Source organism: Scardinius erythrophthalmus (assembly GCF_964197995.2).
Source record: "Scardinius erythrophthalmus genome assembly, chromosome: 16".
In the NCBI taxonomy this organism is placed as follows: Eukaryota; Metazoa; Chordata; class Actinopteri; order Cypriniformes; family Leuciscidae; genus Scardinius; species Scardinius erythrophthalmus.
This window is the reverse complement of record NC_138236.1, coordinates 24703422-24847600: the sequence shown is the minus strand read 5'-3', so window position 1 is coordinate 24847600 and position 144179 is coordinate 24703422. Positions and strand designations below refer to the sequence as shown.

Genomic DNA, 144179 nt, shown 5'->3' with positions numbered 1-144179 from the left:
GAGCTCATTGTGTACGGCGTAGGGTTTAATAGTGCGTTTGGAGAGGAACGCCCAGGCCCTGCTCCTCTCATTCCAGCACCACTGTGTCATCCTCGTCCACCACACAGACACATGCAGAAACGCACACATACTCCTGCAAAGAGAGGGACAGAGAGAGAGAGAGAGAGAGAGAGAGAGAGAGAGAGAGAGAGAGAGAGAGATACCCTCAGAGCAGACAACAGGAAGACAGGAAGAGAGGGAAAGGGGACCTTGATTGAGAATATGAAAGGATGGAGAAGGGGAAGAGGAAAGGATCTGGGGTGTTGGATAGTCAAGAGAAAATGATCAAGTGATCAGGTGGACATGAAAGACTTTAATACAGTATTTTATATGGATATAAATAACAGGGACAGGTGTACTTTGGGGTCCATAAGTCTTGAGATCACATTATAAAAATTTGGGATTCAAAATCTAATTTGAACCTTTTTTTAAAGTAAAACAAAGAAATGTTATAAAATTAAATTATTTAATTATTTACGATACTGTGTAACATACAATTTAAACACAAGGATGCCTTTCTTGGTATCTATAGTCTTCACAGTCACAGTTCTTTAATGTGGGATCTTCAGTCTTCCTCATTTTGGGATTGCACATTATCCACTGGTTGCACTCATCACACTATTTCTAAATTTAAAGAAGTCAATTTGTGACCGTGTACTTGTAAAAAAGGTCAGATGTTTATGGTAATATGATATCATTGTACCTTCTTTTAAGAATGTGAAGGAGCCCAAGGTAGACATTACACATTCTGTGGTTTCACAGCTGTTTGACAAACAAGTGACACTTTAAAGTCAGCATGAAACAGCATTTGAATCCACACCATTTTTTTCTCCATAATTTGACATATTTACAAATCAAACAGGATATTCAGTGAGAAAAAAAAAGTTGGGTGAAATCTGATTTTATCCTTTGGGAATTGATTGGAACCTGAAAAAATATTGTCTCCAAATGACTTCTTTGGAATTATATATCAGAAATATTCACAATAAAGCCCCCAATATACTCAAAGCAATGACTTTTTTTGTTCTTTGCACAGGGGTACAAAGAAGTTTGAAATTTGTGTTTGTAAACTTTCCGAGCATGGAAAGTTTTCTGGAAAATTTGCACTAGGGAGCCGTTTCAAAAGCATCAAAACGAAATCCCAAAAACTTTATTTTGGCTAGAATTAATTGAAAATGACATCATTTGTTCTTCAATTTCGCTTGAAGAATATTGGGGCCATAAGACTAAGATCTTGTATTAAGAATGTAAATAGCATCTAATTTGAATTTTATTCAACTTTTAAATGACAATGATTAAAATTGTATTCATTAGACCAAGGGAAGTTAACAAAGGGAAGTTGGTGTGGAATTGAGTGCTGGGATGTCATAATGAATTGTTTGCAAAGCCATTAGACTGTAAAAAAAAAATTATTATTGAAGTGGTAATTAAAACAAAGATTACTGTCGTTTTACTTTCTACTCCAAAATTTTGTTTAATTCAATGTTACTTGCTGTTTCTTGCTAATTATTTGAGAAATCTACTAGCAATTTCTGAGGGAAAATTGTTTCGAAGTAAATCCATTCTTTTTGTGTGCCTTTTGCCTTTCCATGGCTAAGAGTGCTATTGAAAAGCCATGGGAAGGATTCAAGTCATGCTGCTGTCAGTGTGATGAATTTGACGGACAGGTGGGGGCGGAGCCTGAAACCTCCCTCGGTCAGTCATGCTGGAAATCTCTCAGCATAGTTTCAGTCATGGGAAGAAACAACTGGCTGGCCTTGAGCCAAACCACTCTCTGTTTGTCTGTCTCTCTGTCTCTCTCTCTCTGTCTCTCTCTCTCTCTCTCTCTCTCTCTCTCTCTCTCTCTCTCTCTCTCTCTCTCTCTCTCTCTCTCTCTCTCTCTCTCTCTCTCTCTCTCTCTCTCTTTTTTTTCCCCCCCTCACACTGTCGTTCTCTCTCAGCCGGCTGGGATGAGAGATGTATCCGTGCATAATTGGGGCTTTGTGGTGAGCTGTGCCATGCTTGCTTGCCCTGAGGTATTCCAAGATAAGTCTCTCGCCGTTGTTCTCATTGACAGACTTTGACTTTACGCGAGCCTTCAATCTAGTGAAGTCCCTCCTCCGAATGGCGCTTTTTCATCGCCCCGTCCTCACCGGTCTTTAATGAGACTCAGGCTCCCTCATGGCCCTTCTCAGCTTGATTTATTTGATCAGATTCATATGATTCTACCCACTCTGCAGTCCTTGGGCCCATGGCAAGCCCGTTCGCTCTCTCTCTCTCTCTCTCTGAGTGTGATTAAAGTGGTAAATCAGGGGCAGGTCCTGTGCTGTGTTTACTCGGACGCCAGGCAGCTGCAAGCTGTTTGGCCTCTCTCTGTTTCTCCCGCTGTTTAGGCCCATTGCCATGGAGACCGCACCACCGTCTCCCAGCGGCTGGAACCGTGCCCCGGGCTGTTTTGGTTACATTCACACAGCGAAAGTACGAAAAAAAAAAGAGAAACGTTTTTGCACCATCGCTGCTGCAGTGTCTGCTCAAGTTAGTGTGGTGCAATGAGTAAGAGAGAGAGAGAGAGAACATGGTATGTAGAGAGAGATGGTGAGAGAGTGTAGACTTAAAAAGAGAGGTAGATGGGGAGAGGGTTTGGGGGGGGGGGATAAGAAGCCAAGAGCATTACATCATTGCTGGAGTGGAGTCAGAAGGGAAGGATATGAGTCAGTGGGCTGACTGTGCCTGGCTCTCTCTCTCTCTCTCTCTCTCTCTCTCTCTCTCTCTCTCTCTCTCTCTCTCTCTCTCTCTCTCTCTCTCTCTCTCTCTCTCTCTCTCTCTCTCTCTCTCTCTCTCTCTCTCTCTCTCTCTCTCTCTCTCTCTCTCTCTTTCTGGCTCTTGTCTCTCTCCCTCACTGAAGTGGTAGTCAAGCCTCTTACACTGAAGTCACTTCAGTTGGGCATGGGTGAATGCGCTTATAGTGGCATTTAAACAGCGTTACATTTTATAATTTCTCCTACTTACCATGATCATAAGTTTAGGACAGCTGTAGAAAGATTGAATGCAACATGTATTGTTTATGTAAAGACTTGAATTACATGCAATTTTCCTGAATTTTTGGAATTCCTCTCTAGATTGTGTTGAAGAATGCATTGAATGTTAGTATCCAGAATTGAGAGTCTTGGAGAATAATAATAAAAAAAAAAATCTAGATTATGTTACGTATTGAATGTATGTTAGATTGTGTATTGAATATCAAAACTTGTTTTGTAACATTGAATATGTTTATCCAGAATCTACAATCTTTTATGATTCTTTTTTAAGAGTTGTCTTTGTATTCTAGAACCTACTGTAATATGCTTATATTTACAATGGTTATGAAATATTATGTTTAAAGGCTTGAATTATGTGTAGAATCTGTAATTTTCTAGAATTCTTGAAGAATGCACTGAATGTCACTCTCCAGAATAAAGAAACTTCTAGAATTTTTCTCTATTTTTTATGTCTAAAGTTATTAAATATAACTATCCATAATTCATAATATTTTTTATCTTTTTGATTCTATTCTAGAATGCTTTCAATTGCCTTATCTAAAATATACAAACTTCCTAAGGATCCTAGAAATCTTCTAGAGTTCTAGATTCTGTTCTAGAATGTGTTGAATGTGTGTCTATGGGCTCTATTAATGATCTAAGCGCATGGTCTAAAGCGCAAGTGCACTTAGGGCGTGTCCGAATCCACTTTTGCTAGTTTAACGACGGGAAAAATGGTTGTCGCGCCAGGCGCATGGTCTAAAAGGGTTGTCTCTATTCTCATAATGAGTAATGGGTGTGTTTTGGGATTTACGTGTGTTAAACCAATCAGAGTCTCATCTCCCATTCCCTTTAAACGCCAGTTGTGCTCGCGCCATGGCAGATTCGATGGTTACATGACGGAATTTGCAAGCGGAAAGACTGAACGCGGTGATCAGACCATCTACGGGACAAGCCGGATTCCACCATATCTTTATGTACACAATATTAATCTTTTACATCATAATCCTTTTATATTTAATATTTGGCTAGTTTGTGTGCTGCTGGGTTTCCCTGTGTGTGTAATAAACACGAGCAATAAGCAAGAGTGTATGCGCGTTGTGCACCCGCCTATAGGCGCATATTACCAATGTGCCCTTTAAATAAAAAAATATAGATATACTGTGCCATTGACTTTAGACCAGGTTTCAGTTGGTCAACCAGCCAATAATCTTCTAAAATTCATTCAGTTCCTTCTTTCCTTCCTTCATAAATTATTCTTTATTTAGAAAAGAAGAATCTAGAACTCTTCAACACTTCTTCAATTCTTTGCTTTTAGATTCTTTCTTTTAGAATGCAGTGAACATCACTTGCTAAAATGTAGAAACGTCTTCTTTCAACATTCTTCAAGTATTTTGTCTTAGATTGTATTCTGAAATGCATATGTCTAGATTATAATTGGTCGCACTAAATTGTATGTGACAATTCAAATAACAATCATTTTACAAAAGGCTTAAACAGAAATTCTCCTTGTGTTTCAAGAGTAATGCCCCTATATTCTGTTCAAGAATTCATTATGTACCGTACTTCTTGTAAATGCATAACTTTAGATAATCCTGTGATCTTATAACTCTATATGCAAGGAGAGAATGGAGTAACTCTCTAGACTCGAGGCTCTCTAGTAACGCCGGTGATGTTGTGTTTGGTGTCTATTAGCTCAGAGAGGAGAAAAGATAGTGGAGGATTCTGCTGAAAGAGAAAAGACGGTGAGGAATAGAAAGGGAGGAGTGATGTCATGTTGGAACAGGGAGACAGTGTGTGTAATGTGAGAGGAGAGGGTCAGGATTGCACTGTGTATGTGTGTGTGTGTTTGAGTGTGTCTGTATGCCCACCCCTCACCCTCCAGGGGTCTTATTATTCCCTCTGAAATGACAGCCTGTCATTAATACAAAATATAGAGTACATCATTCACACACATTAGCAGACATTCATGCACTTGATGTACACCCACATGAGCAGTTTTTCTGGGAGTATGGAAAGTTTTTGTCTGTTCTGATAATTTGCTACTTTCATAACAGGTTTATTCTTTTCTCTGTTGACACATTCTTTATTTCTCTCTCGCTGAGGAGCAGGTGAACGAGTTTGGCAGGGAACCTGTATAGCGTCTAAAGCGCCTTTCTTCCCGTTGGCCAGGTTGAGCTCTTAATTAAGGCTGTTTCCTGTTCGCTGAGTTTTAATGTGCAGCGGGACTGGCCCGTAGAGAGTTGACCCGCTCTCTGTTTCCCACTCGCTGAATGGTGGCTCAGAGCTGAGCTGTGGCTGTTCTCCGCCACAATAATGTAAAGCCTTTTTTACCAACTAAATTCCCTTATATTTTATTGTTACACTGAACCAAAAGGCAACAAACTCTGGCTGCATCCTAAAGTAGGCAAAAACAGTATGTGAAATGAGTAGTGTGTACACATTCACGGTACATCCAGTAGACACTTTACTATCCCATGAGGCCATGGGAGAGGAGTTGTGAATGGCAGTGAAGTGATGCAACTAACACTGGTAGTTCACATGACAAGTGACAACATGGCAAATGTAGTATGTCTGGATCACACTCTTACTTCACGCATTTAGACTACACAGAACATACTTTTTAACGGTTGTGAAGTAAGTCAAAAGTTAATCTAGAGAACCTTTGCAGTCTCTGTGTTTTGTGGCAGTTAATGAGTGCAGGTTATTAGCGGAATGCTAATGTTGTTAGCATGCTTAAAATGCTAGAGTGAAGGAATAGTTCACTGCAAAATTAAACTTCTCTCATCTTATACTCTCCTTCATGTCATTTATTAATACTTACTTTTTTGGTGGAACACAAAAAGAGTAGTTTTGTGGGAGCAGAAGCTGTTCTTTTCCATACAATGAAAGTGAATGAGATTGGGGCTGTCAAGCACCAAGTATGACAAAAAATTCCAGAAAGAGTTGCTCATATAACTTGTGAACTATTCCAGGCATTGTGAACCTGAATATAAGGTAACGCAAATTAGATTTGACAGCCGAGGGGAATATTTCTAGCAAATAACAATTTCAGTTTGGGTCTGTACTCACAAAGCTATTGGATAGCTTCTGAAAACTTTGTAATACAAATGTGAGGAAATGGATATTAATGGAAGTTTATTGTTTTTGCTGTTATTTGTCGATTTTGGAGCTTCATTGTATGAAAAAGAGTTTATTCCCACAATAAAGAAAATGTGAGTTTCATTTAGGGGTGCACTATTCCTTTAAAAAAATGAGCTAAATCTCAGCTGTGTGTGTATATGTGTGTTTTAGAGATGTGAGGTTGTTAAGCATGTGATGGATTGGAGTGTTAGACTCAAATGACAATATGTCAGAATGTTAATTCCGTATGTGCTTGTGTGTGTGTATACGTACACAGTAATCATGCAGTGTAAATGCTGCTATTTAGGCCGGATAAATACAGGTATTTGTTCAGGTGGGGAACCCCTCCTTTCCCTTTTAGCTGTCCGTCAGCCCTCCAATCAGACCCAAATAATGCTTGTCATCTGAGGCTAAAGGTTATTCAGACAAGCGGCGTTTCTCCACACTGTGGTGGTCCTTCAGGACGGCATAATGGTGAAGTTAGTGAGTGCTATATCTGACACGTTCTACCTAAATATCAGTGTGGTCGGGGGAAGTGTAATGCTGGCAGCTTCATGCCAACCCAGAGAGGAAGTTGTGCGGTTGGTGTGTTGAAACTGCGCATTGCGTGTCACCCCAGAGGTTCTGGGAAGTGTATCGCCTGTATTAGAAAACATTTTATAGATGTTTATTGTATTATGCTATTAAACTCTCTCATGTGTTTGCAGACTTCACTAATTGTGAGAGAGATAAGTAATAGGCTGATACTCCTCTTAGCATATTTTTGTATTCATCCATACCCACGTATTTATCGAAGCACACAGACTTTGATCAGCCTTAAGGCAAGAGTAAACCTCCATTGAGAGCTTCCAGCAGAACTTCTCTTGCTGGGAAAGCCATTCTGCCTCTCTGTGCATGCCTGACTTTGTGTGATTACTTCTTAAAGAGATAGTTCGGACAATATTTAAATTCTATTATTGGGTCGATGACATGACACTTAATTCTTTGTTCTATCTGTTATATAATAATAAAAAACTGCAGAATCTCATGACCATGTACCAAGGTCAATAAGTCTCTTAAATATCAGATAAATAAATAAATATCAGTCCTTTTTTTATGACAAGGCAAGGTTATGTGAAGTCCCCATGCAAGCCATAGTGATATTTATGAATTAAAAATTAATATTTGTTAAAAAAATAACAATCATTTTAAAAATATGTACACATATATTCGAAGTATGAGGAAAATTTTTTTTGCATAATGGTTACACCATATTGGAATTTTATAGGCATTTTTAGGATGTAAACTTTTCTTGAAAATGGCATAAAAGTTTTGGGTAACACTTTATAATAACTGCACGCTATTAATCATTAGTTAAGCATTAGAAAACAGTTAATTCATCATTTATAAAGCATTAATAGACATTAATAAGCAGTTTATAAATACAGCTATAAATGCTTTATTCTTGTTTTAAAAGCATATATATAATGTGTTTAATAAGTGTATTTTCATACTTTATTAATGATCAATTTATAATTTCTAAATGAAGTATTGCATTGTTTACACACCAGTTATTTAGGAGCTGTCAGTGGTTCATAAGATCAGTTATAAATTATAAGTAAATGATTAATAAACTAATTAAATGTACATTCATCCATCTTATCTCATCTTATTATTCAGACATATAGTAATAGTTACTTAGTGTGTTTTTTTAAGCATTTGTAAAGGAGATTTAAAGGCTGTTAATATTTCTAATAATGTTCTGTATCACTGTGTTGTGTTTGTTTCTTTTTTCTGTTTAGAAGATAACTGAGTCTTTAAATCTCCTTTATAAAGGCTTTACAATGCATACCTAGTCCTCACTTTAGATGAGCTCACAAAAATAGTTAACTGACCACTACTAAATGCTTTATAACTACCTGCATTTACATTTACTTAATTTCTAAGTGATCTTATGAATCACTGGCAACTCCTAAATAACTGGTTTGTAAATAATGCTATACTTCATTTAGAAATTATAAATTTGTCATTAATAAAGTATGACAATACAATTATTAAACACATTATATATATGCTTTTAAATCAAGAATAAAGCATTTATAGCTGTATTTATAAACTGCTTATTAATGTCTATTATTAAAGTGTTACCAAGTTTGGAAAAAAAAAACGTATGAAACTTGAATACAAAAAGAGTTCACTGTAAAAAAAAAAACTGCCTTAAATTTTTAAGTACTATCAACTTGGATATTTAAGTCATTTCAACTTAAATCACATTAAACTGACTGTTCAAAAAAGGAGTTGAGTATAACATAAAAAAGGTTATTTTTTAAGTAAACTTATTTTGATGAGTTAAAGAAATGTAAAAGCATATGTTGTCATAACTTATTGATCAAATATTTTTTTACAGTATTTTTAAAAACTTGGCACATGTTTTTTAAACTAGATTTTCAAAATAATCTTAGATTTCTTCATCATAGATACTTTTTTATAGATGAACTATATAAATGTTACACAACATATTATATGGGAAAGCGCAATTGGGACATTCTGCTAAATATCTCCGTAGTATCTCAAAGCCTCATGGAACAGCCTCATGGAACAACAGAATTTTCCGTTTTCGATGAACTATGCCTTTAGTTAGACAAAATGAGTCACTGAAAATTATTAGGAACTATGACAAACCGCAACAAGAACTGAATTCACTGACCATATGATACCAATTCCAAATAACTGCAAATGTTTAGTGCTTGTGACGTCAGTTTCCTCAGAAGTTTCATCCGAGGAAACAGGTCAATCTCCCTTTTCCTTAATTTTTCTTTCTCTTCTTGTTCTCTGTTTTTTAGGCCAGTGCCTGGTTCTCTTTCCTCGTTGCTGCACCTGAGGAACAGACAGCGACAGCCACTGCCGGCCTCCATGCCTGGCACACTGCCTGACCCCACTATGCAAGGATCGTCTGCTGTTCTTATGCCTGTGAGATCATAAATACAGCCACAAACACACACAATGCATTTGCACTTCTCAGTCGTGGTTTCCTGATGCCTCTGACAACCGAAACGCATTAATACGCACACAAACGAATCTTTCATGCACCATTCTCATGCTTTTATCAGTAGTCTGCTTTAAATTAATGCCTTTTCCAGTGCCGTGGCCCATATCAGTGGCTGTTTTATCAGGAAGCCCATCAGCAGAGGTGTAATTTTCTACCAAAGCTCGATCCGTTTTAATTCTATTTCAGAAATGTCAATAGGAACCTGAATGCAGGCTGAGGAAGGAGTGTGTGTGTGTGTGTGTGTGTGTGTGTGTGTGTGTGTGTGTGTGTGTGTGTGTGTGTGTGTGTGTGTGTGTGTGTGCGAGCCGCCCATATCAGGGTTCTAATGACACAACACATGTTCTCATTGTAACATAAGCCAGTCCATGTTGGCTATAGAGGTAAAAGCACAGAGTTGATTAAATTAAAGTAGGACGTTTTTTTTCTCTCTCGATTGACATCCCAAGAAAGGGGTGCAGGGTGGGGTGATATTTTTAAACCAAATATTCCTCCAATAATTACTGCGGACTGCTGCGCTTTCACCCTGCAATAGGTCATCAGGGGGTTGGAAAGGGGGGTCGGAGGGAGATCTTGGAGGTCTTGGGTTTTAGTAACAGGACCCCCAGTCTCTCAATCTCTCACACACACACACACACACACATATTGAAAGTACCATTTTACAGTTTCCCTCACCTTAAACTGATCGTAAATCACCAGCGCACTCTTTGTATGAGTGCAAACATCTAAAACCTCCTTTTTAGCCTTTTAGTCGCATTTAATTGAGACTTTCTGAATTAAGATATTCTATCATGCTCACAGAACTGAGCTTTGGTTGAGTTTGTGGTCTTGTTAATAGTCCTATTTTAGGCTTCACACTTCTGCAGTATTCAGCTTCCTCTCTTAGCTTCTCTTTGACTGCTGATTTTCCCGCAGAGTTGTGGAATATGTATAAATACACACATTAAACCACATGCATATATTTACGTAGCTATCTAAATGTGATGTTCAGCCATGGACTTTTACATATAAAGCTTTTTTTAAATACTAAAGTGTGACCCTAAACCTAAAATAACCTAAAATATTTAAATAATACTAATATCGACTGTTAAGATTATAAATAAATGTTAATTTATAACTTTAGTGTTATTGGAATTAAGAACATGTATATTAAAATATTTTAAGCCACTTTACCCTTTGATGAAGGTCAAAGCTACTTTTACTTTTTTACAACTACATATTGACAAAATTATTTTAAACCATACAAAAACGCATACATAAATACAAATTAATATATTAATAATATTTAATAATAAATACTTAGGATTATTGCATTATAAATAAATATTAACTATTATGTTTTGTGTTTTTAGACTACAACATGAACAATTATAAACCAAATGTCTCCATGATGTTCCCATCTGTAAAAAATGATATGATCAATAAGTTATGTTAGCATATGTTTTGAATTGCTTTAACTCATCAAAATAAGTTGAGCAATATTTAACTTTTTTATGTTATACAAGATTCAACAAATTTTTAACTCAGTTTAATGTAATTAAATGTCCAAGTTGATTGTACTTAAAAATTTAAGGCATGCAGCAACTTTTATTACATTGTAATTGTAGTAATGCTTTTCAGTAATTTTGTCCCCAAAGTAATCTAAAAGATTTACACACTTACATTGTAGCTTGTTGTGAAATTGCTTTGTTTTATTCAATTAGTTTCATGCATTGATGTGTTTGGTTCTAAAGTATTATATTCACGTTTGTGGGTACAGATGGAGAGGCAAATGTCTATGGGCTCCAACATGATGGGCATGCAAGGCCCTGCCCACAACAGCTCATGCTCCTCCCCTCATGTTCCATCCATGCACTCAGAAGCAAAGCTGGTGAGTCAGTCATCAACACACACACATACTTGCATATTTTCTTGCTTGCCTGGCCTGTATAATTTGATTTGTGACTATCTTCTTATAGTTATGGAACTAGTCACCCATATAAGATACACAACATAAGCACGTATGAGCATAAGAAAACTTCTTTCTTTCTGTTGCTCATATACACGCAGCCACACACACACACACACACACACACACACACACACACACACACACACACACGTCTTTCTCTCTTTTACTGCAATGAATGTATGCCAGTATGTCCGATGTATATCTTGATGCCCTGAACATACACTTGTGGCTTTGCTGCTTGTTAGCACTAGTTTGGCATGGTGGTGATCTCATCAGAAACAAAGCAGTCAGTCAGAGCTCACGAAGACAGAGAGAACGAGAAAAAGAGAAAGAAATAGACTGGTGGAGAAAGCCTAGGAATTGAAAGAAAAGGAATATTTGTTTTTTTTTTACACATTTCATCAATTTGTACAAATGACAAGACAAACTTATTTATAGTTCTCTAGTTGCTACAGGAATGTACAAATCTCTCAACAGAAATCGAGACTCATCAGACCAGGCAACATTTTTCCAGTCTTCAACTGTCCAATTTTGGTGAGCTCGTGCAAATTGTAGCCTCTTTTTCCTATTTGTAGTGGAGATGAGTGGTACCCGGTGGGGTCTTCTGCTGTTGTAGCCCATCCGCCTCAAGGTTGAGCGTGTTGTGGCTTTACAAATGCTTTGCTGCATACCTCGGTTGTAACGAGTGGTTATTTCAGTCAAAGTTGCTCTTCTATCAGCTTGAATCAGTCGGCCCATTCTCCTCTGACCTCTAGCATCAACAAGGCATTTTCGCCCACAGGATTGCCGCATACTGGATGTTTTTCCCTTTTCACACCATTCTTTGTAAACCCTAGAAATGGTTGTGCGTGAAAATCCCAGTAACTGAGTTGATTGTGAAATACTCAGACCGGCCCGTCTGGCACCAACAACCATGCCACGCTCAAAATAGCTTAAATCACCTTTCTTTCCCATTCTGACATTCAGTTTGGAGTTCAGGAGATTGTCTTGACCAGGACCACACCCCTAAATGCATTGAAGCAACTGCCATGTGATTGGTTGATTAGATAATTGCATTAATGAGAAATTGAACAGGTATTCCTAATAATTCTTTAGGTGAGTGTATAAGCTCCTTCAGTATTATCAACAGCTATCGCGTTTCTCAGGAGCTAATTACCCTCCTCCATCCCCAGCTCCACCTCTCATCCAGTCAGGATTTGGCATTCTGATTCCTCTTGAATCAGGCTAATTTCTCAGATTATGTTGTACATTAAAATAGTGCATTATAATTGTTGGTTCTGTTCTGTTTACCCTAAGGGGGGTTATCGCTGCTCTCCCTACTCTTATCCATGCTAGGCTGCATGGATGCGCAGGGAGTTTTTGCCCAGAACAGAACCATACCGCCAATCCAAACTGTATGCTAATTGTCAATCGTCTTTGACGATAGTGGTCCTAAAAGAACCTGTATTTAGCGTCATCCACTTGTGATCCAATCAACCAAAACGCATTTTAATACCAGGGAAATACTAATATAGAGAGACTGCAGTGTCATACACACCATCACTAACATAATGCAAGAAGCATTCATTAAACAACAAGCTGAAACATAAAACTTACAGTTTGCTGTAGCATTTTTAGTCTTTTACCATAAAAGTTAATGGTAAGGGTTTTTTACAGTGTGCAGAACCGATCTGATTAATCAAGGTCTATAGAAGTATCATAAATGTAGTTTATATGATTTATGCAATATATTCCAAGTCGTCTGAAACTTTTATTTGTGTTTTGAATAGACTCAAATTTAAATTGTTATTTGGTGAACATAATCCAAACAGCTAATTTGTGTTTATGTAGGCTACATTCAAATCAAATTTTACTTTGTTGTCCCATGTAAGAAAATCATGCAGGTTTGGAACTGCTTAAGGATGAGTAAATGATGACTGTGGACTATTCCAGGACGGTTACATCCGTCTGCCTGGATTTGTACAGTTACCGTAGATCCCGATAAGTTTTAATTTGAGCTTCATAGCGGTGGCAAGAGGATCAGCAAGACAGATTTGGTAATTAGATTAAAATCCACTAATTATACATGTAATAATCCGGTATTTGTGGATTTGGAATTGGACTCAGGAGGGAGTTAATTATTTTGCTCTGAGAAAAAGGGGAGCGCAGACATTTCCAGAAAGGAGGCGGCTGAGATGAATAGAGAAAAACAATACAAGATAAAAGACAGAAAAGGAGGGAGAGTGTCTCTATGTCAAAGCATGAGTGATGATTCTGACGGTGGAAAGAGCGTTCGAAGAGCACTTAACTCTCTCTCCTTCCCTCTGTCCCGCTGGAGATTGATCGCCGCGTGCATTTTTTTAATCCTTTCGTTTGTTGCCATGGGAACGGGCAGGGGGAGCATAATATTACTTTAATGTGCAGTCGTATCTGTCCCCTGGCTGGACTCCAGGCTCATCCCCCCTCCATGCCTCTCTCTCGGCCCTGATTGTAATTGAATTATAAATTCTTTTTTTTTTCTCTCTCTTTTGCTCCGACACATGAAACCATTTGTTTTAAGCTTTCAAGAGCCACTAAAACAATCGTATAGGAAGAATTAAACATGGGTCATTCTGCCTTTGAATGCTGGATAATGAAATTATCTGTAAGAATGTAAATATATATAAATATGTAAAATGGATGAAATTTTAAAGTGATGAAAAGCACAGCTGCCAACATCTAGTGTTCCATCAGTCAAAAATATGATTAGTATTATATTGAGGCTATAACATTATTATATAACAATATTTATTCATTTATTTTTTATTAATGAGATCAATTATATGTTAAATACTAATTTTCAAACATTAATAAAACAATTTTTGATTAATGGTAAAACAAAAACAAATGATTTTTATGTTTGGTAACAATATTTATTCATTGGATTATTATTGATTATTATTAATGATATCAATTATATATTAAATAATAATTATCAAACATGAAAAATGTGTCTTTTACTTATTTTACTTATTACTTATAAATTACTTATTATGATAATGATTATGATAATTCTGATATAATATGATAATGATTATGATCATATGCTAAATCTACCTGAAAAACATTTTTCTTTGTTCTTTGTTTCTCTGTTTGGTAATACATTTTTTTTTTTATAATAATTTTTTTTTTTTTTTTTTTTTTTATTCAAGATACATTCTCTGAAAACAAGTCTTAATATTTTCCACAATTCTGAATTCTTTTGTTTGACTGATTTTTTAGATATTTTATGATATAACAGCACAAAGATTTCTTTTTTTAATTCCTTTTTTGTTGTTATTACTATGGCATTGGCGCCTATGCAGCTGGGATAATGGTAACCGTTGCTGTCAGGTGACCTGTTCTGGGGTGATCGGAGCCATGTGTCCCCCACATGGCCTGTCCCGGCCCAGCACAACCTCAGTGTGGAGATCCAACCCTAATCTCATTAAACAGAGATGTCAACTTATTCCAAATGGGAAATATCTCCCCCAACTGTAACCTCATACCCAACCCTCAGCCACAAGAGAGAGAGAGAGAGAGAGAGGGGGCCGAACTAGAGAACATGAAGAAAGCGAGAGACAGAGGAAAGTGAAAGACTGTGTATGTGAGAAAGACAGGGAGAGAGTGTGTGAGAATATAGTATGTTAGATGGTGGATCAGTGTGCAGATGTATGCGTGCGTGTGTGTCGGTGCTCTTTGGCCGATGAAGCCAAATTGATTTTGTGGTGGGCCAGGGGGTCTCCGGTGGAAAAAAAACCTGCTAAAAGTGCTTTTGTTCCCACGGGACCGCTGTCAGATCGTCTCTCACACACACACACACACACACACACACACACACACACACACACACACAAACACACATATACAGCGCTGTATGGCAGAGTGCCTTGCTGTCTTCATTCTCTGTGGTTAAGGTGTCATTTATCTCAGGCCAGATGTGGATGAGCAGGCTTGTGTTTGTGGCTGTTTTGCTCTTGGGCTGAGCAGCAGAATATTTATTATTAATGAAGCCCCTGATTATACGTTTCAGATATCCAGTTGTTCGATGTGCTGGGCAGATGTAGTTGTTCTGTTGTAGAAGTGGGAGTGAGATACAGTAAAGTCAAATAGTAGTATATTCAGAGTTCATAAAGACATGTTTCTCTCTTGGTTTCCATAATTCGCTTTATGATGTATTTTCATAGACATGTACTCAACAACATTCTGTTTATCTCACATAACCAAACCGTGCCCGGTCATTTTGTTTTTCCTTGATTTTCCACATGCTGTGTTTTGATACATGAAAGCTCTGGTGTCTGTGGAAAAGGAAGCATGAATGCTCTTATCAGAGAGAGGAAAATGCCTGTGTATGTGCCAGCTGAACCCTGTCAAACTCACTGCGGATCCGCTTTCAGTTCTTCCACCACTGTTTTGGCTTGTGCGGGGTTTTGAAAAGAAAAGTCCCTATGAGTTTTTGCCAGTTATATACTATACAGCTCACAACTTCCTTTGAAACATTAGTATGTAAATATTTGCTTAGAGCTATAAACTTATATATATAAAAAAATAGTATATCCTATTCCTAATAAGTACTTTTGTCTTGTTTTTCAAAAAAAAAAAAAAAATACAATATAGTGCTCAATGCTAAGGATTTTTTTTCTAATCAAAATTCTACATTTACATTTTTTTTCTTGCCGAACCTCAAACTAAATGTTGTAAATAAATGGAAAAAATAGCCCTAGTTATTTTTTGTTGTTGTTTTTGTCCCATGTTACCGTAACCCTCTGATGCTCTTCCGTAATTTTGGATTTTTTTTTTTTTTACTTCATTAGAATAGTACGAAACTTGGTAAATCATGACCGTGATTCGAAAAGGTTAAATGGTCCTGAAAAATAGCCACACTTGTACTGTGGAAAATACCGCATTGGAATTGAATGGGAAACAAATTTAAACTAGTGGAAACGTTTGGTGCTGCGCCCAAACAAAATCTTTCTGAAAGCTATTTTTTTTTTTTAGATTTTCAAACTTTGGAACACTACTTGGTTAGATTTATGACTTTCTCTTAGTTTTAGAGTAAAACTTGTTTTGGAAAATAGTATTTTTGTGCATTTTAATACAATAAACATAAAACTTTGTTCACTTTTTAAAACTTTTTAAAACAATAATCTGCCATGTGTTCTTTAAAAAGAGACCAAACTTATGTGTTCCAAAGCATTCAAGATTTATGACTGTTAAAGTTGGGAAATTTTAATGTCTATGCTCAATTTTCAGGTGCTCATAAAGTGAATAAATGGATTACAACTACTGCATAAACATAATTTAGTACCAATTCAGTAGTAAACTGTAATAAAATAGGAACAAACAATCAAAGTATGAAGCACAAAAACTGACAAATGAAATAGTGCTTTTCGGGTTTTCAGGCAAGTCTATAACAGTAGTTTTGGTTCTCTTACGAGAGTTCTCTCGTACTGCGTTCGTAGAACGCTGCGGGAAAAGTCTCTTTTCACGAAATACTGAAGCAAAATTATCCTTAATTTTCATATTTGTAAAACGCATTGCGGCAGTGCACAGCCATGGCGAGACGGCTCGCTCACTCATTGGCTGTTCTGCGGCAACTGCATGAGCCTATCGAGCGAGGGCTGATGCAACATCAGACCAATGAGAGTGCTTCGCGCGCTCCTCGTCACATCCCGCCGAAACGGGTGTGGCCATCCCCTATAAAAGGAGCTCGAGTAGGCTGATTCAACTGATTTTCATCTCTTCAGCGAAGCTCACGCATCGCTGGATCACGGAGAAGCAAGCGTCGTCGAGGCAAGCTTTCAGCGGGACGAGCCCTTGAAGCCGCTGGCCTTCGCCGCCTTCTACTGCCGTACCTGCTGCGCTTTCCGGCGCTTCATATCCTTTATCTGCTCTGTTTTGTGTATGTGTGTGTGCAGTGTTCCCCGAACACTCACCCCTAAAAGAGCCGCGTCTTTTTCAAGATGCCATCCTGTGGCTCGTGCCGAGCCCCGCTCATCGAGGGAGACCGCCATGTTATTTGCGTCTTCTGTCTGGGCGAAGAACACGCAGCGCTCGCGCTCGCTGACGGCGGCTGCCCTCACTGCGAGCTTTTGCCGATGGCGACTCTGCGGACTCGCCTGGCACAGTTCTCCGAGCCTGCGCCCCCCGCCGCGGTGCCGCGCCGTAAGAAGCGCCGCTCGCAGCGGGCCCCGGAACCCACCTCTTCCCGACAAAGCTCGCCGGCTCGCCCGCCAGCTTCACCGGCTTCCCCCGAAGCACTTCCTGATGCTCAGCGCCCGCAGTCTGCCGCCGCTTCATCTGAGGAAGTTGTTTCTGAAGTCGAGTCGGTCGAAAAGGATTCCTGCTCTCTGCTAGCTTCAGGCAGTGAAGACTGGGCGAGCTCTGCGGATCTCACGCCTCCTGCCCGAAAGCCGTCGGCTAGAGCTAGCATCGAGAGGGAGCTCATGCGAGTACTCGCGTTGGCCTCGGCGAGCCTCGGCCTCGAGTGGTCTGCACCGGAACTCCCCTCGCGCACCCGGCTTGATGGTAGCTTCCTCCCTGGTGAGCGCACTTCTCCTGTGTCTAAGCCCGCTCCGTTTCTTCCTGAGCTTCATGAAGAAGTGGCGAAGGCCTGGAACGCTCCCTTTTCTGCACGAACACGTTCGTCTGTATCCCCAGCATTTTCCTCCCTGGATAATGCTCAGGACCGAGGCTACCTCACTCTGCCGCCGGTGGAACAGGCGATAGCAGCCCACCTTTGCCCGCCCTCTGCTGGACGGCGGACTAAGCCAGCGCTGCCGTCAAAAGCCTGCCGCATGACGTCGTCGATGCTTGCGCGGATCTTCTCCGCCGCTGGGCAGGCGGCATCGGCTTTGCACACCATGGCCACGCTTCAGGTGTTCCAAGGCGATCTCCTCCGCAAACTGGACGAGATAGGACCTGAAGCTATCTGCATCGCGGACCTGAGAAGCGCGTCGGATCTTTCCCTCCGCGCTACCAAGGCTGCAGCACAAGCCATGGGACGCTGTATGGCTTCCGCTACCGTAGCCGAGAGGCATTTGTGGCTGACGCTCACGGAGATGGCTGATGTAGAGCGCAACGCGTTCCTCGACGCCCCGCTATCCTCCGCTGGCCTTTTTGGATCTTCTCTCTCCGAGCTCGTGGAGAGATTTTCCGAAGCCCAAAAAGCGTCACAGGCGTTCAAGCACTTCCTGCCGAAGCGCCCCAGTTCTGCAGCGGGCCGTGAGAAACAGGCCCCTCGGAGCTCACAGCCTCAGCCCCCGCCTTCGGCCGCCCCCTCACAGCGACAGCAGCGCGGATCACGCCCTCGCTCTCGCTCTACTAGCCGCCGCCCCACTCACCGCGGGCCGCGACCAAGGGTTGTGTTGAAGCCGGAAGCCCCAAAGAAATCCTAGCACGCCTAGGAAAGCGCAGGTGTGTAAGCCCCGTTGCGACCGGGCCCTCACCAAAGCGCACCGCTGTCTCAGTCCCAGGAATTGCGACTGCTTCAGCGCTCTCAGCAGAGCACAAGCCCGCACAGCTGCCCGCTTGCCTGCACACAAAAGCCGTTTTTACGGCTACCCAGATAAATCCCGAAAAGAGTGTATTTTCTGGTGTCCCGGCCAAGGCCGATGGTGCTATAAATGTAGTGTTGATGCCCACTTCTCTGTGCCCATCCCTACACACAAGCACAGCCCTGCACACAGGGCCCGTACTCATAAGATCGATGCAGTTCGGTCGCGCCCCAAACATAGTCAAAGTGCCCACTTCCCAGTGCCCACAAACGCTATGTCTGGCAAGCCACAGGCTCCCTGTAAAAACGGGACCTGTGCGCGCCCGCTCTGTTCAAGCAGACAGCGCGGCCAAAGCAGTAAACGTGCCCGGTCCCCGCCCACGTTCACTTGTAGGCTGCATGAGTCCCATGAGACCTTCTCAGACCTCCCCCGCTCAGATAAACACTGTAGCGCGGCCGAGGATGAGCGTTTTGCCCGCTGTATTACGCGCGCTCCCCGCCTCAAATGTCTCAGGCGTAACGCCTATGCCAGCGCACCCCGAAGCGCCGCCGTCGCACAGCGAACAGAGCGCGCTTCGCATCCAACCCCTAGCCGGCCATGCAGACGCATGGGCCGCGCTTCCAGGGGTTTCGGACTGGGTGCTAGACATTATAAAGAGAGGCTTCTCGCTACAGTTTTGTCGACGCCCTCCACGCTTCACAGCGCGCATCGAAACTACGGTGAATTCAGAAGTAGCACACCTACTTCGCGCCGAAATATCAAAACTGTTGAGCAAAGGGGCGATACAACATGTATCCCAAGCTCAAGGCGAAGGGGGGCTATACAGCAGATACTTCCTAGTCCCCAAAAAGGACGGTGGTATCAGACCCATACTAGATCTAAGACGACTAAACAGAGCTTTAGTGAAACGCAGTTTCAAAATGCTCACGACCAGCAAAATCCTCGCGCACATTCGCCGAGAAGACTGGTTTATGTCGATAGATCTAAAGGACGCGTATTTTCAAATACAGATAGCGTCACGCCACAGGCGATTCTTGAGATTCGCCTTCGAGGGTCGGGCATACCAGTATACAGTCCTGCCATTCGGCTTGTCCCTGGCACCCCGTACATTTACGAAGTGCATGGACGCAGCGCTCGCTCCCCTCAGACTCAGGGGCATGCGAGTGCTGAACTATTTGGACGACTGGCTGATCATAGCTCAATCACGATCTCAGCTCGTGGAGCACAGAACCATGTTACTCGATCACCTCGAGAATCTTGGTATCACGATCAATTGGACGAAGAGCTCCCTGAACCCCAGCCAAACTATATCGTTTCTGGGCATCGTTCTGGACTCTCGTTCTATGACGGCGCAGCTGTCGCAACAGCGCGCGCTGCGCATACAGCACGCAGCGAGGTCCTTCCGCTGCGGTGCGATTATCCCGCTCAAACGGTTTCAGAGGATGCTGGGCCTCATGGCCTCAGCATCATCAGTTCTCCAGCTGGGCCTGCTTCGCATGCGCCCTCTGCAGTTCTGGTTGAAAGCGCGAGTGCCACGCGGAGCGTGGGCACTCAGCCGATTGCGCCTCAAAGTCGATCAAGACTGCGCAGCAGCCCTGAGACCATGGGCGGCGGGCGATTGGTACCGTTCAGGTGTAAGCCTGGGGACTTCCTCGAGAGTGAAAGTGGTGTCTACGGACGCATCCACCTCGGGATGGGGAGCGCTGCTCGAGGGCAGGCCGTTCTTTGGCCTTTGGTCAGAACGAGAAAAGCTCCATCATATCAACTGCCTAGAAATGCTAGCAGTTCACAACGCGCTGACGCGCTTTTGTCCCCACATCAAGGACCAACACGTCGTAGTCCGCTCGGACAACACGGCCGTGGTGTCCTACATAAATCGCCAGGGCGGTCTCGGATCCAGTTCCCTTTTCAGGCTGGCCGAGCGCCTCCTAATATGGGCTCAGCGCAACCTGCGCTCGCTGAGAGCGGTGCATGTGCCCGGGACACTCAACCTGGGTCCAGACAGGCTGTCCAGGAACAACGTTCCCACGGGCGAATGGTCTCTACACCCACAAACAGTCCGGCTGTTGTGGCAGAGATTCGGCAGGGCGGAGGTGGACCTATTCGCGTCCCCAGAAAACGCTCATTGCCCCGTGTTCTTTTCGAAGAACGACAGCGCACTGTCCCACAAGTGGCCGCACTGCCCGCTATACGCGTTTTCCCCAGTCTCCCTCCTACCTCAGGTGCTGGAGCGAGTCAGGGAAGTGAAATGCCCAGTACTGCTTATAGCACCGTTCTGGGACAACCAAGCCTGGTTTCCTGTCCTGATGCAGTTAGCAGACTCCGCTCTATGGCCAGTGCCATTGAGGAGAGATCTCCTCTCGCAGGCCAGGGGCTCGATTTGGCACCCACACCCAGAGCTGTGGTCCCTTCATGCGTGGACGCTCAACGGTTACCCGTTAGTCTCACGGATGGAGTGCTGAACACCATCACTCAGGCTAGAGCGCCTTCCACCAGGCGGCTTTATGCCTCGAAGTGGTCGGTTTTCTCCAGCTGGTGTACAGCTCGGGGCCTGTCACCCCTCGATTGTGAGGTGACGGAGGTCCTCTCCTTCCTACAAGAGCTGTTGGACAAGGGCAGATCCCCTTCCACGCTCAAAGTCTATGTGGCGGCTATCGCAGCGTGCTCGACAGCAACGCCAGGCCAGTCACTGGGAAGGAACGATTTAGTCATCCGCTTCCTCAGGGGAGCTAGGAGGCTGAATCCCCCCAGACCTCCCTCAGTCCCGGTGTGGGACCTTTCTACGGTCTTGGAAGCCATGAAAGGTCCCCCCTCTGAGCCTATCCAATCTGTCAGCCTCAAACATCTGTCTTTCAAAACGGTGTTTTTGATGGCCCTCGCTTCGGTGAAGCGCATAGGCGATCTGCACGCGCTCTCTGTGAGTCCAACGTGCTTGGAGTTTGGGCCCAATGACTCCAAAGTCATACTCAAACCTAGGCACGGCTACGTGCCGAAATCCCTCAACACTCCGTTTAGGGCTCAGGTTATTTCCCTGTCTGCCCTGCCGGGATCAAACGAGGAAGGGGACTCGAGCTGTCTTTGCCCCGTTAGGGCTTTAAGAGCTTATGTGTCCCGCTCCGCTGCCTTCAGACAGACGGAGCAGCTCTTCGTCTCGTTCAGTGGACGTTCCAAGGGAACGGCTGTTTCGAAACAGAGCCTGTCCAGGTGGGTGGTTGACGCCATAACAATGGCTTATACCACCAAGGGCCTTCAGTGCCCCTTGGGCATTAGAGCGCATTCCACGAGAGGCGTTGCCTCATCGTGGGCCTGGTCTAGCGGGATTTCCTTACAGGAAATATGTACGGCGGCGGGCTGGTCCTCGCCGTCTACATTCATAAGGTTCTACAACCTAGAAGTTCCCGCCTTGCAGGCCAGGTTGTTTTCGGTTTAGCCGAATCAGCTGTCTAACCAGGACACTGATTTCGCAGGCGCACAACGCCACCGAAGACTTCACCGCACTTGCAAGCCAAGTATTTTCGGTGTATTCGAGTCAGCTGTCTAAACACGGCACTGATATCGTAGACGCACAGCGCCGCCGAAGTTTTCTGGGCAGAATTGTGTAAGACCCATGTTTTTCCCACATTAGCCAGGCCCCCTCCTGCCTATGTGATGTTATATCGCGTCTAGAACGCACCTATTTGGGCGAAAGTGTGTAAGTCCCACATTTCCCACATCAGCCAGGCTCTCCCTGCCTATGTGACGTTGTATCGCGCTTAAGGGCGCATCCATTTGGGCGAAATTACGTAAGACCCACATTTCCCACATTAGCCAGGCCTCCCCCTGCCTATGTGATGTTATATCGCGTCTTAGGACGCAGCTATCTGAGGGTGGTTGTCCCCCCCCCCCTCCAGACTCTCCGAAGTCTACCGGGTGATTATGCACTGTATACCTGGACTAGCTTCCAGTGGTCGGTGTTTTCTCATCCCAGCACGCACGGCGTCTTACAAGTGGTTCCCGCAGCGTTCTACGAACGCAGTACGAGAGAACTCTCGTAAGAGAACGTACTCGGTTACTAACGTAACCTCGGTTCTCTCTAGAAGAGGGAACGAGTACTGCGTTCCCTGCCGTGTGCGCGGTTCGCTCTGGTTCGCTTCGGCGATGAAAACCAGTTGAATCAGCCTACTCGAGCTCCTTTTATAGGGGATGGCCACACCCGTTTCGGCGGGATGTGACGAGGAGCGCGCGAAGCACTCTCATTGGTCTGATGTTGCATCAGCCCTCGCTCGATAGGCTCATGCAGTTGCCGCAGAACAGCCAATGAGTGAGCGAGCCGTCTCGCCATGGCTGTGCACTGCCGCAATGCGTTTTACAAATATGAAAATTAAGGATAATTTTGCTTCAGTATTTCGTGAAAAGAGACTTTTCCCGCAGCGTTCTACGAACGCAGTACTCGTTCCCTCTTCTAGAGAGAACCGAGGTTACGTTAGTAACCGAGTACGTTACACTTTATTTTAAGGTGTCATTGTTACAGTGAAACTATATATTTAAGTACTGAGTAATATTAATTAACTACATGTACTTACTATAGGGTTAGGGTAGGATTAGGATTCAGTTGAGGGTTAGTTGCATGTAACTATGCATAATTTACTGTTATTACTACATGTAACATATGTAACAAGGACACTGTAAAATAAAGTGTTACCGTAGTTTTATATTATTATTATTAATGATTAGGCCTACAAAGACTAGCAAACAAGACCAGGAACGTGCATCAAGAACGTTTTATTGGATGTTTAAAACTAAACACCCGAGAAGCAAATTGTATAATATATTGAGTCTAAGTTTACAGTTTTGAATGTAAGTGGATTTTCCCCCCACTCCTTAAGTATAAATTTCACTAGATGTATTGTATCATATCTTCTAAAAATCATTTTGTGCATGGAAAGAAATTTCATAAGGAAAGACACAGAATAAAAATAAATAAATAACTACAGTATGCAAAGAATCCGCAGAATGCACTGAGTTTAATGTTTGCAAGGGCATTTGCTTATAGCTGCTTCACACAAGTTCTCTTGACCAAGAACTGAAAAATCTACGACTTCTGGTTGGAATGTTAGTCTCACTATTCATGCCAATGACAGTGAAAAACAATCTGTGGTTCTTTGTTTTATCAGGGGGTAATTATCTATTGTTTACATTGTTACCAAGATGATAAATTTGTGACTAAGCGTCAGGCTAGGTGGTGAGGGTTTTTTTTTTTATGAGATAAACAATACTATATGTTCCTGCTCTGTTTCTCCGGGGCCCTTGCGCTGGCACACACCGCTCAGATGACATAATCCTTGGCATGCTCTAAATGTACTCTTTTTTTTTTTTTTTTTTTTTTACTTGAACAGTGGAAAAAAAGGAACCTTTCTTAAAGAAACATTCCACTGAGGGATACAGCTATCAAAGTGATGTAAAGTTTTTATTTGAGCGCTGGAGATTCAGGCTTATGTAATCGCACCCTCGTTCTGTAACTGTAAGTACTGAACGCAAAAGTGTTCCGTTGCAGACATACTTTAAGCACAAAGTTACATTTGTTAAATATATATATATATATATATATATATATATATATATATATATATATATATATATATATATATATATATATATATATATATATATATATATATATATATATATATATATATATATATATATATACAGATGTCTTAGAATATCCAAATATGAGTTTCTGTAATTGTGGTGAGTTATACTATTATAGTTATAATATATGTTATTCTATACTAAATATGTTATACTATGTATGTTTTAATCCACAAAACATTTTTATAATATTTTATAACATTTTTATGAATATATATAATAAAAATGTTTTGTGGATTAAAAAAATTTAATTCTTGAAAAGAAAACCTGAAAAGAAAAGTTGTTTGGTATAATATTTTAGTATTATTTCTTAGAAAAATAATGGTGAGTCTCCCCCAAAACTGAATTAATAATTCATGATACCTAAAAAAAAAAACCTTCCACTTTGACAAATATATGATATATGAATATGTGAAACTTTTGTTTGAAAATAAAGATTAGGATGTATACACTCACATGTATTCAAGGTTTAAGATTTTTCCTTTTAGATCTCTGTTATGTAATTTCCCCATTATTATGTATTATGTCTACATGGAAACTGCAATGTTTGTTTAGTCATACCTTGTGCTGCAAATGTGAGATATACAATTATGTAACTTCATTTTAAATGCCATGTGTAACTTCAGACTGTCTCAATGACTCAGTATTTCTACTTGATTTTATACAATGAATTATGTAATTTCACACTAAGTTATGAGTCCTTTACTGAAGAGACACCACAACGACAAACAGAAATCCACGTTTTGTCGCCACATCTGTATGAATAGTGGCATTGTCAGAGAATGATGTCATAGGAGAGCGGTGATGAGCTAACGCACAGCTGAAACGAGCAACACTGCACAACTCGGCTTTAACATATGTTAACATACAAAGAAAGAGGGAGGGAGAGACTGAATCCATCATGGTTGTGAGAAAATGTTATGAAACTTTGTTTAACCATATAAAATGAGTTTAACACTCATCAAAATGACTGCCTATACACTACTGACTACTCAGAGCATATCATATTATCTATGTCTAAAACATAATTAAAGGGGTGATTGATTATGATTTAACTTTAGTTAGTGTGTAATGTTGCTGTTTGAGCATAAACAACATCTGGAAAGTTACAGCGCTCAAAGTTATTTTAAAGAAATTGCTTTTTAGACTACACAAGCGGCTGGTAGGGACTACATAACATTCCCCCCTTGGTTAGTGATATCACCAACCCTAGAATTTACATAAACCCCGCCCCCGGAACCCGATTTATCGATTATCATGACAGAATATGCTAATCAATGATTAGAAGATAACTACACATAAGCTACAGAAATTCATCAACTAACCATTCAGAAATGTTGTCTACATGTTGTCACTTCTTCTTGAGTCTCTCCATCTTTCTGACTTCGGTTTGAACATAAAAGGCTAAAAGTTTTTGAAATTTCCAGTGCATGCCTGTGTGAGGTAAAAGGACACAAGCTGTTGTGGCTCCGCCCCCTGTGCCGGGAGCAGCGCTCATTTGGATTTAAAGGGACAGACACAAAAACTGTCTGTGTGAGGTAAATTATTATTATAATTATATTATTAATAAAAAGGTGTGCTTTTGCTCGCCCTCAAAAAGTGACAACTTTAACATGCTAAATAAAAATATATGTGGGGTATTTTGAGCTAAAACTTCACATACACACTCTGGGGACAGGCTATCAGGCTATTAGACTTAGGCTATTTTACATCTTGTGAAAAGGGCATTATACCACCCCTATAAGGAATTACGTAATTAATTGTTGTATTTTACTCAAGCAATTGTCAAGGAATGGCAATTACTTAATCCTCTAGCTTCTTTGTGCATTGAGTCTTTTCTTGTCAATGCAACAAAAGGATTATCTCGTTCAGCTAATGCATTTTCAATGCACAATAGTTTTTTCATTAAGTAGATGGGGGGGGGGGGGGGGATGGAGAACATCTAGTGTGCATTTGTGTTCTAATGGCAGTGTGTTGTTATAGCTGTATGGGTGTCCATACTGAGGCCGCCAGTGGGTCCACACACCAGTTGAGGGTAAACATGTGGCACGCGTTTAGATGACCACCAATGAACGCTGTTTAAAGGTGCAGTAAGTGAATTCTGAGAAGCGCTGTTGAAAGTTGACCGGACCGAGCACCAAAGCATACTTTTAGCCAATCAGCAGTAAGGAGCGTATACATTCATGAGGGGGAGGTGTCCGTGTTGCATTGCGTGTTTTGTGAATTTGGGGGCTGGGTGTGTTTGTTTTGGTGATTTCAGATATCAACAGCGTTTCTCAGAAATCGCTTCTTGCACCTTAAGGTTAAAATAGGTTATGCCTACACTGTAGAAAAAAAAGTTGCTGACTTAAATTTTTAAGTACACTCAACTTGTTATCATGTTATCTTTAATTCATTTCAACTTAAACTATATTAAACTGAGTTTAAAAAAATGAGTTGATCTTGTATAACTTATAAAAAAGTTACAAACTTATTTTGATGAGTTAAAGGGTTAGTTCACCCAAAAATGAAAATTCTGTCAGTAATTACTCACACTCATGTTGTTCCAACCGCGTAAGACCTTCGTTCATCTTCAGAACACAAATTAAGATATTTTTGATGAAATCTGAGCTATGTCTCACTCCTCCATAGGCTGCTATGTGACCGAAACTTGCTGGCCCAGAAAAGTTATTAAAGAAATCGTTAATATAGTCCAAGTGACTACAGTGACTCAATCTTAAGTTTATCAAGCGACGAGAATACTTTTTGTGCGCAAAAACAAACAAAAATAACGACTTTATTCCACTTTTCATTTCCTTCTCTCTGGGCCTCGTAGTGTTTTTGCGCTGCGCGTCTGTGTTGCACGTCATCACGCATCACACACATGACTGGCGTCGGCCAATAGTGAGCCTACGTGATGACGTGCAACACAGACGCGCTACGCAAACCAACTAGAGGTCCAGAGAGAAGGAAATGAATAGTGGAATAAAGTCGTTATTTTTGTTTGTTTTTGCGCACAAAAAGTATTCTCGTCGCTTGATATACTTAAGATTGAGTCACTGTAGTCACTTGGACTATATTAACGATCTCTTTAATAACTTTTCTGGGCCAGCAAGTTTCGGACACAATAGCAGCCTATGGAGGATTCAGATATGGCTCAGATTTCATCAAAAATATCTTAATTTGTGTTCCGAAGATGAACGAAGGTCTTACGCGGTTGGAACAACATGAGGGTGAGTAATTACTGACAGAATTGTCATTTTTGGGTGAACTACCCTTTAAAGCAATGTAAAAACATATGTTGTCATAACTTATTGATCATATATTTTTTTACAGTGTAGAAATGCAAGAAACTCCAGAGTTCCCTGCTTCATTTGTCACCACACACTGTAAAAAGTTTAACTATTATTTACTCAATTTTATTGGTGAAACATTTTTACACTCAAAAAAATTGAGTAAATTTTAAAGCTGTGAAATCAATGAAATATACTGTATGAATTGAGTAAATGCAAGTAAAAAAATTAAGTAAATCTGAGTAACTGCATCTGGTACATTAACAAATAAAATTGAGTAGAAATAATTTAACATTTAAACATTAAAAAAAACAATATTTATGAGTAATATTAACTGTTTTTATTAATGAGTAAAATTAACTTTTTTATTTTCTCTAAACCTTTGTAAAATAGTACTCCAGACAACCACCATTATACATTACATTGGCCTTTATTTTCAATGAGTACAGCAATACAGCACATTTTAGACTGTTTTTTCATGTATACAATATTGCCTGCATTTAAACTTATTTAACAAGTAAAAATGAAATATTTAAACATTCAGGTAGCCTAATTCAAGTGTAATCAACCACTCTGTTATCCAATATCCACCGAATCTGCGCTGGTCCTCGTGCCGGAGACAGACTCGCGCTCTGCGGGTGAACTTTGAACTTCATACCGCCGTCCTGCGTTTCACTCACAGTCACTGTCTGAGGCACAGCCGAAATATACTGCGAGCGACTGACACAACCTGCCAATAAACAAAAAGTGATAGTTCTGAGGACATTTTATCATCCAAATGATAATAATTATATTCATTATCATTATGAAAGTCATGTGTTTATGCAAAGCGTTTCAATCACGCAAAAAGACAAACGCGGCTCTCGTCTCGTTTAGGTGTCGAATTACGCCTCTGTATGTTGTTTTGCATTAAATATGATTTAAAGCACAGTAATGATTTTATAGATAAAATAAAACATACACCAACCTGAATTTCACAGTGAAAATGCACCAAATCTGCGACGCTGAGAAGAGAGCTGTTGTTCTGGAGACTGGAGAGTTCAAACAGCCACGCTCACTCCAACCGTCGAGTTTTCGTCACGTCAGAGGGTGGGGGAGGGGGGGCATTGTTTTAATTGAGTAAACTTACTCAATTTTAAGAGCGTGTTAAATATATTAATAATATTGATTTGAATTAAGTAATTTTTTTGTTTCTTGAAACAGATCAGTTTAATTAAACATTCTCAAATATTTTGATAGAAATTTCACATATATATTAAGTATATTATAAAGAAATAATTGGTTAGTCAAATACTAAATTATTTTATTGAAAAAAACTTAAATATATCTGTAAATTTTAGATAAAATTAACTGTTGGATTTTTACTCAATTATTTTGGTATGTTTAACTCAAACAATCAAGTAAACGATATACAGAGATTTTATTAAGTTAATAAAGTTAAAAATTTCTGTAATATTTACTAAGCCACAGAATTATTTTTTACAGTGCAGCTGCAGTTAATAGTTTATTTATCAATTAAATGACATAAGTATAAAGAAAAGGAGCAATGTCCCTTATTTTCCAAGAAAGAAACTGAGAGTGATGCTGATTTTGAGAATCTAAATTTGTACACAATGCTTGAATAGCAAAGCGTGAGGCTATTGGTCACCTATTTCACACCATCTTTGTGCCCTAATGTCTATACACATCGCTATTTATATTTACTTTGTAAATAATTTGATATTTCCTCAACTACATTTATAGATGCACCTGAAATAAACTTCTCTGAACTATTTTCCCTTTTCTCATTTGTAAGTCGCTTTGGATAAAAGCGTCTGCTAAATGAATAAATTTAATTATAGATGTAAACTACATCACTGTGGTTTAATATGCCACATTAGCCTACAAGTGTTTTTTTTTTTAGTTTACACTTTGATTCTGCACTTTTGTTACTAAGTATGTCAAATTAAGATTTGCTATTATATTCCTCATCATACGACTAAAACTTAATTGAGAAATCCTCAGCTGATACTTTTGTTTGTCTAAATGCAATGCATGCTAATATGTTTCAATGCTAAATACATTACCCTACCTGTCTCTTTCTCCTTGAAGTTAAGGACCCTTGGTGCTCACAGATCCATGCCTGAGTGCAATCAACTCTGTTTTCACAACTGTTTGACCCTGAAATGTTTCAAACGGTGTTTGTTGAATGCACCCCGTAGGTAATACAGGTTGATTGGGAAGGCTGGAGTCTTTTCATTCTGTATTTACATGGTAAAGTGATGGATGTCTGTGTCGGCAGTTGCACTCGCGTTGATTAGCTCGTCCGCAGAGATGATTGTGTCTGCTTTTGTTAGGTGATCCTGATTGGGTTCTAGCTATTACCCAGCCTGTCATTCAGGGGCGGCTTTAAGGTAATGATTTCCTTGCTCAGCTCCTTCCTTTTCTGGTGCTGAGCCACTTTATGTTGTGTGAATTCTATATTTGAAGAGAATGTGTCCTTAAAAACTGAAAAAAGATTTGGTGTAGGATTTACTTTTAAGACAGTTTTTTCAATATCCGTGACTGAGGTTACCCTGAGGAAGGCACCTAACCCCCAATCGCTCCCCGGGTGCCGCAGTGAATGGCCGCCCACTGCTCTGGGTGCGTGTGTCCACGGCTTTCAATGTGTGTGTTTGTGTGTGTGTGTGTGTGTGTGTGTTCACTACTCATTGCTTCTAATGTGTGTGTGTGTACTAACTTGGATGGGTTAAATGCAGATGACAAATTCCAAATAATTTCAAAGAAACGGTAAATAACACACTAAATAGAAAAGCAGAAAAACTGAAATAGGTTTTTCTTGTAAAATGTCATCTTAAATCATTGAACTTTGATTTATATATATATATATATATATATATATATATATAGCGCATGACATTAAAATGTAAAGTTTGTTCTTAATAAACCTTTTTATTTTATGGGTCAATTTGTTAACATTAATTAATGCATTAGGTATCATGAACAATGAATGAACAACAGTTTTGTTTACAGTATTATTGTTCTAGGTTAATGATAATTCTTAAATATACTATTGTTCTTTGTTTGTTCATTTTCATTTATAAGTCATTCATTTATACAACTTAAAATGTAAAAAAAAGTATTAGTATATGTAGAGTTTAATATTATCAAGATGAATTAAAGCTCTAAAAGTATTATTCATTGTTAGTTCATGATACCTAATACAAACCACTTTTAACAAACTGAACCTAATTTTAAAATGTTAACTTGTTTTAAATTATTTTTTTTTATTGCACATTCATTTTTCAACAACTTTTCTCAGCTAATTGCAGAACGCAGTGGATAAAATCAAGTCCCAATCTAGTCCTATCCAACTCGGTATTCTGCTTCACATCGCATCATGGAAGTTAAACACATTTGCATGCAGTTTTGTGTTAATTTTAACCCTTTAAACTATTTTGACATGCTGAAGTCTAGAAAGCATTTTTTACAAGAATGATCCTTATTTTTTCTGCCACATGTGCCAGCTTTTAGGTTTTTGCCTTCCCGCTGTCATTCTTCCCATTAACTGCATCATATATGAAATTCCTGCTCTGTGACAAAATGCAAAGTAAAGCCAAATTAAATTGGTTCCAAATGATTAGCCTGGCAAAGCTGACACAGACCCACAGTTGTGCCAAACAGTTCAGTCTGACGGCAGCGCTCCCACCAAACGGATTGCATCTCCCGGCTCAGAAACCCTCCCATAAGAAATCAGTTAAGTGGTCCCCGGCTCGCAGCCGCTGGCAGGGTCTTGCTTTAGGGGGCGAGAGTGGAGTGGAGTGGGGGTTGTTAAAAATGAGCTAATGGGCGGTGTGGAGGGATCGGGCATGCGCAGCGAGGCACAGCAGGGCCTGGACTCGGAGAGATGAGGGCAAGACCCTTATTGAGTCTGGCATCAGTGTTCAGGGGGAACTGGGAGAAATAGATGGGCGTCTCATACCTTGGAGCCCAGAGACCAGGAACCAGTGCCAGGAAAATTACAGCTCAGATTTATGCAATGAGAGAGTGCGAACATAAAGCACAGCACAGACCCAGAGGGCTGAAGGACGCAAGAGTTAGTGGCTGAGACGTTTGAATCTATGGGACTCTGATGCAGGATATACTTTAATACCTGATTTCTGCCTCCTCTGTGGTTTGAAACGATTGTAAAATAGCAGAGCCATGGCTAGAATGAATTCAGTCTAATTTTGCTGTTACATGTTGCTATATTATCAACACTTTTATTATAAAAAATATGATATTACAATTAAGTATGTTCATTAATTTATTTCATGAAAACATTCATTAATACTTGAATTTATTTTAAAATGTAATGTAATGGCAAAGCTGAAGTTTCAGCATCACAGAGTCACATGATCCTTCGGAAATCATTCTAATATGATCATTTGGTGCTCAAGAAACATCTCTTATTATTATCAAGGTTGTTTGATTTTTTGTGGAAACTGAATAAAAAGTCTAGTTGAAATCAGCTTCTGACGGATGGCGATCCGTTCTTGTCTTATTAGTGCTCGGGGTTGATCACAAATTGTGGACTTCTGCTTGTCCACTCGCCATTTGAGGATTTGACCACAGGCTCTCTATGGGATTAATGATCTCAGAGCCAGTTCATTATCACTCTCGCCTTGTAACATGGTGCTCCATCATGCTTGAAAAGGCATGGATCATCACCAAATTGCACCTGGGTCATTAGGAGAAGTTGCTCTTGCAGGACGTTTTGATACAATTTTTTATTCCTGGCAGTGTTCTTAGGCAAAACTGTGAGAACCCACTCCCTTGGATGAAAAGCAACCACACACATGGATGGTCTCAGGATGCTTCACTGTTGGCATGACACAGGACTCACCTTTTCTTCTCCAGACAGTCGATTTTCCAGATGTCCCAAACAGTCGGAAGAGGGGCTTCATCAGAGAAAATACCTTCTGCTGTCCAATCATTACTTCCTGCAGAATGTCAGTCTTTCCTTGATGTTTTTCTTGGAGAAAAGTGGCTTCTTGGCTGCTCTTCTTGACACCAAGCCGTTGTCTCAAAATCTTTACCTCACTGTGCGTGCAGATACACTCGAAAGTACCTGGTGACACAAGTCCACAGCTGACTGCTACGTTTCAATGTTCAATGTTAAAAAAATGAAGGTTTTCGCCAATGAAGCTTTTTGCAATTATTTAAAATGCATCTCACTCTTCACAAGCATCTAGAAACAATGCGAATCAACACCACAACAACTGAACTGAAGCAGCAAACTTCGCCAAACACAACATTGATGTCACTGCCAATACTTTTGGCCACGGACGTGTATATATAGAAATTTTTGAAAAACAGACATTTTACAGATTTTCATGAAACCAAGGGCTCCGACTTTCTTAGTTGGGTCATGTTGGAAGAAGAGAGAACAGTCTCACAGTTCAAAAAGTGTAATCGTCACAGGCAGGGAATAGGAGAGAGATGAAAGGAAATGAAGAAGAAAAGAAACAACACTGAACAAGACTGACAGAAGGAGTATTAGACAGGTAGAGCTGTCACTGATACGGTTCAGAGTGAGTTTAGTTGGCAGTAAGTCTGGCAGACAGCAGACAAGCTCTTTCTGGCTACACACACACACACACACACACTGTCCTGCTCCACTTCTACCCAGGGGCTCCCTCTTGCCTCTGACCTCATTCACTTTGATTTACTCCTTCAGCAGCAGGTGTGGCCCTCCCTCTCTCTTTACACTCTTTTATTGATATGAAGTCATCCCTCCGTCTTCAGAAAGCTGAGGCTGTTGTCAAGATGCACCTTGATGCATTTGCGATGATATCACTCAAACACCGGTGTCACGAAGGAAGAGGCAATTAATAAATACCATTAATGTGCAATTACCCGTCATGCCTCTGGCTTTGTGAAGCACATGTGAGTGAGAGAAACGAGAGGTCGGGCTAAAGCTCAGCGATGAAACGGAGAAGGGTTTGAAACGACCGCTGCTCTTATGATTGTGCGGACGGATGGACTGTGTGGATATCTGTGTGGATATCACATGAACGAAACCCGATAGATCATCGTCTGGGCTCTATGGAGCTATGTTTTATATTGCTTAAAATATCTGATGATTGATTTGTAGAAGGAAAGGAACAGGATAAGAAGGATTGGGGGTTATTTCTCAAAATGCCGTGGAAGGTATTATCCAGGTCCAGACGCATCCCCCTTAGTCTCATGTTGTCACATTTTTCACTGTACAGTTTAGTCCATTTTGTAGCTTGTTGTGGCTTTTAGGTGCGAGATCATCTGAAATGTAATTGTTAAAATAAAAATTAATTGGCAACAGTTTTCACAAACGAGATGAGTCTTATGGTTTTTGCTTGAACTATTTAGAAGTTATAAGATAAAAAAGAAAAACTTTCATAGGTGGCACTTATTTTGATAAAGGTTGAAAAAAATGCAGTCTTTGCACATATTTTTGCCTTGAATTGCAGTCTGGAGGCTAGTTTCCGAGTATCATAGATAGTCTGCTTTTTTTGGGCAGTCTGAGTTGACAAATATCTCAGATAATTGTGTTGTGTATGATGTGCACAATCTCTGCTTCAGACCAGTTGAATTATACCAAACATGCTTGATGTTTTCACGCATATTGCATTCCAGCCTTAAAGGTCCCGTTCTTCGTGATCCCATGTTTTCAACAGAAGTTGACTACATCGAACGGCCCGTTTGGACTACATCCCTCTACTTCTTTCTTTAATGACGTCACTAGAACCGTTTTTTGACTAACCTCCGCCCACAGGAATGCTCCCTCTCAACTCTACCGAAATTCGTTTATGTACTTGCGCACTTCTAATAACTTACTGTGTTTACTCAGCTCTTACGGTGATTTTCTGAAGTAAAACTGACGCTTCATCTTTTGTGTGATGTACAAAAACTTTATTAAACTCATCAGTATATGTTTGATCATCATTCAGACAGCAGACTTGTAGGCTATTAATAAATAATGGATGCATACAAGCAGATGACAAATACGTTATAATAACTGTAATTAAACTACTAAACTATACCTGTTTCATCTCTATACAGCACTCTGACTCTGTAGGCATTATTGTCCGACTCGAAATGAACACGTTACTGAGAGTTTCTGATATTATCATCATTCCGTGAGATTAAATTGTCCTGAGAGACTGAGCGCGAGCTCATGAAGCTCCGCCCCCTGTGTCGTCCAGCAGCAGCTTATTTGCATTTAAAGGGGACACACTAAAACAGCGCGTTTTTCTGAGCCCCAAAAAATGACAATTTAAACATGCTGTAAAAAATGATCTGTTGGGTATTTTGAGCTGAAACTTCACATACACACTCTGGGGACATCAGAGACTTATTTTACATCTTGTGAAAAGGGGCATAATACGGGACCTTTAAAAAGACTTCATTAAAACATTCTATATGTCACCTATTCGCATTTTTTGTTGTCTGAGTGTGTTTGGATTTGAAATGGGAAACATCTTTTGCTAAAATCTCACACATGGTGACACATCTGACATTAATCTCACACATCTTATCTACACACATAACTTGCAGTTTGAACAGTCAGTCTAAAAAAAGCTGCTTGAATTTTATGGGCACAGAAATAACTCTACACTGTAAAAAAAAAATCACATGATCAATTATACAAGATTCAACTGATTTTTAAAGTCAGTTTAATGTAGTTTAAGTTGAAATGACTTAAACATCCAAGTTTATTGTACTTAAAACTTTAAGTCAACAACTTATTTTTTACAGCGTAGCCTACTTAACTTGCTGCTAAGTGCTTCAAACAAAACTCTTTGAGTATCTTTCAAAAGTTTGAACTTGGCAAACGTTGGACAATCCAGTGCTTGGCTTTTCCACAAACATTTTCCATGATTACCAATTCTTAAACTTTTACATTCCCTCCCCACCTGTCTTGAATATTTGGTTACGTCTATCTCTCTCTCTCACACACACACACACACACACACACACACACTTCTCTCTGCCGTGAATCAGTTCAGGAGAGTTTATCTCTGAAGGACAGCTTCTCAACAGGCCAACACTTGTGTTACAGTAATGACTGTTTTCCTCAGGTTTTGCAGTGCCAGCGTGCAAGACAGCACTATCATTACAGGCTAATACAGCTGCTGTTTCAGCTCGACTCTAATGTCTGTTTACACCTCATTACCAAAGGCAGATGAGACACACACCAGCGCTGATCTGGGTTCTCAGCCAACGTCATAAGAGATTATGGACACCTAACATAAATACAGTAGGTTATATTACAAGCCTCCCTGCACCGTTCATTTCTACCTGCCAGATTTGGAAGAGAAAGTTTTCCTTGAAGTACTTGGGTGAGAGTAGCCTACTTTTATTCTTATTGCTTTCTTGCTCTTGCTACACTCTTAAAAATAAAGGTTATTTATTGGCTTCTATTGGTTCCATGAAGAACATTTGACATCCATGGAACCTTTCTGTCGCTCAAAAGGTTCTTTAGATTATTTAAATGTTCTTAACGCTAAGAAAAGAAATGGTTCTTTTAAGAACTGATCACTGGGGAAGCCATAATGGTTCTTCAGTAGCATCCCTGCGAAAACCTCAGTTTGAAACTTTTATTTTTATGGGTGTATACATTATTGACAAGTCCAGTTTGTGGTAGGAAGTGTAACGGATGAGAAATCCTAAGTAATTGCTTAACAAATGTGATCTGAACTTTCTGGTTTTGATGTGTCAGATTTTTGTCCCGTCGAGTGACTAATGTTCTCTTACGAGAGGTTCTCTCGTATTGCGTAAGCTTGCTTACGCTGCGGGAAAGTCTTCTTTTCTCGAGATACTGAAGCCAAAAATTATCCTTAATTTCATTTTTTGTCAACGCAGTGCAGCTGCGGGCAGCTGAGCTAGAGCGGCATACTGCGCGCTCATTGGCTGCCGCGCGGCAACTGCTTAAGCCTACCAGTGAGCCTGGCGTGACGTCACGCCCAATGAGGGCGCGCGCGCCCTAGCGCGTCACAGCCCGCCAGAATGGGCGGCGTCAGAGCATATATAAGGAAGGCTCGTAGGCTATATTCTCTGATTTCTGTCTTTTCAGCGAAGCACTCGCATCGCTGATCTCGGAGAGGAAGCCGTCGCCGTTGTCCTTCAAGGCCCAGCTAACGAGCCAGCTTAGGTCAGCCTGAGGAAGCCGGACGATCTTCGCCGCCTTCAGCCTGCCGTGCCAGCTCAGCTATCCGGCGAATATCCTTTGCAAGCTCTTTTTGTGTGTGTTCTTGCTTCCGCAGCACTTTCTAAAAGAGCAGAGGCGTTGTTGCAAATGCCTCGCACCACGTGCGGCTCATGCCGCTCCGCGCTCAGCGACGGAGACCGCCATCTTCTCTGCGCTCTCTGCCTGGGCCAGGACCACGCAGCCGTCGCGCTTTCCACGGGCGGCTGCGCTTTCTGTGAAGAGCTGCCGATGTCGACCCTGCGGGCTCGACTCGCCCTCTTCGCGGAACCTGCTCCAACTGTCCTCGGGCCGCGTAAGAAGAAACGCCGCTCGCAGCGACCACCGGAGCCCGAGACTCGAGCCAAGGCCTCGCCGGAGCCTCTCCCGCGAGCCTCGCTCTCTCCTTCTCCGCCCCCGCTTCCCGACGCGCAGCCGACGGCTCACGCCCTCGATGCCGTCGCCTCAGGGGATGAAGCGGATGATGACGCGCTACTGGACACGTGCTCACTAATGGCGTCGGACAGCGAGGAATGGTCCGGTTCTGTCCGCTCCGCCTCCTCCACCAGAACGTCCAGCAGGACTCACGCCAGTGTGGACGCCGAGCTTCTCCGCCTCCTCACGGCAGCAGTCGAACACCTGGGCCTCGAATGGTCCCCGCCAGCGGTGACTCCGCCCAACAGACTCGACGGGTGCTTCCTGCCCGCCAGTCGACGAGCTCCAGTGTCCAGGCCAGCGCCTTTTCTGCCGGAGCTTCACGAGGAGCTTACCAAATCCTGGGACGCTCCAGTTTCGGCCAGACTCCGTTCTCCGGCCTCATCTACTCTCTCTCGCGTAGACGGAGCCAAGGAGAAAGGGTATGACCGGATCCCACCGGTCGAACCAGCGGTTGCAGCGCATCTTTGCCCCCCATCCGCGAGATGGCGCTCAAAGACTGCCCTTCCGTCCAAGGCCTGCAGGACTACTTCGGCGTTTGCCAGCCGCGCTTTCTCCGCCGCTGGGCAAGCCGCCTCAGCCCTGCACACAATGGCGGTTTTACAAGTTTTTCAAGCCGACCTCCTCAGCCAGCTCGACGAGGGAAAACTTGATAAATCTGCTTTGACCGACCTGCGCAGTGCGACGGATCTCTCTCTTCGCACGACGAAAACAGCAGCCCAAGCGATCGGACGATCTATGGCTGCGCTGACTGTCATTGAGCGCCACCTCTGGCTAACGCTAGCCGACATGGGAGAGCAAGAGCGGTCCGTTTTTCTCAACGCCCCGCTCTCACCCGCCGGCCTCTTCGGCCCCGCGGTAAGTGGCCTCGTGGACAGCTTCTCGGAAGTTCAGAAGGCGTCACAGGCCATGAACCTCTTCCTGCCCCGCCGCTCGAGCTCCGCTGCAGGCCGCTCTAAAACTCAGCCTCCTGCACGCAGTCCCACGCGGCGCCCCTCCCGACCTCCAGCATCGCAGCAGCGTCAGCGCGGCCGACCCAGGTCCCGCTCCACCAGCCAACACAGGCCGCCACCCCCGCGGGGTCCCCGGCCTAGAGTTTCGCTGAAAACCGAGCCTGCGAAATCCTCCTAGCACTCGCAAGGAGGAAAAGACGGTTGAGTCCCGCCGCGGCCGGACCGCCGTCGAAGCTAACCTGTATCCCTCTGCCAGTCCCCTTGATAAAGGCTACTGCAGTAGTGTCCACCGCAGCCAACGAGCCAGTTTCTCAACTCTCTCGCCTGCACACAAACGCCGTTTTTACGGCGACCCAGATAAATCGAATAAAGAGTGTAAAATCTGGTCATCCGGCTCACGCCGTCAGTGCTATGAGTGTAGTAAACATGCCCACACCCCAGTGCTCATCACTACACACAAGCACAATCCCCCCTGTGTACCCCACAGAGTGCACTCACATAAAGCGCGCTACGGCCGCTCGAGTGTTAGCTGTAGGTCACGTGCCCACAACCCAGTGCTCACACCTACACAGTGCCCGCTCTGCCTCACACATTCGGGGACGAAAGCACTCCACCGCCGGCTGTGCGTTAATAAAGAGTCCTGTGCCCGCTATACAGCACGCACGCTCTCATGTACACACTCACGAGCCCGCCCCGCTTCCGCGCCGCGAGCCGTTGCTCAAAACGCTCTCTCACAGCGTCATTCAGCCGGCTGCCGCTATCAGCGAGCCCCCGTCTCCCCTCACTGTCACTGCGCGACTCGCGCACATACCGCCACAGGCTCCCCGTCCCGCGCTGTGCGGCGGGCGGGACCCGGAGGCTATCCGACCCCTAGCTATGAGTGCGAATGCATGGAAAGCTATTCCGGGAATGTCGGAATGGGTATTAAACACAGTGATAAAGGGCTATTCGCTTCAATTCGCTCGCCGCCCCCCGCGTTTTCGCGCCCGGGTCGAGACACAAGTGAAAGCAGATGCAGCCCATCTGCTTCACACAGAGATAGCGAATTTACTGCACAAAGGTGCCATAGAACGGGTTCACCCTCTGGCTGCCGAGGCAGGCTTATACAGCCGCTATTTCCTCGTACCCAAGAAGGGCGGAGCGCTCAGACCTATACTAGATCTGAGATATTTGAACAAAGCGCTCGTGAAACGACCGTTCAAAATGCTCACGACCGGTCAAATCCTCGCGCAGATTCGCCCGGGGGACTGGTTCATCTCTCTCGATCTGAAAGACGCGTATTTTCAGATTCAGATTATTCCCCGTCACAGGCCATTCTTGAGATTCGCCTTCGACGGTCAGGCATATCAGTACACCGTCCTGCCGTTCGGCTTGTCCCTGGCACCCCGTACTTTTACGAAGTGCATGGACGCGGCCCTCGCACCCCTGAGATCGAAAGGGATGCGAATTCTGAACTATCTGGACGATTGGCTCATTATAGCGCAGTCAACAGAGGAACTAGTTTCTCACAAGAAAGCGCTTCTCGGTCATTTGGAAAGCCTGGGTCTTTCCGTGAACTGGGACAAGAGCTCTCTAACCCCCAGCCAGTCTATCACTTTCCTGGGTATAGATCTGGATTCGGCGGCGATGACGGCCAGACTGTCAACACAGCGCGCGCGCCGTGTTCGGCACCTCGCCGCTTCCGTTCAGGTGGGAAAAGTTTTTCCCCTAAAAACCTTTCAGAGGCTTTTGGGCCATATGGCGTCAGCCGCAGCGGTCCTGCAGCTGGGTTTACTTCGAATGCGCCCGATTCAGTGCTGGCTAAAGTCGGAAGTGTCCCGCAAAGCATGGATTTCGGGCCGTGCACCAGTCAGAGTGACTCAGCGCTGCGTCTCAGCCCTGCAGCCCTGGCTGGCGGCCGAATGGTTTCAGCGGGGAGTGTCGATGGGGGTCATCGCACACCGCAAAGTGGTCTCGACAGATGCGTCCAACATGGGTTGGGGAGCGACTCACGAGGGCAGTCCGATTTGCGGCCGGTGGTCGAATACGGAGAAAAGCCTTCACATAAACTGTCTAGAGATGCTGGCGGTCGAGAAAGCGCTGAAGCACTTTCTACCACTCCTACGGGGACACCATGTGCTAGTCCGCTCGGACAATATGTCAGTAGTGTCTTACGTGAACCGCCAGGGCGGAATCAGATCCAGAGCCCTGCGCGCTCTCACAGAGCGCCTCCTATCCTGGGCTCAGGGCCCGCTGCGCTCCCTAAGGGCAGCTCATGTACCCGGTCGCTTCAACGACGGCCCGGACAGACTGTCCAGGGACAACGTTCCCCCAGGGGAATGGTCTCTACACCGCCAGACGGTCCAAGCGCTTTGGCATCGCTTTGGCAAAGCGGAGATCGACCTCTTCGCCGCGAGCGAGAACGCTCAGTGCCAGAGGTTTTTCTCGAAACACGAGGACGCGCTGGCCCAGACATGGCCCAGCGTTCCGCTGTATGCGTTCCCCCCGATCTCGATGCTGCCTCAAGTGCTAGCGAGGATCAGGGAGACGAACTGCGCAGCGCTCCTCATAGCCCCGCGCTGGGAAAACCAACCATGGTTTTCCGAGCTGATGAGGCTGACAGACACAGCCCCATGGCCGATCCCGGTGAGGAGAGATCTTCTCTCTCAAGCTCGAGGGTCGATTCTGCATCCCCATCCAGAGCACTGGTCTCTGCATGCGTGGGAAATCAACGGATATTCGTTGATCTGCCAGAAGGGGTAATTAACACGATCACGCAGTCCAGAGCCCCCTCGACGAGGCGGCTCTATGCGTCTAAATGGTCAGTGTTTAACAAATGGTGTGTGGAAATGGGTTCTAATGCTCAGTCCTGTGGAGTCCCACAGGTATTGAACTTTCTCCAAGAGATGTTGGACGCGGGCAGGTCCCCCTCCACGCTCAAGGTTTACGTCGCGGCCATAGCAGCGTTCGCCGATTCGGCGCGCGGCCGCTCACTGGGCAGGGATGAACTCATCACCCGTTTTCTGCGAGGGGCCAGGAGGATGAACCCTCCCCGGCCCCCGTCAGTCCCTATTTGGGACCTGTCCCTGGTCCTAGAGTCCCTGAAAGTGCATCCGTTCGAGCCTTTGGACTCTGTGGAGTTGAAATACTTGACGCTTAAAACCGTTTTTCTGCTAGCTCTAGCTTCAGTCAAACGAGTGGGCGATTTGCATGCGCTGTCTGTCAGCGCGTCGTGCCTCGAGTTTGGACCTAACGACTCGTTAGCCATTCTCAAACCGAAGCACGGCTATGTCCCCAAAGTGTTAGGTACTCCCTTTAGGGCTCAAGTCATTACCCTATCGGCCCTGCCGTCATCCGGCAGTGAGGAGGGTGTCAACCGCCTTTGCCCGGTCAGGGCGTTAAGGTGTTATGTCACGCGCTCTGCAGCCTTCAGGCTCTCAGAGCAGCTTTTCGTTTCGTTTGGAGGGCGCGCTAAGGGTCGCGCCGCCTCGAAACAGACGCTATCCAGATGGATAGTGGACGCTATTGCGGCAGCATATGCGTCAAAAGACCTGCAATGTCCGTTGGGCATACGGGCTCATTCCACCAGAGGCATGGCCTCATCGTGGGCATGGTCCAGCGGGATTTCCATTCATGACATTTGTATGGCGGCGGGCTGGGCGTCCCCCTCCACTTTTGTTAGGTTTTATAACCTGGAAGTTCCCGCTCTGCAGGCGAAACTTCTGTCAGTCTAGTCGTGTTCATGTCCTGCCCATATGCGCAGGTTGTACTATTGACTAGCTTGTCTGTTGAGCTGCACGCTCAGGGTCAGTATACATAGACCGGCCTTGCCGTTCTTGCGTTCCCTAGATGTGCTTATGAACATGTGTTGGCCCGCACCGCTGGCCACCTGTTTTTCACCTCTATGCTCTTCATAGAGTCATACGTGATTGTTAGGCTCGCACGGCGTGGACAAGGGGTTCCCGCAGCGTAAGCAAGCTTACGCAATACGAGAGAACCTCTCGTAAGAGAACGATACTCGGTTACTCACGTAACCTCGGTTCTCTCTAGAGAGGGAACGAGTATTGCGTTCCCTGCCGTGCTTGAAGCCTGTAGCTCGTGTCGCTTCATTCGACAGAAAACAGAGAATATAGCCTACGAGCCTTCCTTATATATGCTCTGACGCCGCCCATTCTGGCGGGCTGTGACGCGCTAGGGCGCGCGCGCCCTCATTGGGCGTGACGTCACGCCAGGCTCACTGGTAGGCTTAAGCAGTTGCCGCGCGGCAGCCAATGAGCGCGCAGTATGCCGCTCTAGCTCAGCTGCCCGCAGCTGCACTGCGTTGACAAAAAATGAAATTAAGGATAATTTTTGGCTTCAGTATCTCGAGAAAAGAAGACTTTCCCGCAGCGTAAGCAAGCTTACGCAATACTCGTTCCCTCTCTAGAGAGAACCGAGGTTACGTGAGTAACCGAGTATCGGTTTCATGTTTATTCTGGGTTTCTGCCAGCAGGAGAGCAGGTTTCAGCGGTTTGTTTGATGTTACCAAAAGCTCAAAGAATGAATGTCTGTCTAATAAGTGTGCCTTTTGTTCTTTTATGGTCCTTTGTAGCTGATTATCTGCTCGTGAAGTTGTAAATAAAACAAAGCTTATTAGAGTACGTTTTGCAAGAAAATACCATTTTCAAAATTGTGTGTTTCTTTGTAATTGTTTGTGAAATGTAGTAGTTCTGAGTTAAAAAAAAAAATTCAGTGTATATATTATCTATTATCAATTCAGACTTTTTTTCCTCACATGTTTGGTCAAGTGTTTCAGCACATAGCGTATTCCGTATCAGTAGTGTGTCTAGTGGTTACTAGGTATCTGTTAAGTGTGCACTTCCTGCTTTGTGCCGTCTCTCTCTCTCTCTCTCTCTCTCTCTCTCTCTCTCTCTCTCTCTCTCTCTCAGCCTGTTGTGGCTCATTTGGCCTCTGACCCCTTGTGGCACTCTGGGGCCCTGCTCAGAGCCAGACTGATTACATTAGAGCACTGATAGCGGACGCTCTCCCTACGCCCCACAAATGATGGATGAATGTCTCTTCCTGTGGAAGAGAAAGAGCGAGAGATACTCCAATACCCCCCTTCTCGCTTCCCCCCTCCATCAACTGCTGGCTCACTGCCAAGCGGAGCTTTATAGGACGAGGCCCCGTGCTTGTTCTCTCTTTTAGTGTGGCGCGGCCCCAGACAGTGGCATTCCCCCGTGTGGGAACTCGCCGCAATCTGCCCCGGACCAAGAGGGAGGGAGAGATAGGTGCACAGCTGCCCAGGTCCAATCAAAGCGAGAGTGTTGATGGACAGGTGGCGCAATCAGTCAGAGGTGTTTTAGTGCACTGTGACCCCATGTCAAGTATGTTAATGGATGAAAGATGGTCCCTTGGCTCCTGTGATTCTGATACACTCCATCTTTGTACACGTATTAGAACCTAGAGGTCTCCTCTTTTAGATGAGCGGAGAGAGTGACATGCGGTATGTTATATAAACCATTCTTTGTGGTGGAAAAGTGCAGAATTTCAAAATTTCATAAAAATATTTCAACATCAAAGTGTCCAAATTTTATTTAATATTATTTAAATTTTATATAAATATTAAAATGTCCAAAATATTTTATCATTTAAAAAATATAAATTTAAAAAGATTAATCTTAAGACACTTCTTTGAAAAAGCATGGACATTTGATATATATATATATATATATATATATATATATATATATATATATATATATATATATATATATATATATATATATATATATATATATATATATATATATATTCATGCTTTTTAAATAAGTGGTCTTATGCTCATTAGGACTGCATTTATTTGATCCAAAATACAATAAAAAACAGTGATATTGTGAAATATTATTGCAATTTAAATTAACTGATTTCCTTTTTAATAATATATTTTAAAATATAATTTACTCCTGTGATGCAAAGCTGAATTTTCAGCATCATTACTCCAGTCTTCAGTGTCACATGATCCCACAGAAATCATTCTAAAATGCTGATTTGAAACATTTCTTATATTATCAATGATGAAAACACTTGTGCTGCTTAATATTTTTGTGGAAACCATGATACATTTTGTTAAGAATTCTTTGATGAATAGAAAGTTCAAAAGAACAGCTTTTATTTCCATTCTTTTCCAACATTGTTAAACTCTTTACTCTCACTTTTGATCAATGTAATGAATGTTTGCTGAATAACAGTATAATAATTTCTTTCAAACAACAGCAACAATAAAAGTATTACTGACTTAAAACCTTTGAACGGCAGTGTGTATATATTCAAACACTGCATTTTTTCCAATAAAATGTTTGATATATTTTATGTAGTGTCCAAATACTTTTTTGTATAGTGTGTTGTTAATAATGTTAAATTTTAAAAGGCAAAACCAGCCACTCTTGGTCCTTTTTCAATACAACATTAAAATCCAGACATATAAATCATACACACAATCATGCACTAGACATACACAGATATCAGACTGGGGAGAGCAGAAAATAGAAAGTTTAGGTGCCTTACGGTGGCTGGCAGTGTTTTCTTAACGGGAAGTGTTTTGCATGCTGCAGCAGAAATGTTGATAAAGGCAATGGTGGGTTATTATTGCTGAGCTGGCAAGGGTTAGAGTGGATTACGATACAGCGGGTGGGTGAAAACAGCGTTAACGCCAGTTAAGGGCAGCAGTAAGGACGGGAAACTTAGTGCTTGTGCATTTGGCCGCCAGTGTGTGAAGGCAGAAAGCACTGGCAGCTCCAGGAGTCAGGGAGGGACGGTATAGCTTTGCTTGGAGAGCCGAAGAGCCAGCAACTTATCAAATCAATTTGGGTTTTGTTTTGGTAAATAGCAACTAGGATGATTCAGAGAGTAAAGACATCTTGAAAAAAAAAAAAAGACATCTCACAGGTTGACCAGCTTGAGAAGAAAGGGATGCTGTGCTCCGGTCTGTGCCTTGGCACTCACATACGGTCCAGCTGGCTCTGACTCTCAGAGAGTGAATGTGCTGCCTGTTACAAACACACGGCTCTGGACACTGGCCTCTCTGACCCACAGCATCTGGAGCGCCTGCAGGGAGAACAGGAGCATGGCAGGGACATGTCTGATTCTTTTCTCTCATTCTTCTGGATCTGTTTGTGGAAACTTGTGAGATTTAAATAACATGAAGGTGTGCTAAGTAATGTTTCTCTCATTTAAAAAAAACCGTACACGTAAATGAAGAGAATAGTAATTTTGTAAAATATGTGTAAAATGATGTACATTCACATGAGATGAAGCCTCTATTTGTATATTTATTTTACTTGGAGTGGGTTGCCTTATGGAGGCAGCCATTTTGAAATCACAAACCACCAACTGATGTGATTATTGTGTAAAGAATGATTGATGACGGACCGTTGAATGATTAGAACAATAATTGTGTGCAGGACTGATTTCTTGCACATCTCATCCCAAGCCTCCGTTGCTAATTCCAAAACATCATTTTAGAGCCAGTAACAGAAGCTTGAGCCATTGATAAGCAGACTAATGTAGTTAATTCAGAAGCAGAGAGATTGATTGATTGATTAAAAGAGTGTGAATAACTTCAGTCTATGCGTCTCTCAATCATCTTCGGCAGCAGCGTCTCTACTAACAGCAAAGCTGTAAGTTTAACTGCTTCAAAAACATTGATGTTACTACTTTGATACTGAGAAATGTCGCGTGGCTTTTCAGTTGCGAAACTGTTTTACTGATACAGTCGTAGGGCAACGCTGACATCAAGTTGCGTGCACATGTATGTTTCCAAGTTTGTGTCTGTGCTGTATGTGAGAGAGATTGGGAGAAAGAGAACGTGCTTTTTATAAATAATAAAACGTAATTTTGTGGGGAAAACATAGAAATAGTGTGTCATTTTTATCCTATTGTGTGTTCTATTTATTTGCTTGGTCAGTGTCTTAGTGGGTTTTGGTTCCTTTGCTTTTGCAGGCTGTGTGGAACTTTGAAATCACTGAAATCCTTTGGCGAAGTATGGAACTGTAATGCGGTCAAGACCTGCCTGGAACTACTTTAGCTGTGCGTTTACTTGAAATTAACTGCACGCCTTAAAATATTCATCTACCAATCAGAATCAAGCATTCAACAGCCCTGTACTTTAAAGTAATTTAGTAACCCCTCATTTTATTGGATTCTTACAGTATTCATGGCTGACTAAAAATTTTGCTTTTTCTACAATGGCATTTGTGGCGTAATATTTTGTGCTTTTGCATGACGCTGCATCCACACCACTAGGTGTCAGTATATGTCCAAGAAGCCATGTCGGCCATTGCAACAAACAAAAAACTACTGAGTGCACTTTTGAGTCATTTTGTTAGATTTTTTTTGTTAGTCTTACTTTCCATGAAGAGATTATCCTTGCTTGACTTCATTTAATGTTTTCTTTAATTTATTTGTGTTTGGTTTTTTTTTTTTTTTGATCCTCAGACCCATTTCTTATAAAGTCAGTCTACCTGCTCAGCTCTTGTGGAAATATATACCGTAGACTCAACACTCTAAAAATACTCCTCCGAGTTTTTGCCTTGGCTCAAAAGTGACACTGAATGGACACAGACATACAAGTATATATGCACATGCTTATGTACTTTCATTTTTTTCATTTTGTCTACATGTGCCGTCAACAGATCAAACCATCGGACATATTTTGGCGGGAGGTATGTTTATACTTGTGGCTTTTTTCAGACCCCTAAGTTGTCTTATTGAGCTGCCCAGAAAAACAGCTCTGTGAGAGAGGGAGAGCAGTCAGGTAAACATATTCCAAACACAGACGCTTTGAGCGTCTCTAGAGTCATAGACTCAAAGACCAGCCCTGGGTGAAAGCTTAAGTAGACCACACGGTTGAAGCAACAGTGCGTAGGCCGAAGGGGAAATGGGCAAATCGAGTCCTCAGGGGCCTCTCGCTGCCAGAACTGCACCGCTCTGGGCTCGTTCTTCAGATGAAGCTCTTACACAGTGACGACAGATAGTGGAAAAGTGTGTTTGGGTGTGTAAGCGGGTGTGTAGGTGTGTGGGTGAGAGGGTAAATGGGAGTGACAGGCTTAGTTTCGGACATTCATGTACGTCAAAAAGTGGGCGAGCGGTCACATATAATCTATCGGAAAAATGTAATCGCTCACTTGTCGACTCAAGAGACAGCCATGTTTTTGTCATGTTAACTGAAATTTAATTGAATGCGAATTTTGGTCTTGTTTTCCAGGTAAATATCCTAAAAAAATAAGCAAAATTGTCATTTGTTTTCATGTAATTCTATCTATCGATCTTCACTGGAAAATAAAAATACTAAAAACATTTAATGGAGTGTTCACATTCACAACATGACCCCCCCTCCCCCAGGTGCTAATCTTAGTGACAGGTTCCTTTGGTTTTCGTACAATGGACCAAATATAATGCTCTTTTTAAATGGAGCATTTGAAACTTGCTAGTCATATTGCTAATAAAAAACATTTCCCCTCATTTTTCTATGCAGAGACTGAAAGCTGCCCTTGCCCACCATCCAGGGGGCATGGCGAACGGCAGCATGAACTCCATGGGTCATATGATGGAGATGATGCCATCGCGGCAGGATCAGGCCGGGCACCACCACCTGCACTCTCACCCTCACCAGCACATGCAGGGTCCGCCTCACGGATACCCACACCATGCCCACCACCACCACCCCAGCCACGCACAGAGCGCCCATCACCACCCACAGAGCCACGGGCACCACAACTCCCACCCGCCCCACATGCACCCTGCACACGGACACCAGACCTCCCCGCACCAACCCATGCACTCTGCTGCTTCACAGGTACTGAACTGGGTTGAGATGCATTCGTTGAGGTTTTAATGCTGTAATATTTACAAGTACAAGTGATGTGGGGATTGATGAGCTCAGCTGAATTGAACTTACTCAAATTTATTTAGTCATGTCTAATAAATAATTATAAAAAAAAGTTAAACTAGGGCCAAGTTGTGAACATCTGGCGTAAAATGAATATATGTGTTTTTATTCAAAAACACTGTACATTAAAAATACCATTACTTGAATACACCTCATTAATAATAAGTATAATTATACTTTTTTATAATATAAATATATTATAATTATACGTTTCTGAGTGGTAATTGTCTTGATATCATAATAAATAAAAAGACTGACATTATTAAAATAAGTTTAGAATACATTTTTAAAATTTATTTATTAAAAATAAAATGGTTTTTTTAAGGGTTATTTATATTTAGAATATATAAGCAAAAACGTTTGTCTGCCAAATCGAAGTCATGTGGTGCGACCAACATACATACTGCATCCGAAATCGCATACTTCCCTAATATATATAGTTGGCGAAAAACAGTATGTGACCAAAAAAAAGTATGTCTGAATTCACAATATTCATAAAAGAGTAGGCAAAAAGTACCCGGATGACCTACTTCTTCCGGCGAGATTCTGAAATGTGCATTCGATGGACACTTTACTATCCCATGAGGCAACAGGAGAGGATTTGAGAATGACAGCGAAGCGACGCAACTGAGGCTGTAGGTCACATGATAATGACAACATGGCGAATGTAGTACGTCCACATTACATTCATACTACAAACACAATCATATTTAAAACATACTCTTTTAGCAGTAATAACGTAATTACTTATTCAAAATAAGTGCCTAGTCAAGAGAGATTTCCGATGCAGACTCACAGAAAAAAACATAAAACAGGAAATTATATCATAGAGAGACCCCTGCAGACTCATGTGTGTGTGTGTGTGTGTCAAGGTCAATAAATCTCTTAATATATTAGATAATTTGACCACATTATGAAAACGCAATGTTAGTTCAGGTTGTAAAATCCTCAAAAACTTTATCAATTAATAATTCATGATTTAAAAAAAGCATTTTTATCTTGGAAAATGTATTTAAAAACTTCTCTAATAATAATGTATTTAATGTTTTAAAGTAAACGTAATGCAAAACAGTATGTTATGTTTGACTTGCACCACATGACATTTTTGTTGAAAATGGTGTAAAAGTTTTTCAAAATCATATCAAATCAAGAGTACGTTTCTAAGAAAATGAAACGTGTTTACACTAGATTTCTAAAAGAGCTTTTCTTTATTTATCGTGGACACTCTTATTTATATGAACCTTCATGTCTGGACATGACTGAATCCATCTTTTTGTGATTCAGAAAGTCTGCCTTAATGTATTATTAAGCCAAAGAAGGGGCCCTGTATACATACAAACCATCAAAGCCACTGCATTTTCCATCGCCCCCAGAAACCTGTAATGATCTGAAGACGGCAAACATGGCGACTGCCAAGCATATGTCAAAGAAGCTTTTTGTGGGCCATGTGCGCTGGTAGTGGCCCTGTTTCTCAGGGTGTCGTAGGGCATTGGTCCGAGTGGAAAACTGGGCCCTGACACCTCTTTATGAGGGTGGGGCAGCCTGTAAATCAGACTGCTGTTTCTCACACCCAGACGTCCATCATAGGGCCGTAGGGCCACGTGTACAGGGCACATGTTGTTTTAAAGAAAACTCCCAGACAGGAAGTTTCTGGCTGGAGAGGTCTGAACGAGGAGAATGTTTGGCAGGTGATTGGCCGGCAGCCAGGTCTATGAATATGAATATGATGCCTCGGGAGAGAATGTAACTTCAGACTCTTTTTTTTTTTTTTTTTTTACAGTTATCTCCGGCTGCGCAGCACATGCAGCCGACGCAGACCCTTCAGTCCCCGCCGCCCAGCGGAGGTCGTCGCAGGCGGGTCATGGATGAAGACCCCGACGAGCGCAGACGGAAGTTCCTGGAGAGGAATCGAGCGGCCGCCACACGCTGCAGACAGAAGAGGAAAGTGTGGGTGATGTCGCTAGAAAAGAAAGCCGAGGAGCTCACCCAAACCAACATGCAGTTGCAGGTCAGCATCACTCATTCGCACACTTCTCCTCAGCTGAAGGCCTCGGTTCTTAAGCGTTAAAACGCACTTCACTTTGGAACACACACTGAGATGTATTTCACGCCTGGCGTCATATTTCACTCGGTATTAGCTTACTCTAGACCACAGAAGCTCATAAACACCCTTCATATGACAGCTGAAGCTACTGTAGATGGAGAGCAGACGGGGACGGCTGTGAGGAGGGAAGGGTCAATGGGTTATTGAGGTCTATAGAGTAACCAGAGCACAGCCCAGCTGCAGCTGAATGTGTGGTTTGTAGGCCAGTAAAACCTCTGAGCATCACGGGACATTTCGAGGTTTCCATTTGAACGCGTCCATTTAGGCTCTCAATAGACCTTGAATCTGCATAGAGGTTTACCTGAAAGATTGATGCCGTGTGGATATTCGTGTAAGTCTATTTTTGGAGGATGTGTTGAGTACATCCTGCATTGCCCACAACTTAAACCAGCCTAAACTGGTTTTCAGCATGGATGTTTCAGGTGGTTTAGTTGGTCGGCCAGCCGGTCTCCCATTCTAACCATACGACACGTGTCCAAAGCCCCTCTAAAACCTGGAAACCAGAACAGCCTGACCATCTTTGGGTGGTCTTTCTCCATCATGCCACATCATTCACTCTCTGCTCTTCTCTGACCTGAGAATTACCCTATCTTGCCCTGGGACAAAATAGTGAATATTTGCTGGTTGCACGTTTGTGTGGTTTGAGTCTTTCAATTAACACCACCAGTCTTTCCATTTTAACCACTAGGCAACAACACGTCTCAAAAGTTACTACTAGGGCTAGGTGATCTAAGAATACTTCTGATATATTTAAAATATATTTTATTGACAACTTTGTGAGTATTGCAAAGAGTTTAATTAGTTTTTAATTACAATTTGTGATTCATCTTGGTCTCATGACTTGAATCAGTTCAAAATCTGTTTTACAGTAATAAATTTACAGTAAAATACAGTAAAAACAGTAAGTATGCTGACTTTTCAGCAGTCATTACTTTTTAATTGTTTTCAGGAACTGTTTTTTAACATTATAAATGTCACTTTTGGTCAGTTTAATGTATCCTTGCTGAATAAAAGTAAAAAAAGAAAAAGAAAACGGTTGGATGACATTTAGCAAAAAATATGTAGGCAAATATTTCTGTTTATTCTGATGTATACAGTAGCTGTACTGGAGCATATAAATGAAAACATAAAATCATATTCTTTTTATTTAGTAAACAAATGTGAAAAAAAAACATGCCTTTATTGTTGCAATGTTTACTGAATTTTGCATCTTGCATTAAACAATACAAATTAAATTAGCTTTAATTGAAATGAAGGTTCCTCTGATTAAAAAAAAAAAAAAAGTTTTTAATCCAAGCATTATACATCAATATATATATTATATATAGTCAAAAGGCTGAAAAATATTGAGATATAATTTCACCCAGCCCTAGTTCCCACCAACAATAGAACAAAACATGTTAAATGTGTTTGTTTTTCTTTGTTATTGCATAGTTTGACGAGATGGGACAGACTGCTCATAGACACCCTGGCACTCCCATAATCCCACTGTTCAGGCTTGTTTGGTCTTTTGGGAAATATTCACCCCACAGTCACAAACATGGTACCTGTCAAAGCGAGGATTCTTCTCCACCAAGCATCCCTGAAACGCTGCCATATATTCATATTGGTTCTGCTTAATCGCTTAATCAAATTCAAGAACACTGTGTGATCAGATGCTCGTGTTTCCCACAATGGTAATTGCTGAGAATTCACCGCCTGTTCATTATGAGGTTTTCTAATGAGACCCAGACTTGTCTGGCCTTTAATTTAGTGTGTCTGCTGGGAGGTTTGACGTGAAGCTGCCAATACAGCCACCAGAGACCTTTTTTCCAACATGTTTGTCATAATTATGTTAAGTATTGTATGGTTTATGACAAAAACAAAACATCATAAACATGTGTGACTTTGTTTAGATTTGTTTGCATACTAAGGAAGGAACCAAAGGGGTTAGCCCTCACAATCGTGATTCCCCCAACATGGCTTGAATTTAATTTTAAACTATGAAGGCATTTCAACGGACAGTAATTCTTAAGCAGTCAAATCCAGACCAGGCTGTATCCAGGAAACTTGTGCTTTGTGAAATATACATGTTTTTAATCTGTGGAATAATGAGGGACATTTAGTTTTGCTTTAATGTTATGTTGCTACACACCAGAAAAAAAAATTGTTTTATGTCTGTTGCCAAAGTGTATGATTGGATTGGATATTTCACTAGCAACAAGTTAGTGAATTCCTGTAAACACTGAGGGACTTTTTGTGAGTGTTTGATATTATCATTGTGTTTGTTGGCAGAGCGAGGTCACCATGCTAAAGAATGAGGTGACACAACTGAAACAGCTGTTATTGACACATAAGGACTGTCCCATCACCACCATGCAGAAAGAGTCTCAAGGTTACCTCAGTGAGTACTATCCCGCACCCACACGGCCAGGGGTGACATTACATTATAACAGATTTATATTGTTTGTAGGACACACCCAGTGATATAGATACTTGTGACATTTTTGAAATGTATGGAGGCTGTCACTCCCTGGTTATAGGGGAGGGGAAAACACACTCATTTTCTCAGTCACTGAACAACCTGTTGTGGTGTTTATAATGCAGGAAATAGATATATTGTTTCCATTTTCACTTTGAAGTACAGTAAATGCCTTGAGGTAATGTGCCCTGCCTGTCTTTCTAAACTTCCAAATTCATTAATAATACAAGATGTGAATATTTATGTTTATTATCTTCACATTATTATTCAGTCTTCTCATAGGAAAGAAAAATCACAAATGAGATCTCTTTATTGATCTCTATACTGTTTTATTTTCTAGACAGCAAATAGAAAAGACATACAGATGGATGGATGGATGGACAAATAGACATATGGATGTATGGATGGAGACAGACAAATAGATGGATGGATGGACAGATAGACATATTGGTGGATGGATGGATGGATGAATGGATGGATGGATGGATGAATGGATAGACAAACATACTGATGGATGTAAGGATGGATGGATACATTAAGTGTTGGACACGAATGAATGGATGGATGGATACAGGGATAGACAGACATATGGGAAAATTCTGCAGATGGATGGATGGAAGGAAGGACAGATGGACAGCAATACAGATGGATAGATAGACATATGGATGGAAGGATGAATGGATTGATGGATGGATTGAGTGATGAACAGATGTGGCTGGCAGACTGACGGATATGGACAGATGTCAGACAGCTGGACGCACACACACATCTTCATCTCTCTTCTTGTCCCTCAGGTCCAGAGAGCAGTCCGGCAGGGAGTCCCACCCCTGTAACCCAGCAGCAAGTCATCCAGCACAATACCATCACCACCTCCAGCACGGGACCCAATCACCGCACAGATATTAACCCCATCCACTAGAGACTCGACCCCCTGACGACACCCCATCCCCCCTTACACGCTGGACATCCCGACTGCAAACTCTGGACAGACACACACCTCTGTGCCTCTGTGGCAGCTTTTTCGTCTGTTTGTAATTTGTAAATGTAAACTGATTACCATTTTGTTTAGTTCTCTGTGTTTTATGTTACCATTTGAGTCCGCTTAAAAAAAGGGAGTCGGCATAATTCATCGGGCACCATCTCGCTTGTCAAGAACATCACATCTGGTTACATCTGCTACATCTGTTCCTGGATTACTACTGGACAACTGCCTTTACAAATGGCAAAATTCAGAGAGCTTTTGCTATGGAATTTCCATTGCCAAAAAGATCTTGTCCTTTGGTTTCTGTTTATTGTAATAACAACATTCCCCTCTTTATCTAATTCAAAAGGATAAATTAGGAAGGGCAGTCTCCAACAGGGAAAGTAACCTGAAGCAATATTAATCTGATTGTGCTCACTTGCTCATTCTGACCAGAATTTAGATCAGATTAAGTTCAACCTATTGGCTCCTTTCATTTCAGATGTCATCTCAAAAGTTATCTTTTTAAAAGGAAACAGCTTTGACTCCTTCGCTGGTACAGATCATGTAAATGGAATGCATTTATCAAGCTCACACAGGCTCCTGTGAGCATATGCCTCGCTGAACGTGTGTGAGATTTCAGAGTATTCCCAAAGTGTTGAGATCACAGCTGCAATCATGTAGCACCAGGAAAACATCTAACTTGGCATTTAAGTCCGAATGTTTTAGAAGATGCCATCAGCTGTTTCATTTTAAGATGGTGCAACTTCTGGTCAGATTTACCCCTGGTCCTCATTAGTTTGCACACTTCTTTTACTGGCAGTCATTTCAGTGTCTGTTTCGGATCAGAGAGTGGACTAAGTATTATGCACATTCTTGAGTACATTTTTATACATGTAATATACTCATAGATGGGCCTTCCAACCCTGTCCAAAATGCTCCTCAAGTGCATCTCGCACCAGAATAATGCCATGGAAAACTTTTGGAAGGATTTTGCTTCACCTGAGGCTATGGAAAACTTCCACGTGAGCCAAATGCGTTGTTAAATGCTACTTTAAATCAGCTTTCGTTTTGGCTCAAAGTATTGTTTAGATCTGACTGTGAGATAAATTGAATTTAATAGGATCTATTTTGATACATCCCAGTTTAAAGTTCTGGTTTGTTTGCTGCCTAGGAAATCATGAGGCTTTCTTCTTGACCAAGGTCAATTCTGCACTTGAATATAGTCCCTACGAAACTGTCAAACCCCTAAAGGTTCTGGAAATGTGCTGTTGAATTGGAGATGTTAGTATACAGCCAGCATCTTACTGTAAGGGGCCGTTCACAAAAGAACACGTTCTTGCGTTTAAAACGCTGGATTAAGCACGAAAGGCTTGGAAAAGAATGCAGGTTTTTGAGACGCATTTTTGAAAATTGAACTGCTTACAACTTGACGCGGCATCGAGTATCCGTGTAGCAGATGTTTACAGTGAAAAATAAAGGGTGCGTCTCAATCAGCTCCCAAGTTTAGTAGTCAGGGCACTGATCGGGGAGTCTGCCATTTTACGGGCCACTTCCAGTTCACTGGAACGTTCACTCCCTAAAAGAAGCCCCCAGTGCACCACAAAAGCCAGGGAGCATCAATGGTCCCTTACCGGAAAATATGTCACATTTTCTGAAGCGCAAAACATACACATCATGACACGCAACAGAAGATTCTGTACTTTTAAAAGATTGTACTTTTAAAAGATATCAATCCTTCTGTTGATAAATAACAGTGTTGGTGGTTTATAATGCAAGTATATTGTCGGAAATGTCCCAATGTGTATTAAGTCAGGGTTCTTAGGAGTGCCTGAATTTGTGCAAACAACACAACACCCAGGGAGCTGATTGCCCAGACAGCAACATAGAGTAACATAGTACCAGTTGTGGGCCGGATCTGGGCCGACACTGTTGCTGTCTGGGTAAGATGCACCCAAATAAATGCTGCGCAGTGGAGCGTGAAAACGCGTTCTGTGTGAACCGGCCCTAATAACGACATTCCAATGTGTACTTGTGCCCTTTGTGTAATTTTAAGGGATGCGTGTGCAAAGTTCCGTATACCTCATGAGTGTATGATGGACTGCCCATTAGATTTTGGATTGATAGATTTTCACTTATCCCTTTAAGGCTGTGACAAACCAAACTGGCATCAACGAACTAGCGGCGACAAAAGCCGACATTGTTTTCGCCTTGCGTCTGCCGCTTGAACACACTGCAAAGACTTCAGCCAACGGCCAACTAGCATGTACGTTCTGTGAGAGGAAACTTTCCATAGCAGCAGTTGGCAGTCTGTATTCGTCATTCAGAAAGGGAAACCGGAACTAGGACTGCTGAAATACAAACCATAAACAAAGCAGTGCTTGCTTACCATTTTGAAATATGAATCATGTTGATCACTTTCTTCATTCCAGACGGTCATGTTTTTTATGAAAATATTTGCATATTGGAATGCGAATTTACATTATGTAAAATAAGAAGAGCCTTCTGTGTGTGCAATCTTGACTTTGTCAAGTATCTTCTCGGGCACTGGTTCCCTAAGCCGAACAGCCAACAAGAGTGATCTATTTCACCGACTGCCCTACACAGATTCAACATGCTCAATCGGCCAAAAATCTGCCGATGGGGTCCAACTAAAAACTGAGCTGACAGATGTGTCGGCTTGGTAGTCCTGTTGTTCTTGTTTAACTGCAAATAATGATGCAATTTGGTCCTATTTTGTTTTTCTCTGCTGCGAAAATGAAGCATTTTACTATTTCTTCGCAGGTACTGATCTAGACCGATCTAGACACTGCTTTCCAAATGTCACTATGTGCCTGAATATGTCTTAAATACTCACATAGCGAAGAATGTCAGCCCTTAGTAATACCTTTATCAGTACATTTATTTTCAATTCAGGTTGAACTTTAAGGCCTCGACGTTGTTTAACTTTTTTGTATAATGACTAATTACTAGTGTTTTAATGCAGACACTGTTTTGTTTTTGGACTCTTTTTGGTGTTATGGACTCTTTTACCTTCTTCAACCAAGGAGGCCTGTGATGAGAACACAAGCCAGCTGGACATGTATTAGCATCATGCGGAGAGATGCACCAAAATGTTTCCCCTCTGCTGAAAAAGGGCCTTTCTTCCAGCAGCTAAGCTCAGAACTTTGTTTCATGTTTTTCACAGTTTGTAGAGGATATTTCATCCCTCCTAAATGGAACATATTGATTCCCACCGCCTTTCCTCGCAGCACTGTGTTTGGAACATGAGCGTGCAAAACGACCTCCACATTGAGAGGTGGAAATCTTGTAGCTGTCTATGCACTTTGACCTCTGCGCAGCAGAGGATGGAATAGCCATATAGAAGACTCAGCGATTCCCAGTTCCCACACCAGCGAGAGCCAGCCACTGTCAGTCTATGGAGCAATGCAACTTGTGTGGGCTTACCGGAATGGAGCCCGGAATGGGTCGCCCAAAGAAGGACACGATTTAAACCCTGAAGGCTTGGGTTTGGCGGGCGTTCAGTACGGTGCTCCTGTAGCTTTAAGACTTTAAATTGTCCCTATAGAGAAAGCCTGTTTTTCACACTGTGAAATGGGTGACATCAAGGTGAACTGGAAACATGATTGTGCTTTTATTGTTGATTTTATTGGACCTTTCGGTAGATTGGTTGTTTCCCAACATCTCAAAAGGATAGTTCACCCAAAAATGAACATCATTCTCTCATCATTTACTCACCCTCATGTCGTTTCAAAACTCTTATAATTACCTTTATTCTGCACAACACATTTTTAAGAATGTATTCGCTTGTTTTGTCCGTACAATGAAAGTCAATGGGGTCCAAACGTTTCAAGCTCCAAAAAGGTAGTGTAAAAGTAATCCAAACTTTAGTGATATTATTACTTTGTATGATGAATAGAGTGACATTAAAGTGCTTATTCACTCTCAAATCAAATCAGAACATTGATAAACTCATATACTGTACAGAGCCCAAATCAAATATTGCGACGCGTCAGTAACATCAAACATCATTGGTTCTTGTGTCATGACATCATGTGGCTCACAAGAACCAATGAGGTTGGATATTACTGACGTGCCAACATATTTAATAAATGATTTGATATTTACTACCTTTATGCCCTTTTTAAAGCTTTAAACATTTGGACCCCATTGACTTTCATAGACAAAAACCATTGAGACATTCTACAAAATATGTTCTTTTGTCTTCTGCAGATAAAAGTAATTCAGTCTGGAACAGCACAAGTGTGTGTAATGCGTGTGTTTTTTCTGCTAAATGAAGAAATGTAAATTTCAATAGAAATCTATAGGAATTTTGCATGTGTTCTGGAAACCCCCCACACTGATGATTCGCCACATTGACTAACACAAAGCTGCTTGGATTGAAATTGTCAATAGCCTGGAGATCAGAAGTCAATAAACAATGGACCTTTTTTGCCTGTAAAATTTCGCTGATGTGATGATAGATTTTTTTTGGGGTGAACTATCCCTTTAAGTAACACAAGCCACCATTCAGTGTTCTTTTTTGTAGCATCATAATCTGGTTTCAAATGGGATTCAGATGACCACATGAGGTGCGAGTTTCAATGTTTTTGGATTGTGAGCTTGAAGGTTAACTTGAGATCTGTGTATGCATGTATTTTCACTCCCATTGTCATCTCAGACCTCGCACTCACAAGTTTTGCATTGTTTAGTCCAACATTATGATGTAACAATATGGTGGGAGGGGCCTGCTAAACTGCAGTTTGCATCTTCATAGAGGACTGAAAACAGTTGCATTATATTTCATCTCCTGCGTCTTTTCATTTCAAAGCAAGGTGGTCAGGAGCGTGTCTACGCAGGGCCGCGTCATCTCTTACCCAAGCAACATAACATACAACACATTGAACTGGAAATATTTCAGTTGCTCTCGTTGAGTAACAGACATTAATCTCAAATTGTTGATTTGGCACCAGTCCTTGTTAGGATGGGTGGATGGATGACTTTTGTAATAGCATTCTCATAAAACGGAGGGAGATTTTTGTGTGTGTGCCTGGGCATATGTGTGCTTTTGTGTGCATAGTTTTTTTTTTAGGTGGAGGACAATGAATACACATTAATAAAACTATAATTGTATCATTGCAACAAAACTATAAATATTGTATAAATTCTCATTAATTTTTGTAATCTTGTTCCTGTAATGCAACCACCTTTCTTTTTGAAAGGAGTACATGTTTGGTACTTGTTTGTAAATAATGTTTGCATAGCACTTGCCGTCTTCAAATGTTCGCCTGTTCATTTTCGGAGCTGAAACATTGTAATGTTTGTTACGCATATTGAATTCATGAATTCACACACGCTTGCATAACTTTGTATATTTTATATGTTTATTAATGCCTTGAACAGTTTGTGTTTATGCAAATGTACAGATGTGAGATCACAACAGCTATATTACAATATGAAAATAAAGCACTTGTTCTGTAACAAAGCCAATTCATGATTTTGTCACTTACAAAAAAACTGCATATATACACATATATATAGGCCTATATATATATATATATATATATATATATATATATATATAGGCCTATATATATATATATATATATATATATATATATATATATATATATATATATATATATATATATATATATATATATACTCTACACACACACACACACACAGTCAACTTGTCATAATATATATTGCACAGTATTTGTCATATTCTTAATTATTCAAAATTTTTTACTGTATTTATACTCATTACTAATTGCAATTTAAAGAGTAACTAAACCCCTGGTCAGAGCCTGACTCCACCCACTGGCAATATTTGAAAAATGCTGGAAAAGTAGGCAGAGCCCAGTGGAGAGGGGGCGTGCATCTGAGACGCATCTCTCTTTAGGCAAGGGCGTGGTTAGCTGGTACCCTCTGACATCAGAGTGTACCGCAACTTCCAATAGGAAAATTCAACTGCAGTAGCCACTGTTCAACCTGAAGAGGGCAGCACTCAGACGTTTTTACATAAAATTAAAATACTTTAAACACAAATGTCAAAAAAATTACTTGATTCAATGAACAGCACTAATAAAGCCCCATTCTTACAGATCATTCACTAAAAAAAGTTGGTTTAGGGTTTAGTTACCCTTTAAAGTAACAAATAACATACACAAAAATTTTATTCAATATTTATGCACTAAAAATTATTTGACCATTTAATATACTCAAGACCTCTAGTTGACAGTTTTGGTGAACATGAAATACTTGATTTATTCAAAATATATACATCAAGAACCTAAATGCTACACCATGTTGATAATCGATTATATTAATGGGTCATAAAAAGCAAACATGCCTGACATGAAATTAATCCCTATTGTGAGTGAGGGCAGACTTATGCAAATATATTAAATTACCTGCATAATAATTAGAAAGTAAGCCTTAAAATGCTATTATATTCCTAGGATGAGAAATATTTTAATATTGAAAAATGTCAAAATATTTCTAACAGCCATGTAAATTAGTTGACACACTGAATGACACCAGTGATGTTAAATAGTAACACATACTGGTGCAAATTACAATTTATATAGATTACAATATAGAAACAATAACATTATTCCAATTTATGAGTGTGCCATTTACTTATGTAATGTATGAATTATACATATATACATATATACATATATACATATATATATAATTTTATTATTATTGTAATTGTTAGTATTATTATTTTTATAAAATGTAATTAGGCCTACCTGATTTTCAAAAGACTTAATCTAGTAATGTTTGCAAAAATGTTTTTATAAAAACCTTAAACTAATGGTCAACAACCAGGTATGTACAAATTGACATAAAAGAACAGAGTAAAATCTCGCATGAAGTAGTCTAATACAAGCGCCATATACATTTTTAACCGTATTCACCATCCAACTAGACACGTTTCGTTTTATACAGTCAGCTGTCGCCCCCTGTAGGACACACTGCGGAAATACTGTCAAAAATACGGAGGAAAATTTATTACACAGAGAGTTAATTAAATATAAATGCATTTCATTTTATGGAATGTTGTGCTATTGGCAAATATATTTAACTTATTTCGTTAATACTACTCCTAATAAAATGAATCGGCTTCCTGTGGAAATAGGGCATACCTTTCTTGAATGTTTACCTCGGTCTCATTTCCTCTTTGTGGTTTCGTTCTCTCTCCTCCTGTGTGCACTGAAGCGCATACGGCTTTTGTTCTACAGTACATTACAATAAAGCTACTGAAATAATCTCACCATTATTATTATTATTATTTACTAGTTATGCAAATACGATGGATGGCGAATTTAAACATGAAGCATCAGAAAAGTATTGCTAGATGACATCAACTAAAAGTACTGATCACACATAATAGATAAAAACATCCATTTCGGTTCAAAAAGACAAGACAAAAAGTAGTACACTATACTCAAATCATACTTTAATCAAAAAATGACCATGTACAATAAAACCATACACACACAGACCAATAAAAATATAACCCCAAACCCTTTCTTCATTATAGCACACAAACGATTGCATTAAAATCACACTACTGAACATGGATTCATTCAGTGATCTCTTTACATTCTAGTTGCTCTTAGTGTATCAATGTGATGAGAATCCGTCTGTAGATAGGAATCTGTCAATCATGACAAATGATCTCTCTGGTTGGTCATAAGGCAAAATGTGCCCGCCTCCCCTGACAATTACCTGAAGAGAAGAAAACAGAGAGGAATTCATTATCAGCCAGCTTTCTATTGTATTTCTGAAATATTCATTTCTACTACATTAGCGGATGCCAAATAATTACAGTAATATAATTTAATTATAGCAAGTAATATTTATTAAAATAATAAGCTGAATTGAACAGCACATATTTTACACAATTTTAAAAACAATACTGTATATTTATATATTATCTACCAATAAAGCTGTAAGCAGATTTAGAATTTTTGAATAGATTTTTACAGCCGATGCCAATAATTTCTAAATTAATCAGCCAAATATATTATATTATATTATATTATATTGATCTAGCAATACTGCAAAACCTCACCTGAAAGAACTCATTCACTTGTCGTACGTAACCTGCCACTTCAGTATCACCGGGCTGGACCTTCCAGGGGAAGCGCATCGTTTTTTTGTACTCGTCCGCTCCAGACCAGCTCACGGTGGGCAGGAAGAGCTCAGTCAGAGGGGCCGCAACGATGACATCAAGCTGTCCACTATAGATCAACACCTGAGTACACAAACAAATCAGTCCCACAGTTCAATCTAAAGTGGGAATTAATCCGGAAAAGGAAGACATGTGAAGACCCCAATGCAAGTAACAATACAAGTAATTCAATTAACCAAACACAGGGCAAAACACATTTACAACTTTACACAGGCAGTTGGATCATATAGTGTTTTATAATTCCAAATATTAAGTTTACTTCAACAAATGATTCCCCCTGTGAAATACTTCATTAAACTATAGGCATGCACTAATATAAAAAATCTGGCTAATAATGATAATCTGATTGTTATACTCATGTTATAGTCGATATTAAATTGCTGGTCACACTTCAGGTTAAGGTCCAATTCTCACTATTAACTATGAACTATGACTATCATAGTAAGGTAGTTGTTAAGTTTAGGTATTGTGTAGGATTAGGGGATGTAGAATATGGTCATGCAGAAAAAGGCATTAATATGTGCTTTGTAAGTACTAATAAACAGCCAATATCCTAGTAATATGCATGAAATTAACCAACTAGTTAATAATGAGAATTGGAAGTGTTACCAAAATTCTATATAATTTTATCTAATATAAACAGATTAATTATCCATTTAACAATTAAAAAACATAACACTAAAACCTAAAATCAACCTTTTGAAATGGCACATTTCAAATATTATATACTGTATTTACCAAATAAAGCCTACTGTATCATATTTGATGCGCAAACTTTGAAGGCCTCTAAATTATCAACATGATCAAAACTTGGCTGAAAAGCCTGTTGTACACTATCTTCTACATGCCTGCTGTCATCTGATTGATAGTTCATACTTTTTAAGTAAAAGGTCATTAGAATCAATAGCCGCTTGTTCTCATTGCTTTACCGTTTCCATTCCGGGCGTGAGAACGGCTTGTAAACATGGTGTGCCAAACCATGCGAAACCTTCACTGATTTACACATACACTAGTCAACATTTGAAGTGGATCAAAACCTTTCATCAAAGTAATACATGAATTTTGAAGAACACCCGGTCTTGTCTTAGGACAACTTTGATAAACTTTTTTTGATCCACTTCAAATGTTGACTACTGCAGTAAAAGCAAGACTAACTTTTATATTGCTAGTAATATTTCACCTAATTGTGGGCCACCAAATAACTTTGATCTTCATATTATCCTATATCATACTATGCAATATAATAAGTCTGATGCATCAAATATGATATTCAATAAAAAAAAATCCATATGCAAACTAAAAAAATAATAAAAAATAAATAAAAATAAAAATAATAATAATAATAATAATATTTTTAAATATATTTTATATATTTTATTTATATTTATATTTATATATATATATATATATATATATATATATTTATATATATATATATATATATATATATATATATATATATATATATATATATATAAAATCTAAAGGTCAATATAAAACTCCCAAACCAAATAGTTTCCTCACTCTATAGTTGTCCATGAGGATGCCCAACCAGGGCTTGATGGACTTCATGACATCCTGAAGCAGGTGCTTCTCAACCTCTGAGCCGTCATTAAACGTAAGATTCCCGACGTGGATGGAACGTCGAACATCTGGTAGAGTCACAAATGCAGAAAAATACTCCTGATCTGGAGGTTCCTATTTAGAAAAGAAAAACAAGAAAAAACATCAACTAGCCATTCAAATCCAGACCACCCAATTCCCGCAGTTTGCTTGTAATAAAATATGCTGGTACCTGACACTGCATGTAGTTGAAGTAGTTGGTGCAGCCAGTGACGTTTTGGAAGTATGAGGGATAAGGAACAAGATCACCATTCAGTAAGCTGTCAAACACCTGGAGGACAGATGAGATGCTTTCAGAACTGATGAATTAAGAAGCCCCAGCGCCACAGATTTAGTATGTCCTGAATAGGGCTGGGCGGTATGACGAAATATATATCGTGGAAAGGATTTAAAGTGTCTATCATTAGAGATTTTGATATATTGTTTATACCGTGGCACATAAATGATCAGCGTATCCCAGTACTACTTAAAGTTATTGACACTGTATAGTGATAAAGAAACTTGCATGGATGATAAAATAAATAGTGGAAAGTGCATGACGCTAAAAAGTGTTAAAGGAATAGTAAAATTAAGTCATGAGACTATTCTAGACTGTTATATTTTTTATATTGTCTAGTCAGGATCTCAGAATTTTCCAGGGGTTTCGACACAAACTTCAGAGTACATTTTGTTCAAGTGGTAGAATGTTAGGCCTAAAGGAGAAGTAAGGTTAGATGTTAGAGTTATGATTAGTTTGATATACAGTTTACTATTTTATTCTTTAAAAAAAATCCATCACGGGTCCATCAACTGTTTGGTTACCGACATTCTTCAAAATATCTTTTGTGTTCAGCCGAAGAAGGAAATTCATACAGCTTTGAAACAACTTGAGGGTGAGTAAATGATGACAGAATATTAATTTTTAAGTGAACTGTGCCCGGTTGCATAAAGCACCTTAAGTGTAATTTTCCCTTAAGTTCGCCCTTATGTTTCCCTTAAACCTAAGGGTGTTGCAGAAAAAAACCCTTAAGTGTTACTTAAGGGTTTCTTTAAGTGAAACGTCATAAACACTTAGAATTTCCCTTAAATGCTGTTTTTTCACTTAAATAATCCCTTAAAAAGCGTTAAGTGTTGCATAAAACCCCTTAACGGTCATTTCCCTAAGTATAACTTAAGGTTTGGAAATCGTAACCTTAAGAGTAACGCGGACAAAAATAAGACGACATGGCTGAATTTATGGAACCAGCTGAAGATCATTATGTGCCAAGAAGAATTTTTAGGGATAGGGAGAACCCTTTGGACCATTTTAGCGATGAAAAATTGTTGCAAGAATACCGATTTGATCGACGCGCAATATTTGCGCAATACATCGCTAACAAACTAGAGAGCGACCTTGACCATGTCACACATCGCAACCACTCTTTACCTGCGGTGTTACAAATGCTTAGCACTGCGGGTTTTTTTTTTGCAACTGGGAGTTTTCAGTAGTGGGATATGTTTTACATGTGCATAAATCGGCTACCATTCAATAAATGTAGGCTACAATTAGTGTGTATCGGATTTTCAGGTGATATTCTCAATTCATTCAGTTAACGACGCTCTGAGGTAAAGTGTTCAGACTGCAGACTTATAGCAACGATTATATTTAATTGTACAGTACAGTCATAACATAACGTACAGACATTATCTTAATTCCATAATGTCCTTAAACATAACAATATTGCTGGCCATAAACTGAGAAAGTGCGCGTCCGGTGTGTGATACAGTTGTCCTAGACACGACGCGCGTTTTAGTGTTTTGCATATCTATGGCAACAACAGACTTTTATAACGTGAATCCAGGATCGCTGTCGTGAAACACTTAAATGTTTCCCTTACCTAAGAGAACCGTTTAAGAGATTATATGCAACACCCTTAAGTTATTCTCTTAGGTAAGGGGAAATCGCCCCTTAAGTATCACACTTAAGGGAAAAACTTAAGGTGCTTTATGCAACCGGGCACTATTCCTTTAAGTGCAATAAGCCATGAAAAACTAACTCAATGTGTTAGTCGCTGACTGTCACACACCCGAAAGCAGCTTTTCTCAGACAACATGCAATCCCAATTTCAACTCTCTTTCGCAGCTTATTAAACTTGAATGTTCAAATAAACACAAAATTATGTCAAAATGGCCATTGTATGGATCATTCACTTAAACACAGTCATTTATATCTTAAAGGTATTGCGGAGGATCGTTCCGAATTTTAGATAAGACCCGCCTTCTCCACTTTTTGAAAAGTTTGATTGATTCACCAGAATGATTGACAATTAGGAGGACCAATAGTATAGGTGATCCACCCGGAAGTAAAAAATCCTCCGCTATACCTTTAAGTGAATGTAAACAGTAGGGTGAAAACCATGTTTTGATTGGATGGTTTGCTATTGCTGTGATGTCATGTGAGTGACAGGTTGTCCTTCAAATATATAAAATGGTAAACTTTGATTTCCTGGTGACTTTACTGTTAATCAAACATCACAAGAAAGAGAAAAATCACTCACTGCTCTTGGCTGAATAAGATTTAATTCATACTGTGAAGACTGCGCAGTGTTTTTTCTTTTTACATTTGATTATTCAATTTCTGTAGTATTTCTTACTATATGTTAAATAAATGCTTATTCTTAATATTTCAGATTTATATTGTTATCGTGAAATACAATTTCTCATATGGTGAATGAAATATGATTTGTCACATCCTGAATGCTGCCTCTCACCTCAAAGGCCTCCACCCATCTCTGCTCCTGGATGAGTTTGACTCCTGCATCCGTCTGCATCTTCACATGCTGCCTCTGCAGTTCATCCACGAGACCCGTCTGATAAAGGAAATCTGAATAGCCTCCCAGCATCTGAGACAGAGAGGATCGACGAGATTAAAGTCTGCACATGACATGAACAACAGACAAAGTCAAAATTATTTGTATAGCATATTTCACAATACACACTGTTTCAAAGTAGCTTTACCGAAAGTCAGTCTTGCTCACTCACTCACACGCGCGCACACACACACACACACACACACACTCTCTCTCTCTCTCTCTCTCTCTCTCTCGACGGAACCCGTCGTGGAGGACCGAAAAAAAATTAAACATGCTAGTCTTTTTATCGTGATGTCGTGAAGCATCACAGACTTTCACCGTAGGTTGTCGCCCACTATGACACACTATACGAGATGAAACAATCGAATCTTGCGTCCCGACGCCCGTTGTAGTTCAGTAACGTTAGTGTTTGTAAAAACAACAAAAGTGACAGATAAAAGTGCCACTTCACGCGGTGGAGGAGTGGCATTTTGCACATGAGCGGGTCCAAGAACTTCCAAATGAGTTTTAAATTCATGAGATTTTTATTCATTTAGCCTAATGTGTTAATTATAGATGTTTATTAATATAAATGCGCTTGACTGCGTGCGCGTCGAGTAACGTTAGCTTTCAAACCCTGGAGCAGCGCAGAGTTGCCATGGAAACGGCGCAACAAACACAACCGAGTCTGACAAGCAGCAAACTCCCTCTCTCGCTGTTGTTTTCACTGCTTTCAGGTGAGTTTAGTCTCTAAAAATCACACAAATAATACACACAACTGTTCCTGACACTTTTCTTACGTGTTATTGGCACACATCTGTTGAATATTTACTTAATAGAAATAGGTTAGTGTCTTCGAAAAAGTTCGTTAGCATCTCACCCGTTTTCAGAAGAGGTAAGGGTAACGTTAACTGGTTTAATTGGGATAAAATTCTCTAAAACATCAATATTACTAAATAATAGATGCATGAGATTACATTCATAAAAAGAAAACTATGTATTTCCTTACAGCGAGAGTGTCAGTTGTTATACTCGCAGTTCAGCCGCGGCTGACTGGATTGAGCGCCCAGCAAAGCGTCAGTAAGCAATCAGTCTGATCACGGCCATTTGGCTGGTTTAACTGAGATAAAATTCTCTAAAACATCAATCATACAAAAGAACATAATCATATCAACAGATGCATAATAAATGAGCTAGAGAGGGAGGAACACAAAACACAAAAACTGCCAAAAATCAGTGGTTTCTGAAACTTGCCAAAGGCAGACTGCCAGACAACTAGCCAGCCACTGACAGGTCACGTGATATGACAGATTCAGACTGGCAGCTGCCAACCAGCCACTGACAGGTCACGTGACATGCCATTGGTGGCTCCTGCCAGCCAGGTGAAGATTGAACCCCCACTCTAAAAATGTGTGTCAATTGCTTTCAAAACAACCCCCCCAACCACCGCCGGTAGTTGGTCCATTACCACCGCGGTGGTAAAAAAAACCTGCCACTGTCACAGCCCTAAATATAATAAGATAATCTTGTTTGAAATACTACATTGACTGGGTTAAATAGAATTGTATTACTAAAAAGAGACTAAAATACAATTTTCATTGACTAAAACTAGACTAAATGTCATCAGATTTCTTTGTGGATAATTCTGACTAAAATGCTCAGACTTTTAGTCGACTGAAACTTGACTAGACTAAAAAGAGTGTGAACGTGACTAAAACTAATAAAAACTAAAATTACAGCTTGACACAATGACTAGACTAAAACTAAAAATTAAAACAGGCCGCCAAAAACAACACTAGTAGTGACAACCGCATTTACAAAAATTCAACGAGGTGTATGGAAACAAACTGGTTGTTATTGACGCATTTAAACGAACTTTAGGGATGCGTCTCTGCAGTGCAAGAAAATCCCAGTGAAAGAGATACATGGCTATTATATGACATGAATATTATATGACTAAAATTTCATTACCCGCATTTGCCCATATGTTAACTCTATAAGCTTCATTGCTTTATGAGCCCTAAAACGCTTACAATAAGAGGACATGGCATCACTTCAAGAGAGCGCTATGCAAAGCAACCTTCCAATCATCACAATTTTGAGAGCAAGTCGTGTTCCATACACACATGGATCGATAATTTAGGGTACACACTCCCACATTTAAATGCGGTTGTCACTACTGGAACTTTACAGCGTGTCCGTGGCTACTGTTATGTTTATAATGCCTTTAGAGCAAGTTCAGTGCAATAGTTCTTCTGTACATCATAATTATCAGGAATGTGATGTGTTTTAAAGGAAATATCCTTTTCATTTACCAGCTCAGGGTCACACAGACCATCTCCAATGGCCACTCCTTTGAAGTTGATCTGCACTTTGGCGGAAGGATTGTTCTTGTGGATGTAGTAGCCAATCGCTGGAACATACTTTCCTGCATATGACTATGGGTTTAAAATGTTAAATAATGTAAACAACACACTGTTTTGACTGTATAAGAGAGTATGATTCTAATTGTTACAATCCAAAATGAGGTCCCTTTCCTCACCTCGCCTGTAGCGTAGAACGGATTAGACTGGAACTCACTGAATATCTGGAAGAATTGAGTCAGGGCACTGAGGAGGGGAAAAACTGTAATATATATCACATGCATCTCACATTGTCTTAGATATACAGTAATTTTTTTGCCATTGTACCTGTACAAGTCTCTGCCCACATCATCCTGGTTTTGGGCAAATCCTCGGTCGTCCTCAGTGAAACTCCATCCTGTCCCAACCTGAGAAATAAACCACAAACAAGCATTTCAGATCAATAATTAACTGAAACCTAAAGACACTGGTCACATGTACCGTATGAGTATATTTGCAGTAGGGCTGTCAATAAAATATGATTTATCTAGTTCAATCAGTTCCGTTTTAAAGAACAAATTGTGTGCAATAATTAGATTATGTGTGGATGACACTCAAGACAGAACATGTATCCTATGTAAAGACATATTTATGCATCAATACTCTTTAATCATCTCACTTTCAGAAAAAAACTATATATATATATATATATATATATATATACTATAATTAATATACAAAAAAAGGAAAAATGACAGAAGAGCTCCGTTTGTTAAACATCCCATCAGATTTTAATTTATGAATACATTATCAAAAGAAATCTTTCATAAAAATCACACAGAACAGAATAAAACAGCCCTAATTTACAGACATATCTATTTGAGTCTAATTTAATGAATACACTGAACTCACCGGGTTGTCGATGTAGAGAACCGAGTACCGTGATGTCCAGGGGAACTCTCTATAACCCACTGCAGAAAGACAGTAAAGGGTCAGCCCATGCAATCTTTAGAAGGAAATTGAATATATCGAAATCAGAAGTGATTATAAAACATAAAAAGAACAGGGTTTCTTTATTAAAGTGCCCCTATAATGCATTTTTGTAATATTACATTTCATCTAGTGTGTTATATAGGGGTTTGTGAATGTAAAAGGTCTGCAAAGTATCAAAGGTCAAAGTGCAAGATAAATGGAGTTAATGGAGTCACCCAAAAGAAAGAACTGATTCTGAACTGCCTGAAATGAGTCGTCAGCAATTCCGGCCTTACTTCCTTTGTAACACATTTGCATAATGCAAGCCTATGATCTTCATTGACTGCCTGTGAACAACATCTACTCTGAGCCGCCCTCACACACTGTAGTTGTAGCTGAGGCCTGGAAGAGACGCTGCAAATCCGGTACAGTAAAATGGACGGCATCGTTACGGCTCATACTGTTCATAGTGCTGAGGAAACCTCCAGAGCTGAAATTCAGATATGGTAATGAACGTTTTGTTCCTAACACACTCTCTAAGCGGTAGACCAATTACAACAGACTGGGTCATCTGACCAATCAGAGAAGAGAAGACTCGATGCTGTAATGTATATTATGAGAAAGTTAACATGTTTTTTGACCTTGGGTGCACATAAACATTGTAGAAGACTTCAAAACAAAATTAGGAAGGAACCTTTAAAATAGCACAATAGGGGCACTTTAAGCAAACCCTCATATGACCTTAGTTTCCTGTTTACACTCAGTGCATTTGGGGTCTATATGACCCCAAAGATGCACAGAGCTTTTGTACAAGAAATATGCATTTTAATAATACAAATTATATATCATTTTTTTCGTTTACTTCTCATCTATATTTTTATGCTGTGTTTTGGGGGATATGAAGTACTTTTTTACCTATTTACTGCAAAATTCCTGAACTACACCATTAGCATACGTATGAAATATAACATTTTTATGAAAAAAACACATTTATGATCATCAAATTTAAATATGAGTGGTTTCTGGATATTGATCTAGGCGTTAGATGCAGAATTCTGCCATCTGGTGGTTAGATGTGTTTTTGTAGATAATATAGTTTTAGCCACAAAGTGTAATTACCATATACTTCCAGCAGAGGCCCCATAGAGATCCATTCATTTTTCTGGATGTGACTTATTGCTCTTATAACAGCTTTTTTTTATGAATTATATATTTAAACATTTAAAAATACATTAAATCAGTATTTTGTCAAAGTTTATAAATTTTTTTTTGTTATTTGAGGTCTTTTGAAGTGTCTTGTTATTGCAATAATGCTATATAAATTTGCAATAATGTCACATAAGTTGCCACTAAAAGAAACTACTTGATTGCAATTGCATATTATTTCAATAATCGAAATGTATAAAATAATTAACTTTAGAATAAGAAATTCATTTTTTAAAAGTAAAAAAAAAAAAGTAAAAAAAAAACAAACAAAAAAAATAGCTATAGGCAGATAGGAATAGGAGTGAAGAGTAAACACATTGTGTGTCTGTGTGTGTTTGTGTGCATGCAAGTGCATGTGTGTGTGTGTAATCATGCTCATTCCACTTTTTTTTTTCTCTAGTACCAGGCCTTCATTTATGTGTGAACATTTTTAGATTCATGCTGGAATTATTGATTTTATTTACCAATTTCACTAAAAATGCTCTCTTTTGCAGTCACACTTGTTTGTTTGTGTTTGTCTCTCTGTGTATGTGATCTGTGTGTAGTCATGTTCTTTCTACGTTGCATTTGTGCTCTCATACCATACCTTCATTTATGTGTGAAATTTTTTAGATTTATGCAGAAATTATTGATTTTATTTCCCAATTTCTATAAAAATGCTCTCTATTGCAGTCACACCTCTCTCTGTCTGTGTGTGTATTTGTGTCTGTGTGTGTGTGGGCGCATATGTGTGTGTGATAATGTTCATTCCACATTGCATTAGTGCTCTAGTTCCAGGCCTTCATTTATGTGTGAGAATTTTCAGATTTATGCTGGAATTATTGATTTTATTTGTCAATTTCTAAAAAAATGCTTTCTATTGGAGTCACACCTGTGTGTGTGTTTGTGTGCGCGAGCATGTGTGTGTGCAAGTGATCATGTTCGTTCCACATTGCATTTGTGCTCGAGTACCAGGGCTTCAATGTGGTATTGAAATTTTCAGTTTTATTCCGGATTTATAGATTTTTTTTGACAAATGAAAAATAAAAAAACATTTTTTTTCGATTTTCCCATTCATTTCAATGTGGGGTCATATTGACCCCAAAGGTCATGAGTGTGACTTTTTTTTTTACACACCTTTAGAACAACCGAATCAAGCCCAGTTTTTTTGTGTGTGTATAGATAGGTAATGTAGAAAAAGTCACCAAATTTTATTCCACTGAGATGAAGGGAACCATCTTTTTTAATGAAAGAAAAGTCGCTTGGGGTCATATTGACCCCAAAGCACAAATGAGGGTTAAGCAAAACAATCCCTTATGGCCTAAGAACATCTATAATTGAATGTGCATACGACCATTAAGCTCCAACATATTGGAACACAACACAGAGATGTTTGTACTCACATGTGAGGTTCTTATGTACAAAATATGGGCCGTGCTCCACAAACAAGCCGAACATAGATGTGCCTCCAGGTCCTCCCTGCAGCCACAGCAGCACCGGAGCCGTCTCTGGTTTCTCCTAAACAGAGAAGAACATGCAGCAATACGTGAATACAGTGAGTCACCAACAGTAACATCACACTAAATCAGAAATATTCTGTGGACTGTAATTCGTTGTGAATGTGAACGACCCCTGAAAGCACCTGACTCGAGTGATGCCAACTGACGCAGAAGAGACGGTCAGCAGATCGGTCTTATCTTTAGTGCTGTTCGTATGCAGTGTAACAGAACTAAGTGTATACCCTTATATTACCTGGGCAGGGAAGAACCAGAAGAAAAGGTTACTGTTGTAGGTCTTGTTCACAGTGAGATATCCTGAGAAACTCTTGACATTGGCTCCAGGAAGGGGTCCCACCAAACTAAGTTTTTTGGCTGCATATTCACAAAACATAAATGAATTCGTATTAGCATGCAGGTCAGAAAGATCAGTGAATTATGATAGCAGTTTTTAAGTCACCATGATATATGTCAAAATGGACATTATTTATAAAAAAATATGAAAGATTTGCCCACATAATCTTTAATCAATTCCTCTCCTTCTTGTACTGACATCTCTTCACACATACCTTCTTCTATCTTGCCTTGCTCCAGATAGGGGGTGAGCATCAGAGGTTTGCCCGGGTCAACTCCAAAATGTGACCCGCTCACACGGCGTGATTTGCGGCAGAAGAATGAGGAACATCCTCGGGAGCAGACCGACTCCAGGACAGCCCAGAGGAACAGCAGCCTCAGCGTTTGCTTCAGCATCATAGAGATTTAGGGTTAACTGCAGACAGCACTGAAATATGACACGGGGATCAATGATCAAGCATGATATTTAAAGGATCATATAACCTGCTCCCTGTCTTTACATGTCCAAACATATCAGACGAGAGAAGCAAATCCAGATCTCAAGTCAGATCAACTTACAAATGCGACACGAGTTACATAAGAACATAACAGAAAACGTGCAGCAGAAACTGTAAATGTGATAGGCTGTGTTATGATTTGTTGCAATCAAATCATACGTGCTAATTTAAATACATCTATTCCTCGTCATCAATAATAATAGTTACCTTGAGTCCAAATGGCAGTCAGAAATCCAGAAACAGTTTGCATCGGCATGAATCTGAACTGAAGTCAGGTTGTTGTCACATGACTATATGGGCGCTGTGTCATGTGATCGCAGTGAACCAGGAACTTCAGTCGAGAACATTGACCCCTAGAGGACCATTTGAGAGAAGCAGTCCCCAACACACATACCAGCTTTCCAAAAATATTCAGTAATGCATATGTTATGCTAGGTCTCACACAAGTGAATATTTCTTAGGGTTGCTTTATTTTTAAAAGTCATTTTCTGACCACAAAAAGTCACTGAACGTGTCTGCTGCTATAGAACACAAGTTGAACTTTTCCTCAAAAACAGAGCATGTTGTCACACGATTTTTATAATGGAACCTATCATTAAAATGTCTATTATGGACTTCTGAGGGGAATTTAACCAAGAATAATATATATATGAAGAGTTCAGATGCAAAAGCCTCTAAGTGCCATCTGTAATTTTTTCTAAAATGATCATTTTTATCAAGCTTGTATGCTTATGTTCAGTTATTCCACTTTAATGGCAATGAAAATTACCTATTAATTGTCATTAAAGTGAAATTACTGAACCTAAATATACGAGCTTGATAAAAATGCTAATTTTAGAAGAAAATTTCAGATGGCACTTAGGGGCTTTTGCATCTGAACTCTTCATGTACAAACATTGTAAAACAATATGAAACAAAAGCAATTCATTAAACAGAAAAAAACCTTGTTTTGACCATTTTGTCGGCCGAAATAAATAAATTGTATGAATTTACAACATTCAAATACATGTAGGCTAGTACTTGCCCCAATAAAACTTGCCCTGACCTGACATTTATGAAAAAGCACCCTTGTGTAACAAGTCACTGCTCACTTGAGAAGCATGCAATCCTAACCTTTGGGAAGAGCCGAGCCATAACTTTATAATGTCACAGCACATGAGAGATAAAAGGGTGATTCTGGCCTGTCTGTCTTGACATTGTCGACTGTATCAAACAATTAAAATCATGCAACAATTTCATAAGTTTGGCCGATACGTTGTGGTAAATAATGGCTCCTTATAGCATGACAAGTTCTAGTTCAAGTTCTTAGTTGACAGCATTCATCAGACTATTAACTTTTAATGGTTATTGCTAGATAACCACACAAATGAGAGGTTTAAACTGTATTTTATACACTAATGGCAAACCTCATAGAAAATGAGTAGCAAAAAGCAGCTCATGTAATATATAGTTTGACCTCTTGAGAATGAAAATCAACATTTGCTGAAGGTAACTGACAATTTGTTGAGACATAAAAAGTGTAATTTCTTTTCTGGACCTACTCCCATTTTCGTGGAAAGTGCCACATGCTTTTCAGATGGGTGTGACAAAATTACATGTTTTAAAGTGTACAGTGACATGTTATAAACGGCTACAGGCATTTGATGTGTTTAAAATTAGTTACTTTTCATGCTAGATCTATTATGCAAAATTCACTTTTACATGGTGTTTGTCGGCAGTGTGCGTACACAACCACCTTATAATGGCAAAAATCCACCCACTGCTCTTTTTTTAATCCCCATAAATCATAAGCAGTGTCTCTTGAAGTTTTGCAGGGCGGGGTTTATGCTAATAGGGCAGAGACCATCATCCATTGTGGGCGGGGCCTGTGCAATGTCCTCGCCCACAATTGCTGATGGACTCCGCCCTATTAGCATAAACACTGCCCTGAATGAGCTGTACACAGTCCGCCATGTTTATCTCCTCGCCAGAGCATTTAACAGCAGCAAGTAAGAAATGTATTCTTATTAAAGCTTCTAAAGTTATTCAGTCAAGAGCAGTGAGTGATTTTCTGTTTTCTTTTGTTGTTTGATTCATATTATCTGCATATATAGCAGTAGGTACTGTATATTATGCTGCTGTTGCTTTCACTTTAATACACAGGTCTAATATACACATGCAATTTAGCTGTTTACATAACAGACTGTGTTTATGTGAACTATGTGTGTTTTTGACATAACCTTGTGTGTATTTGACAGTTTAAGCGCAATGAGACGTGAAAGAGAACTTCCAGCCGTCTAACATCCAGCTCTCTGTGTGCGTGCTTTAGATGTGTGCAATCAGAAAACCACTTAAACTGATATGGCTTTAAAACGCATGCAGATAATAAACTTTCATGATGATGAAAATCTGCAATGTCACGTGTGCGTGACTGCGATAGAGATGATAATCAAAACCAAACAAATGTTTTGTTAGTTTCTGGCAGAGTATCAGAGGCACAGCTGTAAAGGCTCCGCCCTCTTCTGGAAAGCGGGGTGGGGAGCAACAGCTTATTTGCATTTAAAGATACATGCACAAAAACAGCATGTTTTTCCTTCCATCTCAAAAATGGTCATTTACAACACGGTATAATAAATGATCTGTGGGTTTTGAGCTGAAACTTCACAAATACATTCTGGGGACACCTGAGACTTACAGCTTGTAAAAAGGGGCATAATAGGTCCCATTTAACTTTAAAGGAGAACTCCGGTCAATTTTAACATTGAGCTCATTTTTTTGTACATTTGGAGTGCTGTCAATACAGAGAACAACGACAAAAATCGGTGTTGCCTACACCGAGTTATTCTATTTTTAAAATTTGCACCCTGTTGACTTCAATGGGGCAAGTACTAAACCTGCTTTTAGCCTCTTAACATCCTTGATGTGTCATTACAAGTGCACAGAAAATGTGAGTGATTCCTTCTGAGTGAACACGAGTGAATCTGACTGCAGTAGATGTTAAAGATATTAATAAAAATGATGTTATTTAAGCCAGCGCAAATACCTGTGTTTACATCCTGTTTTCGGTTGAAGTCCAAAGTAATCGATTGCCGAGTTCATGCGCGTGATCATAGGTAACTAAACCTATGCGCGTGAACTCGGCAATCAATTACTATGGACTTCAACCGAAAACAGGATGTAAACACAGGTATTTGCGCTGGCTTAAATAACATCATTTTTATACATATCTTTCACATCTACTGCAGTCAGATTCACTCGTGTTCACTCAGAAGGAATCACTCACATTTTCTGTGCACTTGTAATGACACATCAAGGATGTTAAGAGGCTAAAAGCAGGTTTAGTACTTGCCCCATTGAAGTCAACAGGGTGCAAATTTTAAAAATAGAATAACTCGGTGTAGGCAACACCGATTTTTGTCGTTGTTCTCTGTATTGACAGCACTCCAAATGTACAAAAAAATGAGCTCAATGTTAAAATTGACCGGAGTTCTCCTTTAAGTTAGATACCAGTTTATCAAGCATATCTAATAGGGTTTAGCATCTAATGCTTTTTTAAAGGCAATATGGAACACTAAAGTGTTCTGTGTATTATAGTGTATTAATGTCAAAAAGCACAGGAAAGCAATGTAAGTTTTGTACATCTAACATTTTTGAACCGCACTAGGAATGAATGCCACTTTCTTATATGGCCACAGCACACAGTCGAGAGGCATGTAACTAAGGTTTACAGCATGGTCAGGTAGACAGGAGGAATGCGCGCGCTCTAGTGACGCGCGTCTCTTCCACTTTAAGAAGGCGGATTCGCCGCTGCACACACTGTGTGTTTATTACGAGCCTTTAAGTGGCACATGGAAGCGATACAGTAAAACCCATGTCTCTAAATATGGCGAAACCTACTGGCTTTGACAGCACACGCAACGGCTTGGAAGTTTTTTTCAATTCTGCATTTCATTACGATGACGTGTAAGTTAGACGAGTTGTCATATTTTCTGTACGTATATCAACTAGTTTCACATGGTTCTTCTTCTGCCACACGCGCCCGTAAATGCGGCAGCGTTGGCGACTCCCGTCTGATCCGACTCTCACAGCTGGATATTATCGGCTGTTTAGGAGGAACTCCGGAGAGCTGAAGACAGGTCAGGAGAGCAGAGACTGAGATGGAAGAGCTGTCAAGCCCGAACAGACGCCAGTAAGCTTGTGGATTCAGTGATTTACACGCCATGGCAGCGTCTAGTAACTCCAGTCTGTCGGGTTCCTCCGTCTCTTCGGGTGAGTACTAATGAAACGAAATGAAACATGGGTATTTTGTTTGGGAATCTGAAGAAGCACTTGACGTGATAATGGAAAAAAGGATATGGTTGGCAGTTTCATTTCTGTGGTTTTGGATGGAATTAAAGCAGACAGGATAGAACATGGTGAAGAGGTGTGTCAAACAGTATACCTTTTCTTCATCCAGGACGAACTAGACCCACCTTTGACTTCCTTCACCAATGCAAGAGCATGCAGTTTTTAATATCAACCAATGCACGGTGGCAGAGGATTGTGTAATGTCACACTCCCAGTGCACGAGTTTTACAGGCCACCTCTATCTGATAATATGGCATATGACTCTTTGGTTTGATCACGATCACTGTTAACCATTATGCTGGGAGGTCAAAAAAACAAATGTGCTGAATTATAAATATTGTAATTCCAAATAATATCCTATTTTTTAATCCTCAGTGAAAAAACATTGGCTACTGCATGAAAGCATTTTGTCTTCTCTCTCTAATATAGCTATATTTATATTAAGTTGTGGCAACCCTGTTACCGTACACTCTTAAAAATAAATGTTCTTTATTGGCATTGATGGTTCCACAAATAGCCTTTAATATCCATGGCACAAAAGGTTCTTTATAGTGGAAAAAAGTTTATTAAAATGTTCTTCACACTAAAAACTGGTTCTTTTTGAGGAACCCAAAATGGTTCTTCTATGGCATCGCTGCAGAATAACCTTAATTTTTAAGTCTGTCGTTCCCCATAACAAGTCCATAAATAATATAACTTTTATTATCTTATATTTTGTGAGGTTTGCTATAAAATCTTAAATAATCAGCCCTAGGGTGTTACAGCTGTTACCATGATCTTAAAGAGCATATTATCGAAACCTGGATATTTGTGGAAATATCAGCGTATTGAGGAACCTTGTCAATGATTCATCCGTGCGTTTGTTTCTTTTTTAATCAAAACACGCTCTTTCATTTAAATGACAGACTTGTCCAATCATCAAGTTCGCATAAATACCCTGCCCCTTTCTTTCAGTCGACTGCAAGCTCACATTCAGATCTTCAGTGTCAACTATTGATATCCCAAGTATATATCACTGCCAGTAACGCCAACAGTCGACATCTCAGAAAATGATCCGAACTTTAAAAACTGGAAAGTTTGGTTTTTGTTGTGTCCATTTCAACATGTTGTAACGTGGGAACCAAAAACTGGTTTGGACACATCCATCACAAATGCACTTCCCTCCCATTGTCTCAAGGGATAACGGTTAGACAACAGACATATAGCCTACCCTAAATCTCAACATTTTAGAATTTTTTTGCATCTAAAATGAGTCATCAAATGTTTTAATGGGTGTGTGATGAAAACTAATTACCCTAAAAGCTGTTCCTCTCTCCGTTTTATGCACTTGAAAGATTTTCCATTATCCTCATCTTATTATCTGCAAGAAATTATTGATGTTGAAAATTAGCTTTTAAAATTACCTGTCATCTTCCTAACTGAGTGTCATGGTGTTTGAACTACATTATCTCAGGTTTGATTGCCAATATATTAACTTCCACCTATATTACCTGTTAATTTTCAAAACTTTTGCCAACACCACATTTAAATCTACACTCATGTACACTACTGTTCAAATGTTTGGGGTTGGTAAGATGTTTTCTGCCTTTTATTTGATAAAAAATACTTAAATATTTTGAATATTATAAAATGAAATTTATTCTTGTGATGGCAAAGCATCATTACACCAGTCTTCAGTGTCACATGATCCTTCAGAAATCATTCTAATATGATGATTTGCTGCTCGTTAAACATTTTATTATTATTATCAATGTGGAAAACAGTTGTGCTGCTTAATATTTTGCCTTTTTTGATCAATTTATTGTGTCTTTGCTGCATAAAATGATTAATTTCTTAAAAAGAAAAAAATTACACTGACGCCAAACTTGATGTAGTATGACTTATTCACATTTTGTGAGGTTAGATGAGAAACGCACATTGGTTGGAAAGAACGGAAACCACCATCCATAAATCCACAATTCCCTGTAAGACACAAAACACAGTAAATGTCTTGCATGAGGTTGGCCGGAGGTGTGAGAAGCTCAAAAGGGTTTGCAGGTGTTTAAATAAACCGATCACAAGAGTGAGATAAGGAGGTTGGAAGCGCACTCAGAATCACTCCCACATATTAACACCCTGTTCTCATGCTGCTCCGCTTGGCATTGCGTTTGTAAGAACAGAAGGAAGGATGTGTATGTTCTGAGGAACAGTACACGTCTCAAGGGAGTGCAAGTTCAAATAACAAGCTTTGTTAAATGGGTGTGTAAAGAAGAACCGTTTTCGAGCAGGCACTCATTTCATTGAAGATCAATAGTGACCTTGGGAGAGAGAAAGAAAGGGTTTGTCTCATTCAATTCGTGCTTGCTGTAACTCTTCATCCAGAGGCGCAGAACCGCGATTCCTCCCCCCACGCCAAGCCACGGGCTCTTGAGATCCAGTAAAGGGATCAAGCCAAGCCATGACTCTCCGTGGTCGCCATCCATTCCCAAATAGATTATCTCACATGCGTGTTGCTGAAGAAGCAGAACTGCACTGTGGCTGCGAGGCCTGGAGAAGGCGGAGGAACTTTTGTGCCTGCGGTACGGAGAGCTGTCATTAGCTCCGTGCCCCCGGTGTAATCATTGGATGCTGAATACTAGGCTCGCCGTGTCTGTCACAGGAGTATCATTATGTTGGAAAAACACTTTTTTTGGCTGAAAACTCGTTTCGTCTAGTTTGTGTGCGTGCAATGCGCACCCGTTCTGCTTTATATTAGCCAAGGACAGGGCTGTAAACAAATGCAGGGCAGAGCGAGATGGATGCCGCTCTGCTCAGCTCTTCTGACTTCAAAGGCCAGTTTGAGCTTTTGATGTTTCCCTGAAGGAAAACTGGGACTGCAGCTCAGAACTGCAAGCTTGTGAGCGATGTTGAAATTATGGGGGATTTCATGGGTTTGCGCTGATTTGATTGCTTCTAATCTGAAGGGGTTGCGTTAACTTAAGTTTGGGAAACTTGACCAGAAGGTTGCTGGTTTAATCCCAGTAAGGAGGGACTCAACTGTCCACTGTACCCTTAAGCGAGACATTTAACCCCAGGTTGTTCTAGACGGATTGTCTTGATAATAAGTGCACTTCAGTAAGTCGCTTTGGATAAGACTTTGGATAAAAGAACCTGCTAAATGACTACTTTACGTAATTATGAATCTGCATGTGGTAAGTGAGTGAGGTAGTTGTTAAGTTTAGGTGTTTATTAGTACTTATAAAGCATAATGCCTTATTCTGCATGACAATATTCTACATCCCCTAATCCACAATACCTAAACTTAACAAATACAGTACCTCACTATCTATTAAGCAATAATTAGGAGTTTATTGAGGCAAAAGCCATAGTTAATATTAAGAATTGGACCCTAATCTAAAGTGTGACCGAATTTTTATTTCTAACATTAATAATTACTTGTAAATGCTAATTATTGGTAATATTGTGAAGTATTTTTAAAATATTTAAAATGTTATTTATTCTTGTGATGGAAAACCTGAATTATTCCAGTCTTCAGTGTCACGTGATCCTTCAGAAATCATTCTAATATGCTGATTAGGTGCTCAAAAAACATTTCTAATTATTATCAGTGCTAAAATCAGTTGTGCTGCTTAATATTTTTGTGGAAACCATGAAGCATTTCTGTCAGGATTATTTGATGAATAGAAAGTTCAAAAGAACAGCATTTATTTGAAATGGAAATCTTTTGCAACATTATAAACTTATAACTTAACTGTCACTTTTGATTAATTAAATCTGTCCTTGCTGATTATATTTTTGAATGTTGGTTGCACCGTTTGATTTGGCAGACAAAACATTTTCTTTTAAATTTATAATATATAAAATATGAAAATGAATTGTATTTAGAAATTTAAAACATAATTTGGGCATCTTATAAGAGATGCATTCAAGACATTGTATGTATAACTATATTTTTAATATGTTTGAATAAATTAGTAGATTTAGACCAATATATTTGTATGGCATTGATCTAAAAACGATCCTTTTTGATTTCATATTGACTGCTCATCTGTACTTGATCATAGTCATCATGAAATGACGTCTGCTTTTTTGTGGTTCTGTTCTTTGTTCTTCTGGAAGTGAAGGGCGAATTCTACAACAGGAACATATCACATGATTGAAAGCTCTGGTAAGCAAACAGCAAGAGAGATAACTCTCAACAGGGCTTGCCTGTCCTTTTACTCGGCCTCTTTGCATTGCACGCGGCATCGGCTTGTTTGAGGTAAAGCTCTGTTTTTCGTCCTGGAGTTGGTTAACATCAAAGTCAAGTCAACAGCTAAGGGAAAAAAGAGAATAGAAGAACTCTTACAAATCAATTCATGCAAACAAAATCACTCTTAAAGGGATAGTTCACCCAAAAATGAAAATTACCCCATGATTTACTCACCCTCAAGCCATCCTAGGTGTATATTACATTCTTCTTTCAGACGAATACAATCGGAGATATATAAAAAAATGTCCTGGCTCTTCCAAGCTTTATAATGGCCGTTTCTGTTTTCAAGTCCATCATGCATCCATCCATGATAAAAAGTAATCCACGCGGCTCTGCGGGGGTTAATAAAGGCCATCTGAAGTGAATCTATGCATTCGTGTAAGAAAAATATAAATTTTTAAAACTTTATCAACTAAAACAACTAGCTTTCGGCAGACGGCCTACGCAAGTGGACTTGCGCCAAAACAGTAACACTTGACGATGTAGGATGTAGGAGTAGCGTAAGCTTTGATGCCTTTCACGGTTCAAACAAACAGGGCTGGACAACAAACTCAAGCTCCTCCAACATTTCTCTTTAAAAACTGAACGAATTCCACGTTCGTCATTACGCTGTGCGTCAGGTCAAGGGTTACTCTTTCGCCGTAAATCGATGCGTACGGCCTTTTGCCGGAAGCAATATGGATGTTTTTCTTACACGAACCCTTCACTAAACTTCAGAAGGCTTTATTAACCCCCCAGAGCCGTGTGGATTACTTTGATCATGGATGGATGCACTTTTATGGACTTCAAAACAGAAACGGCCATTCACTCTCATTATAAAGCTTGGAAGAGCCAGGACATTTTTTAATATAACTCCGACTGTATTCGTCTAAAAGAAGAATGTCGTATACACCTAGGATGGCTTGAGGGTGAGTAAATCATGGGCTAATTTTCATTTTTGGGTCAACTATCCCTTTAAGCTGAAGACTGAAGTCTGGGTAAATGTCTCAGCAGCAGCGGTCTAGTATAAGAACCTCGGTTTTTCGAGATCTTTTCTAAGCTGTTTCACGTAGCTAAAAAAAGCATGAATGAAGGGGCGAAAGATTGAATGGAAGCTCGGCCTGTGATGACAGAGCTGGTAAATGAGGCGTGCACATCACTTACTGGCCCGAAAATGGTACTTTCTCTCCTTCGCTCTTCGGAAAGCTGCTCATTATTATAATCTTGTTTTTAAAGGCTTTCGTTTCTTACTGAAGCCACTGTAATACGGTCTCTCCATTAGTGGTCACCTTAATAGTTTTCATGGTTTCTTGTGTGATTCCCTCTGTAGTTTAACAGTCAGTGAGTCTGAGTGAAATAATAGGCTTATTTAAGACTGCCATTTATTGGTTGAATAGAGTGTTGCTGAGAACCAGAGAAGAGAGTTTTTTTAGTGCTCACCTCTTCCTGTGTCTCTGCATTTATTATTAATCACCTCTGTGGATATTCCCATGGTCATCCATCACCCTCTGGAATCACATTACCAAACAATGGATCTCCCTGCTATTGATGTGTGCTTGTGTGTGTAAACTCATGGCAGGCCAACGGACCCTCAACAGTATGTTTACTGACCTTCTGATCATACAAAACTGGAAATCACTTTCTCAAACTAGCAAGATCTAATCTGATTGACTGGCCTCGTGCAACTTTCTGGCATTGGTGTATACAACCTGGATTTTTTTATTAATACTTTTATTTTGTGTAAAGGTATTTAGGTCGATACATGAGCACCAACATAAATATGTATATAAAATACAAAATGCATTGTAGACTGGACATTGTATACTGTGAGTCAAATGTCTGGCTACGTGAGACTGTTTGTTTCCTTTGCCAATCAGAAGTGAGGGGCTTCCAACAGTACATGCGGTACACGCACACACGCACACACACACACACACACACACACACACACACACACACACACACACACACAGACACACACACAAACACACACACGCACACGCACAATTAAACAAAGGCATACAGCCATACAGGAAAATACCCTAACCCACCCTCACTTGCATTCAGTGTTACAGGATAAACACACTTCATCTTGCCTTCCCTCACAGTTACTCTGTCTTGATGCCTTGTCTCGCACATAGTCATAAAATTCTCCACATTTCTTGCCAGTTCTGTTCCTGAAGATCCCCACACTCTTTAGGCTCATTGTGTGAAGTGGAAGTGATGTGTGGCTTTGCTTTCTGTGCCTCAGAGAGACGTAGAGTCTGTATAATGTACCCTAGCTCTTACAGAGCAGCATACTGTACAGATGGCCTCCCCGCAGGAGCTGGAACATGTCCCCAAAAACACTGGATCAGCACTAAATGTGTGCGTATTGCATATTCACATATGTGTGTTGGCTGAAACAGACTGCTGTGTGTGTGTGTGTGTATGGTTTTGCTGACATTTTTGGAGCAAATGTCTCTACAAGCAATGTTTTATTGGTTTTGCACATCCAAACTTCACTTTATATAACACAACAATAACGCTAAAAAACTAAAGTAACTTTGAATAGGCTGTCATCCGACGTTTTTCCCTTGATATTTGCATAAAGTTGAGCTTCTCTCAATGCTTTCTCCGACCTGCTGTCAATCCCACAATCCAATATGCAGACGTGAAGCTCAGCTTCAATAGGAATTCATTGAAAAAGCAGTGGACATGCACTTTCAACGAGGCAAATTCGCATGACCAACTGAACCTGATGTGAAATCCGCACTGGGAAAATCTTTTGCTCTCACATGAAATCCCTGATTATGTTGATTTCTATTAAGATGACTGGATTTTTGGAGAACAACAGTATATGTGACTGTACTTTTAGCCTTTTATGAGTACTTTCAACATTGTCATATGGACAAGCAGACTGTATTGAAACAAAACCTGCATTATTTCGATAACCAAAAAAAAGAAGAAAAAATCATGTTATACAGTTAAATATTATTAATAAGTAAGATGGTGATTCAGTAACCAGCTCTGATAGATTCAGGTGAATGAAGGATTCACACTGATTCGTTTACATCCAGCACGATAACTATAAAGGTAAATATAACGCATACCAACGCATGATAACTTTCTGTTTATAATAAGCATGCGCACAGTTATGTAGTCTGCTGCTCTAAGTGTGCAAGCTCTTTAAAGTCAGGTGGTTTCTGATCGGCTGTCAATATTTATATTGTTCATCAGCTGGAAAACAAATCTTGCTGAAAGTGATTTAATAATATAGTCTAACTATAATAATATAGACTATAACATCACTGTATCATTATAGTTGTAGTGTGGACTTTCCTAGTCTTCATAGAATTAGAAAGATTTCTGCAATTAGTTTATAAGCCAAACATTAAGAGTAGTATTCTAGTATATTGTTCTGAATTCAGCCTATGTTTTTGATTTACTAAACAGAACATGTTTCATAAGTCATGTTTGTTAGTCAAATAACATTGGTGGCATTGCATGTTTTTGCATGCTGCCAGCGAGTACAGCTTAATGGAAAGATGTTTCTTGCCAGTATATCTTTTAATTGCCTCACATTCAAAAAAGACATAAGGCAAACTCACATTCACAACTCAAAAAAAGAAATTGCCATGGCCCTGAAAATGCTTGACAAGTAAACACTGCACATAATGGTAAACCTGAAAGCACACATTGTGGGGACGATCGGTAAGCATTACCAATCATTAGTTCAGTATAAAAATAATTGGAGTCTAAGTTCCCACAATGATTAAAAAAAAGATGTGTGTGTATATGCAAAGGTGTTGGGATTAGATAGTCAGGTTTTACTAAGGCCGTGTTCCTCCACATGCAGATACTTCATACTCAGTTCGTTTGAAGTACATACTGCTAGTCTGTTTCTGCATTTCTATGTTCTGCCCTAAGGATGCCTGTTCCCTCTCATCCGCTGAGCTTTAATTTGTGTGAGAGATAAGAGTCTGCCCAAGAAAGTGGGAGCTGTGAGGGTGTGTGTGTGAGCTGCAGATAGTCGCTCAACTTTCCATCTCAAAGCAGCAGCTTTTATGCTCTCAGATTCTTTTAAGCAACGGAATATTTTCTGCAACAACCTTAAAGAGCAAATGACATTTAACATTACCCAGCCTGTAAAATACTACCTCAAATGGATGCTTGTGCTTAACAGCTACGGTTGAAGTTGAATAAGTTCTTTTAGAGCAAATCTCCAACAATTTGTCCTTGGTTGGAACATTGTAATCAGATTCATCTAGTCTCTTTTTTCAGTAATGGCAAACACTCCTCACAGATTGCCTGTAGCATTCAGGGAAGGAAATTTTATTAATTAAAAGCCTTTTCTCCTGAGGACCGCTGCAAATCTGGTGTCTAATCAAGAAAGATGCATAGTTTGATTTTGCACTGAATCTTTCAGTCACTTCTTTTCATATTCTTCACAAAGCCCAACCTTCACCATTCTAATAGCTCTGGCTTCAATATTCTTCCTATTCAGGCTTTCGAAACCTTTGTTCATTGTTAAATTACATATTGTAAGTGGTCGGGAGTGTTTTGTGAATAGGCAGCCTGCACCTCCTGACCCTCAAGTTTCCTCCGTCAGTGTTCTCCAGCCTCTCTATTAGATCCAGCGATAGTGGAAAGAAAGCACCTGGCAAATCACCAAAAGAAATCATAAATTTTCCAAATGAGCCACTGAAGAATATATATTTATATTTTTTTTTTATTGTTTGCAGCACACCAGCACTCGAGCTCCAACAGACAATACAGCTTCATAATAATCCAAACATAGGCTCACATAAACACTGATTGAAAGCTAATCTATCTCACTTGACTACTGTAAAGTGGATACTGGGCCACTCATTTATAGAAATAGTTCACACAAAAATGAAAATACTCACCCCCATGAAAAAGTGGAAAAAATTGGAAAAGCTATACATGTTCCAAACCTGTATAACTTTCTTTCTTCTGTGGAACACAAAGAAGATATTTAGAAAAATGTCTTGTTTTTTGTTCTTACAATGAATGTCAAATGGGTTCAATCAATGTTGTTTTTGAACCCATTGACTTTCCTTGCATGGACAAAACCAGCTGAAACATTCTTCAAAGTAGTGCTGCACAATTAATCAAAATAAAACTGAAAGTTTTTTAAGTCTGACATCAGTGGACTGAACAGAAGGCTTTTAATTGTGGCCAGCCTAAGACACACCTGTGCAATAATCATGCTGTCTAATCAGCATCTTGATATGCCACACCTGTGAGGTGGATGGATTATCTCTGCAAAGGAGAAGTGCTCACTAACACAGATTTAGACACATTTGTGGACAATATTTGAGAGAAATAGGCCATTTGTGTACATAGAAAAAGTCTTAGATCTTTGAGTTCAGCTCATGAAAAATGGGGGCAAAAACAAAAGTGTTGCGTTTATAATTTTGTTCAGTGTATAATCACAACATTTATGGCAAAATTTTACAGCCCTACAAATGAGCATTGATATTTTTTTAAATCGTAAAAGCCAACCCCCCCCCCCCCCCAAAAAAAAAAAAAAATTGTGCAGCCCTACTTCTAAATGTCTTCTTTTGTGTTCCACAGAACAAAGAAAGTGAGGCACAATGATGACAGTTTTCATTTTGTGGCGAACTATATCCTTATTTAATTTGTTCATATTTTTCCTCCATATTTAGTGCTGCAGTTCTGCCCGCATATAAAATGGTTTGCTACACACTTCGTCATGAATTACAAAGGATTCAGACCAGAAAAACATAAACCTAAACCTCAGCCAACATTTAAACCTCGCTATATCATCATCTTCCAGAAAGAAAATGACTAAATCGCTTGATGTTCTTGCTAAATGTTCTCTTTGCAAGCACATGCCAAAGCCTTAAACCATACAATCCTTTCATTCTGGCTCAGCATAGCTATTGCCAAGTCAAGGCATTATGAGTATCTTAGCTTGGCAGCTCAGTTTTTTGTGTGCTTTTCACCTGTGGCTTTATAAATAAATCTGGCAAAATGTTTACAACTTTGACAAGACATACAGAGCATGTTGTATAACAGTTGTTGTATGTTTGGCTATAGCGGGTTTGGATGGAGCGCTGTGTGTGTTTGTGGTTTGGACTTTGAGCTTGTGTTTAGTTGTGAGTGTGTAGGCAGGGAGGAAATGCTGACTGGCCGCAGTAAAGTGCTGACATTAAAAGAGACAGTGCCTGAAATAAGACATGGATCCATAGAGACCAGCACGTACTCAGGGAAGAGAAGAAAACACACATTGATTTATGCGTTCAAAGAGATTGTTTTACTAAAAGAAAACGGTTACTACTTTCCACTCTATCTTTCTTATTCGATCTACTCTCACACACACAAGATCACGCAGTCATTCTGAACTTTCACACACTTTCCAGGGCTGTATACTACTATTCTCAACTCAGAAACACACAATGAGTGTGTCATTGCTTACGATGCAATATGTTTTGTTTTGGTAATATTTCCATGAATGATCAGAGATTCAGCTACTATTCTGGATGAGGAAATGCTGATCAGCACAACAGTTTATTTGTCACACAAGCATGTATTGTGAAATTAGTGTCTTTGTCTTATTGCCAAATATCTGTTTATGGGTTTGTGCAGTTACTGTCAGGCCTACTTTACATACTAATATTGATTATCTAGAAGCCTGTCTGGCTAGACTGAGAGGAACTGTTGTGATTTATTCCTGAGAATCCTGGTTTATTTATTCATTTTTCTTTTGATGCTTTCAGGCTTCTGTATTTAAACGTCAGAGAAAGAATTTGGATAATTTAGTTTAATGACCTATTTGGCAGATTTTATACTGTTTACCTTATGATCTGTAATAATTTATAAATTATACATTAATATTGCTTAGGGCTGACAGTCAATTTAAAAATTAATAGCATGATGTTCCAGTTAATTAATCTGAATTAATCACATTTAATTAATTAAATCACAATTTTTTACTTCAAAAGAGTATACTTTGTGTGTATGCATGTTAACTGTAATTTTTTAAAGGTGTCACAAGAATGAGAATAGCCTATGTATGTTTACAGTACATATATATACACAAGTGCACTTCTTTTCACAAGGGACAGCTGTGCTGACTGCTCTACAGTTAGATGGTACTTTAAGCTTAAATTGATCAGATGAAATTACTTTACATAATTTGCATACAGTTCAGGAGGGCATGATTAAATGTGTTAATTTTTGTATCTCATTTTTAAAAATAATTGACTGTATTAAATTAACATGTTAAACAGTAATTGAGGTATTGGAATTAAAATATTGTTTTAAGGTGTTCTGTTTTAGACGGACAGGACTGCCATTCTCATTATAATGTATGCAAATGAACCTCCATATCCAGGCTGTCTGTGCTCAACAGCCGTACTAAACCATGTCAGGCTCTGACTTGTGTTCCTTTGAGAAATTACTTGCTTACTAGAGGTGCTGCTTCCCCATTCATTTATCTCACCCTAGTTTTGGAAGTATTCACCATAATGTTATTTGAAATTAGATAGTCACCCAAAGCTTTAACTGGAAGAGCATTTCTGAAAAAGTTGGAAAACAGATATTTACTACTAATTGCAAACTATATAGAATGGTATGGAAGCTAGTTTCCGCCAAAAAGGTAATTGGGACTTTTTATCTCACCATTCTGCATTTTTCCCCGCAGTTGCGAGTTTATATATAACAATTCGGAATTTATAACTCGCAAGTGGGAGACAAAAAGCCAGAATTGTGAGTATAAACTTGCAATTTCAAGAAAAAAGTCAGAAATGCGAGTTTAAATATAACAATTGTGAGAAATAAAGACAGAATTTTGAGATATAATCTGACTTAATTCTGACTTAAAGAGATAAGAAGTTGCAATTACCCTTTTTCTTATTTATTCTGTGGTGGAAACATAGAATGGAGCTCTATTCGGCAGGATCATGTCAATAAGATTAGATGAGCATATAAATAGTTTCTTATCTCATTTCTGTGGCAATTGTTCTGTCACCCTTCCACAACCCCAACTCCACCTTATTTCTATTCATTTCTGTAATTTATTAAGTCATCCTGGGTGGGCTGCAAACCAAAATCAGTTAACTTTCATCTCATTCAAGAATTACCATAATATGTGAAACCGATTATTGCTCTCTTTTGATCTGCCCAAGTTAAAAAACAACTGTATGTAATGCAACAAACTGTAACAGAATGTAAGAGGAAGCAAAACAAACAGTATACTGACATTCTATATCCAGTTTTGAATTTTTATTCAATGATTTTGTCTGCACCAAAAAAAAAATTCAACGTCCTTGAATTCCCTTTGTGTGGGGGCTTTTTTCAGCAAAATAAATTGAAATATGCAAAATGCAATTAAATTTGATTAATTAATCTGCATATAATGTAATTAATTTGGTTAAGGTGTTTAATCGATTGACAGCCCATGTGTTTTAAATTAGAAAATTTGTTGTGTGTGTTTTAGCTGTATGGGTGTGTTAAACACACATTTGTATATTTATTGTCTTTGAGCTGGGGAACTAAATGAAAGAAGTGTTATAACACGTGTACCCCGAAGGCATTGTAGAGAAAACATTATATTGTCAGTGCCATGCACATTACGCATAACAGCTTACAGAGTAACTTAGCATTAAGGAAACAGTATAATAACCTTGGATTACAGCCACTCTCTAACCTGACAGTAAGTTTCATAGACCGTGTTAAGTGAGAACATGTAGACGAGAGACAATTATTTTGACACGTGTTCATTTAGCACAGAACAGAAGACATCCTGACATTCTTTTATTATCCTTTGTTGTAGATCCTGAAGATTATCAGCCACCGATATGGAAATCCTACTGTAAGTATTCTTTTAACATTATACATGCAGACATCATTTTAATGTCTCAATTAGATCCAGTTGACAGACTTGACACTAACAACCAGAATAAAACACACTCGACTGAAGAAATACAATAATCTGGGCTTCAAACATGAGAACATTGCATAATGGGAAATGTGGTTTGGCATAGGGCGAAGGGAACAGGAACCAGGGCCTGAAATGAACTTTTTTGAAAAAGGAGCTTTTTTCACCTTTGTGAGAGAACTTTTTATAATTACCTATCAGTGTTGTCTTTTTATATCATATACTTAAATTTAACCAATTACGTCATTCATTCAAAATGCTATAGACGTTTACCTGTAAAATTGTTGCACGTCATATTCTGGCTACACAAACAAAACAAGCTGAGAACGTTTATGGTTTAGTTTACTGCTTTTTATGCATTAGAATATCAAAACTTAGGAGCATGAAAAACAAAATGGTAATTCAAGCAAAGAACATTCCCAATCCCTGGTCAAGTTATGCACTTTCACAAAAACTCTTGCTACAATCACTCAAGCTGTCTACACTGCAAAATGAATCTCTTACATCATATCTGAACTTTGTTGTTTATTCAGTTTCAGTGGTTGCTAATCTACATGCTAATCTAAATCGCAACATCCATAATAGATTTAGTTTAATTGTGCAGAGTAACCTTTTCCCCCCTTATCTTGAATGTGGTAGCATTTATGTTCATCTTGGTGGCATTTTTGCCTGTAAAAACCGACCCTGACAGGAGTGATTCACTTGTCAAGGTTTTCCTGGCCAGTGAGCGTTATCTCCGATTTTTCTAGCCCATCCCACATTTCAACTCATTTTCCCTCGCATTCCCTCCCACTGTGCAGTATTTTTAGAGCAGGCCCCGTCCTTGTCATTCTGGTGGACGTTGTCCAGAACCCACTGCTCGTTCTGAGCTTCTTTGACAAGATCTTGGCATCGCTGTCAGATGCCTTCCTGCTCTCGGGAGGAAAAATCTGAGCGCTGAGTCCAGATTCTCCCTGTGCTCGGACTGCGCCGGCCAATCGCCGCTCTGCATGATGAGCAGCTTTTAATGAAGTCATCAAGGGAAGGTCACGTCCATGCCGAGCTGAAGTACCCCTGCACATCTGTTGCTGTTTTTGAGCCAGTATTGATCATTTCACTACTGCTGCTTTCTTCACAATGATCTAAATGTCATTATTAAACTATTTCCTCACAGTAAAGAACTATTTGGTTCAGATTGATAATATACTGCCAAAAGTCCAAGAATCAACTATTCATTATGCTTTCATGTTATATTTTTTTAACTACAAATTTGATTATCTGTAATTCAATTTGAATTGTAAATTGAAAATGTATAATTGAACATTTAATATGAATATAAGAATAATTGTTTGCGTCATTGGCAGCAGCATTATTATTATTTTATACTAGTATAATGATTTATTAATCATTTTAAGGGATTCAACCCATGCAAATGACATTTTACAACTTGAACTAATCTTGCCTTGACATTAAAAGGTCAAATTATCTGATATTTCCAAGAGGGTGAACATACAACATGTTCCTGGATCAACATCTTTGTTGATCCTGGAACAACATTCCAATCAACCAGTCAGATTTGATTGACAAGTTTACAGTTTATGTCAAATTTAGGCTTACAAACAGCGTTATGTCCTTCTACATCAGTGTTATTCACCTTCATCTTTTCCCTCTGATTTTAAGTATAACTTATGGGTAGGATTAGGTTTAGGGGTAGGGATATGGGATATGTTTAGGACTCCAAATTTTCAGGCAGGAATGTTGTTCCAGGATCAACAAAATATGTTGATCCAAGAGCACGTCTTACTTGGCAAAATCACAGTGATCTTGTTGCACCACAGTACTTTGCTTTGGCGGACAAACGTTTTTCTAATAATAAGCAGTAATGCAGTTTCGTTTTTTCCCCTAATAAATAGTAATAATAAAAGAGTATGCCAAACTACCCTATGTTTTCTTTACAATAATTTATTGTTTTAAGTTTTTTCTCCTTTAATTATGATATCAGGACAGTTGCATTAGTTGTATTTTTTACTTTACGCCCCCGCCACAGAACATTAGAACAGATTCAGAACATTAAAATATGTTCATCATAAAAGATATGCATTCAGGAATACGTAGGAATGTTTGACAGATCCATAAACAGTGAGCTGGGCAAAAAAATTGATTTTGCGATTAATCGTTTTTTAAAATGTTGTCGATTCAAAATCCATTCTCAAAAGCCACAAATCGATTTTTTTCCATATTTGTTTATCTATCACCCAAAAGCCAGTATTAGCACTGTTTATAGCCTTGTTACAGCTAATGCTGTGAGATTTTATGTGTGTTTTATCTTAAACATAAAACTTATATTCACTGTTCTTTTTTATAAATATAGGATTTGTATTAAATCTATATTCATTGAGTCGAATCGGGAATCGAAATCGAACTTAGAATCGAAATCGAATCGAATTTAGAGCTTGCGAATCGAAATCGAATCAAACTGGAACATTTGAATCGATACCCAGCCCTAATAAACAGTATTTCTAATTCAATTTACTTAAATATTTCCCACTAAATAAAACCCACTGCAAATGCAGAGAGAGTTGGAGGGGCACTTTAGCACCTTGTAGAAACAAGGTCTGTTTATTTGAATAGGAGATACAGGTGTATTTTCACTTGTGAAAAGGTTTCACTACAGGTGTTTGATGGCTTGAAATTCAAAATACCCATTATTATAATTGAGAATGAACTCACCATCAAAAGAATGTTGTGCGACCTGACCACAAATTGACCTTGCCTGTGCAAGCTGATTATTTAGGAGAGGATAACCTGAGGAATTCCTGGTATTAACCTCCATTCTCTGGACTACATTTTCAAACAAACAGGCACAATCAAAACATCTGTACTTAAAGCCCTTTGAGCTGAATACTGGCCCTTCATGTACTCCTTTCCCGTATTGACCAACTGTTGGTGTTGATTTATCTGTTTGCCTCTTGCGCAGTCTTCATTTTTCAATAGCTTTACCAATATTACCCAATCCACTTTTATAATGCGTTGTAGCTTGGCCTGACAGCAGTGTAAGTGGGTGTGTGTCCTCAAGCTCAGACCTAATGGATTAATGTCTAAGAGAGAATGCTGTGTTTTGACACGCTCTATATATACCAACATCTCACCACAGCGTTATAAAGATTAGGTAAAATCTTTAAAATAAAAGGTAAAATAAAATTCCTGTTGAGCTGCTTCTCATGCCGAAAGACAATGTAACCTTTTCTTATTTTCAAAATATAGAAATATTAATTTATATATTTTTTTAAAATATTTTGCTTTATTGTTTATCAGTGTACCAATTACAACAAGAAGCGTCAAGACCAAAGAGGATCACATGTCCTCAGGAGGTAAGTACAGGAAAATGTGTGTCAACACTCCCAAGGTTCTTCAAACATGACTCATATTGATTCAGTCTGCATATCTTTTACTAAACACTGGAGTTTATGTTTAGACTGTCTCCATGTTCACAAAATGCTCATCTTGCTAGATAGACTTACTATTAGAAAAGCTTGTTTAACCACCTCATGACCCGTTTGACAAAGTGATTTGTGTTGAAAACTGTATTTCTCTCTCTTACGTTCTTCTCTCTGGCTTGCAGATGGAAAGCAGACCCAAATACTATGGTAGAGAGTGAGTGTCTAACTTTATTGGTAGTGCTTTGGAAGCAAACTAAACTACTATTCCTCAAATTACTTCTACTAGCTGTCTAGTTACTTTTTACCCCCTTCCTTCAAGTATGCATGTGAAATTTGCTGTGAGTTAGCAGAATTTATTATTTAGGACTGTTATGAGTGGTGGTGCACATTGATTTTGTGTAGTGATGTGTGTGAGGGTGCTAATATGAATGTATGAGGAAGAGACTGTGATTTATGTCGTGTCAAGCAAGCGTTTGTGCATGTGAATATGTAAGCATCACAAAAGTCTGTGCTGTGTTTTTGTGTGTGTGTGTGTGTGTGTGTGTGTGTGTTTACACCAGGGTAAATCATGGTGTCTCTGTACAGGTTCCATGGTCTGATTTCCAGAGAGCGTGCAGATGAACTGCTGGCGGGGACAGAAGGTGCTTATCTCATCAGAGAGAGCCAGAGACAACCAGGAACTTATACACTTGCTTTGAGGTACATGCCATCTATTCTTTATCCTTTATCTACATGTCCGTCCATCTGTCCATCCATCCATCCATCCATCCATCCATCCATCCATCCATCCAATATTATATTATATTATATTATATTATATTATATTATATTATATTATATTATATTATATTATATTATATTATATTATATTATATTATATTATATTATATTATATTAAAGGGATAGTTCACCCAAAAATGAAAATTCTGTCATCATTTACTCTCCCTCAAGTTGTTCCAAACCTGAATGATTTCCTTTCTTCTGCTAAACACAAAAGAAGATATTTTAAAGAAGGTTGGTAATTAAACAGTTGCTGGTCCCCATTGACATCCATAGTATTTTTTTTCCTACTATGGAAGTCAGTGGGGTCCATCAGTCGTTTGGTTACCGAATTTCTTCAAAATATCTTCTTTTGTGTTCAGCAGAAGAAAGAAAGTCATACAGGTTTGGAACAACTTTAGGGAGAGTAAATGATGACAGAATTTTCATTTTTGGGTGAACTATTCCTTTAAATCATATTATACAAATTATACAAATAATAAATACAATATATTGTTTTACAATTTACAGTATTATTATAATATTATCATAATATACAGTAATATAATATGCAGTACTACTTGTCTATCATTCAGATTTGGTGGCCAGACTCTGAATTACCGACTGTTTTATGATGGAAAGCACTTTGTGGGAGAAAAACGTTTCGAGTCGGTTCATGATCTGGTTACAGACGGTCTCATCACTCTCTATATTGAGACCAAGGCAGCAGAGTACATTGCCAAGATGACCACAAACCCCATTTACCAGCACCTGGGCTATACTTCTCTTCTGAGGGACAAAATCACTCACCGACTCAACCGGACCCGCTCTGAGCCCAAAAAAGTTACTTTCCAACAGAATGACAAGGTAAGGTGCATACCTCTTCAGATATAGATTATAATGTTCTTACCATCTTACTAAAGGTTATAGCGTGTATCGGCAATGTATGAAATATGATTTAAAGGGTTAGTTCACCCAAAAATGAAAATTATGTCATTAATGACTCACCCTCATGTCGTTCCAAGCCCGTAAGACCTCCGTTCATCTTCGGAACACAGTTTAAGATATTTTAGATTTAGTCCGAGAGCTTTCTGATCCTCCATTGAAAGTCAATGGACGGCATACTGTCCATGTCCAGAAAGACAATACAGACATCATCAAAGTAGTCCATGTGACATCAGTGGCTCAATCTTAAGTTTATCAAGCGACGAGAATACTTTTTGTGCGCAAAAAGTAAACAAAAATAACGACTTTATTCCACTATTCATTTCCTTCTCTCTGGACCTCGAGTGAGTTCACGTAGTGTTTTTGCGTAGCGCGTCTGTGTTGTACGTCACACGTAGGCTCACTATTGGCCGACGCTGGTCATGTGTGATGCGTGTGACGTACAACACAGACGCGCTACGCAAAAACACTACGTGAACTCACTCGAGGCCCAGAGAGAAGGAAATGAATAGTGGAATAAAGTCGTTATTTTTGTTTACTTTTTGCGCACAAAAAGTATTCTCGTGGCTTGATAAACTTAAGATCGAGCCACTGATGTCACATGGACTACTTTGATGATGTCTGTATAGCCTTTCTGGACATGGACAGTATGCCGTCCATTGACTTTCAATGGAGGAACAGAAAGATCTCGGACTAAATCTAAAATATCTTAAACTGTGTTCCGAAGGTGAACGAGGTCTTACGGGCTTGGAACGACATGAGGGTGAGTCATTAATGACATAATTTTCATTTTTGGGTGAACTAACCCTTTAAAGATATCATATACTGCATAATCACAAGTCATTATAATAAATCCTTGGTCATTGTGTGCCAAATAAAGGTGATGAGGAAATTTGGGACAATTTTTGTTGAAATCGATCATGAAAGTGCACCGTTTTTTGTGGAATCCCACAGGGCTTTGTTTTAGGACCTCTGTTGTTTTCATTGTATATGTTAATTATAGGCTAATCAGTATACTTGGGATAAATTTGACTTTTTTTTTTTGCTTGTTATTGAACATTTCAGCCCTCAACACTAACCTGCAGTAATGCTGTAAATTCTTTTTCTTTATCTGAGCCATCATTGGTATTTGAGATGACATTTACATGCAGAATTCAGTGAGAGAGTTCCAGTAATCGTAAATGCCCATCTCTTTGTCTGCGTGTAGTGATAACAGGACATTGACACTGGCACTGATTCATTATGCATTTGCCCATAGATATTATCAAGGTTTTATTGATAAGAGTTAACACAGAGGCACCGTATCCATTCATTTAGTTTTTTAAATATGATTCACACATTTTGTTTTGACCAAATCATGGTGTCCTTTCACAAATCGTTGTTAGAATGGAATTTTGACAAATGAGAAGGAGCATTTCTTTGTGTGCATTTGGAAGATTAGAAAAGTGGGAGAGTGTTTCAGCATCAGGGTGTGCATCTTTGATGAATGATAATGCGATGAATGTGTTGTCTCCTCTCTCATTCATCAGACACACTGTCTAGTTCACTGACTGGAGAGTTTTATCAATTCAGTCAGGTCTACCGCCACCTTTATGAATTCTGTTGCCTCATTATTGAGGTGAAATAGCTCTTCATAAGACCTCTATGAAAGCGATGATCAAACCATTCTTGAATTAGTCAACGGAAGTGTTTATCACCCACAATCATGTTTGCATAGAGAACATTTGTTTTTGTTTACTGACACCAGACATAGAATTTGAATTCATAAAAATGAACTCAACACACTTTAACAAGTGGAGTTTTTCCATCTTACAGCTTTGTTCAGATGTCCACTAGAGGGCAGCCTCAACAAGCTGTCAAACTGAATATGGATTTTTTATACAGTATATACTTCAAAAGATCTGCCTTGTTGCAGCCAGGTATTCACAGTATTTCAGTATTCTTAGACTAATAATGCTACTTTGCAGTTATAATTTTGATTTTGGTTGTGATATACTGCTTTTTTTTTACAGTGTGACTACAATTCTTGCAGACTTACTAGAATCTTCCTATTAAAAGTGTCGTTATCAGTGTTATTTTAGCATTATTCATATACTACTATAGAATTTATTCATATTTTTAATTAGCTTTTATTTTTATATTTTGTCAGTTTTTTATTTCCATTTTTATTTATTTTGTCTTTTTTTTAATTGCCTATAATTGATTTCTGTTTCAGTTTTAGTCATTTTAGAACTTCAACTTATTTTACTTCAGTTAGTTGCCAAGTTTTTCAATTAATTATTTTTATTATTTTATTTCAGCTTTTTTTAAATATTTATGAATATGACCTATTTCTTTAAATGATTTTTAGTAGTTTTAGTTTTGTTTTAATTAGCAATAACAACTCTTAATGAGCTACCATTGTGTTTTAACAATGTAATTGTTATGAATCGATACTCGGTTACTCACGTAACCTCGGTTCTCTCTAGAGAGGGAACGAGTATTGCGTAAGCTTGCTTACGCTGCGGGAAAGTCTTCTTTTCTCGAGATACTGAAGCCAAAAATTATCCTTAATTTCATTTTTTGTCAACGCAGTGCAGCTGCGGGCAGCTGAGCTAGAGCGGCATACTGCGCGCTCATTGGCTGCCGCGCGGCAACTGCTTAAGCCTACCAGTGAGCCTGGCGTGACGTCACGCCCAATGAGGGCGCGCGCGCCCTAGCGCGTCACAGCCCGCCAGAATGGGCGGCGTCAGAGCATATATAAGGAAGGCTCGTAGGCTATATTCTCTGTTTTCTGTCGAATGAAGCGACACGAGCTACAGGCTTCAAGCACGGCAGGGAACGCAATACTCGTTCCCTCTCTAGAGAGAACCGAGGTTACGTGAGTAACCGAGTATCGTTCTCTTACGAGAGGTTCTCTCGTATTGCGTAAGCTTGCTTACGCTGCGGGAACCCCTTGTCCACGCCGTGCGAGCCTAACAATCACGTATGACTCTATGAAGAGCATAGAGGTGAAAAACAGGTGGCCAGCGGTGCGGGCCAACACATGTTCATAAGCACATCTAGGGAACGCAAGAACGGCAAGGCCGGTCTATGTATACTGACCCTGAGCGTGCAGCTCAACAGACAAGCTAGTCAATAGTACAACCTGCGCATATGGGCAGGACATGAACACGACTAGACTGACAGAAGTTTCGCCTGCAGAGCGGGAACTTCCAGGTTATAAAACCTAACAAAAGTGGAGGGGGACGCCCAGCCCGCCGCCATACAAATGTCATGAATGGAAATCCCGCTGGACCATGCCCACGATGAGGCCATGCCTCTGGTGGAATGAGCCCGTATGCCCAACGGACATTGCAGGTCTTTTGACGCATATGCTGCCGCAATAGCGTCCACTATCCATCTGGATAGCGTCTGTTTCGAGGCGGCGCGACCCTTAGCGCGCCCTCCAAACGAAACGAAAAGCTGCTCTGAGAGCCTGAAGGCTGCAGAGCGCGTGACATAACACCTTAACGCCCTGACCGGGCAAAGGCGGTTGACACCCTCCTCACTGCCGGATGACGGCAGGGCCGATAGGGTAATGACTTGAGCCCTAAAGGGAGTACCTAACACTTTGGGGACATAGCCGTGCTTCGGTTTGAGAATGGCTAACGAGTCGTTAGGTCCAAACTCGAGGCACGACGCGCTGACAGACAGCGCATGCAAATCGCCCACTCGTTTGACTGAAGCTAGAGCTAGCAGAAAAACGGTTTTAAGCGTCAAGTATTTCAACTCCACAGAGTCCAAAGGCTCGAACGGATGCACTTTCAGGGACTCTAGGACCAGGGACAGGTCCCAAATAGGGACTGACGGGGGCCGGGGAGGGTTCATCCTCCTGGCCCCTCGCAGAAAACGGGTGATGAGTTCATCCCTGCCCAGTGAGCGGCCGCGCGCCGAATCGGCGAACGCTGCTATGGCCGCGACGTAAACCTTGAGCGTGGAGGGGGACCTGCCCGCGTCCAACATCTCTTGGAGAAAGTTCAATACCTGTGGGACTCCACAGGACTGAGCATTAGAACCCATTTCCACACACCATTTGTTAAACACTGACCATTTAGACGCATAGAGCCGCCTCGTCGAGGGGGCTCTGGACTGCGTGATCGTGTTAATTACCCCTTCTGGCAGATCAACGAATATCCGTTGATTTCCCACGCATGCAGAGACCAGTGCTCTGGATGGGGATGCAGAATCGACCCTCGAGCTTGAGAGAGAAGATCTCTCCTCACCGGGATCGGCCATGGGGCTGTGTCTGTCAGCCTCATCAGCTCGGAAAACCATGGTTGGTTTTCCCAGCGCGGGGCTATGAGGAGCGCTGCGCAGTTCGTCTCCCTGATCCTCGCTAGCACTTGAGGCAGCATCGAGATCGGGGGGAACGCATACAGCGGAACGCTGGGCCATGTCTGGGCCAGCGCGTCCTCGTGTTTCGAGAAAAACCTCTGGCACTGAGCGTTCTCGCTCGCGGCGAAGAGGTCGATCTCCGCTTTGCCAAAGCGATGCCAAAGCGCTTGGACCGTCTGGCGGTGTAGAGACCATTCCCCTGGGGGAACGTTGTCCCTGGACAGTCTGTCCGGGCCGTCGTTGAAGCGACCGGGTACATGAGCTGCCCTTAGGGAGCGCAGCGGGCCCTGAGCCCAGGATAGGAGGCGCTCTGTGAGAGCGCGCAGGGCTCTGGATCTGATTCCGCCCTGGCGGTTCACGTAAGACACTACTGACATATTGTCCGAGCGGACTAGCACATGGTGTCCCCGTAGGAGTGGTAGAAAGTGCTTCAGCGCTTTCTCGACCGCCAGCATCTCTAGACAGTTTATGTGAAGGCTTTTCTCCGTATTCGACCACCGGCCGCAAATCGGACTGCCCTCGTGAGTCGCTCCCCAACCCATGTTGGACGCATCTGTCGAGACCACTTTGCGGTGTGCGATGACCCCCATCGACACTCCCCGCTGAAACCATTCGGCCGCCAGCCAGGGCTGCAGGGCTGAGACGCAGCGCTGAGTCACTCTGACTGGTGCACGGCCCGAAATCCATGCTTTGCGGGACACTTCCGACTTTAGCCAGCACTGAATCGGGCGCATTCGAAGTAAACCCAGCTGCAGGACCGCTGCGGCTGACGCCATATGGCCCAAAAGCCTCTGAAAGGTTTTTAGGGGAAAAACTTTTCCCACCTGAACGGAAGCGGCGAGGTGCCGAACACGGCGCGCGCGCTGTGTTGACAGTCTGGCCGTCATCGCCGCCGAATCCAGATCTATACCCAGGAAAGTGATAGACTGGCTGGGGGTTAGAGAGCTCTTGTCCCAGTTCACGGAAAGACCCAGGCTTTCCAAATGACCGAGAAGCGCTTTCTTGTGAGAAACTAGTTCCTCTGTTGACTGCGCTATAATGAGCCAATCGTCCAGATAGTTCAGAATTCGCATCCCTTTCGATCTCAGGGGTGCGAGGGCCGCGTCCATGCACTTCGTAAAAGTACGGGGTGCCAGGGACAAGCCGAACGGCAGGACGGTGTACTGATATGCCTGACCGTCGAAGGCGAATCTCAAGAATGGCCTGTGACGGGGAATAATCTGAATCTGAAAATACGCGTCTTTCAGATCGAGAGAGATGAACCAGTCCCCCGGGCGAATCTGCGCGAGGATTTGACCGGTCGTGAGCATTTTGAACGGTCGTTTCACGAGCGCTTTGTTCAAATATCTCAGATCTAGTATAGGTCTGAGCGCTCCGCCCTTCTTGGGTACGAGGAAATAGCGGCTGTATAAGCCTGCCTCGGCAGCCAGAGGGTGAACCCGTTCTATGGCACCTTTGTGCAGTAAATTCGCTATCTCTGTGTGAAGCAGATGGGCTGCATCTGCTTTCACTTGTGTCTCGACCCGGGCGCGAAAACGCGGGGGGCGGCGAGCGAATTGAAGCGAATAGCCCTTTATCACTGTGTTTAATACCCATTCCGACATTCCCGGAATAGCTTTCCATGCATTCGCACTCATAGCTAGGGGTCGGATAGCCTCCGGGTCCCGCCCGCCGCACAGCGCGGGACGGGGAGCCTGTGGCGGTATGTGCGCGAGTCGCGCAGTGACAGTGAGGGGAGACGGGGGCTCGCTGATAGCGGCAGCCGGCTGAATGACGCTGTGAGAGAGCGTTTTGAGCAACGGCTCGCGGCGCGGAAGCGGGGCGGGCTCGTGAGTGTGTACATGAGAGCGTGCGTGCTGTATAGCGGGCACAGGACTCTTTATTAACGCACAGCCGGCGGTGGAGTGCTTTCGTCCCCGAATGTGTGAGGCAGAGCGGGCACTGTGTAGGTGTGAGCACTGGGTTGTGGGCACGTGACCTACAGCTAACACTCGAGCGGCCGTAGCGCGCTTTATGTGAGTGCACTCTGTGGGGTACACAGGGGGGATTGTGCTTGTGTGTAGTGATGAGCACTGGGGTGTGGGCATGTTTACTACACTCATAGCACTGACGGCGTGAGCCGGATGACCAGATTTTACACTCTTTATTCGATTTATCTGGGTCGCCGTAAAAACGGCGTTTGTGTGCAGGCGAGAGAGTTGAGAAACTGGCTCGTTGGCTGCGGTGGACACTACTGCAGTAGCCTTTATCAAGGGGACTGGCAGAGGGATACAGGTTAGCTTCGACGGCGGTCCGGCCGCGGCGGGACTCAACCGTCTTTTCCTCCTTGCGAGTGCTAGGAGGATTTCGCAGGCTCGGTTTTCAGCGAAACTCTAGGCCGGGGACCCCGCGGGGGTGGCGGCCTGTGTTGGCTGGTGGAGCGGGACCTGGGTCGGCCGCGCTGACGCTGCTGCGATGCTGGAGGTCGGGAGGGGCGCCGCGTGGGACTGCGTGCAGGAGGCTGAGTTTTAGAGCGGCCTGCAGCGGAGCTCGAGCGGCGGGGCAGGAAGAGGTTCATGGCCTGTGACGCCTTCTGAACTTCCGAGAAGCTGTCCACGAGGCCACTTACCGCGGGGCCGAAGAGGCCGGCGGGTGAGAGCGGGGCGTTGAGAAAAACGGACCGCTCTTGCTCTCCCATGTCGGCTAGCGTTAGCCAGAGGTGGCGCTCAATGACAGTCAGCGCAGCCATAGATCGTCCGATCGCTTGGGCTGCTGTTTTCGTCGTGCGAAGAGAGAGATCCGTCGCACTGCGCAGGTCGGTCAAAGCAGATTTATCAAGTTTTCCCTCGTCGAGCTGGCTGAGGAGGTCGGCTTGAAAAACTTGTAAAACCGCCATTGTGTGCAGGGCTGAGGCGGCTTGCCCAGCGGCGGAGAAAGCGCGGCTGGCAAACGCCGAAGTAGTCCTGCAGGCCTTGGACGGAAGGGCAGTCTTTGAGCGCCATCTCGCGGATGGGGGGCAAAGATGCGCTGCAACCGCTGGTTCGACCGGTGGGATCCGGTCATACCCTTTCTCCTTGGCTCCGTCTACGCGAGAGAGAGTAGATGAGGCCGGAGAACGGAGTCTGGCCGAAACTGGAGCGTCCCAGGATTTGGTAAGCTCCTCGTGAAGCTCCGGCAGAAAAGGCGCTGGCCTGGACACTGGAGCTCGTCGACTGGCGGGCAGGAAGCACCCGTCGAGTCTGTTGGGCGGAGTCACCGCTGGCGGGGACCATTCGAGGCCCAGGTGTTCGACTGCTGCCGTGAGGAGGCGGAGAAGCTCGGCGTCCACACTGGCGTGAGTCCTGCTGGACGTTCTGGTGGAGGAGGCGGAGCGGACAGAACCGGACCATTCCTCGCTGTCCGACGCCATTAGTGAGCACGTGTCCAGTAGCGCGTCATCATCCGCTTCATCCCCTGAGGCGACGGCATCGAGGGCGTGAGCCGTCGGCTGCGCGTCGGGAAGCGGGGGCGGAGAAGGAGAGAGCGAGGCTCGCGGGAGAGGCTCCGGCGAGGCCTTGGCTCGAGTCTCGGGCTCCGGTGGTCGCTGCGAGCGGCGTTTCTTCTTACGCGGCCCGAGGACAGTTGGAGCAGGTTCCGCGAAGAGGGCGAGTCGAGCCCGCAGGGTCGACATCGGCAGCTCTTCACAGAAAGCGCAGCCGCCCGTGGAAAGCGCGACGGCTGCGTGGTCCTGGCCCAGGCAGAGAGCGCAGAGAAGATGGCGGTCTCCGTCGCTGAGCGCGGAGCGGCATGAGCCGCACGTGGTGCGAGGCATTTGCAACAACGCCTCTGCTCTTTTAGAAAGTGCTGCGGAAGCAAGAACACACACAAAAAGAGCTTGCAAAGGATATTCGCCGGATAGCTGAGCTGGCACGGCAGGCTGAAGGCGGCGAAGATCGTCCGGCTTCCTCAGGCTGACCTAAGCTGGCTCGTTAGCTGGGCCTTGAAGGACAACGGCGACGGCTTCCTCTCCGAGATCAGCGATGCGAGTGCTTCGCTGAAAAGACAGAAATCAGAGAATATAGCCTACGAGCCTTCCTTATATATGCTCTGACGCCGCCCATTCTGGCGGGCTGTGACGCGCTAGGGCGCGCGCGCCCTCATTGGGCGTGACGTCACGCCAGGCTCACTGGTAGGCTTAAGCAGTTGCCGCGCGGCAGCCAATGAGCGCGCAGTATGCCGCTCTAGCTCAGCTGCCCGCAGCTGCACTGCGTTGACAAAAAATGAAATTAAGGATAATTTTTGGCTTCAGTATCTCGAGAAAAGAAGACTTTCCCGCAGCGTAAGCAAGCTTACGCAATACGAGAGAACCTCTCGTAAGAGAACTATATTTAAGGCTTTTCATGATAATTGGCTTAGCCAATTTGTTACAATAGATAAATGGTAATCATCATCAAACTAATGATCAAATTATTTTAAAGGAATTTTTTCTCTTGAAATTTTACAGTGACCTCACACACCCTGAAATCCCTTTAACTTCACTGTCTCGGTTTACCTGTGCCTGACCATTTTCCGGTTTCATTTAGGGACCACAATCAGGGTGTGTCGTTCTATGACGGCAGTCTTCTTGAGTGATGACCTGTATGAATCGCTCACCTTGCCTGTCGGGTCATCTACGCAGCTCAGAGTTCACATGGCTCTCTTCCTTTAATAACAGTAATCGCTGAAATGTTTTGCTGGCCTGGCAAGTTCCACCTAAAACCACTCGTTGATGATGGATCGGAGTTATTAGAATTAGTGCTGAGCTTTTTGGTGATTTATCATTGTTGTTTACATTATATTTCAGCACTGCAGCTTTTAAAGTGAAGGATTGGAATTATCTGTTTTTTTACTTTCCTGCGGTTGTCTTACAAATGAGTCTGGCTCGTACAGTCACAGTGTATTGGTGGTTTCATTATTTGGCCGGTTTGACAAAATTCATTTTTTGTCCTTCATTTTCAAATGTCTTTTCTTAGAGTATAAATGAGAATCTATTATGTCATTTACAGCCTGGTTGCAAGATCAAGTATTGATAGAGAAAATCCCTAATATTACGGCTGTGCTGACAGTGATAGACAGTATTTTGAATTAACTGAATAGTGTATTAAATGAATGTAGCACATTTCCCTCTGTGTGTATCGCATAGGATGTGTTTTTGTACTGTATACTTTATGTGCCCTAGTTCTGTCTGTCTCCTCATCTGTGGGGTCTCTAAAAGGAGACTAGGCCTTATTGTCTCCCTTTTGTGTTTCGCTTTTGAGCCTCTTTCATTAGGAGACAAGAAGCCATCTGCCTTAGGACAAAAAGTGCAAGTCTTGCTCATTCACTCACACTTTCTGTGCGCCCCATCTCCATCTTCCCCTGTATCACTGTATGTGACTCACCAACATCCCTTTATCTTTTCTTTTGAATGTATAGCTCAAACGTGTGACCCTCAGTAAGTTACTGTTTTACTAGTTTTGCAGTTTATGCTATCTGATGTTGGTTTTCAGTTCGAATTTTTAGATCATCATCATTGGATGTGCATACAAGTTTCAAGCTTACAATACAAGCTTAGCCTAGCCTCTTGTGTTAGGTTATGTTGTAAATGCACATTTTGAATGTTTTTTTTTTTTTTTAGTAAATGAGTGTGAAATAATAGTTCATTTGTTGTAGTTTAGCAATGTTGTATATCTTATTTGCTAGCATAGAGCTATTTATGACCTTGTAAAAAAAAAAAGAAGTGCACTTAATTGTATTATATATGCACTTGTTCAAATTTTAAAAGTATAGTTTTATTAAACTTTACTTGGAGATAATATAATATTTATTAAATAAAAAAACACTTAAGTGTTCATGACTGTTTCTCAACACACAGTAAGTACACTTTTTTGTCAAATTAAAAGTTCTACTGTAAAGTACATTTTAAAATCATGGTTTAATAATCTTTTGTTATGCTTTTAAAGAAGTACCCAAAAAAATCATGATTTGTTATCACAACTTTTTATCTTTTGTCAAATTAACTTTAATTAATTTGGTTCTGTTAACATAATATGTTGGGTTTCTATTTATTAAACCAATCTCCTTCATTCATTGTATTAACTCAAAATTTTTATTTCAATGAACTCAAAATTTAAAGGCAACCAGATAACTTACTTAAACCAACAATATTTTTTTTAAAGTGTATGTGTTAAAAAACATTAAAGTATATTTTAGTTTACAATAAATATGTCAGTACATTCGGCAATACACTTTAATCATATTTTAAAGACAATAGAATAATTATGAAAATACATATTACAAAAGTGCTATTTAAGTGGGTCAAAAAAGCTTCAAATTTCAGCTAAATTTATTTAATATAATTGTAATCTATAATACGTTTTAATTATATTGCAGTTTCTGAAAACATTACATTCAGTTCGCACTTATATGTATTTTTAAAGTACCGGTATATTATTTCCATAATAAGTACTGTTTTTAAAAGTATGCTAAAGTGTAATTCTTTTTTATGATTCTGTGCTTAACATTACCTAAAGAGACTTTCTTGTTTTGTTCTACAACATAAATTACGCACAGTCATGTCTCTAATGTGAACTTTAAAATTGTTGTGTGCAGTAGTAATGTCATTTAAAAAACCTTATTTTACTCATAAACCAAAAGACTGCTATTGCAAAAAAAAAAAAAAAAACATTGGGAGTTCCAGAGGGAATCCGTTCTAGGACTACAAACTGAACAGCTCTATATTGATTATAAAATTGCCATTATATTGGCCATCAGCTGCCTTGTGCCCTAGATATTGGCATCGGCCGTGAAAAACCCATATCAGTCGACCACTAGAGCACATGTTTACTGCCCTGTACCCCCAGCACACAAAAATTTGTGTCACTGTGGAGGTCAGCAGCAATAAAAACCACACCAGCGCTTTTTTAGCAGTGCTCATTCTTTTACTCAGAACAACCCTTGACAGGCTTCCACTCATCTCCACCTCACTTTCTGGGAAATCCGGTACATCATGTCCCTGAATGCGGCATATCTTGTATAAGTGAGCCGTAGCCAAGATGCTTTTCTTCCACTTCAGCATTCTTTCTTTTTTACTCATCAGATCTCCATTTATTCTTTCCTAATCTCACCATTTTGTTAATTGATGTAATCATGCAAATGACCGGCCACCCATACTAGGCCCTAAGCTGTGCTGTATCTGTGAGGTTAGCAAGTCTCATGTGTGTTCTCCAGGATGTTTCAGCAAATACCCAGACAGTGTTGCTGGATTCGGCATCAGCCTCCTGCTGAGAAGGGTCACGGTCCCCCAGCCTGAAAAATGAGTCTCGCTCTGTTGTGGTCCGACAGTGGAAATGGATGAGTCCTTATTTACACCTAGTACTTGGTAACATCCGTCTTAGATGATCTGGTCACAAGGGTTGATGGTCCTGAGATTAATTTCTTTTAAAGACAAATTTATTCGCTTGTTTAAAATGCATGTTTAAAAAGTTTAAAACGCTTGTTTTAACATAGTGGATAATTGACAGGTACTGTAAGTAGGCAGTACTTAAAGGGAAAGGACTTTCGCTCATCTTCGAAAGACAAATCAAGATATTAAAACTGAAAAATTCAAGTCCATGCAACCAAAATTGTGATGCTTCAAAAAGATATGAAAAGTAATCCATATGAATTGATCAGTTTAGTCTCCTGAAGAGACATGTTCACTTTAAATATGATGGACAGATTTAATGTAGGCTTTTATTCACAGAAGCTCAAACGTGCTTGCTTAATGCGCGAGAACAAATGAGGTTTGTTCTTGTGCATCAAGCAAGAACAGTTAAGCTTCCATTGACCACATTTGATGTTTCGACTACACTGTAAAAAAAAAAAAAAAAAAAAAAATCCGAAGTTGTAAATAAAACAAAGATTACTGAGTATGTTTTACAAGAAAATACTATTTCAGTCTATCTACAGAAGAAAACACAACAAATTCACAGCACTTAAAAAAAGTCCAAAAAAATCTAGGTGTATAAACCACAATAATCCAAAAAGTTGCAAAAAAGACTATAAAGGTGAAAATGCCATAAAAGCCCATGCATATTTAAGAAAATGGCTTTTTGAATAGTTGTCCACTGTAGTGAGCTCTATGTGTTAAAAGGCCAAAGCAAACCCTACACCAGTTGTTTTTCAGTGACCCCCCAAATGTGGTTTGAGTGATCCAGATCACAAAACATTTTGAATCCTGTTTTGTGCTACCCACTTTTGATTAGATTACCCAAAATGGATCACAAGATTAGGTTTCAATGGGGTCTAAACAAGTCTGAATCCCTAAACGAGGGGTTCTGGCACTATAGGATTTTTTTTCTGTGATGCACGATTACGACTGTAAGCTGCCTAAATCCTAATCCGATTTGTAACTGAAGTTACTATCAGAAGTGAAGAGACAGAGAGAGGACTAGAAGGCTAAACCCCATAAAAGTTTACGTGCTAGACAGGGACTAGAACTGATAAAGACCTTTTTTTTGATAGAGAACCTACACTTCTTAGAGTAAATCTCTGATTTAAAGCATGTAAAGCTAAGCTCTTTGGCTTTGAGATGTAGGATTGTCCGCACTCAAGGGAAGTGCATTGGAATCGTCTCTGGAAGTGCTGTGTTCCAGTCAGGGCCGGCATATATATATATATATATATATATATATATATATATATATATATATATATATATATATATATATATATATATATATATATATATATATATATATATATATATATATATATATATATATATATATATATATATATATATATATATATATATATATAATCATTTAAACACAAACTTTTATGTTGGATGCGATTTGACAGCACAAATAGATATAGGTATATATTAGTGTCCGCCTGTCATTTTTGTGGGGCTCCATAGTAGTTAACAATAATAATCCTGCTGTGTTCTGGATTACATTTATCCTACTGTAGAAACCTGTTGAGATGTATCTACAAGACTGACACATTCCCCCCTCCCAATGTCTCCCCTCTCTTGTGTTGCCACCCTCTCAGAGTGCTGAATGTGTGCTATTGTTTGAGACACACTCCTGCCCCCAGGCAGCCCACCCACCCCCAGCCCAGCCCTGCTCATGCAGGACCAGGCTGTCCCCCTTCTCATTCGACCCAGATTACCAAAGAGTGAAGACGACAGTTGCCTCTGTTATCCCCTATTTCACATCATTGTCATCTTCCTCTAGAGGAGATGCAGGATTTACTGAGGACCAGGGCCCTGGTTGTTGGCACTAAGGGGTCAGCAAAAGGTGAATTAGCCCCTCACAAAGCTAAGCAGAAGGACCGTAAGCACCAGGAGTTGTTGGCGTTAGCTCTGGGGGTGAATCTGGGCAGTAAAGGTGCCCTCCTCTGGAAGCCTCTAAAGATTTTGGCTTGTTCACAGATCACCCCGTCACCGCTGAGCAGACGCACCACGCTCAAGGATGGACCAGAGAAACACTGCAGCTACGAGAAGATCCACAACTTTAAGGTAAGCACTGGTTGTGTTACGATTACTGTATAACGTGTCAGAATTATGGTAACTACCCTACCGTTCAAGAGTTTGGGTTAAGTAAGATAAAAAAAACAACAACTTAAATTCAGCAAAGATGCATTAAATTGATCGGAAGTGGCAAATAATTCTGAAAAAAGTGTATCACGGGTCCCAAAAAAAAACAACAGTTTTCAACATTGATAATAATAATAATAATAAAACATGTTTCTTGAGCACCAATTCAGCATATTAGAATGATTTCTAAAGGATCATGTGACACTGAAGACTGGAGTAATGGCTATTATTTAAATTGTAATAATATTTCACAATATTACTGTGACCCAGATTGTCTTAAATGTCTTATGATATTACTGAGGATGTCATCTCGCAATTGTGATAATTTTTACATGTAGAACATTATAATGTAAACACAAATGTTTCATGCAGAATTATCAGTAATTTTAGTCAGCGGCCCGTATTAAAGGAATAGTTCACTTAAAAATGAAAATTCTGTCATCATTTACTCACCCTCAAGTTGTTTCAAACCATTTTTAAGTGAACTATTCCTTTAAATGTTGATAATACACACACGGAATATGTTTCTTTTTGAAGTCCTGTGTATATGTTTGCGATTTCTCAAATGTTCTGATTGGATGGTTAATTTATTTTAAAACTACCAAAACTTGAAATGTTGATTTTGAGCCTGATGAAATCCTTCACTTTTATTACACTCTTTATGTGCCGCAACCATGAGGTTGTTCGAATGTTTACTAATGTCTCGTTCAAATGTTTATGTGCTGACAGCGTTTAAATGCACGGTACCGTGAGCCTCATATCAATAAGCCTAAATCTATCCTATGAGCCTAATTGCCTAGGCTTTTAATCCATTATGAGCACTATTGACTGATAAGATTGATCGCACAAATCAATAACCTCTCGCTGCTGAATGGAGTCTCCCATTTCATGTCTTTTTAGTTTCTGAAAAATGACTGAGTGACTGAATGAACTCAGTGTATCGTCACATAAACTCTAACAAAGCAAATCAAAGCAATCATCTGACTTCAAAGTGTCACTTGGATGCTTCCTCATAACATCTTCCTCATGATGATTCAGTGTCCACCTCCCTCATAAGTGCTCTCACACAGGCTGTGTCCCAAAACCTAGTGAGCTCACTCAGTAGGTAGAGTTTTTTGTTTTTTTGTAATTTATATTGGCTCCTGAGATTTTTTGTTTCAAAGAAACAGCCGCAAAAGACCGACTACTCTCCGCCTACGGACCTAATGCGTAAACATTATAGGCACGCTAGCCAGACGGGATTTCAACTTTGTTGGCTGGAGAACCAATTTTAGTTTGAAGACGAAAAAACGCACCAAGCATAATGTTCTCTCACCATTCCTGATTTCTAACATGCACTCACAGCGTTCAGCGCGGTCTTGCGACTGTCGGAGCAGTAGTGAAAGCAGTTTTTGTTAAAAAAATCCTGTGTTATGTCTTTTCTTTTGTCCATCTTTGAGTTGTGTTATGACAGCACAAGGGCGTGCATGGGAACATGCTTTGCGTGTGACTTTCAGCAGCTTGGTAACAGATGCCAGACACATTATTTTCCCTAGCAATCCTGTAATCTGACTCACATGTATTTTTAATTTAAATAAATTACATTCTTTTTACATTCTTACAGTACCAGCCTCTAGTCTTTACTTAGAGGCTTGATTATTTCCTCTGAACTTTGACAAGGATCAGTTTTGTCTCTGAGTTTGTTCCTATGGTCAAACTGGCCCTTGAGAGTTTGGTTGCAGTCTCAGGGTTTGACAGAGATGGTGGGGTTGACACTTCCCTGAGCTATAGACAACAACTTAACTTGTCACTGGCTGTCGTTTCCTAAACTACATCAAACGTCATGGTTGTGACATTAAATACACTGAATTTACGACCCAAGAGTTAGTGTACAAACATTTTGCCTTAATGGTCATGCAGACAACAGTTTTAATCTGTTTAGTATTTCCCGGTCCTTTGCAGAACTCTTGATCATTGCTTGGATGCAAGTGGCAAATTTAAATTAAATGTATTTATTTCATTTTTAATTTATTTATGTTTAATATTTGTAATATATATATTACATTTATTTCTGTTTTATGTTTTGTGGATTTTTTTGTTTAGTGGCAAATTGAAATTAAATGAATTGTTTTAATATTTTTTTGTTTTGTTTTGTGTATGAATATGGTTATCCTACTGCTCATGAAACATTCTGTACTAGGCTTAAGAGATATAACCAGTTTAGATGGAAGACATTACTGTAGCTTTACCCATTAATAGACACAATTCTTCCTTGAAAATAATTTCCAGCACAGCGCTACAACAACCATAATGAAATGACCCTTCACAATAGATAGTGCTTTACAATGAACTCTGTAAGAGAGCTATATATGGCAATTAATCTGTTTAATAAAATACCGTACTCACCTGTTGAGTAACCGCCATCTCCGCGTCGCTTTTACAACATTTCAAATCCCTCAGTTTGCGCCATTTCCAAAAAGCCAAGTCCGTGTTGATTCATGTTTTATTACGAGCTCTGTCGCCTTCTCTTTTTGCTAGCTGACTCTCCTCTGTTCAGCGTTTATATTAACGGCTAACTCCCCAGAGATTTGAGATTTAGCTTCTCCATGTCAACCTTTCTCGTTCGCTGTGACAATTAACCTATGCCACTCCGACTCCATACACACGTCAACTTTTCTTTATTTGCAGATTTTTCGGATGTGCACAATTTTACTGTGAAAACCCTTGTGTCAGGTCTAAAATATAAACACTTGCAATATGCTTACCATAGTGAATCAAGGTTAGATAAAAACGTGTTTTGGAGGCATTATTGATGGTGTATTGAATAAAATACTGAACATAAACAATTTTGAACCGTACCCTGTCTTTTAAGTTTATAAAATAATAATGCCAGTGGTTCTTCTTTGTACATTATAGGTCTAAAGTATAAATGTGTTGTGCTTTGATCTTTATGTTTGCCCAGTCTGAGTGAGACGGGCATTGTTAGCTGTCAGGTACAGTGAGAAATACTCTGGAAATGTCATTACGTGTTTCTGTGGAAGTTTTATTGTGAGCTTTAGCTGGAAATGAAAATGTAGAGATAAACAAATCACTGACATTGTGTGTGTGCATGAGTTTTCAAAGTGTGTGCGTGTGTGTGTCTCATGATGACAACTTTGTCTTTGGTGTAGGTGCACACCTTCAGAGGGCCGCACTGGTGTGAATACTGTGCTAACTTCATGTGGGGTCTTATCGCCCAGGGCGTCCGTTGTTCAGGTAACCCTCCACCAATCACAAACTCTCCCACACAAATAAACTGTCCATCAGAATGATGGCACCAGCCAAGGAGCTTTATTCATATCAAGTTACAATCAATAGCCGCTCAAGATCCAGATAATTTCTCATGCCGTTCTGGTAACAATGCGCAATTGCCTGTAGAAATGTTCCAGTGTGCTGTGGAAACCTGAGGCTAAATACTGAAAGTGATACCTGGGACAATAAGGGTTTAATTAGAATGCTGATGTATGGGTAGTACTCTGAATTCCTAAATGACACCTGGTCCAAACCAGTTGAGTGTGTTCTGTTGAGTGTTGACTATTTATAGATGTACACACTGTATACACCATAGAGTATTGTGAGAGAGGCACACCCAGGTGAACCAGGACAGTCTTCTTGTATTAATGCCAATTGAATCAGGCTACACTTGACATATATAAACATGTGCTTAGGTGCACATACACCCTGTACTGTATCAGAAAGTGTGGCACTTTATCGGTTACTATATAAGTGACGTGTATGAATTATGCAATAACTTTACCAGTAAGATAAGGTTTAAAATTAAAGAATTATCTATCATAAACTAACAACGAACAATATTTTTATAGCATTTATTAATCTAGGTTAATTTATACTATTGTTCATTGATTATTATTGTTTTATATTGTTTATTCATGTTTGATCATAACAATGAACTAATGTTAATGGGATAGTTAAAATGAGGACATTGGAAAATATGTCATTATTTACTCACCCTCATATTGTTCCATCCAAACCTGTATGACTGTGGAACACAAAATATGTTTTGTTTGTTTGTTTGTTTTTTAATTTTTTGGGTGAACAATGCCTTTAATTTATACACACAATGTATAAAAAAAATGTATTTGTATATAGAAAGTAACCTAAAAGTAACCTATTAACTATATAATTACCTATAAAATGTTATTAAGTATTGTTCATTCATATTTTATGTTAGCTGTGGCATTAATAAAGGGATAATGTACTGTCAGACGCTCATTATCGCTAAATAAACCTTGACATGATGGTCAATCCTTATAGGGTTAGACCTTAGAATGAATGTGAAGTCATCATTTACTCATAGTTCTTCTAATGCCTTATGCCCTTCTTTCTTTTATGGACAAGAAAAGGAGAATTTTCAAGAAATGTTCCGCTTGCACTTGTTCATATAATGGCAGTGAATAGCGACCAGCATAAAGCTTTTTAAAAAAGATGCAAAAGTATCACAGAATGGTATGATGCGACACGTGCCGTATATATAGTATTCTGGGAGTATATGATAGGGTTTGATAAAAATGTAACGCATTATTTAGGAAAAATCCTGACCTTGGCCGTTGGTCTTCTATGCAGCTGTACGACATGCACATTCGTGAGACTCTATTAGCGTCGCAGTTCACTCCGTCTCGCCCAGAAAAAGTACATGGTTGTGAAAAGTACAAAAAGTTGTGATAAAATCAAGACTAACAAAAATGCGCCATGAAATACAATCCATGTATCTTATCTGAGCTATATGCTATATGTAATCACTTTCACATCGGTCGACAGTCATTCTGATGGAGTTCTGGTCTGGTAATATTTGACTCAGTGAAGGAAAAACACTGATACTTTATTGGGATTTCTAGACGTTGTATTTCATGTCATGTTTTTGTTAATCTTGATTTCTCACAACCTGTGTGCTTTTTCTGAACGAGATGAAGTTAACTGCGGTGCTAATAGTGCATCTCATGCAGCCATGCACAGAAGACCAATGGGCAAGGTCAGGATTTTTCACCAAACCCTATCGTATACCCCCAGAACATGTGGGATATACACTCACCTAAAGGATTATTAGGAACACCTGTTCAATTTCTCATTAATGCAATTATCTAATCAACCAATCACATGGCAGTTGCTTCAATGCATTTAGGGGTGTGGTCCTGGTCAAGACAATCTCCTGAACTCCAAACTGAATGTCAGAATGGGAAAGAAAGGTGATTTAAGCAATTTTGAGCGTGGCATGGTTGTTGGTGCCAGACGGCCGGTCTGAGTATTTCACAATCTGCTCAGTTACTGGGATTTTCACGCACAACCATTTCTAGGGTTTACAAAGAATGGTGTGAAAAGGGAAAAACATCCAGTATGCAGCAGTCCTGTGGGCGAAAATGCCTTGATGATGCTAGAGGTCAGAGGAGAATGGGCCAACTAATTCAAGCTGATAGAAGAGCAACTTTGACTGAAATAACCACTCGTTACAACCGAGGTATGCAGCAAAGCATTTGTGAAGCCACAATGCGCACAACCTTGAGGCGGATGGGCTACAACAGCAGAAGACCCCACCGGGTACCACTCATCTCCACTACAAATAGGAAAAAGAGGCTACACGAGCACGAGCACAAGCTCACCAAAATTGGACAGTTGAAGACTGGAAAAATGTTGCCTGGTCTGATGAGTCTCGATTTCTGTTGAGACATTCAGATGGTAGAGTCAGAATTTGGCGTAAACAGAATGAGAACATGGATCCATCATGCCTTGTTACCACTGTGCAGGCTGGTGGTGGTGGTGTAATGGTGTGATGAAAATTGGTTACTTGAACATGACAATGAGTTCACTGTACTTAAATGGCCCCCACAGTCACCAGATCTCAACCCAATAGAGCATCTTTGGGATGTGGTGGAACGGGAGCTTCGTGCCCTGGATGTGCATCCCACAAATCTCCATCAACTGCAAGATGCTATCCTATCAATATGGGCCAACATTTCTAAAGAATGCTTTCAGCACCTTGTTGAATCAATGCCACGTAGAATTAAGGCAGTTCTGAAGGCGAATAGGTATTAGAACAACACCAGGGTGAATAAATGATGACTTCATTTTCATTTTAGGGTGAACTCCCAATACCTTTGTTTCATTTCGTTTTGATCTGCATTGGTTTTGTTTAGCTTTTAGTTTTGTTTTTTTATGTGCCCTAGATAAACAAATGCACCATAATACCATGATTACGGGTTTGGTCAGATCCCATGTTAACACGGCGCTGATTATTGTTTGATAGCACTTTCCCAAAACACTCTGTACGTAAACTCAATCCAGTCATAAGGCATTACTGTTGGCTTGTCTCTCTGTAAATGGTCTCATCCATTTGGGCCATTATTCAAGCCTTTTCTTTTCACACAGGAGCTCTTATTTCACATTGGCCCCCGGGCGAGCCAGTGTCATCAGACACATTGAGAATTAGAGCAGAGTTGAATTTGTCCCCAGGCCCACATTGAGGAACATAGAGTTTTTTCTTATTTTTTCTCTGTGGCGTAAAGATGTGAAGGAGGGGTCCAAGCAGGCAGTAAAATGGACAGAGAGAGTGATTAATGGGATTGCTTAAGATGAGGAACAGTGGGACAGCATGCAAATGCTACTGGAGACAAACAGAAAGAAAGACCACCATTTTTCCACATTCCACTTCACACACACCACTGTCCCTGTGTCAAAGCAGAATGTCAAACCAGGTTTATTACACCTAAAAATTAAATGACACTCATTTTTGTACTCACTATTTGTGGTAAAATTCTGGCTACCAATAATTTTTGTATATTTTAATTTTTTTGAAGAAATTGCGAAACATCGCCACTGATGCATGGGTGCGGTTCCGAGAGCTTTGCTATGGGTTTCCTAGGGTGTTCTGGGTGGGAACGACCTCAAGTGAAAAAACAACAACTCTCAAGTCTTAATGATATTCCCTAAATATTCTATTCATAATATTCTGATCCAACACCTGTCAGATCATTTGAGGTATTCGTGTTTGTAGCACAAATGGTGCGGGGCACATTACATGCCGAAGTTTAATACTTTAAGGGGTTGTTCAAATATCTAACCCTGAATATGAGCAAGCACCAGTAATAAGGAAAAAGGTCACATTTAACAGTAAAGTTCAATGTGATAACATTAGTTCATACAATGGTTGACATGAAATAACAATGAAGAATACTTTTACACCGTTACACCATAATTAAGTATAAATCAAGTGTAAATAAATAAAAGTTGATATACTATGAACAAACATGAACAACAGGGGTATATTTATAACTTAAAATTAATCCAAAACTGAAAATTCATTCCAAATTCTTGTGAGTTTCTTTCTTCTGCATAAAAGAATGATTTAGCTGTTTTTGTCCAATATAATCATTATGGGACCCAATATTTTCAAGTGCCAAAAACAGCATAAAGGTAGCATGTGACTCGACTGGAACATTCCAAGTCTTCTGAAGCAACACAATCACTTTGTATAATGAACAGATCAAAAGTCTTTATCATTCTAGGAATATTGTTCATGTAACATGCCCCGGGTTCAATACAAGTTACGCTCAATCAACAGCACTTGTATAATGTTGATTAGCACAAAAATTAATTTCAACTTGTCTCTCCGTCCTTTTTGGATACATGTATGTATGCATGCATGTAGGTCTGCTGGCAAACTCGCCCAGAGTCACTTAAGGTTATGTTCTCAGATTGACAGAGCCACGAACACACGACAGCATGTGACGTATATTGTTACACTTTACCACCCAGCTTGACTGACACTCACCTGTCTCTGCACGTATACTTTACCCCTGAGGACATACCCTCGATCAGACACGCACACTCACTCTTCGGCTCTCCAGTCTCTTGGAGTCTGTCTTTTTGTCTCTTTTGTCTCGTAGTCCGCTAACCCTTTGACCTGTTGCTTCTTGCAGACTGCGGGCTGAACGTGCACAAACAGTGCTCCAAACTAGTGCCCAGCGACTGTCAGCCGGACCTGCGCAGGATCAAGAAGGTCTTCAGTTGTGATCTCACCACGCTGGTCAAAGCCCACAACACGCCGCGGCCGATGGTTCTGGACATGTGCATCAAAGAGATCGAGCACAGAGGTACTGATCGCTTCTAAAATGGAGTGCTATAAATAATCAGAACATTTTAATATGGAGATCCCAAGCTCAAACCTTCTTTGTGGCCTTCAGCAAGACAATTAATCACTGTCTCCCTGTCATATTAAAATGTGTAAAGTTAACTTAAAACAACTGGAAGATATGCTAACATTCTTCACATTATGACTTACTGGTTGACGCCTATCATTAAAGAGAGCATTCTTTAAGTTCTCAAAATGTATTTATTTGAGAGAAAAACAACAATGAATGTTGCAACGAAAGTGATCAAATTTTACAATTTAAATTTTTTAGTTTTAATCCAATACAGAGTGTGTGTAAATAAACCGATCAGGCATAACATTATGACCACTGACAGGTGAGGTGAATACGGCACCTGTTAGTGGGTGGAATATTTTAGGCAGCAAGTGAACATTTTGTCCTCAAAGTTGATGTGTTACAAGCAGGAAAAATGGGCAAGCGTAAGGATTTGAGCGAGTTTGACAGGGCCAAATTGTGATGGCTAGACGACTGGGTCAGAGCATCTCCCAAACTGAAGCTCTTGTGGGCTGTTCCCGGTCTGCAGTGGTCAGTATCTATCAACCGTCTGTCTTAAACCAGACATTTATTTGCGCTGCTTTTGGTAGATTGTGTTGGTCATTATGGAAATGATCCGGCTGCGTCTGTGTTCTTTAATTTGTGCGTCGTCGTCGGTAGATCACGTGCAGAACTTTCCACTCCCATCGGCGCTTTTTTTCCTTCTAGAATTACGCTCTCACGCTAATTTTCCCTGTTTAGTAAATCTGGCCCTTACTCTTTTATACTTGCATGCACAGTGTAAATGCCATAGACATGTAACTGTTATACATGATGCTACATTCGACCACTCTAGACACGTTGACACGTATGCCATCATGGAATGGTTAACATTACACCCTTCATCACTCACACTAACAAATCAATGAAATTTCTTCAGAAAATGTCACAGCATTGTGCAACTTATGGCTGTGAAAACCGCTGAGCTATAAGTTACAGATGGAATGGGATAACCTCAGAGGTGGAAATGTGTTTGTGTTTTATGTAGAACTCAATATGCAACATCCACATGGGGAATTCTCATTTTAATGATTAACTAAATGCTGTGAAAATCATCTACTAATGTCTTTTGTATATATAGATATACTTACATGTGAATAACTAAGTTGCAGATGCACAGTCGACTTGCTCTCGACTCGAGTGTCACAGACCAGATTTGACCTTTCCAATGTTGAGAGCGGCATACATTATATATATATATATATATATATATATATATATATATATATATATATATATATATATATATAGATTCAATGAAGACTGTACCTCATATTTGGGGGTCATTGGCATCAAAAGTTTGCAAATCTCTGTTTAAACAAATCCACAAATGACTAATCAGAATGTATATCTAAATAGAGAATCATCATTTTTGGCACAAAGGGAAAAAATGGCATCTTCTGTACAATTATTATAACATTATCAGAGGATACACTTTTAAAAATAAAGGTTCCAAAAGAGGGTTTCTGCATTAATGCCATAGAAGAAACAGTTTTGGGCTCCCCAAAGAACCTTTCAGTGAATAACCATGAAGATTTTAATAATCTAAAGAACATGTTTCCACTATCAAGAACATTTTGTGCAATCGAAAGGTTTCATGGATGTTAAAGTTTCTTCGTGGAACTATATATGACGATGAAGAACCTTTACTTTTAAGAATGTATCATCCAGCTTGCTTGTGGTTAACAAAAATATTGAGAAAATAAAAATAGAAGAGACTTTTCAAATCTAGTCTAGTGAGTGGAGGACTTTATAACTGTTCCACATATAAATTTCCAGAATAAGTGAGTGAGGGATGACGTTCCTGTACACACAGGTGAATCGATATACTGGGCAATATGCAGAATTAGTTGTTGGTTGCAGCCCTAGTTTGATCAATACTAGTTTACACGTCCGCCTCCAAACCTTGCTTCTGCTTCTTTCAGGTTTGAAATCAGAGGGTCTGTACAGAGTGTCAGGCTTCACAGACCACATAGAAGATGTCCGGCTGGCCTTCGATAGAGGTGTGTAGCAGAATGACTCTTCTACCTTAGATTATGTGTGCAATAAACCTGATGTGTATTATAGGTGTTGAACAAATATTTTGTCTCTTTACATTTTCTCACATGCTTGGATGAACTCACAATCATTTATGTCACTGTAATTCTATCAACATTCAACCTGGATGGAAAAGCCCAGGCTTTTTCCAGTCAAAACAATGTATTCTTGGTGAAGTGTAGTGATTCATCTGTTATTCATAATCATAACAGATAACTAATTCTCCTTTGTAGATGGTGAGAAGGCGGACATCAGTGCCAATACCTACTCGGACATCAATATAATCGCTGGAGCTCTGAAGCTTTATTTGCGAGATCTGCCCATTCCAGTTATCACATATGACGTCTACTCCAAATTCATACAGGCAGCCAGTAAGAGACTTCAGAACACTTTCACTGACATTGAACCAGGAACTTTCTCTTCTAATCAGTGATTTGATTATCCTTAATAATGTTTTTTTCCCCTTTTTTAACTTTGATTTTACTGTTAAATTCTCTTGGATTCTGATATGGCACTAAATAAGGAAATAACTTTTGACAATGAATGAATGAATAAACAAATTATAAATTAATAAAAAATATTTAAATAAATAAATAAATCTTTTATTCAGTGGAGTCCAATATTATTTGCAAATATACACTACTGTATACCACTACTAAATATACACTAACATTTAGGGATAGTAAGTTGTTGTTGTTTATTAATACTCTTATTCAGCAAGGGCACATTAATTTGATCAAAAGTGACATTAAAACATTTAGAATGTTACAAAAGTTTTCTTAGAACTTTCTATTCATCAAAGAATCCTGAAAAAAATGTATGACAGTTAACAAAAATATTAAAACTGTTTTCAACAGTGATGATGATAATAAGAAATGAAGAAATGTTCTGCAAATCATCATATTAGAATGATTTCTGAACGATCATGTGAAATTGAAGACTGGAGTCATTCGGGAAACCACCTTTGGGAAGCTCGGATCATAATATGGTTTTACTTGTCCCTATATATAAAACTGTTCTGAAACGTGAAAAGGCACAGGTAATTAAACGTTATGTTTAAAAGGGTGTCTGGATTGTACAGATTGGGACTGTTTTTATGGACTCTGGTTCAGACATTGATCAAGTAACAGATGAAATTTGTAGTTATGTGACATTTTGTGAGGACATGTTAATACCTGTGAAATCGTTTAAGAAATTTCCAAACAGTAAACCGTGGGTTTACAAAATTACTCAAGATTCTTCTGTCAAAAAGAAATAAGGCTTTCAAAGAGGGTAATACTGTAGAGCATTATATGCTAAAAAGAGAAATTAAGTGTGAACTAAAGAGGGCTAAAGCAGTTTATAAGGAAGATCTCGAGTTCAAATTGAAAAATGGAAATTTAGGTTCTGTTTGGGAGGGGATGCATTTAATTACAGGTCAGGATAGTAGGAAAATAAATAATAGAATTAGTTTGAACGGATTCAGTTCAGATGCAGCTTTATCACAGGATTTGAATCATTTTTATATGAGATTTGATACGCATGATTTTAAATCAGAAATTGAGGATTTGAAAAATAAGTGTAGGATAAACAGAGATAATGTTGGTGTCCCCTTTGATGTAGGAGATGTGATAACAGTTTTTAAACAATGTAAAATCAGGAAGGCACCGGGGCCTGATAATATAGGGGGTCGTTTACTCAAGGAATGTGCTGAGCAGTTAGGACCAATATTTTATGACATTTTGCCTGGTCCCTAAAAATACAAAAAGTACCTGCACGGTGGAAGCAGTCTACTCTGATTCCATTGCCAAAAAAGCAGAATGCACAGTTATTAGATGATTTTAGACCTGTGGCGCTCACATCCTTAGTGATGAAATGTTTAGAAAAATTAGTTAAGAGAGAAATTATGCACAAGACTGAGAGTTCTCTAGATCCTCTTCAATTTGCGTACAGAAATAAGCGAGGCTTAGAGGATGCTGTTGCAACTCTCTTACATTTAGTATTTGAGCATTTAGAGAAGCCGAAAACTTTTGTTAAATTACTTTTTATTGATTTTTCATCTGCCTTCAATACTATTCAGCCACATATTTGAATTGACAAACTCATTGAAGAATTTGGGTTGGATTTGTATTTGGTAGGCTGGATTTTAGATTTCCTTGTGGAGAGAACACAGAGAGTCAAAGTAAACGACTGTTATTCTGAATGGTTGGTGTCATCGACTGGGTCACCTCAAGGGTGCGTCCTCTCTCCCTTATTATTTATTTTGTACACTAATGCGTGTAAGAGTAGTTTTGGAAATAGGCACATCTTAAAATTTGCTGACGACTCTGTAATCGTTAGCTTATTAAGTGAGGTGGATTCTACGCATGGTCCTGTTGTTGAGGATTTTATTGTTTGGTGTCAGAATGCTTTTTTAAAACTTAATGTTCTGAAAACTAAAGAGATGACTATTGATTATAGATTGAGGGGGAAATCAATTGATGATAAGCAGATAAGTATTAATGGAGCGGGTATCCAGAGTGTTGAACAGTACAAGTATTTGGGTACTGTATTAGATTGTAAATTGACGTTTTCCGCAAATACTGATGCTTTGTGTAAGAAGGGGCAGCAAAGATTGTATTGCTTACGGAAACTGAGGTCATTTAATGTGGATAAAACATTGATGTGCATGTTTTATAGATTGAGTCGGTTGTATCCTTTTCATTGTTGTGCTGGTTCAACTCTCTGAATGTGAAAAATAAAAACCGTATTGAGAGGATGGTAAATCAGGGAAACAAAATAACAGGGAGGAAGCAGATGACTATGGCTCAGTTATACCATAGACAGGCTTTGGGTAAAGCCGAGAACATTTTGTTACATGATTCTCCCCCCTTGTATTCTGAGTTCTATCTTCTCCCGTCTGGTAGCCGGTATAGAACTCCGCTTAGTAAAACGAATCGGTTTAAAAATTCATTTGTCCCCTCAGCTGTGAAGTTTTTAAATTCTAGGTAAATGTATTTATTGGGTACTTTCTCTTTTCTCCTATTTTTGTGTATGTGTGTGGGATCCTGTTTTATGTGTATGCTTGTTTGCTGCAACCAAATTGCCTTCGGGAAATGAATAAAGATGAACTGAACTGGAGTAATGATGATGAAAATTAAACTTTTTCTTCACAGGAAAAAGCATAAATAATTCACAATATGACTATTTTTTACCATATTTTGATCAAATGACTGCAGCCTTGATTAGCATTAGATACTTAAAAATTAAAAATCACAATCTTTTGAATGGTAGTGTTATTTCTGATTGGAAAAAAATATGAAAATATTTGTCAAAAATACCAAAAATTATCACTTTCACTAGTGTTCTCAGATTTTGGACCAAATTATATGTTTAATCATCAGTAACGTAAATGGACTAGTGGCAGTTTTTAGCATAATTCTGAAAAGTATTTTTCAAAACCTTTTTCTTTTTTTTATCAGAAATAACAGACCCTGACTCCAGACTCGAGGCAGTTCATGATGGTCTCCTCCAACTTCCTCCAGCCCACTATGAGGCCCTGCGGTACCTGATGACACACCTGAAAAGGTAAAACCACAAAATGTATTGAATCTCCCTTAGGTTCCGGTCCGATAGTTTACTTCATGACTCCACATTGAGCCGGTGGGAGTTCAGGTTTTTGTAGCATTTAAGCATTTTACCTACAGCTTTATAGAGTGAGTTTACTTCCTGTCACCCTGCAATATAAAACCTCAAAGAATGATTAGGAGGAAACCGGAAACCCAATACGGCACTTTAGCTCAGTGCACTTCGGGAAACCTTTAAAATGATCCTCAGAGAAAGCTTGTCAAGCCAGCTTTGCCGCATTTCCCTAACTATGGAAATTATATCACTTACTTGTGTTTATTACCAAAATGATATTGTCTGAGGTGTTTTTTCCACGTCTTTTCCCTGTTTATCAGGGTCACCATGTACGAGAAGGACAATTACATGAACTCAGAGAACCTAGGAATCGTTTTCGGCCCGACGCTCATGAGGCCCCCGGACCAGAACACACTCGCCACTCTCAACGACATGAGATACCAGAAACTGATTGTTCAGCTCCTGATAGAGCATGAAGACATCTTGTTTTAAAAATGAAGACATCTTTTAAAGACTTTAAGGAGCTTGTACATTTGAAAAAGCGGCCTGCCACACATTTCAAAGATATTATGTTTTCTCATCAGATTTTGCATATGAAATTTGGAAGTAATTGCACATTTCAATCAATGTGTTTCAAACCCCCAAACTATGGAAGTTTTAAAAACTAAAAAAGGCAATTGCAAATTTTATCTCACAATTCTGACTTTTGTCCTTTTTTTTGCAACTTTTGCAATGTCAATTCTGATATTTTTTCTCACAATTCCGAGTTTATATCTCACAATTGTCAGAATTGTAAGTTATAAAGTCGAATTGTGAGACAAACTTGCAGTTCAGTGAAAACTTGCAATTGTAAAAAAAATAAATTAAAAAAAAGTCAGAATTGTGAGATTTAAAAAGTCACAATTACTTTTTTTAAATTGCAAGTTTATATCTTAATTCTGAATTTACAAACTCGGAATTGTGAGAAATAAAGTCAGAAGTGCAAGGTATAATCTTGCAATTATAAAAAGTAATTGTGGCTTTTTATCTTACAATTCTGACTTTTTTCTCACAATTGTGAGTTTATATCTTTTTTTGTTAAACTAACAAATTGTGAGTAAATCTGAATTGCTAAACAAACTCACCATTCTGGGGCTAAAAAGTCAGAATTTTGTGATAAATTTGCAATTAAAAAAAGTAATTGTGACGTTTTATAAAAATTCGCATTTACCTTTTATATTTTATTCAAACAAATGCTGTTAAGCATGGAGTAACATTGTGTATTCATGCTTAATACAGTTTGAATTATTATTGAAGGGCATTTTTAAATCAAATTATAGTACCTTTTTTTTTCTCTGATGCCAAACAAGTATGATGCATTGACCTTGATGCCCTTCATGATGTATGAATCTATGGTCAATTAGCATTTTGAAACTAACAAATTGTCAAATATGAATTTAAAAAAAAAAAAAATATATATATATATACATATATATATTTTGGGTTATGTGGTTGGTAAATGTATATGTACTATAATGGCAAGACAATTGAGATCATGTGTAAAGCACTTTTTAATTTTACATGGAGTGTAAATAGTTATTTTTTTGTTCATCCAGTGTTAATAATTCTGTGTTTAACCCATGCCTTTGAAATTGTTTTGTTTACCCTGACAACAATAGAGTGATTATTCTGTGACTGGGAAAAAAACTGTTTTTAGAGCATTTCTTTAGTGCTTGTTCCTTCCTCACTGAACTTGATCCCATTTCAAGAACAAAATTGTTTGTATTGTATTCATCTTAGTCTGCTGAGGCCAGATCATTTATTCACCTCGAAGAAAAAAAAAAAAAAAGTTGATAAACGGTACAGTCACCTTGGTTTGACTTCCTTCAAATTGTTTATTTGATATAAGACCTTTCTACAATTTGTTTTTTGAAGATATTTTCTGTGAAATATGATTGTAATTATGATTGTAATTTATCAAATGCTGATTTATTAAATTATGTAAATCTGGTTACTTTTAAATCTGTGAAGACCTTGATTCTGGACTTCAAAATGAAGTGGCAGTCGAAGTTAACTTCTGAATGTAGTTTTTGTGTCATTATTTGAAGCTGCAACACCTCACATTTGCAGTATGTGAAATATGTTGCTGTAATTAGTGCTCGGTCAGCTCACTAGGCGTTGGTTTTCTCTAAGCTCGGTTTTCTTGTTCCAAATTCAGGGGTGTGAACGGCAGCATTGTTTTAGTATCAGACAGCTGAGACGGTATATGCCCCAAAGAGATTTTTTTTTTTTAACCAAATCACAGGTGAAGCGAGAACCTGAAACCAGCCTCCTGAGGGCAGCTGGAGGAGATCAACAGACCAATGGGAGAGATGAAGGAGGGTGTTTGAGACGCAGGTGAAGTATAAATGAATGAACTCATCACTTATTATAGTTTAGCTGTTGCTTCAGAGCTACATGATGTTGTGGGTTTGGATATAGACAAAAAACAAAAACAAAAAAGAGCCACAAGGTTGTTCTGCTGGATGTTTTCTTAAAAGAAACGATAGACTTGACAGTCAGTCTCTGACTGACATTAACACACCGGCTGCTGAGGTGAGTGTTTCCGATGGATGATACAGAAATAACTTTATCTTGAGGACATGCTTATATATTATATGTGTATATATAACACTGTAAAAAAAAGTTGCTGCCTTAAATTTTTAAGTAGCCTACTTAAACTTGGATGTTTAAGTCATTTCAACTTAAATTACATTGAACTGACTTTAGTTGAATCTTGAATAACTTATAAAAACAGTTGGAAATTCCTTAACTTATTTTAGTGAGTTAAAGCAATGTAAGAACATATGTTGTCATAACTTATTAATCATACTTTTTTAGGTATATAATTGTAATTGGTGTAGTTTTTGTTTTATAAACGTTAATAATGTGCATTTCAGTGTGAATTGAAGAATAAGACAGAATGGCAGACAGATACTCCTGGTGGAAAAACTTAACTGGAAGAAACAAGAACAATTTCAAAGAAACCCAACAGGAATTTGGAAATTCGGACAAGACTTCAGCGAAACAAACTGGGAGCGAGAACAAAAGCAACAATCTGATCAGCGACGAGACTTACGACGACTCTCAGCTCGAGCCCTCCTTCAACGAAAACACGTGTCGCAGAAATTGGACAGTTTCACGGTCTGGTCGTTTCAAGGAGAAACGAAAAGTGCGGGTCACCATGCCCGAGAACAACTTTTATGACAAAAACATTGCTGTCGCGAAGTAGCACAGCTAACCAATTTACGCAACGACAAAAAAAAAAAAAAAAAAAACCTGTTAATGGAGCTGTTTAGCCTACACTGCAAGCGCGCGAGGCGTCTTCTGCGAGTTGTGAATGGAATCTTCAGCCGTCCCTTTGTCGCAAGAGCCTTGTAATTTTGTCGCGTTGCGTCGTTCGCTTGTAGTGTAGAGAGGATGTAATGAAGAAATCCATAATTTGCTGGGGCCATTAATTTCAATTTCAGTGACTGACAATGACACCTGTTACACTGCTGCAGTAGTAATCTGGGATTATTATTATTTTTTATTTTTTTTACTGCTGGTTGTTCTTAGAGAACGCTTCATGAATGGATGAATTAAGCCTACAAAAAGAAATACATTTAACTCTGTAGGCTCATGAATTTATTGTTTAACTTTTTTTTCTTTTTTTTTTTTGAGAGAAAAGTCTCCTATTTATTTTAAAAAGGGATTTTAAAAGTGTTTTAGGCTACCGTAAATGAAGGAAATACAGAAGATATGACGTATAGGCTCTTTTTTTTTTTTTATTTTTTATGTGTTCCCCCTGATTGTCGAGGGGAAATTCGGTTTGATCCACGTTTGAGAAGTTAGGCTAACCATTTTATTTCGGAAAAATGTTTCCTAAAAAAATATTTGGTAGAACAATATTTCAGAACTGATATTAATTTACATTACAATAGAAATATAAATAACAGTTGTATCAGGTGACCATACAGGCTAATGCGTTAAAATTGAGTTTTTATGTAATTTGTTTTAAGTATTAAGCTTGTTCAAATTTATATTTGGTAAAGAGTGAATATCAATGTCAATTAAACAGATAATTTTGTCCAAAGTGATTTGAGACAGCCATTGGAGCTAACTGGTTAGGTAAACATACTTGAACACACACACACACACACACACACACACACACACACACACACACACACACACACACACACACACACACACACACACACACACACACACACACACACACACACACACACACACACACACACACACACACACACACACTGTAAATGTAACTAATGTAACAAAAGGTTTATGTAACTGTGTAATGCCGTAGTAAAAGAATGGAATGTTGTTAAACATGGCTCTGAGTAAATGTTGTATCCAAATTGTAATCCACACCACAGTCATCTGCATTATGAAGGTGTGTGATGATAACTATGCCATCTGTCAATGAAAGGCTACATGACTGCATTTTAACTGCATGTCTCAGAGTTTTCTGTCCCTTTGTTTGTCCCCATTATTAAACACTAAATTATGTTTTTATCTATGGTATGTATGTAAGAGCCATTGCAGATAATTACCAATCAAAAAAACAAAACACAACTTAATTTGATTTGCATGATCTCAAGTTATTTGTGTCATGAAAGGCTCTAACAGACTAAGAGAAGAGCTCCCTCTAGTGATAGTGTATAAAACTACAATGTCAACAGTGATGAGCAGCACAAAACTGATATATTTTCTACTTTATAAGAAATACTTGCAGGCAACTCTTGACAAATTAACTTTAACATGTTCTATATTGTAAACAGTTTGCATAATTTATTTGGCTCTGAAGTAACACACACAGACATGTACTATAAAATAAACAGCACTGAAATATTCTGAAAGGTTCAATATTTCAGTGAACAGGCAATTTTGGGAAGAAAAAAAATTCTCTTTGAGCAGAATCCAATTTTCATCTTGCCCAGCGGCGGTTTCTTCATTAGGGCGATCGGGCGACGCACCACTAAAGTGTGAAAGGGACTTTTTCAATCACTATCTCATTCAACCACAGAGTTACGCTAGCAGTCACTCACTGTTGTTCTGCCTCTGGATATAGTCCAATCAGCGCCGAGTCACGTTCTGTGGAGTACCGCCTCTTTTTGGGCGATTTCACTCTGGCTGAGAATCGCCCAGAGTCTTCCCATAGACTTACATTCAAAGATTTTTTTTTTCGAACTGCAGGCACTGCAATGCATTCTCTATGGGTTCCGGGAGGGCTCGCACTAACGTGCTTTCGTCATCATACGTATCCTTAACTTGTGCAGCGATTGGTGGAAACAAATGTACCTCTAATAGTATTTAGCCATAAGCTGAAGTGACATCCAATAATTTCCTCAGTGCATAACTTACATTTCACGGACATATTCTCCATCTGTAAATGTTAGAAAGTCCAGTTTGCTGTCATGAGTGGGCGAGCTTTCTGCAAGCTATACTTCCGTGAACGAGCGCCCCCGCGTGCATGCGCGCCGAACAGACGGAGCGCAATGAATAGGAGCGCAATTATTCTGACTAAAATATACATTAGCACTAAATTATAAATATATTTAGCTAAAACATTTGTTGTTGAATATTTGTTGTTGTTGGTGAACATAAATGTGCTAGAGAATTTCAAACCTACATGTGTATTTTTATGATATTAGCTTTTTTTTCTTCTTTTTTTTTGGTTTAGTAAATTTAACTACTTCTTTAAAAAGCATTATTTTGTTTTTAGATTGTAATGTTGCAATGTTAGAATGTAATGTGATTTGACCCCTTTATGGATAGACTGCAGATAGACAGCAACACTATGTTTGTTTTTATAACCTTCAATGTGAACATTGTTTGTAGGACAATATGGATCAGGATATTATTATTTTTTTTTAAATTAAATACAGGTTTTTTTTTTATTCAAATAGAAAAATAATAATTAAATACTCAGATTATACCATACATCGCCATTTAGCCCAAAAATTCAGATTTATTTGGCAATTGGCTACACTACCGGCTGAAGTTTTAGCTAAACTTTAGGCTAATGATAGCTACATTATTATCACTGTTAAATTGTTATTTAACAATAAGCCTACATTCAGTCCTGAATTAAAAATTCAGTTTGTTGTGCCCCCCCAAAAAATTTTAGCACCAGCCGCCACTGATCTTGCCACTGAAAAAGACCTAAAATCATCAAACACTACAAACAGCTCAAACAAACCTTATACCACCTGAGTGTATATATAAAATAAAAAAAGGAACTTTATTTACACACATGACCTGTAGATAACAGTAAACCTGTTTATATCTACCGTAACATTATGTGAAATGATACTGACACACTGCAAATCTCTGAAGGTAAATATTGGAATCTTTTCAAGGTAAACATTGCTGTGGTTTTGCAGGAGTGTGTATTTATAGTTCATCATGTTTATAAGTGAACTCCCGGGATGATATAAATCCATCATTGTCTTCATCTTCTTTTTGGAAGATGTCCTCAACCATCACTTCATGATGGGTGTCATTGGGGGCGTATCCATGTCTTTCAAACTCTTTGCGCAAGTATTCTTTGACCTGAAATAGAAAGGAATAACACAAATAACTCCCTGAAATACATTACTATTCTGAAACCCATGAAACAGCTGCTTTTTAACACACAGTTGTGAACAAACCTCGGATCTGGAAAGCTTCCAGTCATCATTGAGGTCCATTTCCTGAAAGGACTCATGTGACCTGGGCCCATTTCGGATCTCCATGATCTCGATGTCAAAGATCAGACTGCTCTCCGGAGGGATTTTACCTGAGTACAGAGCATAACCATTGGCAAGATAATGTAAGTTCTTTTTGCATGGGGTGTTTTAGATCACCCTCAAATGAAAATTATGTCATAATTTATTTTCCCTAAACCTGTTTGAAGTTCTTTCTTCTGTTGAACACAAAAGACGATATTTTGAAGAATGTTGGTAACCAAACAGTTTCTGGTCCCCATTGACTTCCATAGTATTTGTTTTTCATACTATAGAAGTCAATGGGGGCCATCAACTATTTGGGATACAGGTATTCAGGTTTAGTACATCTTGAGGGTTAATAAATGATGAAAGAATTTTCATTTTTTGGGTGAACTATTCCTTCAATGCAACGGTCAATGACAAGTTCAATATCAGAAGGTGTAGGAAGCCAAAGTTCCTCAAATAATGCTTTATGAATATGCGTCTCGCTGGCAAACCTTTGCCTTCTTTGCCATATGCAAGAGCTGGAGGGATAGTCAGCTTCCTCTTCTCCCCCGCACACATGCCTTGAAGACCCTTGTCCCAACCCTTTATCACCTCACGGATCCCCAATGTGAACCAGACAGGGTTTTTGTCTCCATGATGACGGCTGCCGATTACAAGACGTGCAAAACTCTGTTAAACTCTAGAGACATGCATACTTGACATTCTTGAGCTGGCAGCTGTGTTTTGGAACATGATAGGTGGTTTCTATATCTGGTCTAAGTTGGTCCAAACTAGACCATCTTGGTCCAGCAACACACCAGATAACAGCTAAAGGTGGTCAAACTGTTTTTGGACCATGCTATTCCATGCTAATTCTCACCTTATATCAGAATCAAACTAACACGTTCCAAAACATGGCTGTTTAAGCTTAAATGTTGTGTATTCAACAGCTACACACACATGTGGACAGTTATCTAATTAATTCCCAGAGCAAAAGAGCAGGCTTAGGTTAACACAGTCTGTTCTTGCAGTGTGCAGTCTATTTAAAGTTTATGAACATGCAGTAGATGGTTCATTAGATGTCACCTGGAATGAAACATTGTGCCATTACTCTCCAGAAAGCCATCGTAGTGCACCAGAAGAATATCCCCGTATTTGGATTTACGATGGCAAAGGAAAGGTTTGTACAGAACTTCTATCTTCACCTCTGGTTCCGGAAGTTTGGCTCCATGCACGTAAAAGAAGAATGCAGAAAAAATGCATGTCCACAATTCTGGAATCATTTTAATATCAATAACAGTTTAACAACCTCTTACTGTTAAGCTGATGTTTCATACACAACAAAGCATGAAAAGCTTCACAAAGTACAAGTTGTGCAGCCGCGACTACGTGGCAAGCAAAGTTTCTGCAGGGGTCTTTCCCAAAAACTAGCGATGTTGGTCCGATTCGTTAACGAATCGTTCTTTTGAGTCGACTCTCTTCAATGAATTGTTCGAACCTGTTCACAAAGCTGTCTAAATAATTCCGAGCAATTCAGTACCGAGTGAGAAGTGTCCACAGTCAAATCGAGTTAATAGCAGAAATGTTAATGGCTGATTGTATGACTTTTTAAAATATATGAAACTTACTGAAATTTTAAACTAGCCAAGTGATCATGAATTTTAGTGTTATGAGAACACGGTCAAAAAATTATTATTATTAAAGTTTTTGAAAGAAGTCTCTTATGCTCATCAAGCATGTGTTTATTTGATGAAAAATTTAGGAAAAACATTGTGAAATATTATTAAAATTTAAAATAATGGTTTTCTTTTTTAATATACTTTAAAATAGAATTACTTTCTGTGATGCAAAGCTGAAATTTCATCATCCATTACTCCAGTCTTCAGTGTGACATGATCCTTCAGAAATCATTCTAATATGCGGATTTATTATCATTGTTGAAAACTGTTGTGCTGCTTAATATATATATTATAACCTTTTAAGCCTTTATTTAAAAATCTTTTGTAACAATATACACTGTCATTCAACAGTTTGGGGTCAGTAATTTTTGTCTTTCATTTTTTAAAATAAATTAATACTTTTATTCAGCAATGTGTTAAATTGATATTGAGAATGATTTATATTGTTAGAAAAGATTTCTATTTTTACTGAGTAGCATTTAACATTTTATTGATAATAAATCAGTATATTAGAATGAGAATGTAATATGCCACGTTTAGATGTAATAACGCAATGGTGTAAAAGACTCGTTGAGTATGATATTTTAAAACGACCTGTTCAAAAGAACCGACTCGAAGAAATGAGACGGACTTCAGATCACACTCCCAGATCCCAATGTAAACGTTACCACCCTAAAATACAACCCTGTATTATTATTGGTCAGATTCTTTTGAAGACACGCCTTAACAACCAATATTCAACTTTCATTGGACGTCAAACACATAGCCCCAGTACAACAACGCCCACATGCTCGCACTGTATCCAATCAGAGATGCGCTAAGAGAAAATCCCACAGACGTCATGCGCGTGGGCCGATCCTTCTATGATCACATGGATTTGTACTCTCGAAGCATTTACGAAAATCATTTGCGTAATCTCAACTCCTAGCAGTAGCTTTGCGTCTTTTACGTACAATTGTCGTAGGTAAGAATTATCTCGAGTTTCTCAAAGCGGCTGTGTTGGGCTCAGTCTTGCCACGACTAAGTAATGAATTGTCAAGAGAATGTCTACCATGGAGGGAGTTCTCTATAAATGGACCAACTATATTAGTGGTATGTATGCTGCGTCAGTTAAAAGTTATGTGTTATATAAACAAGGGAAGTCTGTAAAGCAATTAGCCTGTTTGCTAGCTTTAGTAGTGTATAAATGAAGTTAAGCCATCATCCTCTTTAACTCTCTGTGCCGATACTTTATCCAAAGCAGTGACCACATACATTTCATCTGCTAAAAAAAGAAACATTCGCAGAAAAGTTCCTAATATTATGTATTGGAATGTGTTTTATTCATTTTTGACAAGGGGTTGTTAAAAGCCTCTTGACTGGAAAAACAAGTCAAGCCATTATGTTCATGTATCTTAAACGTCATCCAGATACATTGTTACATGCGTCAGCTTAAAATGTCAGTATGGCTCCTTTGTGTCTTTTGAAGGTTGGCAGCCCCGTTGGTTTGTTCTTGAAGGAGGCACTCTTTCTTACTATGACTCTCAAGAAGATGCATGGAAAGGATGCAAGGGCAGCATCAAAATATCTGTGTGTGAAATACAGGGTAAGGGAAAGTTTATGCCTAACCTGAGCAGGAAACCTAATAATGGTTACATCACAAACATCTATTCTTCAGATGCTTCAGGATGTCATAATACGCTTGCGCAATCTTCAGGAACTGTATGTTATAACATATCTCCAGGCCCAGGGGTTGATCAGAACTTATTTTTTCTACTTTTCAAATTATGAGTTTATGATTTTACACTTTTCTAAGACCCAGACTATCAAACCCAGCTATAAAAAAATCATTGTAAAAGTATGAATTATTACATGGTTATAACTTATTTTGATATTTATTGTGTGAAAAATGATGTATTATTATTGCAACTGCTACATTAAACAATTTTTCCTTAATACATGCTAAAACAGTAAAGAGCTTTAGATAAAATATGAGACATGATCAGAATAAAAAAAGTGAGATTATTTTTATTGTACCTCATTTCTAACCTGTAATTTCATCAAAAAGGGTGAAAATATTATTTAATTGTATTTAGGATAGCCTACATGAAATGCTAGATATGAAGTTAGATATGTGTCAGCTATTTTATTCGAAAAATGTCCAAAAAAAATCCCCTGCCATCATTTCCACCATAGAATGCTATTAAACGTAATACTTCATTTGAGATGTGGTGTATATGACACTGTGGCTGAAATCATTATTGCTTTTCTTAATAAAATAAGGGGGAAAAGTTTGTGATTAATGTGTGTTCACTGTTGAACATATTAGACTAATGAAACAAACTATTAAGAGTGTGTGAAGAGACATTCTTTTTGACAGTCCACAGGCCCCAAAATGTCTGTAGTTGAAGAAACACCCAAGTACTGTATTACAACTATTGTGAGTGATCTTACAGAAGGTATACTTTGCTAATCCATCTTCTTTGTCCTCCCTCTGCCCATTGTAGTTCACCCATCGGATTTCACAAGGGTTGATCTGATCATTCCAGGAGAACAGTACTTTTATCTCAGGGCAATTAATGCAGCAGAGAGGCAGAAATGGCTTGTGGCGTTAGGGACTGCAAAAGCCTGTCTTACAGACAACCGAACCAAGAGAGAGAAGGGTGAGTGTTGTATTTCTGCTGAACTAGACAAGATATTCTCTGTAGATCATCTGGCTTTTCTTTTCGTGTTAGTATGACAGTGAAATATGATAAAGTAATTTAAAGGGTATTGTGTAGGGTGGTTTACATATTGTGTTGTGGTTTTTAGTTCGTGTCTATGGATTTTTAGCTCCTACAATATGACAAAATGAACTTGTAAGGAGTTACACACATTGAATATTTATAGTCTTTCACTTCCAGGAAAAAAATTATACCAAAAATATTTGTGTCCTGGCACCAACTTCCTGTTTCGACAGACAATGTGTCAATACAGGAAGCGAAACCCATTTTATGTGATTCAAATTAAATTACACAACTCAGTTCATGATCATTCCTCATTTTGCAATTCTTCAAAGAACTGTCTAGGAAGAAAGCAAGTGTCAACTCTAGTCTCTTCTATTTTCTTAGAACTCCAGGAAAGCTCAGAGGCTCTGAAAACAAAAATGTCTGAGCTAAGGCTTTACTGTGACCTTCTCCTTCAGCAAGTGAACAAAATACAAGAAAGTCCTCTAGCGGAGATGACAGCTGATTCTGAGGAGGTAAGGGAGTGTTGTGTTGATTTTCAGTGTCGACCTCGACTGCCTTCTGCTTTACTATGCGTACTTCAAGGACATAATGAGGAAACATGTATCCCATTGAACAATTTACAAGCTCGTCAAACATCAATAATGCAGGGTTATGAGTTTTATCTTTTCATACCTTATCATTCTAAGGGTGTGTTCACACTTGTAGTTCGGTTCTCTTGGTTCTTTTGGTCCGGACCAAAAAAGAAAATTATACATTTAGTCCTGGTTCGCTTAGCGGTCACACGGTCATTTTTAACACTGAACCTAAAGACACACACAAAAAAAAAAACAGCTTTTATGATGTATAGTTTGCGACGGAATTTATCGAACATTGTGTGCTGGGTTAAATGCGCTCGCTGTGCGTTTGTACATATGATGTGGTATATAATGGAGCTGAGAACTTGTGAAGAGGCAGGAATCCCTCCGTCACACACACAAACGAAATGCGAGGAGATGCCTGTACCGAACTGTGATGAGCAAAATCAAGACTATGATGAGAAAAAACAGGAATGCTTGAGGATTCTGTCCTTTTATGGGTCGCAATGTCCTGCTTTTGGTTCGTTTGCATGTCTTTTGTCCGTGTTGCATTCATATTTCATCCGCACCAGAGTTTGTTTGGAAGTGGACAGAGATCCATCTTTTTTGCGTTCTCGGTCCACTTGTTTGGGTGCGCAGGGCACCAGGGTTCGGATGGCAGCCTTCACACTTATTCAAATGAACCGCACTAACAGAGTAATCGCACCAGGGTTTGTTTTAATCAAACCAAACCTGCCAAGTGTGAACGCACCCTAAATGTGTGTGCTTTGTCTTTATCACAAAACCAAGGGTCAAAAAGCTGCCCTGTTCTGTTCAGACTGGTCAAGTGGCTCTGGAAATTCAGTTTTGGTATGTGTTGGTTTCAGGTAGGGGATGAGACAGGAAATCTAGTGAAGTCCACATGCACCACCTTCTTAAAGACCCTGGAGGAGTGTATGCAGATTGCTAGCCGAACCTTCAATCCAGAACTTCTGAGTCAAACCCCTCCAGGCTCTCCTCCTGTGGCTACCATCAAACCTCTGAAGGTATATTAAATACACCGTAATCACCAGTTGGACAATTCAAATGTTTGTGCTGTTGTAATTCTAATTCAGTTTGTCAGAACCTAAAATATTTCTTATTTCCACAGATCAAAACTACTGATCCAAAAAATCAGCACCAAGGAGAAACGTGAGTTCAGTAATGTTAATGGACTTTTGTGGGTCAGGTGTGCTTTTGTTTGTCTCTAAAATGTTGCAAATGTGTGTTATGCAGACAAAGGGACTTAATAAACACCTCAGGAACATCAGCACATGAGAGTGGACCAGAAAATGAACCACCTCCATCTCCTCAAGAAAGCATACCTACAGGTTTGCCAAGCATCAAGCCAGTCGGATTCAGAACTGGTGCTACATTTTGACTTGCCTCAACTCTCATTTCCTATCTTGTCTGTCTTGTTTGGTTTAGGAAGTGGTTTAATGGAGGACCAAGAGGAGCCCATGGAGCCTCATAATGGCTCTTCATCAAGCACAATCGACCCTGAAGAACCTGTAGGAGAGAAGGAGGACAAACCACCAGAAGAAGCAGACCGTGCTCAAGAAAAACAACTGGAAGTCTCCCATAGCCCCACACAGAACAAAGAAGAAATGGTCACTGAAGAAATCCAGGCTGACCTGGAAGTGAACAAGCCTCAGTCTGAGAACACACAGGAAGAGGAAGATAAGGTGGACACATTCTTCAGTACCATGAGCCACAGGTATGAGGCGCCTCCGTTGCTGTGATCCTCTGAAGAAACGAGATGAATGCACTGCACACATTTACACAATTCAGAATCCAGTTTTCCTTTGTTAATGTAAAGTTATAGCTAACACTTCTCTTAGAATTTTGTTTTACAGAAATGTGCGATATGCAGAGTCACCATTTCAGTGAAAATCTAGATTGAGGGACTAGAAATCTCCATATAGTGACATTGTGTTCTAAGGAACCAGGTGCAATGCGATAAAGTGACGTTATCAATCATGTCTGTTTCATAATAAGGAATGTCCAGGTTAAGTGCAAGTTATCTGTTTTGTGAATGCTGTGAAATAACACAGAAAACAAGTTGGACATATCCGAACAAACAAAAACAAAGCACTAATAATCAATGAGATAATTTGTAGAGTCTAGCTTGATTAGATTATGGTTTAAAAAAGGCACTTCCCACAAATAGGGTACACTTTGGTCTCCCAAATTTTTTTCCGCCATGTCAGAACAACAAAACGAATTTTGACAGCTGCAACGTAATGCGGAAACACTCAAAATGCCAGTATTAAATATAGTTAAGTTATTATAGTAAGTATTATTTCTGTTAAATAATTCCTGTAATTGTTTATTGTTAATGTCTTAAAGCAAGAGTACTATGAAAATAAAACGCATACAATTGAATAAGCTAGCACAAGTTTGATAACTAATTACCTTCTAAATATATTAAAGTTTATTAACGCATTTGTATATTAACTGTTACTTCTTGTATTGTGGTTAGAGCTGGGCGATTTTTTTTTATAAAAAAATCGATTTACGATTCGATTCGATTGCCTGGTTCAGATTACACGATTTTTTTTGTCTGTTACATAGTCACTGTGTCAGATTACACGATTTTGACTCCTAAAAATAATGTCATGTCGTGGACAAGAAACATCAGACTAAACGTTGTTTTCCGACCAGTCATCGCGAGCCGTCTCACACACTCATTCACTCGCACATGTACACAAGCTCACTCACATAGCCTATACACACACACTCGCACATACTCACTCACTCACTCGCGAACACACACTCTCACACACTCTCCCTCACTAACTCGCGCGCCGTCGTCGTGGAGGAACCGTTAAAAAATTAAACATGCTAGTCTTTTTGTCGTGATGTCGTGAGGCATCGAGGGCTGCGCCAGGGAGCATGCTACGGAAACCCTGAAGGAAGATTTGGCGAATGCAAAATGTATATTGTATGCTATACCAGAGCCCGTTCTCTGGCTATACTGAAGAGGGGGAGAAAAAAAAATCGATTTTTTTGAAAATATGAATCGATTTGACCTACCAACTCGATTTTTAAATCAAATCGATTTTTTTCCCAGCCCTAATTGTGGTTTTGTATAACTATCTGAATTTTTTTTAAAAATTAAATTGTATTGTTTATTTATGAAGTTTAAAATTGGTATTTTAAAATTATGAACTTTTGGTAACAGGGTTAAAACGACTCGTATAATATTTAGAATGACTTCCGGAATTTAACAGACAAGCAGCTTCCTTGCTGGAAAAGAAAAAGTTTTAAGACTGTAATTTGTACCCTGTTTGTGGAAAGTTCCAAAACAATGATCTAATTGTCTCACAGTTTCATATAATGGTTTCAATATGTAAAGATTTGAAAGACAAATGGTCCATGATTAAATGTTTATCACGGTATGTTTTCTTTTGATCACTCAAAACGAGACCTGGCCTGTGATGAGGGTTTGTAGATTCTTTTGCTATACATAATTCTTTCATCTTCTTTATGTAATGATGAGGTCATCATATAACTACAGCACTGATCTGTTCCAACAACCTTCATTGGGCTGAAACTAAATTGAATTGAACAAGTAATGTTATCAAAGCAATGGGTTGGTATTTAGATATAAAACCTTTTCAGTATTATACCACTGTGTGAAGATTGTACAATTTTTTATTTACTAAACATGTATTTAATGTGTGCCGTTCTCAATTAAGGAATGCATGCTCCAAACCGGTTTTCTTCTGCTTTGGCTATGCCTGCTTTTGTATTTGGTGTTTTATTTGATCAAATAAATGTGCTCTCTGTTGATGTGTGCACTAATTCACATGTATTGTCCTTGTGTGAATGTCTGTGGTTTTTTCTTGTAGATTTAGTGATATAATACTGGAGGACAACAGTGGTATTCCCACACAGGCCTTTTTGGATTCTTGCTATGCTATAGTACCAGTTTTAGGTAGGACACTCTATCTTTCACTCTCCATTTTCCACCCTTTCTTTGCTTTGTCTTTTTCCTTCGGTCAGTTCTGTCGGCTATCTCCGTCTTTGCTCTCATTAGTGTTGTGCTTATTAAAGGTTGTAAAAGGCTCGTGGGAACACTGATTTCTGACACTCTGTGCATGTGTCGGCTTGCCATGTGCCCTTGATTCATTTTTCTGCATCTCATATTAGTCTGCACAGTTAATCCCTCATTCTCCCTCAGGTATAGTCATGCATGCTTTGATATGTCTTTATACTGGGACAATTCGGTGAGTATCTGCAGGATCCCAGAACAACAAGAAAATAAAGTCCAGCAGTAGCAGCAATCACTAATGAAAGCTTTTGTACAGCACTTTCTTCTTAAGAACATACAGTGGGGCACCAGTTAGTCTATTTAGCAGTTTTTAACCTCACTTTTTTTTCTATAGTTTGAATGAGCATGATGCTTCTGAAAGCGATTAGGTTAGGATTGCTGGTTTCTCTGTGGGTGGTGGTGGCAGCTTTAACTTGCGCATCAGGAATGAATCTGTGTGCAGAAAGAACATTAACTGGCATGCATTTTTATTTCCCCACAAACATTTATATAGTATCTTCACAAATTAATAAAATACTTTGACCTACCTATATATATATATATATATATATATATATATATATATATATGATTATGTGACCCTGTATATGTATGTATATATATATATATATATATATATATATATATATATATATATATATATATATATATATTGAAAACAGTTTTGCGGCATAATGTTTTTGTGAAAACTGATGCGTTTTCAGGATTCTTTGATAAATAGAATTTTTATTTAGCATTTATTTAAAATAGATTTTTTTTGTAACATTGTAAGTTGTTACTGTCACTTTTAATCAAAATCACCATCCTTGGTGAATAAATGTATTAATTTCTTTAAAAAAAAAAAAAATCTTACTGACCCCAAACTTTTGAGTGTATGTTTAGGCAGAAAATAATTTAAACCAACATAGTACTTACAAAGGCTTTCTCCCCTCAGACAAACTTGGACCAACTGTCTTTGCTCCAGTTAAACTAGATTTTGTGGGAAATATTAAGGTAAGTGTAACATGCAAACAATGAAACTCAATGCATCCTTTTTTGTTTTATAAAAGCAAGAAATGTAAATAATACGTGGCATATTTTGAATTACCGGTACATGAGCAGTGGTTTATGGATTATAGATTAACTGTAATATATATATATATATATATATATATATATATATATACAGTATGATGCAAAAGCCTCTAAGTGCCATCTGAAATTTTCTTCGAGAATGATCATTTTTATCAAGCTTGTATATTTAAGTTCAGTTGACAATTCATAGGTAATTTTCATAGCCATTTAAGTGAAATTACTGAACTTAAATATACAAGCTTAATAAAAATGATCATTCAAAGAATAAAATTTCAGATGGCACTTAGAGGCTTTTGCATCTGAACTCTTCATATACATTAGTGCTGTCAAATCGATTTATCGATTCTAAAATAAAAGTTTGTGTTTATATAATATACGTGTGTATTTATTATTATATTTATTTAAATGTATATAGTGTGTGCATGCGCGTCTGTGTGTATAAATAAATATATTATATATATATATATATATATATATACATATATAATATATACACACACACACACATTATATATATATATATATATATACATATATATATATATATATATATATATACACACACACACACATATATATATATATATATATATATATATATATATATGCTGGGCAGCGATTAATCACATCCAAAATAAAAGTTTGTGTTTACATAATATACGTGTGTGTGTATGCATTTATATATTTTAAAAAAATTTGTATATATAATATAAATGATGTATAGATATATATACATGCAAATATTTCTTATATATGCATATGTGTGTGTTTATATATACAAAATAATTATACACAGTATACACACATATATTATGAAAACACAAACTTTTATTTTGAATGCGATTAATCACTGCCTAGCATATATATATATATCAGTGTCTCCATAACCACTAGAGGGCATCATAACTTGATCTGGGTTGATCCTCCTTATTTGCTCTATCAGAAGATCCAGCAGAAGGTGGTGTCCGATCCTGAGAGTTTCCCCACCCTACAGAGCATCGTGCTGCACGAGGTGGAGACGGAGGTGTCACAGGTGCGAAACTCGGCCACAGAAGCGCTGCTATGGCTTAAACGTGGACTCAAGTTTCTCAAAGAATTCCTTTCTGAAATCAATACAGGGATGAAGGATGTCCAGGGAGCTCTTAGTAAGTCACATGATCAAGTGTAAAACTGTGATACATGGTTCAAAATGTCCAAACAAGTGTCCTTCACCTACATTGATATCAGTGCTTTGTAATGTCTCCTGTTGAGATGTTTTTTTTTTTTCTTTCAGATAAAGCATATGGAAAAACATTACGGCAATATCACGGATGGGTTATTCGAGGAGTCTTTGCGGTGAGTAGTGTGCAAAGAGCTGCTTCTCCATTTTTAATGAATATTTTTGTCTGAAAATGTATTTGCCCTAGTGTCGAACACTTTTTGTTTTGAAGAATCGTTAGGCAGCTCTCACAATAAAATATTAATAACAACCAGGGGCTGTCAAGCTTCAAAAAGAACAAAATTAAATCCAAAGAAAAAATTTAGTTGTTTAAAGGATGTCCAAACTAATAAAAATATGAATAATCAATTTATGTACGGAGCCCTGCACGACAAGGGTCTGGGGGGTTGTGGGGGTGGGTTGATAGCGGCAAGATATCATGGTCACGAATTAAGAATTTGTTCCCTCATTTTAACTTAAAAAAAGTAGATATTGAAAAATCCGTTCCCACAACATGCATTCAAATCCCCTTAGTCCTTTCTGACCCTGTTTTTGTGTTTGTGTACGTTAGCTGGCTCTACGGGCCGCCCCGTCCTATGAGGGCTTCATGGCTGCTCTGGTTTCTCATGAAGGCGATGAGCTGAAGAAGGGTTTCAAGACTGGCATGCACCGAGACCTGGACTTCTACCTTCCAGCTATGGGGAAGCAGCTGTCCATCCTGGATTCTCTCTATGAGGAGTACGGCTTGGAATCAGACGAAATCGTGTGACTAACACAAACGCACCCGCACAGCGAACACCGCTTGCTTCTGAAGGAGCTGATCGGTTTCAGTGGTGGAGTTGTATTTCTTTCACCCGCTGTGGTAACCGAACCCTGAGTTGGTGTTGAAGAAGACAGGGATGTTTCTGTGAGGGCAGGGCTTGCAAAGACTGACCAGTAAGAGTTTGTTGGTTAATGTGGCATCTGCAAACTCCAGAAACAGTCATCCCTGCAAAATTGAAACAGCCGCATCAAAAAGGGGGCAGGGTGTGATTCCAAGTGTTTTAAGGGAACAGCTGTATTTTTAGCAACCTTCAGTGGTGTGATCAAGTGTTTTGTTGACATTGGTTGTATGTTTTTACATACACATTTGGGCATCAGAGTGCAAACTGCAGATATGGTGAAGAAGGTAATATACCATATTGTTTACCTGGAAGTGAAGATTTTAGTCGCAGTATCCTTATTCACAGTTAAAGTGCAAAAATGCACTTGTGCTTTTCTCCTCACTTGAAATATTGCATTACTTTTGTTAAGATACTCACATTTCATTCATTTTAGACTAGCACAAAATTATTCAGAGACCTTTGGGGATTCAGAACATGCATCATGAAACCAATAAGTATACAGATATTTTTTGCAGTGACACGTTCACGATTGTCCAAATTCAGGACTTGTAGGATCTACTTGGTGTCAGGGACCAAAGGTGTTTCTTTTTCTTGGTTTAGTGGAGAAATTCCTGAAAAAAATGTAGCTGTGATGATCTTGGATCTTCATTTACAAAAGGAAAGATTTGTGATATTTCCTCAGTGACTTTATTTATCAACTTATTTATAAGAATATAAATTCTAACTGTTGATTTTATTGTAAGAATCACACTTTGCTCGCTCTCAGATCATATGAATGCAGTAATACTAATTTGCGCATGTTGCATTACATGGGTTTTGTTTTTTATATTTCAGATTTATATTACTAAATGATTAGCACATAATATGAGGATGAATGTTCTAGGTTTATTGCATTCCCACACAGTTTTTAACTAAAATCCCACAAATCATTGTCTTTGTAAATATGCATTCCTAACATTGTCCTCTTTTTTTGCATTCCTTTTCAATTCCAGTTTTGGTTGAACTGTCACAATTTTTCCGATGTGTCCTTTACCTGAATATTTTATGGGAAAGTTCACCCAAAAATTATGTCATGTTTCAAACATGTATGACTTTCTTCTACAGAACACAAAATATATTTTGAAGAATTCTGGTAACCAAAAAGTTATACTGAGAATATAAAAATGGGTTAGTCACTTTAAGTGGTTTTTTTTTTTTTTCAGACATGAGGGCAAGTAAATGATGATGGAATTTTCAATTTTGGCTGAACTAACCATTTGAATCTTTATTAAATCAATACAACTTCAGTTGAAAAGCAGACCTTTGACATTACAGCATTTAGGAAAATGTTTGCTTTTACTTCTCCCAGGAATAGCACACAGTATCCATGTTGTCATTCACTAGTATTAAAATGTCTATATGCTTTTTTATATGTATTTCCTAATTGTATTTTTAAATGGTCATTTATACTGAATGGACTGCAGTGTTTTTAATCTTTTAATTCAAAAATATGCTAAATTCTTCAACATAGATCAATTTTGTAAATATTTCAAAGTCATGAGATGACTGTTTTAGACACGAGGTGACAGTTTTAGACACAAGTAATGTTACATCGTCGTTATGACACTCAATCCTTCCAATATCTGGATGTGGTTGCCAGGATACTCTCACCACAACAAGGATGATCACTAGACTTAATAATAAGTGCCAAGAATAGAAGGATGGATTTTACGTGCACTTGTGCATGTGTGATAGAGGGAGAAAGTTTATAAATATATATATATATATATATATATATATATATATATATATATATATATTGTGAGGAAAAGAAGTATATGAACACCCTGCTATTTTGCAAGTTCTCCCACTTAGAAATCATGGAGGGGTCTGAAATTGTCATCGTAGGTGCATGTCCACTGTGAGAAACATA

The 144179-nt window shown here is 39.6% G+C and overlaps 5 protein-coding genes across 8 annotated transcripts in view; 3 read left to right on the top strand and 2 right to left on the bottom strand.

Annotated features, from left to right (window-relative positions):
- The window catches only part of creb5b (cAMP responsive element binding protein 5b), an 82227-nt gene extending 28591 nt beyond the window's left edge, over positions 1–53636 (top strand). Inside the window, exons 6-11 of the mRNA XM_081389861.1 lie at positions 8981–9107; positions 10943–11053; positions 47596–47916; positions 49790–50017; positions 52388–52496; positions 53369–53636. Of these exons, the coding sequence (XP_081245987.1) occupies positions 8981–9107; positions 10943–11053; positions 47596–47916; positions 49790–50017; positions 52388–52496; positions 53369–53493 (1021 nt within the window). The 3' untranslated portion in view covers positions 53494–53636. The remainder of the gene's footprint in view (positions 1–8980; positions 9108–10942; positions 11054–47595; positions 47917–49789; positions 50018–52387; positions 52497–53368) is intronic.
- A 7348-nt stretch (positions 53637–60984) lies between these two features.
- cpvl (carboxypeptidase vitellogenic like) lies at positions 60985–73339 on the bottom strand. Its single transcript, XM_081387893.1, has 13 exons — positions 73231–73339; positions 72742–72953; positions 72429–72547; positions 72080–72194; positions 69432–69490; positions 68868–68947; positions 68720–68786; positions 68493–68615; positions 66097–66228; positions 63540–63638; positions 63269–63442; positions 61625–61807; positions 60985–61278 (listed from the first exon to the last, which is right to left on the bottom strand). Exons 2-13 carry the CDS (start codon positions 72923–72925, stop codon positions 61174–61176), a joined length of 1440 nt encoding a protein of 479 aa, XP_081244019.1. The 5' UTR covers positions 72926–72953; positions 73231–73339; the 3' UTR covers positions 60985–61173.
- A 3404-nt stretch (positions 73340–76743) lies between these two features.
- chn2 (chimerin 2) lies at positions 76744–125238 on the top strand. Of its 4 annotated transcripts, XM_081389088.1 has the most exons (15): positions 76833–76965; positions 77113–77271; positions 81453–81496; positions 90363–90401; positions 93762–93817; positions 94069–94100; positions 94472–94585; positions 95242–95512; positions 109341–109427; positions 112655–112739; positions 117455–117628; positions 119644–119721; positions 119989–120126; positions 123196–123301; positions 123676–125238. In XM_081389088.1, exons 3-15 carry the CDS (start codon positions 81481–81483, stop codon positions 123845–123847), a joined length of 1368 nt encoding a protein of 455 aa, XP_081245214.1. In that variant the 5' UTR covers positions 76833–76965; positions 77113–77271; positions 81453–81480; the 3' UTR covers positions 123848–125238. The 4 variants fall into 4 exon arrangements, with proteins under 4 accessions (XP_081245212.1, XP_081245214.1, XP_081245213.1 ...); XM_081389086.1 differs by lacking the exon at positions 81453–81496 and having other exon boundaries at positions 76744–76965; XM_081389087.1 differs by lacking the exon at positions 81453–81496 and having other exon boundaries at positions 76846–76965; positions 77091–77271.
- Positions 125239–129596: 4358 nt separating this feature from the next.
- On the bottom strand, positions 129597–131533 carry fkbp14 (FKBP prolyl isomerase 14). Its single transcript, XM_081388173.1, has 4 exons — positions 131161–131533; positions 130587–130738; positions 130033–130160; positions 129597–129934 (listed from the first exon to the last, which is right to left on the bottom strand). Exons 1-4 carry the CDS (start codon positions 131355–131357, stop codon positions 129776–129778), a joined length of 636 nt encoding a protein of 211 aa, XP_081244299.1. The 5' UTR covers positions 131358–131533; the 3' UTR covers positions 129597–129775.
- A 1177-nt stretch (positions 131534–132710) lies between these two features.
- Positions 132711–143442, top strand: plekha8 (pleckstrin homology domain containing, family A (phosphoinositide binding specific) member 8). The gene is made up of 13 exons (XM_081389377.1): positions 132711–132845; positions 133222–133338; positions 134240–134395; positions 134843–134973; positions 135903–136061; positions 136166–136206; positions 136291–136385; positions 136483–136771; positions 138909–138994; positions 140046–140104; positions 141129–141330; positions 141459–141520; positions 141955–143442. The coding sequence occupies exons 1-13, from the start codon at positions 132797–132799 to the stop codon at positions 142150–142152; spliced, it is 1644 nt and encodes a 547-aa protein (XP_081245503.1). The 5' UTR covers positions 132711–132796; the 3' UTR covers positions 142153–143442.
- The last annotated feature ends 737 nt before the right edge of the window (positions 143443–144179 follow it).

Bases quoted from the DNA above. Each gene is read 5' to 3' on its own strand.
- cpvl (XM_081387893.1), bottom strand. From the start codon at position 72,925: ATGATGCTGAAGCAAACGCTGAGGCTGCTGTTCCTCTGGGCTGTCCTG. The intron at 66,229-68,492 runs GTAAATGAAAAG...TCTCTGTCTCAG, and splicing joins GTCTGTGTGACCCTGAGCTG to ATGCTGGGAGGCTATTCAGA. The intron at 61,279-61,624 runs GTGAGGTTTTGC...TCTTCTCTTCAG, and splicing joins AAGTGAATGAGTTCTTTCAG to GTAATTGTCAGGGGAGGCGG.
- chn2 (XM_081389086.1), top strand. From the start codon at position 77,223: ATGGCAGCGTCTAGTAACTCCAGTCTGTCGGGTTCCTCCGTCTCTTCG. The intron at 109,428-112,654 runs GTAAGCACTGGT...TCTTTGGTGTAG, and splicing joins AGAAGATCCACAACTTTAAG to GTGCACACCTTCAGAGGGCC. The intron at 112,740-117,454 runs GTAACCCTCCAC...TGCTTCTTGCAG, and splicing joins CCAGGGCGTCCGTTGTTCAG to ACTGCGGGCTGAACGTGCAC.
- fkbp14 (XM_081388173.1), bottom strand. From the start codon at position 131,357: ATGATTCCAGAATTGTGGACATGCATTTTTTCTGCATTCTTCTTTTAC. The intron at 130,739-131,160 runs GTGACATCTAAT...TGTAATCGGCAG, and splicing joins GGCACAATGTTTCATTCCAG to CCGTCATCATGGAGACAAAA. The intron at 130,161-130,586 runs GTTTGCCAGCGA...CTCTGTACTCAG, and splicing joins ATATGGCAAAGAAGGCAAAG to GTAAAATCCCTCCGGAGAGC.
- plekha8 (XM_081389377.1), top strand. From the start codon at position 132,797: ATGTCTACCATGGAGGGAGTTCTCTATAAATGGACCAACTATATTAGT. The intron at 136,772-138,908 runs GTATGAGGCGCC...TTTTTCTTGTAG, and splicing joins TTCAGTACCATGAGCCACAG to ATTTAGTGATATAATACTGG. The intron at 140,105-141,128 runs GTAAGTGTAACA...TTGCTCTATCAG, and splicing joins ATTTTGTGGGAAATATTAAG to AAGATCCAGCAGAAGGTGGT.